Genomic DNA, 142,647 nt, shown 5'->3' on the forward strand with positions numbered 1-142,647 from the left:
CTCTCCTGGCCTCTGGAGCTTTGGGGATCAATGGTGCAGACGTAAAACACCACGAGTTTGTTTTTTTGGAACAACAACCAAAAAAAAAGGAAAATTTTTTTGGTCTCTGTTCTGTCCTTTATGCAGCTTCCACTCTGTCAATATTAAGCTTTTTTAGCTGGTTATAAATGGGATACTCCAGAAACGCAGCATATGGAGCTTCTAAAACAAGAGCTGGAAAAGGGAATTAGTTTCTCCTCATAGAGACATTATTCTGTAGTCATTCCAGTTTGAGATCATCCTGAGGGATGCACTGGCTGAAGCCCTTTGGCTGATTTATCTGGGCAAGGACAGGACACTGCTGTGGTGTCTGACAGGATTAATGTGCACACCCACAAATCCAACCCCATTCCACTTCAGGAAATAAAGGCTAAAGAACAGGAAGTAAAGGCTAAAAACCAAAATAGCTGTAGGAGAATTTTATTCACCTAGAAACAAAGGGTCCAAAGTCACAGCATGGAGGTTCCTTTTATTTTGTAAACTCATTAAAAAGATGTCCGTGTACAAAATAAGGACATTTTAAACAACGGAACTGCAGACAAAGGAAACTATAAAAAATTCAACACATTAATAAAAAGGTTTTCTTTTCTTTCTGCATAATTCCTTGCACACACCAGTCTGCACACACTCTGAAGTACAGTTGTTAGGATCAGTAAAATTGAACATAAAGCCATTTATTTGCTCTGCTGGAGGAATGTGTTGCTGAAAGATCCAAACCTTGGGGCACGTTAACTAAAAGTAAGACAAGACTGAAGGATCTGGCTAAAGGCTGCTAAATGGCTACTGTGCATTGATCTGCTCAGAATTCCAGCTCACTTGGCTTCCTGCAATTATTTGGGATAGTCTTTAGGGGAGTAACAGTGTTAGACTGAACAGGGCCTTGTCCTAATACATCTAACGAAGATTTAAAAATAAAAACATTGCTGCAGTCGAACAGTTTCAATCCCAACAAGTATTAATTGTGCACCAAAGCCTGCAGCAGCTGGCTGACAAGCTGCTGGGATTTAGGATTCAGCCCTCAGTCATGGAAACTCCTGACTGTGGGCCTGGTATTTCTGCCTCTGAGAGATTTCAGTCTGTTAGCAGCTGCCTGCAGGCTCAAATCTCTCAGAGCCAGAAATCTCAGGCCCACACCTGACTGCAAGGCTGGATTTAATTCCCTGATACGCTGTCAGTGACAGGTCAATTATAAAATGATATTCCTTTTCAATCTGGCTAATTTGGAATTCAGTTTGTCCCTGTTTTTCCCCCAAAATGACTCCCAGCACTGCAAATCCACGCAGTGCTCGAGGCTTCTGTCAGGTGGTTTCTCTCCTGTGTCCTCAGGGAAGCCTTGACCCGCTGAGTGTCCGTGTCACAACAATCCCTGGCACTGCTCAGACTCCCAGTTCCAAGTGTCCAGGCTTTAGGAGTCCAGTAAACACCTCCCCAGGACCAAAAGAGCAGCTGCAGGGCTGCAGTGGATTCACCGCCGGGCAAACTGTCCTCAGCAGTGCGAGGGAACCAAGAGCCCCTGCCTTAAGGCACTTCCCCAGCCCACAGCGCCCAGCCACGGCCCCTGGGGACACAGCAGGGCTGCTGCCACTGTCCCCTGTCCCCTGGCCCTGCCCTGGGCGCTGCTGGCACAGCCCTGGCAGGGCTCAGAGCCTCCCGTTGGCAGCCACCTCGCTGCCCCTGGCCTTGTGGTGTTCATATCTCACTGACACGATCAGGAACAGCAGCAGGGTGCCTCCCTGGATGGCAGCCAGCAGGAAAAAGTAATAGTTCAACTGGCAGCCATTGATGTTCCCTGGAAACAATTGGGGGAGGGAGGAAACAGACAGAAAAACCCATTAATAAAGGTGATATAAATTAAAAAAAGTAGTAGTTTCATTGGCAGCCATTAATGTTACCTGGAAACAATTGGGGAAGGGAGAAAACAGACAGAAAAATCCATTAATAAAGGTGATATAAATAATATAAATAAAAAGAAGTAATAGTTCAACTGGCAGCCATTGATGTTACCTGGAAACAATTGGGGGAGGGAGAAAACAGACAGAAAAATCCATTAATAAAGGTGATATAAATTAAAAAAAGTAATAGTTTAATTGGCAGCCATTAATGTTACCTGGAAAGAATTGGGGAAGGGAGAAAACAGACAAAAAAACCCCATTAATAAAGGTGATATAAATAATATAAATAAAAAGAAGTAATAGTTTAACTGGCAGCCATTGATGTTACCTGGAAACAATTGGGGGAGGGAGAAAACAGACAGAAAAATCCATTAATGAAGGTGATATAAATAAAAAGAAGTATTAGTTTAATTGGCAGCCATTAATGTTACCTAGAAAGAATTGGGGAAAGGAGAAAACAGACAAAAACAACCAATAAGGAAGGTGATAGAAATAAAAAGAAGGAATAGTTTAATAGGCAGCCATTAATGTTATCTGGAAAGAATTGGGGGAGGGAGAAAACAGACAAAAAAAACCCCATTAATAAAGGTGATATAAATAATATAAATAAAAAGAAGTAATAGTTTAACTGGCAGACATTAATGTTACCTGGAAACAATTGGGGGAGGGAGAAAACAGACAGAAAAATCCATTAATATGGGTGATAGAAATAAAAAGAAGTAATTAATTATATAAATAAAAAGAAGTAATTAATAAAGGTGACATAAATAAAAAGAAGTAATTTCATGGACACAATCAGGAAAAGCAACAGGGTGGCTCCTTGGATGGCAGCCAGCAGGAAGAAGTAATAGTTTAATTGGGAGCCATTAATGTTGCCTAGGGAGAATTGGGGAAGGGAGAAAACAGACAAAAAAAAACCCCATTAATAAAGGTGATATAAATAATATAAATAAAAAGAAGTAATAGTTTAATTGGCAGCCATTAATGTTGCCTAGGGAGAATTGGGGAAGGGAGAAAACAGACAGACACCCCCTCCCATTAATAAAGGTGATACAAATAAAAAGATGAATCTCATCAAGTTGAAGTGGTGAAGACTCTTCTGCAGAACCAAAGCCAGCTCAGGTTTCCATCCCAGTGCACAGTTCATTTTTAATTACCACAGCAAAGGCTGGCACTGCTGAGGAAGATGTGCACAGGATAAGGAATGTTTCCTTTTGTTCTCCCATGCCTTAGATCAAGTCAAAAGAAAATAAAACAAGCAAAAAAATGAATTCTGTAAAGGAAGAAGCTGGCAATTCCATAGGTATAAAAAAAAGGCATTACTGACATCGTTTTTCAGCCTTTTTTGGGGACAAAGTTTAGAGTTCAGGAAAACCTAGGTGACATCACCTTTGATGCTCCCTCCAAGTTGTCAATGCTCTGGACATTAAACAGTGTTAAATGAATTAAGCTCACTGCTAAGACATCACTCCTCTGTGAGGAAACACCTTGCTGTACTTCCAAGAACAGTATCTTGTGGCTCATTTCCAGCCCAGCCCAGCCAAGTGGACCATTACAATTATCAAACAGGCTGCAGAGACTAAAACAGTGACGTGTACATGGGCCCTGAGCAGCTGTTCCTGCAAAAAACCTATAAACGTGCACATTCAATTACTTTAATTACTGAAACTTAAGATTCAATTAAAGGAACTTATAATAAAAAGCAGTAAAATTAAACGGAGCCTTTTGCTGACATTTAAAACACAATGTACATGTGCATCTCCATTTCGAGAGCAGATGTGTTTAAAGAGTAGTGATTATCCTTTATGAGATGGGATATTAAAGCCAGGAAATCTTGGTTTTGGTGGGAGAAGCAGTCAGTTCAATGGCAGCAGGCACCCCTGAAGTGCTGGCAGAGAGGGAATTCCTCAGGAGATTTGGGAGGCAGTCACACACCCCCAGGGGTGTCAAGAGTTGGCAGAAACAGCAGAAATTTGGGGCTGCTTATGGGCATTAAAAAGATGAAAAAGATGAGATCATTCACTGATTGACTCCTCCTTGCAATTCCCACCCTGGAAATCCCAGCAAAGTTGAGATGCGAGGCTGATAATTTTCAGTGATGCCACACCACATGAAAATGGAGTGTAAAGTCACACAGGGTTGGGGCAGGGCTGCTGTGGTGTGTCTGTACCTGCAGCTGCAGAAAGGTACAAACACCCAGCGCTGGGAGGTGTCCCCAGGAGCTCAGCAGCCTCCCCAAAGCATCAATGAAAGGCTCAGGAAAGGGAACCCCTCCCAGTGCTGGCCATCCCTGGGGAGATTTAACACAGCCCGAGGGGTTTACACAGACATCTTCCCATCAGCTGCTTCAGAGAACAAAGGCAAAGGGCTGAAAAAGCACCACCAACATCATTTGTGTGAAATTCTTACCCTCTGTCCAGCCCTGGTCAGCTGAATTACCTCTGCAGGGAGCTGCAGGAAAGGTTCCTTTTCTAACTTTGAAATTGGTCGGGGAAAAGAAGCCTCAATGGGGTGAAACATTCATTTGGGGAGGACACTTCCAGAAGGTTCAGGCTGGTTCTCTTCTTACCTGTTTACTCATTCTCTTCTGCAGTTTTTAAAGAACAACTTCCAAGCCACAGATGCCAACTTGTGGCACATGTAGGAATGAGGCACCATTGCTTTTTGGCAGTGGAAATGGCAAATTCTCTTCAAGCAAATTCAAAGTTTAGCCATGTACATGTCTAGGAGACATTTTAAGGACTGTTCACACCCCTCCTGGTTGAACTAATTAGCTCGTTGAGGATTGGGAGGATTTTCTGAAATTCCCAAGGTGCCACCTACTGGTGCCAGGAATTATTTTTAACCTCCACTGGCAACTGAAAGCAGGTGCTTTGTTGAACTTTAGGAGTATAAATAGCTAGCAGACAGAAATGCAGAATTAGCTCGTGGTAATTTCAATGAAGTCCCTAGAAATGAGGAAGCTGAATCATCAGTTGGAGAGAGATGGGTACTTTTTACTTCCCATAACCACAGAAAGCAATTTCAGTACTTTATACCAAATATATTCTTCTGCTGCACGCAATTGGAATTTCTTTTTACTGAAATGAAAATATTTGTGATTTCTAGTGATGCAATGCAGTAACTGAGGTTTTACAGAGGTGTTGTCTTGTGCTTTCACGAGGGCAGTGAATTATTTTGCACAGTCACATTATTTCATACTTAGATGCAAAATGAAACTTTACCAGAGCAGGAGACAAATTAACATTTTGAAAATAATAACTGTTAAAACTCAACAGTGCCACGTCCTTGATGCTTAACTGAAACTTCTACTTTCCAGAGCATGAACACAGTGGAAAATGCACTTACCAAAATCTGTGTGATTGCTCATCCAGCCAATCTCTTTAATAGACACCAGAGCCAACAATCCAGAGCCAACAAAGGACCCGATGCCCGAGAAGAAAAAGAACAGTCCCATAATGGCACTCTGCATAGATTTGGGAGCAGCTGAATAGGCAAATTCTAGACCTGTGTCAAAAGATGAGAAAATGCTATTGGAACATGTAAGAGATGAGAGCAGATTGTTCTGGAAGTGTTCTAGAAGTTACAGGTGTGGAGTGAATCCCCAGCAGTTCCCAGGTCCTTTTAATTGCTTTATGAATCCTCTTACAGGTCCTCAATGGACATTCAATTCAATTCAATTCAATTCAATGGACCCATTAAATGGACAACGTTTGAGACACAGACTTTGATCTTATTTATATTCCATGTGTAAAATCAAGAAATCTTCTCAACCAACATATTCATTTTTCTGTCTAAAATGATCCTTAAAGAAATGTATTAAACTACCTCAAACCTGGCAATTCCATGTTTCCCATCTCCCTTGCTTCCCTGTTCCCTGTCTGTTGGGCAGAACATGCAGGATTAAAAAAAAAGTTATTCTTGCATTGAACATTTATTTCTTACAGCCCCAGTATCTCTATTTCTGAATGTGCAGCCAGAGAAATTAACTGGAACTTGAAAGGCAGTCATTATTTTAATTTAATTTACTTTTGAGCTAGAATTCTCTGAGATCATTGCTCGCTAGCAGACAATTCTTTATAAGATTTGTAGATACAGGGCTTGAACTTTCAGCTGTCTTTACTCAAATTTCACCCAATAAACCCAAGAAAAACAAACCAGTGACCATCCATCTGCAGATGTGTGCTACTGAATTTGTCTAGCAAGAGCACACACTGGGTTAGGCTCTGCCACGCAAAGATTAATGCCCATGATTAACTCTCCTCTTTAGAATAATACTCCTGTCAAAAATCAAATGGGATTATTCACAAGAGACAATCAAATATATTCCACTGCAGAGCTTTTTTCTGACAGGTGAAACGCTTGTTTCCAAACAAGTCTGCTCACCCTGAGAATTAATGCCACCTCAGCTGACATTTTTCTCTGCGAGGGGAGCATTACAGACCTGCAACTGCATAACTCTGATGTCTGCCATAATAAAGGCATGCTTTATTTACAGCAGCACTGCTGTGGGACTGCTCCAGGCAGGATCTCACAGAAACCCAGGGGCTTTTCTTCTCGAGGAAAGGATTAGCACTTGGAGCCAGACAGGGAACCTGGCTGCTGACAGGGAGGGAGGAACTTTGTTCTTGGCAGAGAAGCAGATCTGGGTGTTCTCAGGGATGTGCCAACACCCCGAGCCACAGCTGGGAGCTCCTTTCTCTGCAGGACAGGCCAGCAGAGCTGCTGGGTGAGGCCAGGAGGGAACTGAAACCTCCTCACCCAGCTCAGCTGTGGGGCTTCCTGAAATCCAGACCCCAACCAGAGAATGGACAGGCTTCCCGAAATCCAGACCCCAACCAGAGAATGGACAGGCTTCCCAAAATTCACATCCCAACCAGAGAATGGACAGGCTTCCTGAAATCCAGACCCCAACCAGAGAATGGGACAGGCTTCCTGAAATCCAGACCCCAACCAGAGAATGGACAGGCTTCCTGAAATCCAGACCCCAACCAGAGAATGGACAGGCTTCCCTTAAGTCAGACCCCAACCAGAGAATGGACAGGCTTCCTGAAATCCAGACCCCAACCAGAGAATGGACAGGCTTCCTGAAATCCAGACCCCAACCAGAGAATGGGACAGGCTTCTTGAAATTCAAACCCTAAACAGAGAATCATACAGGCTTCCCAAAGTTCAAATCCCAACCAGAGAATGGAGAGGCTTCCCTAAATTCAGACCCTAAGCAGAGACAGAGAGCTGCCAACGGGCAGGGCAGGGGGGCAAAATGATATTTATTTCCAGAATTAAAGTGCCTTTGTTTCCTAGGTTCTGCCACCAATAAACAATTCAGATTTTCCAAGGAGTATTTCTTTATCTGTCCAAGTGCATTTGAAGAAAGAATAAGCAGAGTGCTCTGAGGACACAGCAGCCTGTTGGTGATTTCTCCTGAAGTTACCAGAGCTGCCACAGGTCTCCTGAGCCTCAGGCACATCTTGGTCAGCAGGCTTCTGAGTGTTCTGGAGAAGTTAAGCTCAGGTATAACATATGAAAGGGTCTGGACTGGTTCTTTCCTTGTTTATTTTACAGATAACACTGGATCTGACTGTTCCAGCTGGAAAAGGACCTTTAAACTCAGAACAAAAACCAAAAGGAGTGCAACCCTGCTCTTTTTGCAACGAAATAAGGTACATTTCTAAATGTGAGTAACTTTTGCAGCAGCACTAACATTTAATCTGGCATAAAGGATGTAAAATCTTTTCTTTGCCTTCAGAGCTCCTTTGGCTGCTGGCAGCCATTGATAATGATTTCATGCTCCTGCAAACAGGCACTTCTGAAACCAAAGCCCCTCGCTGGTGTTGTCATGTGAGATTACAACTCCCAGTTCAACAAGGCTGTTTGAGGAGGATTGACAGGAGAATACAAAAGACTAATGCAAAGTGTGTCATCTTCCTAAAGGTACCTCAAGTGTAACTAATGTGGCTTAATAAGAATATGCTCAGTTTTAGAGTAAACAGAAAAACAGAGGTGTGTTTCAGCTCTTGGGCTGTTTAGTCCCTCTTTGCTCACAACAAACATTTCCACATCATTATGGATTTGGAATTGTTAACACTTTGCTTATTTTAAGCCTGCATTTCATAGCACAGTAGCTGCCTTTATCAAGTTTAATCTTGAATTGGTAAAGCACACTCTGAGTCTTGAAAGGCCTTCTTAAAAGTATTAAGAACTATGTTCAGGTAACAATCAGAAGGCAAGAAAGAGCCTTTGTTAAAAAAAAAAATCAAATGAAAGTGCACTACAGAAAGCAATTGGGCCCTGCACAGAACTCCTGGTACATTTTTTTCAAACACTGACCAAGAGTTTTTGAAGTTCTAACGCTGTTGGTACAGACCCAGCAGTGCAGAACAGCAGAATATTCCCATCAGAAGGAGCAGAATATTCCCATCAGGATTGTGTAAGCATTAAAGACTTCTCACAAGGAACTCCACTGAAGTCCTCTCAGCTTGGAGTTCAGCAAACACAGAATGCTCCAAGACCTTTCACTGCCTGCAGACAGGTTTGCTGTTTTTTTCCTGGCAAACACCTCTGAACTATTAATAGTATGTGAGAGAGAAACAAGATTGTGTAAGAGGGAAGAAACTGGTTTAATTTTCCATGAACATCAGTATTTCTGATAAATCCTCTGTTTATCTGAGTTAGGATTTAAGTGGCACAATCACTAAACTGACTAAAAGCGATTCTTTGGATAAAAATGCTAAATACAGCCTTGGTTTTTGTAAGTAAATCAGGCAAGGTTTTCTCTTCAGAAAGAGTGTGTTAGCCCTTGTGACAGGTGCCATGCACACATAATGAAATGGACAGCAATTGATAGGAAAAAATACCAAAGCCCACTTTTATCCTCCTTGCCAAGCAACCCAAGCACCTTATTTCATTTCCTAACAAGTGTGATGACAGCACAACACGAGTAAGCAGAAAGCTGATGGAGCAGCAATTCTCTGTTCCACTGAGAGGGGAACAAACGAGCCGTGTGACAGCTGGGGCCAGCACCATCCTCCACAATCACAGAACCTCCCTGCCACTGCCCAGGAATGAAAGTGAACTCCCCGAAGAGGGGAAACGAAACAGCAGCTTCTGTCAGGGGGAATGGAAGGAGAGGAGCTGCAGGTAGTGCCAGTTTGAGTGCGTGAGCCTCACAGCTCACAGAATTCCAACACTTTAATAAGGAACTCTGGTCCAGCAAAAAAAAAAAAAAAAAAAAAAAAAAGAAGAAATGATTTTTACATCGAGTCACTGGAGGAGTTTTGATGGATTGCATCAGGGAGCTCCTCAATTCCACTGAAGTGGTGCCAGAAGAGACACTCAGAGGTGATTGTTACCAAGCCCTGCTCCCAACAGCACCTCTGAGAGATTCCCAGGAGCATTTATTTCACCTGGGCAACCCCAGGGACTCAGTGAGGAAAGCCACAGTGACCACAGAGAGCTCCCCTCCTGCTGAAGAGCCCTGGAAACAGCCCAGAAAATCTGGTTTTATAGTCCTCTTCACCCTCTCCTCCCACTTCACTCTGAGCTTAAAAATCAGTGTGGGCACCCAGCTGTCCACTACATCACACAGGCAATTAGGGAATTGAGGATCTCTTGCATTTGTTCAAGACACACAGAATTTAGGAAGCGTTTCAGTTTGCTTAGTGTCATGTTGAAGTGCTGGAACAGCTGCAGAAAAACTGATCCAGAAATAAAGTAGATAAAATGATATAAAAATAGCTACTTCATTATTAATACTCACAAAAATTTTTCTTATTTCAGAGATGAAAAAGCTCAAGTAACATGAATTTAAACTGATAAGTTTTTGTAAATGTGATTTATTTGTTCCCTTTGTCCTCAGAAAGGTGTGTCCACTTATTAATTGACTTTCTAAACTGTGAGCTCAGTTTATAAGACCAAAAAAAAAAAAAAAACAACCACAAAGCACAAATTGTATTTCCAACACAGAGGAAGATTCAGAGGACACAAAAGTGCATTAAAATACGATACTGAACGAGCATATTGTTTTCCATGAGGGCTTGCAAATATCCAGCACTAACTGGATGCCACACAAATATTTTAGGTGTTACTGTGCTTGAAATTCCATTTTGAAAGCACAATCTTCCACAGCCAGGCTTCAAATGTGCAAGACAACGGTGAGCTCTGCCACTGAAACTGAGCAATATTGTCTAAAAATGTATTTGGGAACATCAGAGCTTCCTTCTAATGATTTGAGAAGTATTTATTTTCTAAGATTCTGTCCTGATAGACACAAAAGCAGACTGAAGCACACAGAGGCTCTTACCTGCTATACTTGCAAATATTTCACTGAATCCAATGAGCACATACTGAGGGATCTGCCACCAGATGGGCAAATCTGCAGCGTGGTATGTCACGTTCCCAATTGTCTGGTTAATTGTTTTCACCTTGACAATTTTCAGTCTGTTGCTTTCCAGAATTCCTGTGTGAAAGGGGAGGGGAAAAAAAGATTGACCTAAGATGCAAACATTGTTTCTCCATATTAAGAATTAAATTAGGATTTCAGCCCTGCATTTCAATTAGAAGTGACACAAGAGGAATGTGTATTTATTTCCTGACATCAAGCACTGCAGACGACTTTTGCTGTTGTTATTTCAAGGCATACAGTTGTTCTGCCATAGAATTAGTGATTATATTCTCATTCAGCAGCAATAATTATCCAAACACTCAGCCCATTTCTGGATGGATCAGCTCAGAGCTCCCACGGACACCGTGCTGGGCTGTTTTTAAAACAATCTCATTTCCACAAACTACTACTTTGCACTGTTGAACCATTTCAACTGCCACCATAGTATTCATAAATTAGAAACCCTTTTGCTTATGGAAATGGCTCCAGCAGTCCTGGAGAGCTATGAAAACCCTCTATGAATATGATTATGACATTTCTATGACACTTTTCATCCAAAGACATCCAGGAGCTCATTAGAGCTTGATTTACAAGCAATACATTGCATAGAAAGTACTCCATACAGAATGAAAAAGAGACATGGGAGTGTAAAATATCAGCATTTTTAGCTTGCTCAGCACAACAGTTTAGAGGAAAAGTGAATATCAAATAATGCTGTGGGGTTTTGTTGAAGTTGCCCAGATGAAACGATTGACTCACAGTTACATAAAATACACAGAATAGATAATTGTTAATAAAACTCCCTGCTGCACCCAAAAGAGATTTCTATAAAAGAACTCTCATCTCTTATCCTTGGAAATAAGGTGAATTTATTCATCACAATTCAGAGGAGCACAAGTGAGGTACTGTCACTGTTTCCTTCTTCATGTCAGGCCAGCCTTTTTCTGTATGTTCCTCACCCCTTTTCAGGTGACCCACCTTATTTTTATGTCTCTTTCTGGAGCTCTTCAGCTACCTCAGTGCCCTCTGAATTATGAAGAGCTGCTGTAATTAAAATAAAACTGGCTTTCTTGATGTTTTCATTTTAATACAGCTGCCAAACATTTTAGAGTGGGCCTTAATTAAAATGTAAACGAAGCAGCAGAGTCATCTAAGAGCTCAGATGTAATTTCATTTATTTACACTCAACACGGAATTGCTGCACCTCAAAACATAAAGTGATCTTAATGTGTTTATACACGTACAAAATAAACACTGAGCCACCTAGGAGCACAATACACCAAACTTTGCCATAAATTCCTCTTCAGAGTACTTCAGAATCTGGAATCTATTGATTTTTCCTCTAAGACTTTGATAGACAAGTTTCATTTTACACTCTGAGTAGTTAAAATTATGTGATCTTCTTGCTATAATGGCTTAAACTCTATAAATGAAGTAGATTTTCCAGCTGAATAACCCTGAACATTGCTGCTCAGAATTCACCATAAGATGCACGAAGCACAGCAGATGTTCATTAAATCTAATCAGTTGTATTTTAACACAGTTGATAAAATATTTTAAATAATCTAACCAATCTAACAGGCAGCCTGAGTAGTGTCCACAGCTAAAGGCTGTTACATAGGCAAGTCAAAGTGGACATATGGCACAAAAAGCCCATTAAGATATTCCTATGACTGCAAATTCTGGACATTTTCATATGTTTAAGATTTTATTCAGTGTTCCTCTCAAAGGCAGCAATGGTTGGAAGTAATAATGTCTTTTAAGAATGTTAAAATAGAAATAAATAAATACATATTTATAGTAATATATATTAATTTGCAGCTATAAATATCACTTAAAGAGGAAATAAAAGTTGAATGAAACATATAAACCAACACCTTGCTAGAAATAAACACTTTCCTAAACCCCAAATTTGTCACAACTGAAGCTTTTGAATTCTGGTTATTATGGAGAGATGTTAAGTTACTCCAAAAGGTGAAACTTTCCAAACAGATTGCAAATAATCACCCGAAGAATTGACCTTTTCAGTTTCTATTGGGGGAGAGCTGGGGAGGATGAAACCAAGAAAACCATGCTGTAGGTGAACTGAACACAGCATTTGAGACTTTATGGGATTTTTCATTCCCACCTCAGCCACCAGAGCCTGATGAGCTCTTCCCCACCAGGAGCAAGGACAGACATTGCTGGGTTTGAATTCCCTTCCGTGGGAGCCCACAGGTTCTATTTAAAGAGCTGACATTTAAGGGGTTTACATCATCCCCTTCTGCAGCAGCAGTGCCCTAAGAAACGTGGAATAAGAGAAACGCTTCCACTTTAACTTTAAATGACTTTGCTTTAAGAACTTTGCTTGCCCACAGGGTGACCTTGGCCGAGTAATTACCTCCCTCATTGAAAGAAATCTTAATAACCATATAAAGTGTCCCTCTCCCTAAAATATGGGGGATCCCAAGTGCTGCAATGAATTTATTTAATGCTGTAATGCTTTATCAATATGTTCATTACAGTGGTGCTGGTGAGGGCAATAGATTCTGTGAAGCATTGCTCAGAGATGCTCAGTTCCACATCAGCAGCATTTAACAACCTGAAATCACCTCAAAAGCAGCTGATTTATGGGGCCAGCAGAGTTGCCATCTTTTCCCTTTCATGCTACAGCTGGGCTGTTTTACACTACACTAACCCCCAAACATTAGGGAGCAGGAAGATAGAGGAGAGAAAACCTAAAGTGGGAGGAAACTCCTGTTCAGACATAACCTAACTTTATTATTTCAGATCAGGGGAAAAGGATTTTAGGTCAAATTTCAGCTCTTTAATACTTGGAAGCCAGAATGTATGAAGAAACATTTTTAATGGGGATATGTAAAGTCTACTTCAGGCAGGTAAAATGGTCCAATTTTATTGCAAGTGTTCAGTTTAGTAAATTTTTGGATACAACCCCATTTATTGAGGGAAATGCATCCATGAAGGCACATTCCAACTATCCTGTGAAAAAGAGATCTGAATAGTGCTGAATTAAATATCCACACGGTTTTTTAAAGAATGCTGCTGCAGTGAGCTGAACAATTCACTGTGTCAGGAGATCTCCAGCTGCTTTTCTTACCTGCAGCAAAGGCAGAGCACATGACAAAGAACATTCCCACTGCAATCCTCTTCAGTGAGGATGGCAGCAGGCCATGCCTCTTCAAAATGGGGTCCACCAGCTTGTCCTTTAGGGGGATGAGGATCAGGATAAGCACTGCATCAAACATGGTCAGCCAGGCTGCTGGAAACTGAAAGGGGAGATGACTCCAGTTGGCATTTTCATACTTAGGAGCTGATTTTTACTATCATTTTACAGAAAAATATTTTGATTCAACATTTTGATCTGAAATAAACAACAATGCACTGGCAGACATTGTGAAAAGTCAAATAAGAGTGTTTAAAAGCTGGAAGAAAATATTCAGCTGTTCAGGTTTTCATTGAATCTGGCTGCTCAGACATCTCTAAGCTCAGTTTCTCATTTGACAGAAATTAACTTGTTACATAATTCAGTCACGAAAAGTATTCAATAGCCAAGCTCTGTGTATCTTCTATAAGACTCAGAACTATCAGAAATACGCCACAGAACAGCAGAAACAGAGTGTGACTAATGTGAATGCAAAATTCAATTAAAAACAAGTTACACTTGTCAAGTGAATAGGGAGGCTGGTGTAACACACAGAATATCCTGTAAATCCCATGGTTTTACTTCTCTGCACCATTTCTGCAATCACATGATGCCAGCCAGCCCTTCTTGAAAAATACTGATGGACCAGCTCCTTTCAATATGCTGAAGGTAAAGTGATTATTGATCAGGCAGTCTGAAGTAACAAATGGGTCTCCAATTCCAAATGCTAATGCACTACTTAAGGATGGGTATTCATTCCTCCTGGGCTTGCAGAAATGCTGCTGTCCTGCTGTGGCAACCCAGGGCATGGAGATGGATCAGCTTTCTTCAAAGGTCAGCCTTTGGCCACTGAAGGATAAAGAAACTCTTGGGGGAAGCAGTGAGAGAGGCCTGAAGAGGCTGGTGTGACAAAACCTGGGATGTGCATCGTGCTCCTAAATCCCCAAAGGCACTGCCTGAACTTCCTGGAATTTTTGTACAACACTAAAGAATTTCAGCTAAAGAAAGGTTTGCACTTGGTTTGCTCTGCTCACCGTGTGGATGGAGTTGGTGTCATTGGATATCTCAGGAATCTTCAGATGGAGACTCTGCAATACATATGTTGTCTGCATCTGGTGTTAGGAAAAAGAGAAGTTGAGATGACTTGGACAAAGAGTGCTGAGAGCAACGTGGTTTTCATCTCATAACAATTAACAAAGATTATACCAGAGATGAAATGTGAACACAGCAAACTGGAAAGTATTATGGTCAGAATGTTACCAGATTTTTTAACCTTACAGTTTTTTTTACTGAAAGCACAAGGAATCATTTGTGTGTCTTTGAAAACAAAGTCTGCATTGGGTTTGTTTTTTTTTTTTTCCCAAATGTATTTGATAGCCTGAATCATCTCTACATGACAGAACCTGAAAATTAAAATGAGGTCTAGAGCACTCACCCTAACCTCTGTCAAACAATTAACTGCAAGATGAAAGACAGCACAGCATTTAAGATCTGTGAATTTGTACAGCTCTGAGTCTTAACCACAACTGTAATGATTTTATTTTTTTTTTCTATCCTTAGGTCAAAATACTATTTGAGAGTATTCCTCAGTAGTCGTTTTTCATCCCTCAACTTCAAGGTAAGCTTCCTATTTATGAGAGGACACCCCCAAAAAAAGTTTAAATTAGAAAATCTGTAAAATATAACCATTTGGAGCTACTCACTTACTTGAAAATACACTGTCCAGTAAGGTATTAAAGCCAGGAAGACAGGGATAATCTTGACAAGAGCTTTTACATCTTCTACTTTATCTTCTCTGAAGGGGCCCCCCCGAGACAGCTTGGCCATCTCAAAGAGGCTCTGCCTGCGAGGTGGGTGCAGCACTCCCTGGCCTTCGCTGGGGAAAAGGATTGGAAATGGTCAGTTAAACACAGCTGCCAGTCTTGTCTTCCTCACAGAAACCTAAGGCATCTCCAAAATAAGTGATCAGTGTAAGTTACAGAAGGCAGCTAGGCCAGGATGGATCCCCAGCAGGTGGGAACACCAGGGGAGATTCTCTGCTAGGAGGTTTCCTGATTTCCCATCCTCCCACACAGCCCTAAATAACTGGCAGAACTGGGAGTAACTTGTATTTTGTGTTAAGTCACTGAGCTCTTGGGCAGTGTGAACACATGGAAGCCCACTGCAGGGGAGGCACCTGACATCTCTCACCAGTGGTTCAATTCCACCACCAGTATTCCACGGGCAGCTCTTAAGAGTGGAAAACTTCTGGCTCCCCATCACGCTACTTACAGCAATAAATGCAGGTGACAGTGCTTTTCAAACCAGAAGGCATCCACAAACACATCTACCAGAGAAGAAAGTTAACTCATGCACAGTCAGGTTATGTGACACCCTGAGGAGACCTGAGCTGGCAGGTCACAGAGCTCAGCTGACACCAGGGAGAGCACTGTGCCTCTCTTCCAGCCCTCAACTCCCACAAAACATCTCCAGGGCTCCAGTTTTCCAGTTCTCAGAGCAAAGCTGCTCATTCTCCTGCAGCCTCTGGTGGGAATTACTCCCAGCAGTCTGAGTTCACTGGAGTGAACACTAAGGAGTGCCAGTGCTGGGCTGACTGTGAATAAAAGCCACTGAGAAGAGCCCAGCACAAACCTGTTTGCTGAGTGCTCCCCGTGGCTCCTCTTGGAGCAGCAGGAGTAGGTGAGGATCCTGAACATGTCTGTGAAGGCACTGCCATCGGGAGGTTTGGTGATGAAGAAGCTCTGGCCACACAAGAAGACCATGAATGAAATGCCAATGCAGACCGTGGGGATGCTGTACCCAATGACAAAGCTGACGTTCTGCTGGATGTAGGCAATGCCTCCCAGAGACAGGATAGCTCCCAAATTAATGCTCCAATAAAACCAATTAAAAAACCTCCTCGTGGCTTCCGGACCCCGGTCCTTGACCTGCAAAAGAGCAAAAGCAAGGCCTTCAGTTTCTAAAGGAAATAAGGCTAAACAGAATTAGAAACCTTTGAATTAGAATTTAAACAAGTATTCAACACACTGAAGAGCTGAGGTTTCATTTAGAGTCACACTGGAGTGATTGAAGTGTTTGGGCTTCACGTGGTATTTGATGAAATGACACCTCAGTGAGCTGCACCATTATGTGAGTAACATTCTAGAAGCTCAGCACAGGGATAAAAACAGCCACACTGCTGAGAGACACAGCTCCTCCAGACATGCCATCATTATTTCTACTGCACTGACTCTCACTGGGTCATTTCTCTACTCAGATTAACATCCCGTAGACCACAGGACTTTAAGTAACTATTTTTCTTAGTAACTAAAAGTTAAGCTACCTAAAAATCCATGTATTGCCACAACTGCTTCTTTGAACTGTATTTACATACCAGTTAACACTATTCCATTTTCTAAGCCTCAGATGAATACTTGGTAATTAAACAACAAATTTAAACACAGTCTTAATGCCTCTCATCAGAACACAAATTGAAGACTTGTCATTCTGATCTTAAAAAAATTTAATTAAATTTGAGTTGCCTGAGGATCACAAGGCCCCAGTAAATATTTATGCCTCCAAGTCAGTGCTGTTCATGGTGTTACTCTTCTGCTTGAAGCTCTCAGTGTCTCCCCAGTGAAAGTAAAGACACCCCTGGTTTACAGAACTATCCTGTACAGTTTTCACCATCCCTCTTCAATATTGCTGCTGTAAGTTACCCCACATTTTGTAATTAAGTCCCAGGAACCCAGCATCACTCATAAAAGGTGATGTAAGAGAAATGATGCATATTAAAATTTGAACTGTGTTAAAAAGACCAAGTAGTCTGTAGAAGAATCCCCAATACTGTATTTGTCAGTGGCTGATGACTGAAAGCCATTAACAGTGACCAGCAAGTCAGTTAAATTTCATTTGTAACTGAAAATTTCCCCTCATCTGCCAGATCTTCACAAGATCCATATTTAGTTTGCAATATGAAAAACAAGCTGTGTCTTCAAATGAGGTTTTAACACTGTCAGTTCTGATTAACAGCTGCAGGTTTCCCAGTGGTGCACAAACCCTCCTGCACCATTCAGCCAACAAAGGAAATATTGAAGTGTCTATTCCTGTGCACAGCTACCAGCACTGTCAGGCATTCAGGGCATCTGTGAGAATGTCAAATCCAATCCTGGACACTAAACCCAGGAAATTCCCCCTCTCCAGCTTCAGCTTGGCACTCAATTCCTAACTTTCATCAACTGCAGCAGTGTGTCAATCTGGGGATTCCTTCTGAAGCCCAATGAGCAGCAGGATATTAGCAAACAATTACACGGAACACAGTGCTCCAGCGTGTGTAAAGTGTTAGTGATCCCTTTGATGAAGTTTCCATTTCTTCATCTCAAAGTCTCAGTTCTCTTTATTTCTGCAAGGAAGATGACTTCTCATCCTCCCTCTTGCACATGACCCTGCTGACATGTCTACAAAGGAAAGCTGGGAGAAGAAAGCCCCCTTTGATCCAGGAGAGAACAGGGAAGCACAGCATGAGGCTTCTGTGGGGCATTATCCCAGCCTCCAACCATTAGCTCCTGAGAAACTTCCTGAGCCAAGGATGGCTCCTCTCTTCTTAATCAGTGCAGCAGCTCTCCTCTCCATGAGCCTGTGCAAGCTGCCTCTGAAGGCAGGTCAGCTCTCAGAACCCACAACATCCCGTGGCCCAGAGCTCCACAGGTAATGACACAGAGTAAGGGCTCCCCTTTCTGAACCCGCCCTGTCCGAGCCTCACTGCTCTTCCCTTCTTCCAGAAACAGCAGGGACAGCTCAGCTCCATCCCAGCCCTGCTCCATCCCAGCCCTGCTCCATCCCAGCCCTGCTCCATCCCCTCCCTGCTCCATCCCTGCTTCTCCCCTGACCACTGCTGGCACAAACCACGGTCACATCCTTCTTTTTGTTGCCTTTTCAGAGGTAGGAGATTCAGACTGATTTGTGATTCCTCACCTGCCAACTACTGACCATGTCTGTGGCCCTTTCTTCAGCATCTCCAGTGTCCTTTTTGTAAGAGTGACCCAAAGGAAGGCAGTGGTCCAAGGACAGACACACCACAGGCTCACAGTGCAAAGAATCCATTTTTTCCCCCTTTATCCAAGTATGGATTTGCACTAAAAATGGCATCACAGCCACGTCTGAAATGCCACCACGGCATTTAACTGGCAAACATTAATAACTGGATGAGAGTCCCACTGAACTACCCGGTGGAATATCTTCTCAAAGACAAAAAACTGTGAAGATGTCTTGTCAAAACCCCACCTGAAAGGAACAGGATCATTCCAAAGCTCCTGACAGGAGCAGCTTTCATCTGTTCCTGCAATCCACTGACAATAATCCCAATCCACCGATGTCCCAAACAGCCCCAAAGTCATCCCAGTCCACTCTGAGAGCACCCACACAACAGAGCAAGGGTGAGACAGAGAACCCTGTCCTCATCCTGCTGAGGAAGGTTCAGTGACAAGAGTTCTGTACAGCCAAATTTACAGAATCCTGACCCTCTAACCCATCACTGCAGACAATCACTTATTCTTTGGGATCATCTGAGAGAGCTCAGTGGCTGAGCTCCACGGGATTACTCAGCTCCTACATAATTTCCAAGTTTTATACTGAAATTCAGCAAGTTTGCTTCCTCTCCCATCTATTGTTACTGGCCTTGTGAATGCCACAGTTTGTTCCAAACTTGTTCTCTGCAGAGCCTTCGAGGTCCACAGGCTCATAAGAAGCTTGACAGCAGCAACAACAAAATAAGTTGCTCTCAGGAGACCTTCAAATCTTTATCTGTGGTTGCCCATCCTTATCCAGAGGCTGGACAACCTGTGCTCTACAGATAAATACAGGCTGAAAATCACTCTAAAGCCATCTGTACAGCAGCAATTTCCAACAGCAAGTGTAAACTGACAATTCTAGCAGAGCTGGATGTCTGGCAGGAATGGCCTGATGGATTTACTGGCCCTGAAGGTGGCTCAGAGGGAAGGCACAGTGTGGGGGAAGCCTGGCCTCTCTAACAACCCTGAAAGACACCCTGCTGTAATTAGAATGATTATGGCTGATACTGGATTAGGAGCCCGCCACTCTTCTGGCTTCAGGGGTGCAGCTGAAGCAGCTTTCACAATAAATGACCAACAGCACCATTGTTTCCCAACTGCAGAAAGCCACCAAGTGCTCCATGGGACGGGAAGTGACAGCAGAGCACCGGCTCCTGAAAGGGGAACTGCAAAGTGCCAGGTTCTGGGATCACATGATTGCAGAAATGCTATTCTGAGAACCAGCAGCTCAGATTTAGAGCAGCACGATGGATCAGTCTGCAGCTTCCAGAAAAACGTTTATACACAGCTGAGAAAAGCTGCTCTGTCCCAACTGTGCAGGAACTTTTTTTTTTTGCTAAAGCTGACTGGGGGAAATTACTCGCTACTAACTCTAAAAGCACACATTTAACAGAGTTAGTTTGAAACCACATCTTTCAACTTCAGAGAAAAATAAATATTGCAATTCAGTTTCTGATTTTCCACAGAGTGATTCTGCTAAATAAAGAAACCTCTCATTATATTAGAGCCCTCCACCCAAATTCTATACACACACTAAAGCTGAAAAATCCACATGGTCGTTTTTAAGAGATCTGCAATGAAATATAATTAATATTTTGAAATGATTTCAACTTGGGCCAGCTAAAGTCCAGGATATACAGTCCATCCTTGCCTTTGGTACTGAGGGGAAAGAGGACAAATCTTATCAGCACACATCCAGCCAAAACACATCTGCCATGTGCTCTGGCCTCCCAAGAATCTGGGAGACAGATTTTATTCTCAGATAGATACAGATATACAGCTATATAGATATAGAAATATATAGATTTATACACATCTCCCCAGCAGTTTTCTCCATCCCTGTGCAGGGAGAAGGCTCCCAAGGGGGCCCCAAACTGCACTCCAAGGTAAGTGGCATGCTGGAATATATTTAACAAGAGATAAGCCAGGAAAAGAGAAAAGGGGAGAACTTCAGTCCTCAGCAGAGCTCCACTGATTATTATGGCCCAGAAAGGAGTATTTCTTTGGCTTCACCCTACATAAATCACTGTGAATTATCTGCAAACCCAGCCAGAAACTGCTTTCCTTGAAATCCTGGGGGAAAAGGCTTTACAAACTCCAGCTACAACAGCTACACTTCCATTGGCAATGGCTCTTCTTTCGCTCTGCTCCTGCCATTATTTATCTCCACGTTTAACTTTCATAAAGCGTTCTGGGGATAAACAGTCACTTTTGAAAAACACCTTACAAGATAAAGTCATATTAAAGCTATTTCACTTGATGGGCTCAGGCTGGCTTAAGCAGAACTAATGCACTGGGGACACACAATGCTGGGCTATAATAATGTTTTACATTTATACACTGCCTTTCAGCCAGAGCTCCAGGATTCAGAATACACGAAATGCCAAAGAATGACAAATGCAAACGGCCCAACAGAGAACAGAGGTGTGTCTGGCAGGGATTCTGTGCTGGATGCTCCTTCTTACAAAGAATTCCTGGCATTTCTGATGCCTGCTCTAACCAGAACTCAGGGAGCCAGTAAACAGCCATGCCACTGGACTTTCAGTTTGGATAGGAAAGTGGCACAGTGGTACCCGAGCACATGAAATTCTCCATTGGTAAAGCAGAAATCATATTTCACCACCCACAGCCAGCACAGCGCCTTAGCACAGGACTGCAAAAGCAGCACAGAGGAGCACTCCAGCTGCTACTGAACTCCAAGTTGCCTCTCAGATGTTTTCTGTGAAGGCACCGGGATGTGCAGGGATGACCCAAGGAATGCTATCACTGCAGGGAGTCTGGATAAGGTCACTTGACAGGATGTGTCCTTAAGGGCACAGCCCAGGTGATGTTTCCCACAGCCACAGCAGCTTCCCCCCATCATGTGATGCAGCATGAGCCTGCACAGAAATGCCACTCAAGGGCAATGTGCTGCACAAACCCCTACAGCACAAAAACTGTTTGTTCTTTATCACACGATGGTAAAGGCCTCTGACACTGCCTTAGCCGGCCCATGGCATCCCTGTCAAAGGTAAAACGTGTGTCCTGTCCTGCATCTGATGAGCTCTGAGGTGAAAATAACTGGGTACGAACTCCCCAGGGAGGATAACTGATAGTCCTTTCAATGGCCAGTAAGTATTGAACCCAAGTGCTGTAGATGGTGATGGCTTCGTGAATGCAGATAGCACAGCTAAGGCAGGCTAACCAAGGACCCTAAGGGATCTGTCACGCCACAGCACCGAAATTCTATCGAACGGGGCACAACTGAGCACCGTGCACCCCGCAGGGAACGGAGCGGGACGGTGTGACCCTCTCCGGGGCCCAACACCTCCAGAGACATCAGCCAGCCGGCCACTGTCCTCCCACCGAGGCCAAGCCCCTCTGCCACCCCGGGGGCACCCTCCAGCAGCAGCGGCAGCCTCCACACGACGGATACTTGACCTGGTCCGCCCCGAACGGGGTGATGTTGGCCTTGACCGAGCCGACGCCCAGCCCCACGAGGACCAGTCCCACGAAGGTGGCGGTGGCACAGTAGCGGGTGGCTCCCACCTGGGAGCAGGGCGCCGGGGTGGCGTTGGCGGCCGGCGAGGAGCAGTTCTCCACGGGGAACAGGGGGATGTCCCCGCACAGGCCCTGCCGGGTGTGCGGCGCGGCGATGACGGGGAAGGCCAGCATGCCCAGCAGGTAGAGCGCCATGCTCAGCAGGATGGTGCCGAACTTGCCCAGCAGGGCGTCGGCCAGCCAGCCCCCGAACGGCGACACCAGGTAGGTGATGCCCATGAAGAGCAGCAGCGCCTGGCTGGCCTGCGCGCCCTCCCAGCCATAGGGCGGCCCGTTGAGGAACAGCACCAAGTTGGAGGTGATGCCGTAGAAGGCCACTCGCTCCAGCAGCTCGGCCAGCAGCACGGCGGCGCAGGCCAGCCGCCGGCCCTGGAAGGCGCCGATCGCCGCCCTGCCGCGCTCGCCGCTGCCCAGCAAAGGGCTGCGCTCGCTCGGCTCGGCCTCGTCCATGGCCCCGCGTCCCCGCGGCCCCGCCGCGCTCCGGGCCCGCCCTGAGGGGCCCGCGCCCACCGCCGGCCCCGCCCACCGCGTCAGCGGCGCGGCGCCATTGGCTGAGGGCGCTGTCACTCCTCCAGCGCCCGGCCTCGCCCCCAGCAGAGACGCAGCGCCATTGGCTGAGGGCGCTGTCACTCCGCCCTCCGCGCCGTCAGGTGGCCCAACGGGGCGCGGCGGGCGGAAGCGGCGGGGCGGGGCCGGGCTGTGAGGGAGCCGCGGCCGGCGGCCGGTGTGTGGCGGGGCGGTCACTCTGGGTGTCCGTCTGGGCGGCGGGGACGTTCCTCAGCGTGTCTGGCAGTGTCTGGCACCCCGCGGGATGTGGAGCCTCTCCCCGCCGGTGTCCTCTCCCCGTTTTGACTCGCACGCCGCTCAAGGGGAGCTACAATAAAGAATTTTCACAGAACCTCCGGACCGTTCCCGTTGGAAGGGGCCTGTGGAGATGGTCCAGTCCCGCCCCGCTGCCAAAGCAAGGCCGCCTGGCACAGGAACGCCTCCAGTGGGTTTGGAGTGTCCGCAGAGGCACCATCCAGCTCCTCCCGGGCCGGCTCTGCTGCTGCTCCGCCGTCCGTGGCCTTCATGGAAACTTCTTCGTGCGCAGGTGGAACTTTGTGTGCCTTCTTCCTCATCGTGTTCCTGGGCAAAGAGCCTGGCACCGATTCCTTGGCACCTGCCCCTGAGATATTTATATGCATGAATGAGATCCTTTCTCAGCCTTCTCCAGGTTAAACAGGCCCAGCTCCCACGTCCTCTCAAAGGGGAGATGCTCCAGACCCCAGATCGTCTCTGGGGCGTTTTAGGGCTCTTTAAAGCTGTAGTTCAGGATTGTCTCACAGCAAGGCCTTTCAGCAGGAGAAGGTGATGAGTGTGCACTGTAAAAGGCTGGGTTTATATGTGGGTTTTATGCTGGGAAGCAGCAGGCCGGGCTCAGCCCCCTGGTGACTCCAGGCTGGGTGTGAGGGCATGGGGAATGACACAGGAACACCTGGAGAATGAACACTGATCTCAGTGGGACAGAGCATGTGATGAAAATGGGAAAACATAATTAAAAAAAAACAAACATAATGGGGTTGTAAAATTAAAACCCTAAGATGTGCTGCAGTTCACCATCATGTGTGCTGAGGTAAAGGCTGTGAACGTGTGGAATAGTCTTCAGCAGCAGATCTTAAAAGTCTTGCTTTTGGCCAGAACAAAGTGGCTAAGACACTGCTGGTTGTGTGTTTTCAGTGAAAAATTGACATCATACAGTTACAGACCAAACATTTAGGCATGACTGACTTTGGAGCACTGTTGGTGGTGGAGCAAACGATGCTTGGAAAAGTAAATATATTCAATTTCATAATGGGCCTTTGTAAATAACATGTGCCATAAAAACGACTCATTACATATATTTGCTCTCTTATCTAGTTAACAAATTTCATGACAAAGGACAATGAGGAAAAAAGGCACCCAGCTGTACAGACATCTCTTTGTGAACGACTGTAACGTGACCAATTCTGTAATAAAATTACATTTTGTCTTTTCCTTTTGACACAGCATTGTCATTTTAACTGTGATGGCACATTCTGAGGAGTTCAGTGGGATTTTCTGGAGACTCAAAGTAATGAAGCACATTTTGGTTTATTGTGTCTTATTTGCATGTTTTAGGCCCTTCATAATTTACCTTGGTGAGTGAGGTGAGGTTTCTACACTGACCCAAACTGGTCCAAACACCTGATAATGCTGAGCACTCCTTGAAATGCACATTAAGATGTTACTTAGCAGGTATAGGGATGTGAGTACTCTCATTAAAATTCACAAGTTACTGTTAGAGCCCAGACATTCTCTCTGGCAGTGTAGCAGCTCAGGAAGGAGGTTTTAATTCTCCTCCAAACAATACAGTGTGTTTTAAAACTTCACTCTGATACATCCCTTCCTCTGAGCACAGTGACTGCAGCTGTGTCTATAAAGGAATACATTAATGCATCTCCATATTTTCAAGACATTTCCAGATTGTTTTTTTTTTCAGTCAAGGCCTATAGAGCATAAAGCCAGAGTTGCCATAAATAGTGATAAAAACGTTAAGATCTCTTTGAGTGTTTCCTTTATTTCCTCTTTATTTCCCAGACAACTAGCTGAGTTTCCTCATCGCTCACGGAGCAGCCTTTGTCTTACTTTAACGTTTGCATTTTTATCTCCTTTGTGTGGCACACTGAACATGCTGGACAGCTTTTGTTTGGCCAAAAGGTGACTTTCTGAGCCACAGTCAGCTATCCTGCTGCAGGCCATGCACATGGAGGATGTCCCTCTTTGGTTCCACAGGCTGTAATGGATCACACACACTGCCAGACCTCCCTGCTGTGGTGCACCACGTGCTGTGGGGGAGATTGTGGAAGCTCTGGAAGCTTCATGACACCTTCAGGTGTCACTGGGCAGCAGTGCCCACCTCTCAGAATCCCAAATGTGCCACTTGAAGGCTGGAATCGTGGCCAGGCTGACAAGAGCCCTCTCCATCTCACCAGGAGTGGGATTTCATGCCAGAAGCGCTTTCTAGAACAGTGACAGAACCATTTGTTTGGTTCTGCCCACCCTTGGATTAGCATTCACCCTGTTTTTAGCATTTCTGGGAGGTTTGTTGCTCTTGGATGTTGTAGCCAAAATGTTTCATTCCAGTGGAGATTGGAGTGGTCTAAAGAATGTTGTGCTGAATCTGGGTGATAACTGAGATGCAGTTAGCACAGCTCTGCAGCATTGACTCCTTAGCAAAACATCAGCCTGCCTACCCAAAATGTTTACAGTTTGCCAGAACCCACTGCAGTGAGTTTTTATCACTTCTAAACCCTCAATTCCAGAACACCTGTAGCCTCAGAAATCCACACAAATTATTGGAAGAAGTACTGTTTCAAAAATTCTTAAACTCAGTATTCCTCTGAATGTGGCGTATTTTTCTCTGCCTACCCGACCCTGAAATCTGAAGAGTAATTTAGGCCACCACAATTTCTGAAGATCACTTTTCCCTGTGTTCTCCAGCCTTTGGGGAAGCTGGCAGCTGTGTGATGATTAAATCAGGCAATCAGAGGAGGCTCTGATCAAAAAAGTGACTGTTCTGCCCACTCAGCCCCCCTTATCACCACCAATACACCTGGTGTCAATACTTTTACTAGGTGTTGAAACCGGTTCAGGTGGGAATGTACCATCAGCCACCTGTTTGCTATTGGTGTCCCAACACACCCCCTCAAGTGGCCTCTCACCTCCCTGCCTGCTGCTCCTGGGCTGTTGTGTGTTTCTGACTGTTCCCTCCTGGGGATGGGCCCTTTTATCCTGAACACTGGCCTGGTGCTTTGGGATACGCTTTTTGCCATCTGGAGTTCAGGTTTGTTCTTTTTGTCTTCCCTCATTTGTTGTATAATGGAATTCTGCCTTGCTGTGGGGTTTTTGCCAGACCTTTTCCCTGGTCTCACACCCCTTTGGCTCTGCTTCCTGATGTGTGGAGTGGTCTTTGACCATCTCACTGCCTCGTTGGGCACATTCCTCTGCCTGTGCTGGTGATTGGTATCTTACCCACGTTCAGTTTTTTTTTCTACCGGTATTACTGCCCCGAGCATCACCAGCACCTCCTGGGAGGCACATGGAGACATCAGGAGACATGTTCCTCTTGGGAGGCACAGGCGGTGGTGTTCCTGTCGGGAGGCACAGGCTGTGGTGTTCCTCTCAGGAGGCACAGACTGTGGTGTTTTCGGAAGGCACAGGCTGTGATGTTCCTGTCGGCAGGCACAGGCTGTGATGTTCTCAGGAGGCACAGGCTGTGATGGTGTTCCTGTCGGGAGGCCTTGGAATCAGTGTTTGCCGGACCGCGATGCGAGCGCGTCATCGCTGCGGTTGAGTAACAAAGGCACACGCGGAGCGCTGCCGGAGGCGTGGGGAGGCTCCCGAACCTCCCTGCCCGGGAGCCAGGTGCCCTGTGCCCGCGGCCACCCGGCCCATCCCCGGGGGCTCGGGGCCCTTTCCGGGAGCCGCGGGCAGGTGAGGGGGAGGAGGAGGAGGAGGAGGAAGCTGCGGGCGGAGCGGAGCGGCCGCTATGAGGCTGCTGCTGCTGGCGTGTCTGCGGGCACGGACCGGCAACGCCACCACGGCCGCCAGGATCCAGTGAGTGCCGCGCCTCGGGGGAAGGATGCGCTGTCCGTGCCCGCGGGGCTGTGCCGGCCGGGCCCGCAGCCAGCGCTGTCCGTGCCCGCGGGGCTGTGCCGGCCGGGCCCGTACCCAGCGCTGTCCGTGCCCGCGGGGCTGTGCCGGCCGGGCCCGCAGCCAGCGCTGTCCGTGCCCGCGGGGCTGTGCCGGCCGGGCCCGTACCCAGCGCTGTCCGTGCCCGCGGGGCTGTGCCGGCCGGGCCCGAACCCAGCGCTGTCCGTGCCCGCGGGGCTGTGCCGGCCGGGCCCGAACCCAGCGCTGTCCGTGCCCGTACCCAGCGCTGTCCGTGCCCGCGGGGCTGTGCCGGCCGGGCCCGAACCCAGCGCTGTCCGTGCCCGTACCCAGCGCTGTCCGTGCCCGCGGGGCTGTGCCGGCCGGGCCCGAACCCAGCGCTGTCCGTGCCCGTACCCAGCGCTGTCCGTGCCCGCGGGGCTGTGCCGGCCGGGCCCGAACCCAGCGCTGTCCGTGCCCGTACCCAGCGCTGTCCGTGCCCGCGGGGCTGTGCCGGCCGGGCCCGCAGCCAGCGATGTCCCCGCAGCCTCCCCGGGCCCAGCGGCCCCGGCCACCGCAGCGGGGCCCGTCCGCAGTGCGCTGCCCGAGAGCCGAGAGGCTCCGCAGAGCCGGCCGTGTGCGGGGGCGGCGGCCGGGCGACACGGCCGGGGATGGGGACACAGCCAGGGATGGAGCTGGAGACACGGCCGGGGACGGGGATGGGGACGGGGACACGGCCAGGGATGGGGACACGGCCAGGGATGGAGATGGAGACACGGCCGGGGGACGGGGATGGGGACGGGGACACGGCCAGGGATGGGGACACGGCCAGGGATGGAGATGGAGACACGGCCGGGGGACGGGGATGGGGACGGGGACACGGCCGGGGATGGGGACACGGCCAGGGATGCGGGGATGGGGATGGGGACACAGCCAGGGATGGAGATGGAGACACGGCCGGGGACGGGGATGGAGACACGGCCGGGGATGGGGACACGGCCAGGGATGGGGATGGGGATGGAGACACGGCGGGGATGGGGACACGGCCAGGGATAATGCCGGGGACACGGCAGGGACCGCCCCCGCTGCAGCGCTCCCCGGCACCGCTCCCGGCGCAGACAGCGGCAGGCGGCGGTGCCCGGAGCGCTCCGGAGCACGGCTGGCGATGCCCGTGTGCCCCGTGTGCCCTCACTGCCCCTGGGCCAGCAGGGCCCGGCCGTGCCGAGGGCACAGGGGCCGTGCCGAGGGCACAGGAGCCGTCCTGCGGCAGCAGCTGTGCCGGAGCCGCTCCGGCCGTGCCCTCGCTGCGGGCTCTGACCGCCGGCTCCCCTGGGGACGGAGGAGCGAGGAGCCGGGGCTCAGCGCTGGGACATCGCCCGGGCCGACAGAACCGGGCAAATGCTCCTCGTGTCCCCGCTTAACCTTGCCCGTGACGTGGGGAAAGGATGGGGCTGGGAGCGTTGCTGCCGGGGCTTCATCGGAGCTATATTGAACAAAACAGTCACTATAAAAATGTAACAATTTCCCAAGGGTTTTGTCCTCTTGGAGGCCCAAAATAACAATTTGGTTTCATCTTATCCAAAAGTTATCCACAGTTTAGCTGTTTATCGCCAGGTGAATCTTTTAGGATATTCTGCTGTCTCTCACGTGCGATGTTATACACAGAAACACCCTCAGACATTAAGTTTTCACTGTTTGTGTCCTCCCGAGTGCAGCCTCACACCTCTGCAGGGTTTCTCTGGTTGTTCTTTAGGTGCTGGTGGAACACATCTGCTGGCACTGAAGATATAAAGACCAGAGAAAGCTGAAGGTTTTGGTATTTTTAAATAGTAATTGCTACTAAAATTTGGAGACAAAACAACTAAATTCTTATGTGTATATGTATATTTATACCTATTTTTATGCCTGTACATTTCAGTGGAATTCCTGTGACATTCTGCATTTCCTTTTGTGTGTTACCCTTTGCTCTCACTGGATAATGCAAAACTCGTTATTCTTGGGGACATCACTGCTCCTTTTTCCTCTATAAGGTTATTTACCTTTACAACTTAAATATTTACTTCTCTTCTCCTTCCAATTCCACTTTGAGGGAAGTCAGACACACATTTAGACTGGAACTGTTCAGAGCTAATGTAGTGGAAAGCAGGTTTTCTATTGTTTCTAGTTAAAATAACTCTGAATAAGCCAGAAGAACAAACAGGGTATTATATCAAACTGTCTTTTATTTACACTGGTAATATAGTGAATATAAATAACGAGTTTTAGGATGAAAGGGCATAGGCTTGGTGAGCTCCAGCAGCTCAGCTGACAGCTGGTTTAGCATCAAACCACATTAATGCAGTTATTTGCAGCCGTGTGAGCACATCTCCAGTGACCTGTGCAGAGAGCAGCAACCCACTGCAGTGTCCTGGTGCTTCTGGGGGATTCCTCAAAAAATGGTGTGGGAATTCCTCCCAGAAAGTGTAGGGAATTCCTCATGGAAAGGTGTGGAAATTCCTCCCTGAAAGTGTAGGGAATTCCTCGCAGAAAAGTGTGGGAATTCCTCATAGAAAGTGTAGGGGATTCCTGACAGAAAGCTGTGGAGAATTCCTCCCCCAAAGTGTGGAATTCCTCTCAGGAAGTGTAGGGAATTTCTTCCCCAAAGTGTAGCAATTCCTCCCCCAAAGAGGCCCCTGCTTGCTCATGCACACACACCTTCAAACAGAAAGAAAATAATGAAAGATAAATTTAATTGACATTCCCAGTAAAGCTGGGTGAAGGCTTCTGGCAGAAATAGCCTTTGAGAGTAACTTGTGTCGTGTTCAGTTCCTGTCTTATCACCTGCTGTAAATGTTATTTATTGGAATAATGTAAGTGAGCCTTCAGGGCAAGAAAACAATTGTGATCAGGGAAAAAGTAAAGAGTATTAGCTAGGAATTAAGTCTATCACTAAAACCATCTTGTGCAGACATTTCTATCCAATACTGGTTTTCTGGAGACTTTATGCCATTAAAAATAAACCCAAACAAACCACAAAATCCATATGTGTGGCCAAAGGTTTGGCTGTGTCACTTTTAACATGTATCTGCCATACCTGAGGTTATGTGCATGTGGTAAACTTTGTGTCATGTGTGTTAATGCACATAAAATCCATATTCCAGTTTGGTTTTGGCTTCAGCTGCATCTGTGCATGTGCTTAGGAAGTTACTTGTTCGGTTTTGTTTTTTTTTTTTAATCCTGAACTTTTGGTTAAATATAAATGAAACAATGACATTGTCTCCGGGTTGAACACTCGCCAGCATAGATTAATTTTATGGCTTAATTTCACAGTGTATACTCTGTTTATGACACCACAGCTCTTCCAATAACTGCCTCCTCTTTTCATAAATAAGATATTCATTTCCTGAGCTTAAAGTAAGTGGTGACAGAGGTACCAGCATTTAATTTGGCTAAAAATCGACTTGCTGTAACGAGTGCTATAATGAATGTGCTGTGGGCTTTATTCCTATTGGTGTGCATAATTTTAATCACCTTAAAAAAGATGAGCAATGAATAAAGAACACAGCACTAAGGGAAAGTCTTTGCTTTGTCAAAAAACCATTGTTCAGCCTTAGAAATGAGATCAGAGGGGTGTCAAGGAAGAGAAGAAATTATTCTTCCCTACCCCCTAAAATGTTTTGTTCATCTTCTGTTCCTTGGTGGTAAGGAGGAATAGAAATCTGGCATGAATAAGTTAATTAGAAAGATTTAAACTAACTCTTTTGCCAATATGTCAATGTTTTCTGGGGAGGGAGCGATTGTTTTGGCTCCCATGGGCTGGCCAGTGGAGACGGTGTAAATCCCCAGGTGAGAGAGTTAAATCACCTGGGAGAGAATTAAACACACAAATTCAGCGGGCCTTTATCATTCCTCTGGAGAGCTGGTTTTTAGCTGAGGCGTTTATTGGAGTAACTCAACAATCCAGATGTTTTTACTATTTCATCTCACCCTGAGAGCCAGGGGAACAATCCCACGGGAGAACTCGGCCAGGGCAGCTGTGGGAGCTCCTGCAGCTCCCTGCAGGCAATGCACGGGTGTGGGACATCCCTGGGACATCCTGCAGGCAATGCACGGGTGTGGGACATCCCTGCAGGCAATGCACGGGTGTGGGACATCCCTGGGACATCCTGCAGGCAATGCACGGGTGTGGGACATCCCTGCAGGCAATGCACGGGTGTGGGACATCCCTGGGACATCCTGCAGGCAATGCACGGGTGTGGGACATCCCTGCAGGCAATGCACGGGTGTGGGACATCCCTGGGACATCCTGCAGGCAATGCACGGGTGTGGGACATCCCTGGGACATCCCTGCAGGCAATGCACAGGTGTGGGACATCCCTGGGACATCCCTGCAGGCAATGCACGGGTGCTGGAGATCCCTGCAGGCAATGCACGGGTGTGGGACATCCCTGGGACATCCCTGCAGGCAATGCACGGGTGTGGGACATCCCTGGGACATCCCTGCAGGCAATGCACGGGTGTGGGACATCCCTGGGACATCCCTGCAGGCAATGCACGGGTGTGGGACATCCCTGGGACATCCCTGCAGGCAATGCACGGGTGTGGGACATCTCTGCAGGCAATGCACGGGTGCTGGAGATCCCTGCAGGCAATGCACGGGTGTGGGACATCCCTGGGACATCCCTGCAGGCAATGCACGGGTGTGGGACATCCCTGGGACATCCCTGCAGGCAATGCACGGGTGTGGGACATCCCTGGGACATCCCTGCAGGCAATGCACGGGTGTGGGACATCCCTGGGACATCCCTGCAGGCAATGCACGGGTGTGGGACATCCCTGGGACATCCCTGCAGGCAATGCACGGGTGTGGGACATCCCTGGGACATCCCTGCAGGCAATGCACGGGTGTGGGACATCCCTGGGACATCCCTGCAGGCAATGCACGGGTGTGGGACATCCCTGGGACATCCCTGCAGGCAATGCACAGTTGCTGGGACATCCCTGCAGCTCTGCATGTGATTCACTGATTCACAGTGGGTTTTATTCCTCGTTCCCTCCTGCCAATGCAATTTTTCTATATTGCTTCAAGGAGAAGTTTGAGAGGGAAATAAAACGAAGGCCGCGTTGTTTTAACAATTATATTTAAAAAAAAAAAGAATTTCCAAAGCAAACAGGAGAGCAGGCAGGGTTTAACTCCTGTAATTCGATGAGCTCTGGTGGGAATTGTGAGTGGGCAGGTTTGTGGGAGGCAGGTTTGTGGGACTCTGCTCCTTTCCACAGTTGTGCTGTGTTTAGCAGGAGCTCAGCTGCTGTGCAGAGCAGACAGCTGAGGGAAAGAGATAATTAATATTTTTGGATGGAGCCTGTTCTGTGCCATTCAGGAGTTGTCAGTGTATCCACCTACTGGGAACTTTTTGGAAATCAAACACTCTTTGTCTGCGAGTCATTCCATTAAATCAGTGCCAGTTGAAATGTAGAAGGTAAATGTTTCTGAGAGGAAGACTTTACAGAAAACAGAGCGAGTTTCACAGCCATAATACCTTAAAAATAATCTTACTTTTACCTCCTGTGCCTCCTCATCAGCCAGGCTGTGTTTGGAGCTCTAAAATTCCCTTTCCCTGTATGAAAACCTGTGAGCTGCAGATCCGTGCTGAAGGAGGGAACTCTGCTGGCCAGGAAAAGTGAGAAGTAGCAGTCAATTATGTAGGGAATAAAAAATTCAACATTACAAAACATCTCTTGGTGTTTCCTGGATGTGTGTTAGAGAAAAAGCTGTGTTTTGGACAGAAATCCCAAAGTGAAAATGTGTCAGAAGAGGGTTGTGCCTTTTAGCAGCATCTCTGTGCTCACAGGAGAGATCCAGAGAACACCCAGAGGTTTCACTGGTAATTTTCACTTGTAAAGCTTTGTGGTTTCCCAAGCATCTGAAAAGTGCACCAAACAAAAGAGAAATTAATTTCCTGAGTGCTAAAATGAGTGGGACTGGGAAATCCTTTGTCCAATCTTCAGGTGGGTATAATAAATACCACAGTGTGAGCAGTGACCAGAGGAATGAACTCCTAAAAATGCTCTTTCACAGTTCCTGAATGGCCAAAGTTGATGCTTTCCTGGTGCTTTCTGCGTGGAAAAACACCCCAAATCTGGGACCTGACAGCTCAACTCCGTTTTAAAAATATAATTTTCCCCAAGCCATGGCATTGACTTCCCTGAGAGCTCCAGTGGAAGGGAAAGCATGGCAAGGCAAATCGTAGATCCCAGCAATAATCAGTGTTTGTTCAGACACTTGCTGGGGAATTTATCTCCTCTATTAAGAACTGTGATAGAGGGAAAAATGTAGCCTTGAGATTTCACATTTTCAGTGTCATCTTCGATTCCCAGGAGCTGGGTTAGTTTGTGCTTCTCATTGAGGAGGTGTTTGTTTCTGAAATGAAGAAATGATGTGAAGAGACGTTTGGCAGGAGGAGGGAAGAAATGGAGAAATGGAAAACGTGTCTCCTCTGCCTGGGCTCTGTTCAGGGCCATCTGGGGCTTCACACACACATCAGGCATCCCCAAAATCCCCCCTGCAGCACTCTCTACTCGTGTTCCTTGGTGACAGCATTTGTGTGAAAATCACAGGCTGCTTTTTTTGTTTTTTGTTTTTTTTTTTTTTTTTTTTTTTTTTTTTTTTTTTTTTTTTTTTTTGTTATAAAGATGAAAAGGCATTTAGGAAATATGAAAATAAGGCTGTAAACTTCAGTGCTCAAATAGTACCTAATAACTCAGCTTCTGCACGTGTGTTTCCATATATGAATCATCTGGAGCTTGTGATTGATGATATCAAACTCAATGGAAATGTTTAGGGGATCGAGGCCTCTCTAAATCCAGGGAATTTGAATTATTCTGGGAGTATTTGCTTGTTTGACCTTCTAAAGATGTATGTAAATTTTTTACTGAGTGTTCTTGAGTAGAATTAAAAAAAATTTGTAAAAACTCCCATATTTTGAAGTAGCAGAGGTAATAGACAATTTCTGAGCCCTGGAACAGTTGAGGGAGTCCCTGTCTCTCCACTGCAGGAACAGCTGTCATCCCCCTGGGACATTTGGAGCTGTGCAAAGTGGGCAGGACAAGTTGTCATCCCTAGGATATTAAAAATAAACCCCTCCCTTTTGACTGGAATTCCTGGCTGAGTTTCCTGATGTCCTGAGAGAGTTATTTTCATATTAATTGTGATATGTGACCACACTGATGTGTACATGATGGTGATTTATGGTACCTGGAATTCTGATGGGGGAAAAAAAGTCCTTTTGGACTGTTCAATGAGCATCTGGAATTCTGGAATGCATGCAGGAGCATCCCAGGTATTTGCCCCAGACATTTTTTTTCTCTCCACAGCTGGGAGATTTGGGCATCATTATTTAGATATAAATGATTTAGATATAAATGATTCCTTTCAAGAGGAAGGCAGGTGCTTGGAACCTGTTTGTGGGGCCACTGGGGTTAATAATTGCTCAACAGTGTAAATTAGGATCTTAAAATGTGGCTGAATACCGTTATTTATTAGTATTTATCATCATTTATTGGTCTTGTTTCGAATGGTGGAGTTGAAAGGAGTTTCTTTTTAGGGAAGGAACAAATCCAGCACCATCTGTTGTGCCAGTGGAGTTCTCTGATGTAGTGCTGCTAAATTCCTTCCAAGGCCTGCAGACATTTCACAGCACTTTCAGCACCAGTTTCTGCAGTGATGACTAACTCCTGCAGGACAGAAAATCCCATTTCTTGGGAGGCTACGAACTAATCAGGAAATGAGAGCTGACATTATCCAGGAAGTCAATGAGTTAGCAGGATTTTAATGCCACAACAATTAATACACCATGAGAAATAAGTCAGAAATAAAAACCCAACGTGGAAAAAGCAGAATTCATACTTGGGGTGTTTTTATGGTATTGGCAATGCAAATTCTCCATGTGGGCAGACAGATTTTCTCCTTTTTTGCCTGAGGTGTTGGGAACATTGATAACTGATTCTGGTTTCAGGGAGAGGAGCAAAGCTGTGTGTCATCAACCAGCTTCTTGACTTTGGAAGTCTCTGCATCTATGTTCCATTGTGGGGAACCACAGGGAATCTGACTGGGAGGGGTTTGTCCTTGGATTTGTTGGGGGTTTTTTTTTTCCCTTTTTGGAACTGAGGGTTTTCAAGCAGAAATTCTGGAGGAATTGGTGTAAATTTTGTGTAGTTTTTTTGCTTATACTTCAATTCTCCTTGTTGCTTGAACAAAAATGGCACCAAGTTGAAAGTCAGGGCAAAGTTAAAGGAAAAACCATTTTGATGAAGCTTACCTCATACACTGATGTGCTGTAAAGTTAATTAACAGTGATTTTTCCCCTTCTTTTTCTATTTATTGCAATGATGCAGGAATCATCTGCAGGCTGCAGGCCACAGCTGTGTTCTGAAGGATGCTTTCCTGTATGAGAGTGCAGCTGAGATAGCAAATCTGACCTGCACAGAGGAGTTTGATGCAGCCCTGGCCATTCACCTCTATAAAGGAGGCAGACTGCTGCAAGGTAACCTCCTTTCTTTGCAATAAAAATACCTCCTAAACAAAAGTCCTGTGAGGGAAGAGAAGGAATCCCAACTGTAATAAATCTATAAACCCACAGAGAAAAGCCTCATTCTGTTTATCCACTTCAGCAGACGTCCAGAAATGCTAAAAATCTCCCTCAACAGGAGATCTGATACAGGAAAAACCTAAATAAATGTACTTTTAAACCACATAGTGCTTTTCATAATTAAGTACTTTAACTACATCAAGGTAAGGGCATTACCTTAAAATTAGGATCCTTTCAGCAAATGTGGGTTTTTTCAGAGGAAAATGGTTTGGCTGAGTAGAGCTGGGGTCAAATGGAAGGAAGCAAGGAGGGTAATTTGATTTTTCTGCTCAGAAACGAGTCAGGGCTTTTTGCCATGAAATGCCATTCCTGTCAGCTAAACTACAGGATGTTAGCAGACAAATAATAAAGTCTTCTCTCCTCTTCAGCCATGTAGAACACAATTTTAGCCTGCCATTACTGATCCAGAATTACAGAGGCTCTCAAAACTACAGAGGCTGTCAGCTGCTGAAATTGCAAGTGTGTGCATCCTTTATGAGACCACCTTTGTGCTGTACAAATCCATCCCCTGGCACAAAGGCATGGAATTCCATCCTTCCATCCCACCCCAGGGGGAGCTCTGGGGGGTGGTGGTTTGGAGATTTCAGAGCTCCCCTCCCCGTTTGTTCTGGTGCCTTTGCAGAAAGTCTGAACGATGATTGTTGGTGAATTCTCGTGTCTGCTGTGCCTGGGATCCTTCTGTGCCAAAGGGGCTCTGAATTCAGCAGGCACCTAAAATGCAAAACCCGAAATAAGTGTGTGAAATGAGCTCTGCTAACGTAGGAATCAAGGCTTGTTGGAATATAGGGGTGATTGGGGTTTTTGACAAGACCTCGACTTGTTTTGGAAGAGGCTTATAGAAAATCTGAGAACCATCTTTTGGGGAGGGTTTTGCTGAGGAACAAAAGATCAAGTTGAATTTAAACTGTTTGTTGGAGTTTAACTTGCCTGGCAGTGCCCCAGTGCTGTTGCAATTACCTTTTGAAAATCCCAAGTGACCTGAAAAGCCTGATGCTTTACAACAGCTCAGGAGTTTAAATAAATCAGTTACACTCGTCTAAAAAATACCTGCAGTAACTGAAAAGAAAAATGAACCAAAAAGTCTCTGAAAGGCAAGAGGAAGGGTAAATTGCTGAGATGATCACAGTCCAAGTGTAAAAGCTATTGCAGGCTTCTGGAAGGAAAAAAAGGTGATTCAGAGGATTCCTGGCTCCTGGAAGATGTAGAAATTGCTGATTGCACTCCCTCCACTGCTGCCAGAGCATTGATCTGCGGGGCCTCACCCTGGAAATTCTGTTTACACCACACACACACGCAATGGGTGACATAACAACTATTTACTTTTTGAGTTTATTGAAGAGGTGACGGATATTTTTTATGGCATCCCAGACACTCTGGCTCTGGGAGATGAGGGGCGTTTGATAGTGCACATTAATTCCCTTCCCCTGCAGACATTGGAGTGTGAGATCAGCAGATGCCAAGGAAATCCTCCACTGGCCAGGGTGGGAATTAGCCTTTCATTCTTGTCGCTTGCTCTCTCATTTAGCAATGAGGAAATTAGCAATGCTAATCAATCCTGATCTTTACAGCTCGCTTAACTTTCAAACTCACACGTGAAATCTGTGGGACGTTTTCCACCTTTAGCAACGTGCTTTTTTTTGCCTTTTGGTTTGATGTCCTGTGACAGTGCAGAGTTATTGTGTGTGGGGATTACAGTAAAAAAGTTAAAAATTCAACTAAAAAAAACCCTAAAAAACTCCACCTAAATAAATAATTAAAAAAATAAAATCAATTTAAAAAAAAATCAACTTTCTCCAGGTTCCCTTTTCAAGGATTTTGGCTCAGGGAGGCGATTCAGCATTACCAATGTCTTTTTTCACTGCTGCTCATTCCCTGTTGGCCAAGTCCTCACTGCAGTGGTTGTTCTGCAGGCAGCAGAATTCCTTTTGGGATCATCTTTGGTGGGACAGATGTGAATGAAGACCTGAAATGTCAAGAGAAACGCCAGGTGATGGGAGCAGTGCTGCAGGAGGCCAGGTGAGAGCACAGGGGAAAGATTTCGGGCAGAAAATTTACATTTTTGGGGGGCAGATCCTGCAGGAAGTTTTCCACACACACTTGGGATCACTTGGGGAAGATGTGCAGGCAGCAGACAGAGGCTGCACTTCTGAATCCCCTGTGATCTTTAGACATTTTTTTTCACAAATGTCTAATTTAATCACGATTATTTTGTGATTCAGGGGTGGAAGTGGAGCAGTTTGAGCAGCAAAGTTCCATCCCAGTCTGTGTGCAGTCTGATATTCCCTCTGTTCCTCACACTCAGCTCCTTGACACAATTCCTGGCTGAAAAGCAGATCCCTCAAGGACAAACAGAATTTTGGTTTTAAATTTTTTTTTTTTTTTCTCCTGCTGATGTGATCCTTTCCCTGGGCTCATCAGCAGAGAAGCAGAGACTGAAAAAAGCCTTTAAGCAAATTCTCTCAGTTTTTAGGTGAAATGACGAGGGATTATTTTCAGGGTGTTTTTAAAGTCTTGAAAGTTCTCGTGACATTCCAAAGTAGTCATCAAATACAGGTCAAAACCCGACCAGAAACCACAGGAAATTACTAAAAACTATCAGGACTTTTGAGCATTTTTCACGGTTTCAACATCCCCAGGAAAGAAGTTTCCTCCTGGGTGCTCCAAAGGTCTGTTGACTCGAGCAGTGTTTGGTGATGGTGGGGGAGAAAACCTTTTCCTTATTGCAAACAGCAGCTCAGAGCAGGCTTTGGGCTCAGGAGCTGCTGCTTTATCCTTGCTGATCCCACTGCATTTTCCTGCTTTTTCCTGGTTTTCCAACGGTGAGCTGTTACTGGCTCATTAACACTGGCAGGGTTGTGCTGCTCTGCCTCTGTAATCCCCCAGAAAACAAAGGGTTTTAAAGACAGCACTTAATCACACTGATTGAAAAATCATTAGGGCACCTTCTTGTGTCTCAGCGAGACTCGGAGCTGAAAGCTGCTTAAAGACCCACTCAGGAAAAGAAAAATAATTTATGTACTTGTTTACTTTTGTTATCAGATAATCAGAAGTTATTCTTTAAACAGGCCTGAAGGGAAAGGAAAAGGATATCTGACGTGCCAGATAAATTTCAGCAAAATGAGAAATACACAAAACCAGTCTCTGAGTGTGTCCATTTGATTAATCTCTGTTTAAAATATTCTGCCACAAACACAGCTGATACAAAACTCTGCCTTAGTGAATGGGTTTTAATGATATTAAGTTGGGAACCTAACAGCCTGAATTATCTGTGATATTCCAAAATGTATTATAAAGAGTGTTATTACTGAATGTTGTTTAATGATATTAAGTTTGGGAACCTGAAGTGTACTTTAACAGCCTGAATTATCTGTGATATTCCAAAATGTACCACAAAAACTGTGATTTAGTGAATGTTGTTTAATGATATTGGGGTTGGGAACCTGAAGTGTACTTTAATATTAATTATTAATATTAATTATTTATTAATTAATATTAAATATTAATATTAATTAATTACATAGGATATTCCAAAATGTATCCCTGCATCCTCATGCAGTTGACAGTATTTTCTTTGCTGCAGGGGAAGTGTCTCAGTTTCCTAGAAGTCATTCTGGATGTCCCTCTTCTCCAGTAGCATCACTGCTGTTATTCATTGCATACTTATTAAAAGAAACATTGATTTTTTTTTTTCTTTTTTCTTTTATTGATTGCCGGGTTCTAAGCAGAAAGCAGCATGAATTGTGGATTGCTTGTCCAGTACAATATCCCACCACATTCCATAAAACAAACTATTGAACACTGCCTGGCCTTAGGAGTGTTGGGGTTTTAATCAAATTCCTCTAAATGCTGCTTGTATTCCTCCAGGGTATTTTTTTCCCCCCTATTGAACAGTATTTTGTTAAACTTAGAAGCAACATCTTTTTATCCTTGTTAATGTGATGTATTGAAAGGATAATTGCAGACTCTGGGCAAAGGGAGCACGTGGGACTTCACCAAAGCAGCGTTTTAATAATATAAGGGTTATATAAATGAAAGGGTTTTAATAACCTTAAAAGGTGGCAGGTTTAATAACCTTCAAGGTGTGTGTGGAGTCCCCTGGAGTGCCCTAAAGCACATCCTACAGGACAAACCCAGAGGTTTGCTCCAACAAACAGAAGCAGGAGTTTATAATTCTGGTACAATTATGGGAACTCTGATGGGTGATTTTATGCCCTCAAATTCTGACCCAACATCTGCAGTGGGGAAGTTCTGTCCTGGTCAGGGCTTTGTCTCAAACCTTTCAGGTGGCAGAGGGTTGGCCCAGGACACAAACATTGCAGAAGTGACATGAAAAAGCAGCACTGAATCATCAATGACCTCTCTTTTCTATCCAATATCTCTACAAGTAATTAAAACAAAAGGTGTTTTGCTAAAGCAGGGGTGTCTCATGTGAAGGAGAACTCAAACATTCTTTTCCCACAGCACTGAGGGTCTTAGAAATGGCCCCATTTGAGGGCCCAGGTCACAATGAGGTTCCATTTAAGAACCATTAAGAAATTATGTTACATATAATATATATATATAAAAATATTGTATGTTATAGATTATTTACTATATTATATATTATAGGAACTATATAAATAGTTCCTATAATATACTATAATATATTATATATTAATACTATATAATAATTAATATAGTATTAATATATAAAATTAATATATTATTTATATATAATATATATGCAATTTATAATAAAATATATATTAACCATAATATATTATTTTATGTATATATTTACTATATATCATAGATAATCTATAATATATTTTCTATTATATAATATTAAAATCTATAATACAGTATCATACGAAGAAGTATCTATATATTATGCTATGACATAATTCTCTCATTGTATAAGAGATCTCTGTATTATTGTCACAGCACAGCTCCTCCTGAGCTCCGTTCTGCATTTCCTGCAGCGAGGCAGGTGCAGGAAATGCAGGGCCCTGGGTGGAGCAGCAGCTGTCCCCAGAAACTTGGGGCTTCTCCTTTAGGGAAATGCTCCCTCCAGCTCCCCAAGGGCTCTGGGGTGTAAAGGCTGAGGAGCTCCTGTGGGTTAACCTGCTGCAGCAAGGGGAAAACCTGTCAGCTTCATCTGGGCTCAGCTTTGTAAGCCTCTGATCTCAGCTCTTAGCAAGACTTGTTTTTTCTGAAGCAGTTTTTTTTTATTTTTATTATTATTTTCCCTGTTTAAACACTTTAAGCAGATGATCCCAACTCTTTCTGTCTCCATCTGAGCAGGTTTGCAGTGGCTTTCACCGTGGAGATGAAGGAGCTGGCAGCAGCAGAGTGGGTGAGTTTGTGATGCTGACAGTCTGAGCAGATCCCCAGCCCCTAAAACATCTCCTAAACAGTGCCAGAGGATTGCAGAATCTCCACTGTTCCCAGCCCTGCTTCTCCTTCCAGACAATCCTGATGTCCTCAACAGGTCACAGAGATCTGGCGTTAAAATCTGTTCATAATATATTATATTATATAGGAAATATTTTAGAGATTTTAGATTAGAGTGTCAAACAGTTTAGGAAGTGTTTCTCTGTAACATTTTAAACAAATCATTTCTTGTTTCCCAGCCTCTCCTGAGGCCAAACTGTTCCTTTGTGCATCATCCACTAAACTTTATGTTGACAAAATTCCTCCTGGAAGCATCAGGTGGAATAAAGAACTTGGAAGTATATTTTATATAACAAAATATAAATTGTTTTGTTGAAGACACTTGTTTTGTCAGCTCTGCAAACAGAATGAACTTCTCAAGGCAGAGGTAAATCAGATTTGCTGTGCTGAGCACCAGACCCAGTGAGGGGTCAGCATTTTCCCATTGGGATAAAACCCTCCTCTGGCTCCCCTCACCTCGGGAAATGTCAGCTGGAGCTGAACAATTAATGCAAAGAAGTCAAAACAAAGTGTTTTGGTGCTTCTTCAGTTCTAATTTACATCACAATATAATCATTAATGCGCCCTTGCCTCAAAAATAGTCTCTGAGTGGAGCTTGCACAACACAGCAGCAGGATCTGCAGCTCCTTATTTCAGCATTAATTGATTTTTTTTTTTTAAATCTATTTGCATTAAAAGGCTACATGAGCAGACATGAGATTTGGTATTTTATTTTATAAGTGCAATTGGATTTGAACAGTTACTACAATGAACCTCACGGTGGGTAAATGTGAAAGGGCACAGCTCCTGTCAGAGAGATCAAGGAAAGGACAAAAGTAACAGTGTAAGGGAAAGGAAACAAAATAAAGGTTTGGAATAGGTTCAAAATCAGCACCTCAAATGCTTTATAATTTTGATTTTGCCTGAGCACTTCAGCAGTTTTGTGAGGTTAATCCAGTGCTGTGGAGGTCTGTGGGGAACTCGAGGCAAATCTGTGACACCCCAAAGTGAAATCCCACTTTGTGATACCAAAGTCCCCAAATCTGCCTGCAACACTGAAGGATTGGACACATCCTGCCCCACACAGTCCTTGTGTGGATATTAATGATATTAATCTGTGGATATTAATGATATTAATCTGTGGATATTAATGATTTTTACCCGTTGGCTCTCACTCCTCCCGTGTGGGCTTTGTTAGTTAAGCAGTCAGGCAAGAGTTTAAATTACAAACATGTCATTTAAGAGCTCAGAAAACAGAACTCAGTGGCTGTTTCTCCCAACAGATTATTTTCTATTACACTGGATAAATTACCCTTAATTAGGAAGTGTGTAACCCAGCCCTTGTAATGATCTGTATTCCAAACGAGTCTGAAATGCTGGAAAAGATCTCGTGCTTCTGGCCAGCCTTTTATTTCAGCAGCATAAAAACTGGAGCAGAAGAGTGACCTAAGCCAGTTTTATCAGCCTTCAATTCCATTTTCCATTCCCCTCCAGCCCATTTGAAATACAGAACACAGGAGCAGATTGATCCCTGGTGTGGGGACATCTCTGTGCCCTGCCCCACAGTATTCCTGTTTCCCTCTGGATTATCCCAGCCCTGCCAGGGCTGAATTCACTCCCTCAGCCACCTGGGGTACAGCAGGGCAAGAAAAAAAGGTTTAATTTAATTTTTATTTTTAAACTGGGTGTTTTTGCACTGTTTGCAAAGGGGTTTTTATCTGTAAAATTCACAGTTCTACTCAGAGAAGGTCCAGTGCCAAGTAATAAAACAACGGAAGGATGTATTACATTATTTTTATTATTTCTAAATCCTTTGAGCACAAAAGCTCAAGAAGGAGAAAATCCATGGAATATCCTCAGGTGTCCACTGTGGCACAGGGTTGTTTCTCCCCCGCTTCATCCCCACATGGATTTGCTGCCTTTTGGTGTCATTTTGGTGACGTTCTCTGTGGGTCTCAGAATCCACCTCCCTCCCGCCTGGGAGCTGCTCAGAGCGGACTTTTGAGGGGATCTCTTCTCTCAGGTTCTTTTCCCAGTCCATTTTCAGTAACTGCAGGGGACTGAGGGGCAGCAGGGAAACCCAAAATCTCTGCAATTTAAAGGGAAAAAAAAATCACTTTTGTGGCTTCCTGTTTTCTGAGCTGACTGGTTCAAGAGTTGGTTGCTTAAAAGTTTGTTTCTGGATTGATTTTTTTTTTCCATTTAAAAAAAAAGTATTCCACAAATCCACAGTTGGAGTTGTAGAAAGATATTGAAAGAGGAAATTGCTTCTTTAATCACCTAAATTAAATAACTAGCAGAACAGCACTTGAGGAGTGATTTTGGAAGTGTAGTAATTACCTCTTTTACTGCAGCTATTTTCAAGTAATTTATTTTGCAATTTTTGTTTGGGAATGTTCTGCAATAACTACCAGGCTTGGGTTTTCCTGTCTGGGCAAGTTTGTGTATTTGACAGCAGTTTCTGAAACTGATACTTTTATAAATTATATTATGGATAAACGTAAAGTGGATTTTCAAGACCAATGGGTTTTTGGGAACCAGAGCTGATTTTCAGCTAGGCAGCTGGAATTTGTTTTATTGCAGGGAGATAGGATAATGATCCAAAGAAAGGACACAGAGACAAACCAAAAATGTACATTTGTACTGATTTGGTAATTGTGTTCATTGCCAAATAGATCCACTGATACCATAAATGGACACAGGAAATGCAAATTCCATTGTTGGCTTTTAACGTAGCTGAGAGCTGGGGTTGATTTTTCATAGTCAAAACCACACTGAGGTGGTTTGTTACTCTTGATCTTGGGGTTTTTTGTGAAGATTGAACAGGTATTTTTATGCTGAAAATAACTGAAAGTGATTTTTCTCCTCCTTCTCTTTAAAGCCAGACGCCAGGAAGAAAATACACGTCCAAAGCCAAGGTGAGAGTTTGGAAATCCTGATGAGGACATTGAGTTTCTTTGGTCCCTGTGCCTGGTGCCTGTGTGTGTCTATCTCCTGTGTGCCCCAGACATTTTTTGCTGGACTGGACTGGCCTTTGCAGTCCTGCTCTGCTGCAGTTGGGCTTTTTGCCCCTGGCATTGATTGAAGCAGGATTTCAGCCCCTCAGCCCAAGATTTCCCACTCATTTGGTGCTTTTATAGAAGTTTTGCAGCAGGGAGAGGAAAGGTAACACCGAGATCTCTCCAAAGGCTGCAGAAGTTTTTTGGATGCTGAATAATTATTTCCTGAACCCCTCCAATTCCTTTAAATGCTCCAAGGTGAGTTCCCAACCCAGTGCCAGCCAAGGTCCTTCCCTTGGTGAGAACACAGCTCACTATTTCAGGGGTGCTGACTTCATTTCCTAATTTTACTGATTTAAAACCAGCTCTCTGCAGGTTCCAAACCCCATTCCATTTAGTGCATTTCATTTGAAAGCAAATAACGTTCCTCTCCAGACTGTGCTGCTGGAATAACTCCTTGTGAAGTCTCTTCAGCCCATTTTTAGTTGGTGTTCAAAGTCTCGGGTGAGGTAATAGTTAAATAAGAGATTAAATAAAATAATAAAGTGGTTGCACCATGAAAAGAATCTTTAACATAAGGAAAAACCCAAACCCATTAATATTCAGGCTAGATTAATATTGAGTTTGTACAGAAATGTAATTTATTCCCTTTCTCTGCTGAGGGCTGGGGGCGGCAGCTGCCCTGGCTGTGTTTGGAAGGATGTGCTCTTCTCTCCTGTGCGGTTTTGGGAGGCCAAACTCTGTGCTGCTGCAGAAGTTCAAACCCTGGGTGATGGCACAGAATTCCCCATGGAATTTCAGCCTGTGGAATCACAGGGAAGCTGCAGCTGGGAATTCAGGGTGCTTGTAGGAATATTTCAATTTTAGACTTCCCAAAGCCTTCAGGAGCCACAGCTCAGCCATCCAGGGCACATTCAACATGGGAGGGTCTTTTATTTTTTTTTTCTTTTTGCCACAGGAATTAAGACAACACCCAGTGAAACATTTGACTGGTACAGATTTCTACAAAATGCAGGTAAAACTCTTTCTTTTTTTTTTTTTTTTCTTTTTTTTTTTTTTTTCCCCTGTGATTATTCTAATAAGTGTCAAGGATGCGAGAAACTTTGAATCAGAGTTGAACGAATTATGTAATAAAGTGCTTTAATTGTATGGGAAATGGCAGAATCTCCATCAGATGAGTCTGGTTCACCCAGCCTGGCCCCACATCTCTGCTCTGCCAGGGCTGAGCTTTGTGCAGCGCTCACAGCAGTGGGCACAACCCTAAAAAGGTGAATTTAGGGCTCAGCACCCATTCCTGAGCTTTACTGTGGGGCAAACTGGGGCTGCCCCAGCAGTGGAGCCGTGACCTGACTGACAGGAGATGACAGGACAGTTTGAGATGAGAAACCTGGGTGTGATCTCCCCCAGAGCTGCTGCTGATCCCAGGCTGACACTCATCCCTGCAGGAGGAAAAGCTCCTTTGGCTTCCAGAGCAGTGGGGCTGGAGCTGGGAGACACAGCCCCCAGCAAACACCATGTGATGAGGAGATCACTGGCACAGTCTGCACTAAGGAAATGTTTGTTCAGCCACCAGGCAGGACTCAGAGCTGCTTTCATGGGATGTGGAACCAGGGCATCACGTGCTTATTGCAGCAGCAAATTCAATCCGCAGTGTTGCTTTTGTAGTTTGATTTTTCAGCTCTCCTGTGATTTCTGGTTCATGGCAGAACACAGCTCACTGTTCTCTGAGCCTGAGGAGTTTACATGACCTGTCCTGGCACAGGGAGGGTTTACAGAGGCATTAGATCCCCCTAAAGCTGTGCTGGAAAAAGAGACTCTGTAAGAAAAGCTAAACAGTAAAAGTTTGTGCACTCAGACAGCTGCCCACAGTAAAAACTGTGTGATGGCAGCAATAAACTGAGCTCCCAAACTGGTCTGAAAGCACAGAGCTGCTTCTTGTTGTTGTTGTCTGACCTGTGAGAAATGATGAGAGGCAGGGGAGAAGAAGAATTGATGGAGAATTTTGCAGTGTCATTTTTCTGGCTTCAGTGGCCTGTCCCTGGAAGTTTACAGGTTCATTTGACTTCCCTCGTCTTCACAAACCAATCAGCAAGCGCAGCAATGAATCACTGCTGGGTGTGGACAAAGACACGGGGTGAAGTTATTCCCTGCTTTGTAAGGAATTATCATTCTCGGTTATTGCCTGATTTGTAGGGAACAAGGTGCTCTGTGAAATGGCACAGCAATAAAGGTCTGAGGTGTGCAGGGCTAAAGTGTAGCGCTGGAATAAAGACTAATGGGGGTCCTAATTATCCAATTTGTGTCTGGAGTGACTCCAGTCCCGTTGAGGCAGGAGGAGCTGCAGCAGGACATCACCTCAGCTCCCACCTTGGCCGCCCTGCAGCTGCCCCAGGGAAGGGACACAAACCCAAGCTCCAGGTTTGTGCCACTGCTGGACAAATTTATCTGTGTGTCCTGATCAGGAAAATGAAATTGTTGTCCTAAAGACTGAAAAATCAGCATTAAAGCTGTGGAGTTCCTCTTTGAGGAGGGCACTCAAAGCTTTCAGGTGCTCAGGAGGTGGATAAATGAAATAGTTTCAAGAGGAGAGAAAGACCTGCTGTGGTTAAAAATGACCAGGAAAGAAAATAAGGTTGTTTCCCCTCACTGGCTCATCATGGCTCGGGTTTTGTTTCTGAACAAAACCAGAAATGGACAAATAAAGCTAAATAATGTGGACTTGGTGCTGTTCTCTAAAGATCTATAGAGCACAACAGTGAACTTGAAATCAGGGGTTGGAAAATTAATTTTTAAATCTTCTTCTTTACCTGTCAGCAAGATAATGCTTGCTCTGACTCGTTCACTCCCAGGCCTGCAGCCTTCAGTAAGATTAAAGATTTGCAATAATACATTTATTTTTATTGTGCGCCTATGACTGCTGCTTTTTTTATTTTTCTTTTTTTCCCCCTGATAGTACCTGGAGGGATGGAGTTAAATGAATCTACACTTCCAAAATCTCTTTAGATAACACTTGTACTTATTCCTGCCTTTCTTAGAAAAACCATGTCCCTGCTGAAGCCTCAGGAATGATTTGGGCTTGGGAGTGGTTGCTGTCTGTGTTGATGTTTTACTGTGCAGGTTTTTCCAATGGCCCAGGGGTAAAATCATCCTGTCCTCTGCACTAACATTAGGTCAAGAGGAAACGGCCTCAAATTGTGCCAGGGGAGGATTAACTTGGAGATTAGGATGAGTTTCTTGACCCCAAGCGGTGTCAAGCCCTGGCAAAGCTGCCCAGGGCAGTTCAGTGGTGGGTGGGAATAAATCCCTGGAGGTTTATAAAGGATGTGGAAATGTGGGTCAGTGGTGGCCTTGGCACTGCTGGGCTGATGGTTGGGCTTTTGGAGGATTCAGTGGTGGATGGAAATCCCTGGAGGTTTATAAAGGATGTGGGGATATGGGTCAGTGGTGGCCTTGGCACTGCTGGGCTGATGGTTGGGCTTTTGGAGGGTTCAGTGGTGGATGGAAATAAATCCCTGGAGGGGTTTAAAGGATGTGCAGGTTGGGTCAGTGGTGGCCTTGGCACTGCTGGGCTGATGGTTGGACTTTTGGAGGGTTCAGTGGTGGATGGAAATAAATCCCTGGAGGTTTATAAAGGATGTGGGGATATGGGTCAGTGGTGGCCTTGGCACTGCTGGGCTGATGGTTGGGCTTTTGGAGGGTTCAGTGATGGTTGGAAATAAATCCCTGAAGGTTTATAAAGGATGTGCAGGTTGGGTCAGTGGTGGCCTTGGCACTGCTGGGCTGATGGTTGGACTTTTGGAGGCTTTTCCTGCCTCGATGACTCCATGGTTCTGTGTTTGTGGGATAAAATTACAGGGAGATGGTCAATGTGATGAGCAGCTGCCCTGTGAAAATCCCCCGTTTTCAACTCCTGATATTGTCCATTTCCAGAGCCAGAAGTCAAACCCAGCCTTTGCCTCACCTCAGGCAGGTCCTGAGCCCCTGGCAGGGGAAGGCTGGATGGACAAGGGAACGTTTGACACCTTTCTCCAGCCCATGTCCTGGCTCAGGATCAGCCAGCAGGAATGAGCAGGAATCCTGAGCAGGAATCCCCTTTCACCTCCACGTGTGTGTGTTATAAACCACAAATTATTTCTTGCTCCAGTCACCAGTGAAATGTTCTTTACTTGTCCAATAATGCCATTTATGCTGCCTGCTGCCACCACTCAGGGTGCTGTAAGCTGAATGGAACAGAGTCAGTGCTGAGCCTGTGACAGGGAGGATTTAAATACTCCTGAATGGGATTGAAATTGGTAAGAGCAGAGTTGTGAGGGTGCAAACACAGCCCTGCTGTGGGACCCACCATGGCCCTGATTCCCCAAAGAGCCCTCAGAGCTGCCTTGGCCTGGAGCCCTGGGAATTCCAGAATTCTAGAATTCCCAGAATCCTGGAAATCCCAGAGCCCTGGGAGCTGAGAATTCCAGATTTCTGTGCTCACAGGCACTGACCCCCCAGCGAACACTGCAGTGACCTGAGACCATGGAAAAGGCTCCAAAACTGAGTGACAGCCCTGGGATTGTGGGTGTGGGGTTTGGATAGGAGTGTGGGATAGCACAGGGTGGAAAACTCAGAGTTTAAGGGTTTAGAATACAGTAATATAGAAATTATTTACATAATTTCCATATACAAATACAAAGCAAGATGGAAGATTTAGGATGTTGCCTAATTTCTTCTTTTTTATCTTCTTCTCCATGGCTCTGGGTGGGGTTTTGTAATTGGACAGAAAAATCCACATTGTGGCCACAAGTGGTCGGTTATTGGGTTAAAAGTAAAAATAATTTAGGTGTCAATTCATAATTGGACAGTTTATTCTTAGGGAAACACCTGTGCCCTATAAAATGATGTAAAGCCTCAATCTGAGGATTGCTGCAAAAGCAACAAACAGGAGGAATAATGACAATTTTTCATAATCCACTCCCTTACTGCTTTAACCATTGCATGTTCATGGAACAATTTGGAGCGTTCAGCTTTTCTTTATCTGCACTAATGAATTGTTTTTTACTTTAATGATATTTAATGATTTGTTTTAATTAATGACTTCCCTGTCACAGACATTCCCACAGACACTGGCAGTGTCCATCTGTTCCTTTTGGTCTGTGGGCTGAGGAGAGTCAAAGACCCTCTGTATCTGGTAGAAGTTTTCTCAGGTGAGTGGTGGCTATTTGAATATTCTGAATTATTCCTGTTTTGTCACTCCTTCCCTTAGCTTTGGCATGAGCTGGTTTATTCATTGCAGGGAAACGTCGCCCCATATTTACATTTGAAAAAAGGAAATTCTTCTGTAACCATTGATCTGTTCAACACATTATTTCTGTGCCACATCTTTCCCATCCCGCTGGGAATAACAAATCAAAGCAATACTTGATGGTTTTGCTTGCTGAGAAAAACTGTTTTGCTGTTACATGCAATATTGATGGAAGACAAAAGAAAAGATCATCTGCTGCAAAATAACTTTTTTTTTCTTTTTTTTTCTTTTTTTTTCTTTTTTTTTCTTTTTTTTTCTTTTTTTTTCTTTTTTTTTCTTTTTTTTTCTTTTTTTTTTTTTATCTTGCTGTCCTGTTCCATTGATTTGCATGTGTGCTAATTAATGCCACTGAAGCTGCAAACAATTTTTTACCACCCGTTGTTTCTGTGTCAATGCTCAGGCTGGGCTGAAGTTTCCCCAGAGTCACAAAAAAGGGAATATTTTGTGTGTTTGTGGCTGTGAAAGGTTCAGGCATTGTGAGCTGGAAATTTATCCTGCACTCTTGAACTGACTTTTCCAACCTTTGAAACCTTGTGGTGATGCTGAGTAAAAAAATGCAGTTTGTTATAATATAAATATTAAAAAAAAAAGCTATAAAATATTAAATAAACGTTCTAAAAATAACTGCACTGTTATATTGGGGCATTCAGAGAGCAGCAGATTTCTCTGGTGCATTTCAGTGAGTAAAATGGTTCTAAAGGCTGCAGTTACTTCCACAGGTTCCTTTACACAGGAAAATATTCCAGTAATTTTGTGGACTCAGTGGCCAGAGTCGCTGCATTATACAGAGCATTGTTCTCTGGAGTGATTCAAAATTAATATCTGAGCTTAGTTAAATAACCCTGGAGCCAGAGGAGATTGCACAAAAGGCTAAATGCTAACTTTCAGAAATGCTAATATTTGACTTCTGAGCAGGAATGAGAGGCCTGAGCAGGGAATCTGCTGCACATTCAGCCTTTTAAGCAGCAATACAATATTTGTCTAATCTTTTAATCATGGGGCTCTTTATACTGATGAAAAAATTAAGAAGTTTGATTAATCAAACAGTTGCTCCTCTTCTGTTTCAGAGTGGCACCGAAAGGATCCCAGTGTCCATCTGGGAATTATTGGACCTGCAGTAAGTTGGGTTTTGTTTTTTTTTTTAATTGCTGCTGTAATTTTTATTTCTAAATATTCCCATTTACCTGCATCTGGGGCTGCAGAGCTCTCCTCCAGACTGAAGGTAGGTCAGAGGATTTCTGTGCAGGAGATAAGGAGATCCAGACCTTTGTTCCCAGCGGGGCTGAACTGAGGGAATGCAGAGGTCCAGAGTTCAGGATGTCAGTCCAAAGGCTTCACAGGGAACAGCCCTGGGGGTTTCCAGGAGGAGACACTGAGGGGCTGCTTCCTTCCACTAAAAACAGGAGTTCTGAATAAAAAAACCATCAAAAGCCACTTGGGTTCTACTCCTGGCTGCTCTTGTCAGACACTCACAAACTTCTAAAACGTGAACTTTTGCACATGAAACATTAGCAATGCCTATTGCAGCAGGAATACCTTAGAAATGAGCCCATCCAAATGTTTTGAAAGGCAGCAGTTGCCATCTAGGAGGATTTTTCCCCCCCCAGGCATTGCTAATGAGGATTTTTAATGCTGTGAGGGTGCCTCAGCTGCTCGTTATCCCTGTTCTCTCATCTTTTGTTCAGATGGAGCTTTGGGTCCTGTTCCATCTGGGCTTTGATGCCATTTCTGGGTTCATGCACAGTCACCAGCTGTGGTAACTGTGAAAAAGCAGGTGAAAAAGGATGTTCAGGTGCTGGGTGACACCTGGAGCCAGCTCAGAGCTGGAGCTCCCAAACCCAGCCCAGCTCCTTTCCCACTGACCATCTCAGGCCACTAAAGCCTGGGATAAACTGAGTTTATTTAAAAATAATCTGAAAGTTGGTGCCTCTATTGTCCTGATTCTTTTATGTGCTGCCTGTGTGACTTTATGGGGAAGTTCCAAACCTAATTCCTTTGGAGGATGAAATCTGTTCTCCGGGCAGCACCTGCAGCACAGGGCTGGGAAAGGAGCTTTGGGGTGACCAGTGGGAAAGGTCTGAGCAGGCAGCAGAGGAGTGGGAAATAAACTCTCCCTGCTGCTTGCAGGGGACTAAAACTTCCCTGTTTCATGATGTGCTCCCTGTGTATCATCTCATCTCTGATTCATCTCCACGTGAGCCTTGACACTTGCAGCCAATTTGCTTCCTAAAAACCCCAAACAGACTCTCAGTAGGCAAATAAGGACCATTTCTCTGTTTTCCCATTCAGTTTTATTTTTGCACATTTTGGGAACGTAGGGTTTTGTGGTTAAAAGGTGTTTTTATGTTTTTATTTTATTTGTTTGGGTTTTTTTTTTCCACGCTACTACACAAACTGCTTTGGGAGTGAACTGGTGTGGAAGGCAAATCTAGAGCAGGTGTAATGAAGCTGTGCTTCAGAATCCAGAGATGCACTTGCTGCCTCCAGTGAGGATTTGAAACGTTTTAGTCGTCTTTTTAAATTTGCTTCACTTTTTCATGAGCTAATGTCTTTACAGACCAGAAATAACCCCGTGGCAGTGCACAGGCTGAACCTCCTTACAACATTTTCCAGCATATTTCTCTCCTGGAAGTAAAATATTGCTACAGGAAAAAAAAAAAAAATTACATCTCAGCTCTACTGGTATTTAGCTGTACTCTTCTTATTCATGTTGCTTCTCAAACCACAAAAAAATTTCAGAAAATCAGTGCCACCATCTATGAAGCCATGTAATTTTTTTATTGTGAATGTTAAAAGCCCATACAGTAAGATTATATTAATTAAGAAGAGAAAGAACAAAGGCCCCCACTCTATTTTCTGCTTTACTTCCATGAGATGATATATTTGCTGCCATAAGATTATAGATTATTCCCTGTATTTTCTGGGCACGATTGTCTCAACCGGTGCAATCAAGGTAAATGTTGCAGGATTGAGGCTCGTGTTATGTAAAATCTTGCCCCATTTGTCTCCACTCCCAGCTTCCCTTTTGTTCATCCCTGTAATGAAATTTGGAACAGCAGCTCATTTTCAGCAGCTCCACGTTCCAAGAATAGGAGCTTATGAAACTTAAAAAAAAAAAAAACAACCCTAAAAAAACTTAGGGACACAAAGCTTTAAAGTTTTGTTTGAAGCACTCAGCTTCCAGGTAACCTCTCAGAGCTCGTTTTGGGTTTTTTTTTAACCATTTTTGTTGGCAGTCCAGCACATTCCTCCCTCAGATAACCAGGGGGATGTGTGCTGGGAGTAAAGGGATGCCCCAGTGGGGGCCTTTGTTCTTTCTCTTCTTAATTAATATAATCTTACTGTATGGGCTTTTAACAGTCACAGTAAAAAATGACTTTCCTCAAGCTCTTCACTGGTGATGCTCTGGCAGAATTTTAAATGTCCTGAGATGTGTTTTCCCCTCCCAAGTCTGGAGCCTCAGCACTGCAGAGATGTTTCCTGGGCCATTGTTTCTGAGTTAATATTTATGTGTTAATATATATAATATGTGTTAATATTTCTGTGGCAGCATTTCCATAGTGAGTGAGTGGGCTGGTTTTGGGTGCCCTGCCCCTCCCTCACACGGGAGCTGTCACACCTTTGGGACAACCACATAAAGGATCTGTGGGATGACTGTAAAGCTCAGCATTTGAAGTATTTCAGTTAAAAATGTGCTAAAGTTTGTTTATTTCTGTGAGTATTTGGAAGCCAAGCTGCAGTGCTCAGTGCCACTGCCCTGTGTGTGTGTGCTCCTTTCCAGGTGGATCCACTTTTCACCAGAGAAGTGAAGGAGAGAGTGAAAAGGTAAGAAGTTAATGTCAAATCTTCTATCTGCTGTGTGAAAGCAGCTGGCTGCCCCTTTAAAAAGTTATATATATGTACACATAATATACATATTATATTTCTATATTATATTTATATATACTATAAAACATATGTGTTATATATTATCTATGAGTATATAAAATATAAATTTTATATGTATGTAATTTATTTATATAGGTATATCTATGTTTTATTATGTTATATATTGATATATTGTCTAATGTATCAATATATATTTTATGTAAGTATATTATATTTCTGTCACTCAGCCAATGGGAGAGGTGTCAGCCCTATGGACAATAATGTGCTTTTTAGCATGTTATAAAGGGGCAGAATGAATTGTAAATAAACCTTCTGGTGCCTCCTGACCGGGGTCAAACATCTTTATTTGTGTTTATAACACAAACGGGGCTGGTGCTGGTTTGTTAACTGGTCTCAGAGTGTAAAACCAGCGCCGGGGGATTTCAGGACTCATCAAACCAACTGCACCTGTATTGGTGACAACAGCAAATGGCATGGAGGGATCGGGAAGGGAATGAAGGACAGAGAGGAAAGAGGGAGGGTGGGTACAGGACAGGTGTGTCAGGGGAACAGGTACAGACAGGTACAGCCCAGGTGTGTCAATGGAACAGGTACAGACAGGTGTGTCAATGGAACAATGGAACAGGTACAGACAGGTGTGTCAGGGGAACAGGTACAGACAGGTACAGACAGGTGTGTCAATGGAACAATGGAACAGGTACAGACAGGTGTGTCAATGGGACAGATACAGACAGGTGTGTCAATGGGACAGGTACAGACAGGTGTGTCAATGGGACAATGGGACAGGTACAGACAGGTGTGTCAATGGAACAATGGAACAGGTACAGACAGGTGTGTCAATGGAACAGGTACAGACAGGTGTGTCAGGGGAACAGGTACAGACAGGTGTGTCAATGGAACAATGGAACAGGTACAGACAGGTGTGTCAATGGAACAGGTACAGCTCAGGTGTGTCAATGGAACAATGGAACAGGTCCAGCCCAGGTGTGTCAATGGAACAGGTACAGACAGGTACAGCCCAGGCCCAGCCCGTCCAGGCAGGTGAGCGGTCTGTGTCCCCCTGACCCGTGTGTGTGTGTGTGTGTGTGCAGGGCCCCGGGGGTGCACGTGCTGCAGGAGCTGCCCCAGGAGGAGCTGCACGCCGCCCTGCGAGCCTGCTGTGCCCTGGTGAACACCTCCACCTCCGAGGGCATGTCTGCTGCCATCCTGGAGGTAACTGCTCCCTCTGCCTCGGGGATGTCAGCTGCCAGCAGCTGCTGACCTTTCCCCCAGGGACACAGTCCTCAGGAGAGCTTCTTCTCAAAGGAGTCCTGGCAAACTGCTCTCCTTTCCCAAAGCAGTCTTGGCAAAAGTCTCTGATGCTGTTTTTCACCACAGTGACACAGACTGTGAGATCCAGAATTCTGAAAATGGCTCCTTTATTTCTGGGCTGTGTCTCCCTTTTATACCATTGCCCACAGCCCAATCTGATTGGTGACACAGAGATAAACCTCTTCACTGCCATTGCTCAGAGCACAGGGACATCAAGGAGAAGTCCCTCCTGGGGAAAGGGATGATTTGGCAGAACTAAAATATTTCTTTTTGGCAAGTGCTGGCAATTAAGGTTTTCTTCCCTTCAACTGACAGGGTTTTTTTATGCTTTCTCTATTTATTTGTAAAGGATAGAATGTAATTTTATCAATCCTGCTAAATTAATGATACAGACCTGAGATGCAGAAATCATTCTGATTTACTGGGGTTGTCACTAGGCTTGATTCAACACCCACTTCCTTATAATGTTGCTAGAATGGACTTTCATTTATTTTTACATCCTTTCAAAAAGCAATCTAAGAGCTGCATTTGGTTATTTAATTCTGAAATGATTAATAAGTGAATGACACGCTCAGTTAATCCTTTTGCCATCAGTATTGAAAATTAATAACCACTTTTATTTCATACTCTCAAAGTAGGGCACTGCTTCGTATCCAGTGCTTTCTCAGAAAAAAATAAGTGCACTTGAAGTGGAAGTTCTTTGGGCAAATGCCTTTCGTTATTCCATTTGTTTTGGGTGCTGAATGTCGATTCATTGTGACCTCAGGAGATCACAGAAATTATCACAATATTTGTGGTATTAATGAAGCTGCCATTTCTGTTCCTAATGAGTTGCATTCCCAGCATTTCCACACATCTGGAAGCCCTCATGAGTGGGAACTAAGTGAGCATTGCAAGGATTAGGAAGGGCAGACGGTGCTGGGGGAACAAAAGGCAGTTCCCATCCCCAAATTCCACTGCTCAGAGATGGAGGCAGAGTCCAGAGTCCTGACAGTGACATTCCCACAGTCAGCAGCAGCCCAGGCAAAGCTCTGGCCTTGGGCTGGACTGTGCAGGGCCCTGCCTCCAGTGGAATTTCAATTTCTGTCACCTCCTCCTTGCCAGGGCCACATCCCCTCAGGGCTGGTGACAGAACAGCTCCCCAAACCCCCTGATTTATCCCCCCAGAGTGCCAGGGGCTGAGAGAGGAGCAAAGCAAGGAGGAGCCCTGCCTGTGTGCCCTGTTTGGTACAGACCCTGCAAGCCCAGGGCTGGCAGCACAGCTGGGCTCCATCCCCCAGGGTCTGGGGTCTCTTTGTGTGTGTGTGCGGGGGAATTGGGATGTGCTGATCTCACACCCTGCTGTGAGCACCCCTCTCTCACAGCCCAGTGCAGTCAGGTTCTCTCCAGCAGCAGGAAGGGCCATCTGCTGAGAGAGATTTGTTAAATAATGAGAAAACTGCATAAAATCCTCTGGTCCTAGAGTGGAGAAAGCTGTGCATTAAAATCCTCCAGTCCCAGGCTGGAGAAAACTGTACATTAAAATCCTCCAGTCCCAGGTTGGGGAAAACTGTACATTAAAATCCTCCAGTCCCAGGCTGGAGAAAACTCTGTATAAAAATCCTCTGGTCCTGGGCTGGAGAAAACTGTAAATTAAAATCTCCTGGTCCCAGGCTGGAGAAAACTGTGCATTAAAATCTTCTGGTCCCAAGCTGGAGAAAACTGTAGATTACAATATTCTGGTCCTAGGTTGGAGAAAACTGTACATTAGAATCTTCTGGCTCTAGGCTGGAGAAAACTCTGTATAAAAACCTTCTGGTCCTAGGTTGGAGAAAACAGGCTGGAGTTTGGAAATGCAACTCTCATGTCCTCAAAGTTCAACATTTAACAAGGTCATGAATCTGTAAACAGCATTTTAGAGATAAATATATAATAGCTAAGTGAGATAAATATGTAATCACATCCAGCTCAACCTGCCTCAAGGTATGGACGAGCTGGGAGCCATCACTAATTACTCTGTCAGCTGATGGCTGGGAGATTTGAGTGGAACTGATCTGTTTGTGTTTGGCATTTGAAGAGGAGAAAACAAAAGATGAGAGCAGACATTAAAAATGCAGCTCTTCCTCGGAGAGCTCAGGAGCTGTGCACGTTTCCTGGGCACGTGAGGGGGGAAAAGTTTCTGTGTTCCCTCTGCTGACAACAAAGTTTGGGCTCCAGCAGCACCTCAGCCCTTCTTCTGGGCTCTCAGGGATGTTCCAACTGTTGTCAAAAATCATTGCATCCTTGTGCTTTTACCAAAAAGCAGCCAATTTTTTTTAAAAAATGTTAAAAACCTTAAAAAAACCCACATCTATTTAAGTGCTGTGGATAATTAAAACCTGTTGGACAGGTTCTGCTGTGCAGAGAGGCACAATCCAATCTTGGCCAACGTGTGAAGCACGGTTTTTTGGAATAAAACCGCAAATTATAAATATAATAAACAGTTTGGAATAAAACTGCAAATTATAATAAGCAGCGAATTATAAAAATAATTTTTTGAAAAAAGAAGCTGAAGGGATGTTGCAAAGCAGTAAAATTGCAGAGCCCACAAGAAGATTCAGGGGCTGGAAGGGAGAAAAGGAGGGACAAATGCAGAAGACAGAGTGGTAAATGAACGCTGCCTTTGCTCTCTCAGCCCTGTGTTTCGGGTTACTTATTGGGTAACGTTCCCACAGCTTCAATTTACACCCTGCATCCCTCTGCAAGAGCAGCAAAACACATTTGCAGTCAAAATAATGGAACAAAACAGATGGCCAATGGACTGAAATGTTGTTTTATCCCATTATTCCTGGAACCCGGGTCAGTAAATTATACATATTTTCAGCCATGCAAACGATTCTTTTTACTGCTCGAAAACAGAGTAAGTATCTAAATTAAATTGGGAGGCACTTTGTGCAGTAATTATTTACAGCCAGTCCATTTCTCTGAGGCCAGGGGTATGAAGGCAGCCCTGCCTCTGAAGCCCTGGGCCATCTGTCCTGTGGCAATAATTCACTGGTGCCTGGGCTTTTGGGGAGCTGGAGGTCTCCTTGTGGGGCAGTTCCTGCCCTCCAAGCCTGAGACAGGACAACTCTCTTCTCCTCCAGCGTTTGGGAATTACAGAAAATTGGATTTAAATGGGTGCTCGAGTTCAGTCAGTCAGCAGCTGTGCAGCTTTGAGAAGCAGCAGTGGAGGAATGTGCTGTGAGACAATTGAGCTGCACTCACGCTCCTGTGCCAGCCTCAGCTGCTCCTTCCCTTCCACGGACACCTCCTCGCCTGGGAAGGGGCCACACCTTCTACATTTTTGGTTTAAAACCCATTATCAGCACAGGTTTTTGTGTCTTCAGTTTGGTCCAACCAAACAAAAAACAAATCATGTTTTCTCCTTGGAGTTTTGTTTCCTTGCTATGTGGAGTGAAGCAAAATTGCTCCTCGTGCAGGATGGTAATGACAGCAATTAAAAATGCATTAATTGGAGTGGCAGGGAATCAGTATGGAACAGACTGAAGATTTGGGGGAGTGAATCTCCTCCTCGTTTGACGCTGTGGTAATGGCACAACAGGAATATTCCTGTTTTTACAGCCAGTGCATCTCCAGCCTTTCCCAACTGATGAACAGTGGTTAAAGGTTCAGATTCGGGCCCAGGGTCGGCACAGCTCACAACTGGAGATGGCTTTTGGAAAGGACTTGGCACTTTAATATTTTTATTATTCTGGGGAATGATATCCTTCAGTTAAAACATTGGAGAGGTGGGAAAGAATTTGGGTTTTGTTTCTTTTTTTTTTTTCCTTATGAAAATGACCACCCTTAGCACCTTGAAATGCACGGTTCCTTAAAAACTTCTTTTTTTATTGCTGTTTTCTATTCCTCTAGGCAATGGATTTGGACATTCCAGTGCTGGCAAGGAACATTCCTGGGAATGCAGCAATAATCCAACACAAGGAGACAGGGCTGCTCTTCTCCTCTCCCCAGGTAAGACCACCGCAGACCCCCAGGCTCATTTTCAGTCGTTTTCTGTGAGCACATCTGGAGTTTCCTCTGGGCAGTTGTGCCCAGATCCCCCTTGCTGGAGCTGCCTATGCAGTTCAGGGAGCTCATCCTAGGTGTCAGCCTTGCTGAATATTCCTTGGAGCTGCTTGTTGGAGTGCAGGACATCCCCTTGGATGGCCTGGGACCTGAGGAAGGGAATTGGAGCCCTGCACAGGGGGTGTGGAGCTGGTCCAGGGCTCAGAGACCTTGGCACAGAGCCCAGGAAAACACCAGGTTTGATTTTAATCCATGGGAAAAGCTTCCAACATTGCAAAAGGAATTACAAACCACCGGGATGTGAAAACAGTAGTTTAGTACAGTAGAAGATACAGAATTCAGTAGTTTTAGGGTTTATAGAACAGAGGTAAATGGGGACAAGATGGTGGAATTTGGGTGGTACCTCATGGACTTCTCCTTCTTCCTCGTCCTCCATCTTTTGGGGTGGTGATGGCACAAAGTGCTCAGAGTGGATTGGAGCAAAGTAGAAATGTCACTTTTAGTGTGGGCACTGGGCAGTGGCACAAAATAGTAACTAACCAATATGCAGTTATCTGTATAAATGTCAGGGGACATCCCATCAGGAGTCAGTCCCCTCGTGTCCCAGCTGCTGTCCGGACCTCGGCTGGGGGCAGAGAAAATTCTGAGATACCAAATAATAAACACCAGGAGAAACCTGAAAACAGACCTTGAGGACTCTGCTTTTTTACACCGACACGACTTGGGGCTTTTAGAGGGCCAAGGACTTTAAACCACCCAAATCTGGGGTGAGGAATAAACCCCCCTGAGAGCTGCTCACCAGCCACTTGTGGCTCTGGGGTTTGTTCCATCACCACAACCCTTCAGGAGATGCTGTGGATGTGTCCCATGTGCCAGGAGGAGCTAAGGTAGGAGCTGGTGTCAGACAGGCTGCAGCTTCACCACGAGAGCCCCGAGTTTCAGCTGACACATTTGCTGTGAGTTCTGGCAGGCAGTGTTAATGGGAAGTATTTTTAGATGTGAGAGATTGCTCAGCCAGAGAAATTAATGATAGAATTAAGTGAAGTGTTAGGATGAAGTCTCAGCGAAGTTAAATAAGAGTGGGGAGAGAGGGAACACTTACCCATATTTAAATGCTGGGAGTTTTCATTTCAGCAGATTTTCCTGCATTAGGGCTTTGCTGTTACATATTCATGTAAGTGTGGAAAATGACTCTCCCAGAAAAAGATTCCCTCAGAGTTTTATCCAACTCAAGATTAAAAAAGCCATTCTAGAACACACCATTTGGTAGTTTTGCAAAGTAGAGAACCTATCTTATTCATTTTCTTTGTGGAGGGTGTGATTAATGCATCCTATTAAATTGTGTTTATGGAAGGTGAATCCTCTTGGTTGGTTTTAAAGGAGTTTTTTTAATGGAAAAATTCAAATGTGGTTCTTCCAATTCAAGTATGGTTAGTGAGGAAAATGCCTTTAATCTACAAAAAGTCCAGAACTGTGTCTAGGCTGGAAGAACCTGGATCACCAAAGATGGGAAAGGTTTGGTGGAATAGAAAAAAGGAATTTTTCCTGCTAAGTTGGGTGGATCCAGGCTGGATCACAGCTCAGGAGCAGAAAACATTCCTCATTTCCAGTTGCTCCTGATCTGAGGAGGGGAAACTTTGCAGTGCCTTGGCCCTGAACAGTTGTGCCTTTGGAAAGCCAAACCAGAGGGAGATTAATGGCCCATTTTGCAAGGAGAATGGTTATAAACCCTGAGTGCTGCTGGCTTTCTTCTTTCATCCTTGCTGGAAGTGAGCTCTCCTGGCTTCCAGGAAAGGAGGAAACGTTGTGTCTAATCCTGGCCATCCTTAACCACTGCCATTTGGCTGGGAACAACAAAAGCCTTGCCAGGCACAAAGATGGAAATAGTTAATGTGCAAACCAAAGCCCTGGAACGTTTTGTTCCTGGCACTCCATCATTTCTGCACATTACTGTGCACATTTACTTTGAAATCACGGGTTGATCCCACTGCTGCTTGAATTTGCAAGTTTATGGAATATTTGACACTGAGTTAATGGGACCTGAAGTTAAAAAAAAAAAGAAGTAAGAGATAAGAAGGGGGCAATAAATAATGCAAACCTGGGTTAAAAGGGAAGACATAAAAAGTGATTCAGCTGAGTTTCCAAATTCTGTGTTGGATGTGTGTAAAAGCTCAGGGAAGGACCTAAAGAAAGAGAAGGAGGTAAATCAATCCAAAGGCAGTAAGGGAGGGACAGAGGGTGAGTGTTTGCAGGGCTGGGAGGGACCCCACATTTCAGTCAGGGCTGTGGGATTAGCCCTTTTCTGACCCAGACATGGGGCAGCTCTGAGCTGTTTTATAAACCTTTATTCCATTTGCAGTCTCATGAGAAGGGTGAGATGGTGCAGATGTCACAATTCACACCAGCACAATCAAAAGCCAAATTATTTCCTAATTCCCAAACATTTTAAGTGGTTTTTGGCCTATCAGCTTTGGCCACACAATGATCACAATGCTTCTAAACCAATCATTTGTTAAAATACCCCACATGGGGCTTACTCCAATATATTTTTCCTAGTTTTATTTCTCCAAAATACCTGGTCTATTTGCAAAGTCCTCATTAGAAACTTGTTCCCAGTTCCATTTCTCTCTCAGCACTGTCTGTCCCATCCCACAGCATTTCTAAATCAGCATTTTCTTTCTCCAGGTTTGCACACAGATCCAGACAGTGTGACCCTTCTGCCAGGCTTTGGGAATTCTCTAAAATCCACTTCCCACAAGGGCTGGGAAGAGCCCAGCCCTCTGCCCCTTGCCCTGAGCACAACAACGGCGGGTTTGGGCTTTTATTTCTGGGTTTGTGCTTTTATTTCTGGGTTTGTGCTTTTATTTCTGGGTTTGTGCTTTTATTTCTGGGTTTCTGGTTTTATTTCTGGGTCTGTGGCAGCCCCAGCTCAGAGCCCCTCACCTGGGGGAGCACAGGGCTCCACGTGCCTGTGACACTGCTGTGACACCTGCCTCTGCCTCCCCTGGGCTCGTTTCTGGTGTTCAGCCATCACCTTGTGTCTGCTGAAGCTGCTGTGAAATGGTTTAATTGCAGACTGACTTCCATGATATAAATAATGTATTAACCACGCATCTTATTTCGTTCTGTGTGAGCTGCAGCAGCAGTGCAGCTCTGGTGGTAATTGAGGAATTATTCATTCTTGTTTTTGTTCCTCAGTGCCCTCATTTTGCAGCCTTATCTCCTGCATACCTGTGTTGGTGTGTCTCCACAAACCACTGCACAGGGTTTATTTTGGTGCTGTGCAGAGAGGAGTTGACATTTCCTTTAGGGATGATTGGTCAATTTAGCAGGAGAAAACTCTGTTTTCCCTCTGAAAGGATGCTGCTGCTGAGAAATGCGCGTGTTTGTGGTGGGTGTTTGCCATGGAAAGGGCAGAGGGGAGAGGGCTTCTGCGCCTACAGGAAAATGGGATTTTCTCCCTTTTTTTGGGTTGTGATTTACTGCTGGGGCTCAGCTTTTACCCTCTGCTCTGCTCCACTGTAAATTGATTCTCCCACTCCTGTAAAGGTTTATTGGAAATATGGAGGGGCCCAAGGAGGGAAGTGGTATTTCCATCAGCCCCTGCTCCTTTGGAGGCATCACTGAAAGGTGACTTTGTCACCCTCTGTCACCAAAAGGGAAACAGCACAATAGGGCAGTGCACAAATGTTTGTGCAAATATCACTCGTGCAAATACAGCAGAACAGCTTTTGGAGACCTGGGACCTCCCTGTAATTAGATATTATATAATATATATTTTTAAATCATATATATTATATATATAAAATATATAATATGTATTATATATTATATATAGTTATATATAATATATTGCACATATATTATATATTATATATAATATAAATCTTGCTGTAATTCTATATTATGCATATAATATTATATTTATTGTAATAGATATACTGTTATATCATAATATATAATATCTATACTAACGATATATTCTATAATAATATAATATATACAGATATATAATATACATTATGTAATATATAAGTAATATAACATATAATTATATATTATATAATATACATGTATAATATAATATATATGTACACTATTAGATGTTAAATTGTATTTAAACATGTATAAATGTATTTAAATTATATATATATAAATATATAATATACTATATATAATATATATAGTATATATATATATATATATACACACACACACATATATATACACACACACACATATTTTTATATATATATATACATATATATATATTATATTCCAGCCTTTTGGAAAAGCCCAGTGAAGTGCTGGATTTTCTGGAAGAGCCCAGAGTCCTGACTGTGTGCATGCTGCACTCCTGCACTCTCCATCTCCTGCTGGTTTTCCATTTTGCTTTTTCTCTCTCTCCTGCATTTTCTCTGATTTTATGCTTTGGACTCAGTTTGGTTTGGTTTTTTTTCCCTGAAGTTATCCTTGAGTATTGTGACTGTGAATAAGGATCTCGTTTCTCCTGTCACTGACACGTTTCCAGGTTGTTGTCCTCCACCTCCACATTTCAGAAGAATGCTGGTCGGGACTACCTGTCAGGAAATGGCACACTGCTGCTTCTGCTCTGGGGTCATTTACATCAATTATTTTAAAACACGCCTTTAAATGAAACCCTCCACAGGAGCAGAACATTAAAGCTGGGGATGTAGTTCAGTGCCAAGAGCATGTCTCAGTGTGGTTTTTCCAGGCAGTTGGATGGAGTCAGGTGGGATTTTCCCACTTTCCCTGGGTCGTGTGTGGAGCTGGGCTCCTGTGTGACACAGCCTGGGGGAATCTCCCTGCTGAGGGGCTGAAATCCCAGATAAATCAGGATAAATCAGGATATACCCAAGGGTGGGGAGCAGGCTGCACACAGCACGTGGCTCATTTTACACCCAGCACTGGTGGGATGCAGAACAAGAGGTTATTGTGTGTATGAAAAATCTCTATTTTTCCATCCCTGGTTACAGACCTTGGCACAGAAGGGACCTGTGTCTCTGGCTGTTTCATTCTGCTGCAGTTTGTGGGGTCAGGGGGAGCCCCAGCAGTGGTTTTTACCCTGTGCTCAGAGATTGCCCCATCAGGGTGTCCCAGGGGCCACATCTCTCACCTCACTGCACACCAGGTTCACCTGTGCCAGCCAAAGGTGTTCTACCTGTGGGCACACTGAGCCCCTCTGTGTACTCAGATTTTCCAGCACAACTGTCTCCTTCACCGAATGCTGCTCTGAGCCCTGGTTTTACCTGTGATATTGCTGTAAATAGCAGATCTGCTGCTCCCCTCCTCTTTGTCCCCTGTCCCCAGGCACTGATCTTCACTGCCAGCCATGTGCTAGGACATTCTCCTCATTTCCCACTGACACCAGAGCTGCCTGAGCTGCAGCAGGGCTCTGCTCTGCACACATCTGAGCACGCTGGTGATCAGACTGAGGCGCTGGAAGCCGTCTCCTGACAGAAAATTAGAGCAGCTGCTCAGAATAGATTGGTTCAGACATCAAATCTCCTTTCGCTGTTTGGGAGGTGTCACAATTTCTCTTGCCTACAAGTAAATGAGGAGAGGCAGAGGAGCAGTTGTGCTCTTGGAGCTCTGGTGGTTTGCCCAGTGAGGTTAAAGGGAATAAATGGCTTTATTTGGGTGTTTGTTGGGCTGCCCCTGCTGTCCCTGTACCTGTGCTGCTCTCAGCTTTACACCGTGTTTGTGCTGGGACTCTTCTGGTCTTGGCACAAAATTCACTGAAGGGGCTGCAGCAGCAAGGAGGTAAAGGTTTATCTGAGCTGAGCTCAAACATCTGGGGCCATTTGTCCCCTGTGCAGAGCAGGAAATTCATTTATAACCAGCCCAGCAGCTGGGAGACAGACAATCTTTCTGTCATTAGATGTGTTAATCTTGTAATTCTCTTTGATTTTTTAATGTCTTAGTTGGTGGGGCTGCGTAAAATAATGAAATGATTAATTATTGGTCACTGTTTATAAATAAATAGAACTATTTATATTTTTATCTTTTTATAAAATGTAAATGTATACTGTTTATAAATCTATAGATAAAGGATGGGACTTGACCTTGAGAAAGGACTTAGGACAGCTTCACCTGTTGGCTCACAGCTGGACAGGCCCCAGCTATTGCAGCAACATCAGCACCTTTTCCCAAGAGGTTTTTAACCTGATCCTTTTCTTCATCTCTTTCAGGAGTTTGTTGCACTGTCCAAGAGTTTAATGAACGACCCCATCCTGGAAAAGGAAATAACAGCCAGGGCCAAAGCCTACGTGAGGAAACACCACTCCTGGGAGGGAGAGAGGAGAACCTACCAGAACCTCGTGCTCAGGCTCCAGTGACCTCAGGGCTCCAGCAGGATTAAATAGGATTAAATTTGGGATTCTTTTTAGGAAAAAACCCCAGTCAGACACTGTTCCTGTTCACACTGAGGTCAAAGCTGCTCCAAGCTGCTGGGTGCTGGGCTGTGCCCAGGGCAGGAGGAAAACTGCAGCAGAGCCACAGCTCACAGGGCTCCTGCCCCCAGAGCTGCTGGACACGGGTCTCTCCCCAAATTCCCCCTCTTTGTGTTGGGGCTGCTCAGCACTGCCCTCAGCAGCACAGTCCTCAAGGGTAAAGCCTGACTTCAAATCCCAGGACTGATTTCAAAGCCCAGGGCTGATTTAAAAACCCCAGGGTTGATTTCAAAGCCCAGGGTTGATTGATTTAAAAACCCCAGGGTTGATTTCAAAACCCCAGGGTTGATTTCAAAGCCCAGGGTTGATTTCAAAAGCCCAGGACCGATTTAAAGGTCCCAGGGTTGATCTAAAAAGCCCAGGGTTGTTTAAAACAGGATTTTGCTGCTCTCCCTCCTGAGCCCTTTTCCCCTCAGGATTCCCCTGCCGCCCTGGATGCAGTGCAGCCCCAGAGGCTCCAGCCAGCCCTGGGCAGTGGCAATGTGCAGCTCCAGCTCTTTGCTGCTGTCCCAGAGGAGCTGGAGCCTCCCAGGGCGCTGCTGGGGCTCCTCTGGCCACTGCCACCAGACACTGAACTCCTGCAATGTGAATTTTCAGCCTCGTGTATTTATAGGTAATAATAAAGGATTTTTCTAACGAACTGAGTCAACTTCAGGGTGTTCTGTTCCTCCCAGAACCTCTCAGGGGTCTCCTCTGCCACCTGATTTCTGATAACATTTCTGATATTATTTCTGATCATTTGTTCTGATAATTATTTCTTATTTCTGATAACATTTCTGATACTATTTCTGATAATATTTCTGATAACCTGCTTGATTGCTTTTGATCCTCAGCCATCCCCCCAAATAGTGCTGGTTTGTCTTCTGGAAAAAAAACAACACCCAGGTTTTTAACAGCAAATAAACAAATGCACAATGTGGGCTGGAAGCCTAAGCACTGAGCTAATGGTGAGTGATTAGTAACAGTAATTATTTTTTTTTTCTGGAGCCTGATACATTCATTACCAAGCTTCAGCTACAAATACATTGATCTGGAATTTGTGCTATTCCCAGCAAAACAAAATATGTTCAAGTGAAAAGATGCTGCTACGCCCTCAGAATGCAATTAACAGATGATTTGGTTCAGGCTGCATTTAATGTCGAGATGTGAAATCTGCATCTGGGGGAGCAGCAGCTCATTGGCATGTGAGCAGCGTGTCAGAAACACAAACAGCCCCTTCTGCAAAGGGATGGAGGAAGGGAAAATCCCAGGGAGAAAATTCCAGGGGTGAGCTGAGCCCTGAGAGGAGGCAGCACTCCATCAAGGGCAGCCAGCTCTGGGGGCATCCCCCACAGGGACCCCAAACCCAAATTAATAAAGGAGTTAATCATCACAAACCCAGCACTGGATTTATGCTTTAAATTTTATCCCCTCTTCTGTTCCCTATAAATATTCCATGAGTCTTGGTAAAGTCCTTGTAAGGAAAACACGAGGCCCATGCAGGCACTTTGGGGTGTAATTATCTTTGCAGCAACTTCACTCAAATGATTTTTATAGGTAAGAATAATCCTTTTGTTGTCCTGCAGCCCTAATTACAGTATTTATCTTCCCCTTCAGAGCCCCACTCCCACCCCAGCAGCTTTTTAAGCAAAGCACACCTCGATGAGAAGCAGATACAGCTCCAAAAATAGCATTTGTTCTGTTTGCAGGGAAGAAAAAAACAACCCTGCATTGTGCATTTACCCCACGGCTACTCCTGTATTTCAGGAGCTTGGAATGGACCGTTAATTAATCCAATTAGAAGTGGTTTAGTTTGCAGTTAACTCTGCCACAGGAAGGCAATGGAAGGAGGGGACCTGGACAGGGCACCACGATGCTGGTCCCTGCCCTGGCACAGCCACCCCACTGCAGGCGATCCACAGAGGCTGGGACAAGGAATTCTGCCAATCTGGATATTCCAGAACATGTGGGTTTATTGCAGGGGTCACAGGTAAAAGGGTCCTGCCTTCAGCCCCCAGCCTGGGCTGGAGGGGAGCCCCAAAGAGAGAGGGAGAGAGAACAGCAGGGGGAGAGCTGAGAGAGAAGGGAGAGAGAGAGCAAAGGGCAGGGGAGAGAGCAGGAGAGAGCAAGAGCAGGGGGAAGGGGAAGGGGGAGAGTTCAGAGGAGAGGTAAGAGTAAGAGTTCAGAGTTAAGAGAGTTAAGAGCTCGAGGTCTTTGTTACAATCCATTAAATCTCCTTTTGTGATGAATATTCTAATTTTCAGTGACCAACCAACACAAGACACAAAATCCTACAGAATCTACACACAGCCTGTAAGAACTGCTATATCACCATACTGTGTTATATTTGAAACTCTAAAAACTACTCTTTAGACTTTTCTGTTTTGCTGCATTGACCTTTGGATCCCTGAGCCAGCAGAAAGGGATTGTTCAATCCAAAGGGATTCTCCTTCAGCCAGACCATTGTTTTCAGGTTCTATAGTAACTAAGACTCAGTATCCTACAACTCACAGTCAGCTTTCATTTCTATTTCCATTATAGGCTTCATATTTTCAGAATCTTTGCTAAGCAATCATATTGATTAGGTTTCCCTGATTCATCTTCCCCAACACCCCAGAGCTGGGGACATTTTGGGGACATTTTAGGGACCTGTGCACGACCCAGCCACGTGCACTGGGAGCTCTCTCAATTAGGATTTCGGTGTAATTAGCCCCAAAGTATCCACAGCCCCATTTTCAGAGTCAGATTTGATACTTTCCTGCCCACTCTGCCCTAAGAACATCCATCCTGGGTGAAGTTCTCCCATTTTGGGGGGGTTTTCCATTTCCAGAAGCCCCAGAGCTCCAGCCTGGCAATAGGCAGGTCCTTTGAAGGTTTGCTGTAATCACATCAGGATTTAACTGGGCAAGAAAACCCTTAAAATGGGCATTGGAAGATTGGAAAGTATTTGTGCCCCTTCTGCAAATCATTTCCATTTTAGCCCAGGTATTACCCAACATCTGCAAATGCTGCTTTTGGGTTTAATAAATGCACAAGCACCTCACTCTTCATTTTCAGTGTATTTTCTCCTGTCTCTTGGGCTCCCCCTCGTTCTGTCCCTTTCTCCCCTCAGCCTTTTTCATCTTTAGGTCAGGAAATGATTCCCCATGAAAATACAGGAGCAGTTTTGTCACAGCCTTGTCACAGGAGATGGGTCCTTCCGTGTGGAATTCACTCAGTTAATGGCTCACTGGGAGCTGGGCTTTTTTTTTTTTTTTTTTTTTTTTTTTAATTAAGTTGTCCAAAGTCATTTCATCGCTCCAGAATTTCATTTCACTTCTCCCCTGCTCTGTCTGCTGGGTCCCAGTCCTGTTCTTTTAATGTCTGAAACTCTAAACCTTGTGTCTGAGCAGGTCCCTGCAGCCCTGAGCCTGGCCAGGGCTTTAATGACACACCCAAAAAGCAAAACCCTTCATCTTCCAGCCTGAGGATTTTAGCTAAATTTCTTTTATTTCTTTTAAATCCTTAGAGGCAAGGTGCCACTTATTGAAATGAAAAGTCTCACAGACACCAATATAAGAGGAAGCTGTAGTAGAAATCAGGATCCCTGATGTTTTTTTAAGGAACAGCCTCCATTTCTGAAAGGGCTGGATAATCATCTGCAATTTAACTCTCTCTAAATGAAGCACATTTTCATTGAGGAATTATTCTGTGTCATTCCTATGACATCTATTTTAGGTATCAAACATTGAGGCCACTTGAAATCTCACATCCTTTCCAAATAAAATAAAATAAAATAAAATAAAATAAAAATGTAGGCCAGCATTCGTTTTGTCCAGTGCCTGAATAAAAAAGACTCTAGAAATTCGTTTCTAGAGCATGGCCATTAAGCTAATTTAAAACAGTGGTTTGGAATTAAAGAGTACATTTTAATTAGAACGTGGTTATTGATAAATCAGAGTTGTGGGCACCTGGCCTGGGAGAGAATTCCCCCCTGAGCCCCTCTGGAGCATCCAGAGCTGGAGCTTCCCCCCTTTCAGCATATTTTACACTGCTCATTCCAGGCAGCTCCTATTTCTGTGCACCTCAAATCTGCTTAAGAAATAAGCCCAGCCCCAAGTGTGGCCTTGCCAGCCAGAGGTCCCTTATTTCATTTGTCTCATTCACTCAGGTTTCAGCACTGATGGGCACTAACTGCTCCTCTGCTGCTGCAGAAATTAATCCCTGCCCCTGGAAAGTCTCACTGTTATTTTAGTGGCTTTAAGCAAGTGAAGTGAGTTCCCAAAGCTTTAAATTTAACTTCAGCAAGACACCAAAAGCTCATATCCCTGAGTGTGGCCTCTGCCATCCCTCACAGCTCCCAGCTTCTCCACACTTTTGGGGTTTTTTTGGGTCTTTTTTGCTTTTAACAATAGGTTTAGGTAAGTAAGAATTCACCTGAATTCTCTTTTAAAAAATGCCATCAATCCCTGCTTCAACCTTCACACCTTGAGCTGCACACCTGAGGCAGCTCCAGCCCTGGAGACGTGGTTGGAGCTCAGGCTGCACCACCAGCCAGGCAAAAAAACCTGAAAAAACCCCAATTTCCTTCTGTGTGAGAGCACAGCAAAGTAAGAGGCAGTGGACAAATTTAATCACCATTTTCTGGCACAGGAGAACATCAGAATTCCACATCCTGAATATTCATCATCTTTTACCAGCGCTCCACTCTGGTTTTCATCTCAGTGTGACCCCAGCAATGGTTCTGCTCTGAGCAGGTTCCCAGCCTCCAAATCCCAAAAATAATCCCAAAAGTTATTTTCCAGCTCTTTTGGCACCCTTGGGAGATGCTCCCTGGAGCTCTGTGTGCCTGGCACCTGCTGCATCCTCAGCCCTCTTTTAGTCCTGTGCTGGAGCCAGAGGGGAGAACTTTCTGAGAGAACTCCCACACCTCAAACATTTGTTCCTGGGGGCAGCAGTGGGAATAAAACATCAATAAAACATTAAAAAAAATCAATAAAACATCAATAAAACATCAATAAAACATCAATAAAACGTGCTCAGGGTCCCAGAGCAGGCAGCAGAGCTCAGGGAACATTGTCCCAAAGGAGAGAACTTTCCTGTCCCTCTCACACCTCAAACATTTGTTTCTTGGGGGCAGCAGTGGGAATAAAACATCAATAAAACATCAATAAGACATCAATAAGACATCAATAAGACATCAATAAGACATCAATAAGACATCAATAAGACATCAATAAGACATCAATAAGACATCAATAAGACATCAATAAGACATCAATAAGACATCAATAAGACATCAATAAGACGTGCTCAGGGTCCCAGAGCAGGCAGCAGAGCTCAGGGAATTGTCCCACCCTAAACTCCTCCTGCCCTTTTCTCCAGGCTGGGATTTTCTGCTCAGCCTCTGTGGCAGAAATCAGATTTATTGGCAGCCCCGTGGTGTGTCACTGGGTTTGTAAGGGATATTTATTGCCTGGGAGTTGCACCTCTGAAATGAGACCTTCATGGCACAGGGCTGGGCACTCGACTCTAAATCCTGCTGAAAACCTCAGGATTTAAATGTTCCAGCTCTTTAATTCCCCAGCATTTCTCAGGCCAACAGAAAGCTCAGGGAACTCCAGGTTCTGCAGGAAAAAGCTGTATTATTTTGTTTTGTTTCATGAGAACACTCAGCAGAGCAGAAATCCCCACGGCTGGCCTTGGACACACCAACCTCCTGCAGGGATTGGGGATAAATGTGAGCTGATAAAACCCTGTAACTCCCATTCCCGAGGGAGCAGATGAACACCCTGAGGCACCCAATCATCCCCGCTGTGATGACCGCACAGCAGAATGGTTTGTGAGCACAGGATGCTCCATTCTTTGGGGACACAAAGGTTCCCCTGGCATTAGTGCCCGGTGAATGGGGAGTTCATTTGCTCCGAGAGGCTCGACAAACACACACTGACAATGGGGACAAATCAGATGGCTGCAGCGCTTTCAAGGAGCTGGTAAAAATAATATTTTCATCAAAGAACTCAGCTGCAAGCTGCCGTGAACCACTGGGAAGGTTAAGGCTGTGCCTGAGTATTTGAGTGAGAAAACACTGAATTATTCCAAACACACTCTTCCATTGCAAATGCTCGATTTGGGTTAAAAGCAGAGGATGCAAAGCAGGAATTTCCAGCCCCTACAACAAACAGAATCCACCAAAAAAAAAAAAAAAAAAAAAAAAAACCAACAAAAAACCAACCAAAAAAAACCCCAAAAAAACCAAAAACAAAAACAAAAAAACAGGTAAAAGGGGCAGCCTCCAAGACCAGCAAGACAATGCAATGCTGGAGAAAACGAACTACTGCCAGGCTGGCGTGGTTTAGTCTAAAACTAAAGATTTGGGCAGGGGCGTTGTTTAAATTTACTCCAAAATGAGGACAAAGTTGTTTAAATTTACGCCAAAATAATGACATTTAAGGCTCTGGGTGAGTGTCTGTGAGCTCTGAGAGCAGCCCCAGCTGCAGACTGGGCTGCTGGGTGTGCCCAGACTCCTCCTGAGACCAAAAGTGCCCTGTGCCCTGCCCTGTGGCATCTCTGTCCCCTGTCCCCAGCCCTGTCCCCATCTCTGTCCCCAGCCCTGTCCCCTGCCCCGTCTCCTGTCCCCATCCCTGTGCCCTGCCCTGTCCCCAGCTCTGTCCCATCCGTGTCCCCAGCCCTGTCCTGTGGCCATCCCTGTCCCCAGCCCTGTCCCATTTGTGTCCCCATCCCTGTGGCCATCCCTGTCCCCTGTCCCCAGCCCCGTCCCCTGTGCAGGTGTTGCCCAGCTGTGGTGCCACCACGGCTCCCCAGGCCGTATAAAACCCCCAGGTGGCAGCTGGAGCTGAAAAAGTGACAAGAACTCATCTGCCACTTGAATAATTGAAAGACTTGTCACCGAGAGGAAAGCCCTGTGGAATGCTGCTCGGTGAGGGAAGCAGGATTTCAGCAGCAGGGTTTGTCACACCAGCCTCTGCTTTCCAGGAAATGTTTCATTCACTCTGCACAGGACCACGAATGGCTCCAAACCTGATCCGGGCTGCAGACACCAAAAATGTTCTTTTTGTTTCCTTTCCACACCAAAGGTTTAAATGTCAACCTGTGTCCGTAAGAAGTGCCCTTTGCAGGCTGGGAGCTGGGGCAGCCCTTTCCTTAGCTCATTTAAACTGCAGTCAGCCAACACGTGCATTACAAATTCCCTTACAAAAAAATAAAATCCATAAAATACTAGTTTTAACCGTCCACCTCTATTTTTCCCACCAGAAAAATTAATCTAGACAGATGCAAATGAAGTCTTTTGAGTCCAGCTTTACTAAAAAGTTACTTAAAAGGAAGAAAACCAAAACCCTCGAAATGAATTCAGAGTATTTATCATAATACATTCCACATGAAAAAAAAAAAAAAAAAGCATTTTCTGCTCTATTGAATATTCATTTCTGTAAAGAAAAACTTGGGAAAAAAACAAAAAACAAAAACAAAAAAAACCAAAAAAAACCAAACCAAAAACAAACAAACAAAAAAACCCCAAAAAACCAAACCACCACAACAACAACAACAAAACAACAACAACAAAAAAAAAAACACCAAAAAAAACCCCCAAAACCCAACAAACCAACCTGAGAGCAGAGCAAGGCTTTAGGACGGAAAAAGGCAACTCCTCCCTGCAGGAGTGACCACATCCAATGATTCACAGTGATTTCTCCAGCTGCTAAAACCCACGGGCACGGAGCCTGCGGCTAATTGCAATTAATGAGTCCTCAGGCAGAGCTCAGGTGGGAGCCCTGCTCTGCTCTGGGGACAAACACAGCCTGAAATAACCCCACCACTCTGTCAGGACACAGAGCTCATGGGCACTGCCGGGTTCCAGCACGGGCTGGAGGAGGAAACTTGGATAAAAGAGAGTTTGGGGCAATTTGGATAAAAAAGGAGTTTTGGGGCAATTTGGATAAAAGAGAGTTTGGGGCAATTTGGATAAAAAAGGAGTTTAGGCAGGTTTTTTGTTCTGGGCTGGAGGCAGCCCCGAGCTGGAGGTGACAATGAGCACAGCCAGGGAACCCTCGGCTCTGAAAAGGCAAACCCAAGGAGGGGCCAAACAGCCCCTGGAATGTGGAACCTGGTTTGGGGAAAATACGAATATCCAATAGATTGATACAATAGAAAGGGATTTAAAGAAAGCCTCTGAAACAGCAGGGGGTGAACTGTGCTGAATGCCAAGTCCCCAGCCTGCCTCTTCTTCCTTTTACCTAATTTCTTTCCTTATTGTCTTTTTGTATTATTATTAAACCTAATCCCTTATAATGTACCCAGACAGTGACCTCTGCTCCTCACCCCTCCCTGAGGCAGGTCCTGCACCCTTCTGCTGCCCCCCAAACCTCTGCCAACCTCTGCAGTTCCCTGCCAGCTTTCCCTGCACATTCCCCCTGTGCCAGCTCCTGCTAAGGACCTTAGCGTTCCTGCAGATGCAGAAAGGGGATTTCCAACAAGCATTAGGAAAATTAAACTTCTCAGGAGCTGTCTCAATCTGACAAGTTATTTCTGGCTCTTTAAAATGCAGCGAGTGAAAACTCTGAACTGGGGGATGGGGGAAGCGAAGGATGGAGTGGAGGCAGAAAGGAGGATGGGTGACTCCGGACACACCTGAGGCAGCCCCGGGTGGATCTCCAGGCACAGAAAATCTGTGAATGTGGATTGCTGAAGGCCTCCTGCTGCCTTGGGATAGAAAATCATCCTGCCCCAGCCTCTGCCTCCACCCAAAGGCCAGCCCTGCTGAGTGTGAGGGGCATTTCCCTGGGGCTTTGTGCTTTGCAGCCCACCCAGAGCCCCTGGGGCAGCTCCTGGTTATTAACCCAGCAATCCCCACCAGGACAGGGACTCTGGGGACACTGGGCTCAGCAGAAATCCCGCTGGAGGTGGCACCAGTGTGCCCAGCTCGGGCTGGGTGCACCTCCCAAACCCCAGGGACCGTGTCCTGCTGTTCCCTTCCCCACAGGGAGGTTCCACCAGCCCCAGCTCAGCCAGCCCTGGCCCCTTTTGCTCTTCCTCCCCTCTCTGCTGTTCCCCTTTTCTGCTTTTCCCCCCAGAGCTGCCAAGCCCAAGGGAGGGGAGGCTGTTTTTAGCCCAGGTCACTGCAGGGGAGGGTGAGAAGCTGAACCAGCCTCTCAAGATGTAAGGGTGTGACTCCGAAGGAGGAGATGATGTTATTTTCTTTAGGAGCATCAGAGTGGCCAAATTTAGCTGTTGGCAAATCTTGCAGTAGTCTGGCCTGGGAGTTCTGCTCCAAAACCTGGAATTTTTCCCTGCTTTAAGGCCTGGTTTGGGTGATGATGCTCAGTTTGTCTGTCTGTCCTCCCTGCTCTTTGCAGCCACCACAAATCACATCACACTTGGGTTAAAAGGTTAATTAAAGCCCCTCCTCAGAGGCGCAGTCAGATGGGGGACAGCAGCTCTGCAGAGGATGAGGGGACAAAACAAAACAATCAGAGGAGATGATTAAAATCCTGTGGCTCTTCAGGGCCTGGGGCAATTGTGCAAAGTCTGTGCAGTGCCATGAAAAAAACAAACAATTTTTATTTTATTTTATTTTATTTTCTTTTTTTTTTTTTGGCACTTGCAGCCTGCCAAAAATGCCTCCAAATCCAGCTGCAAGATTGGCCTTACAGAAGAAAATTACTGATTGCTGGATTCCAGCCAAGGCTGTGTGCAGAGCCTGGTACAGAGCAGAGCTGATCAATGCAGGGGACTCTGCTCTGCTGCGGGACACTTTGCAGGCTGAGAGCATCTCCTGAAGGGAGGAACATGAGAGGGGCTGCTGTCACCTGGGGGATGCCAAGTGCTGAGAGCAAAGCCATTGACCCCTCCCGAGAGAGGGCACTGCTGGGGGGAAGCTGGGAAAAGGCACTGACAGAGAGGAACACAGTGATTTAGGGTTTGGCTTGGGGACAGCAGGAGGGGAAACGTGTGTCCACAGCCATCAGACAAAGGATCTGCTGAAGAAATAGAGAGGACACAAACTGTCCGGGTGGGTGAGTTCCTCATGGAGACAGATCCTCCTGGCTGGACACAGAGAGCTGCCCCGGGCAGAGCCCAGGGGCACTGCAAGGACAGCCCCCATCCTCCTGTCCTGATTTCTGCTCCACTCTGAGCTCAGGAAAACCTGCAAATGGGACACACTCACTCCTCTCTGCAGCCTTGTGTCATCAGGCCTGAGTGGTGAAGCTCCTTGGACTGGTTTTTATGTCATTAGTGCATTAAGTGACTGTAGGAAGCTTTAATTTAATTATTAGGAACACGGGCCAGAACATGATTAAACCAGTCCCTGTCAGACTTCAGAGACCTGCAGAGTTCTGGGGCTGGGGACACCCACCTGGGTTCTGCAGGTGCCACAGGGGGCTGGTGTCCTGCCAGGGCAGCCCAGCATGGACCAGAGTGGAGAATTCGGGCACAGGGAGCTGGTGCCCAGCACTGCCCAGAGCTGGTGCCCAGCCCAGAATGGATCAGAACTGGAGGAATTGAGGCACAGGGAGCTGGTGCCCAGCCCAGAATGGACCAGAACTGGAGAATTCAGGCACAGGGAGCTGGCCCCCAGCCCAGCCCAGAGCTGGAGGAGGCTGTGGCTGCAGAAAGGAGTACGGCAGGAGCCCTCAGAGCAGCAGGAACCCCTGAGCTCGGGGCTGGTGCACACCAACGTGACTCAGGGCACTTCATTCCTGTCCCTGCAGCCTCCCGGGCTGCTGCAGGAGCAGCCGAGACAGAACCTGTCGTGTGTAATCCAGCAGGCACCTTCCCAGAGTGCTGGGCAGCTCCTAATGAGCACTGGCAGCACACACAGCACAGGAGCACTGCTGCTTCCCCAGCCATTAATATTACATTCCTGGGCTGCTTAATTCGCTGCTCCTCACGGAGCTGGAGCGGGGAGGTGCATAATGAAGGGGCTGTTGACAGAGGTCTTCATCTCACATCAGCAAGGAGGGAGAAAACGATCCTGTTCCAGGCTCTCTGCAGTGACCTCGGCCCTGGGGATGCTCAGGGCTCAGGGGCTCTGCTCCTCTCAGGCCACCAGTGCTGCCACTTGGGGACTTCAGCTGCCCAGGCTGGGCCGGGAAGGAAACAGCACATCATCCTTTTCCCAGGGCAGGGACACACATCCCTCGTTTCCCAGGGCAGGGACACACATCCCTCGTTTCCCAGGGCAGGGACACACATCCCTCATTTCCCAGGGCAGGGACACACATCCCTCGTTTCCCAGGGCAGGGACACACATCCCTCGTTTCCCAGGGCAGGGACACACATCCCTCGTTTCCCAGGGAGGAAGGAGCACCATTTCTGCCTGAGGAAGGTGCTGAAGGCAAAAGCCCTTCAGAAAGGTGTGATGTGGCTGGGTAAGGGCAAAGGCACCTGGGAGTTCTCAGCCAGGAACACTCCTGTCTCCTGAGCACTCAGTGGTGGTCCCCTCACCCGGAGCTCTGTGTCCTCAGCTCAGCTGCAGTTTTCTGTGCCCAGGAGAAATGTTTTTGGAGCTGTCCCTTTGTTATTCATCCCTTTCCCCAGGAGGGACTTCTCCTTGATGTCCCTGTGCTCTGAGCAATGGCAGTGAAGAGGTTTGTCTCTGTGTCACCAATCAGATTGGGCTGTGGGCAATGGTATAAAAGGGAGACACAGCCCAGAAATAAAGGAGTCATTTTCAGAATTCTGAAGTCAGAGTTTGTGTCACTGTGGTGACAGGCAGGGCAGTGAGGAGTGGCTGGAGCAGTGAGGGGAGTCCCACTGAGCCCCAGAGTGGGGCTGGCCCCTGTCTCTGTGTGCAGAACGCCCCTGGGCTCACCCTGGACCCCCCTGGGCTCACCCTGGGCTCACCCTGGACCCCCCTGGGCTCACCTTGGCCATCCCCAGGGGCAGCAGCCCTGAGTTTTGGTGCAGTGCAGGCAGTGAGCTGTGTGGCTGCAGAGCTCCAGGGCTGTGCAGGGCTCTGGGACCACAATAAACATGTAGAAATCCGTGACAGAGTTCCTGGGCTTTCAGGACTAAATAAATTCATCTCGGGGAGGTTTTTTCACAAGCTGGAGGCATTTTCTAAACGCACCATTTGGCAGTGATAGCTCCTTCCCGCAGCTGAGTCCTCAGTGATGCTGCTGGACTTGGATCAATACCAGCGTGAGTCCAGGAGCTCTCTCTGCTCAGTGACACTCGTGAAAGGCTCTGCCAGCTGTGCTACACCACTCCTTGAGCTCTCACCGCGGATTTCCCCCAGCACAGCAGCCCCGGGGCCGCGGGACACTGAGAGCTGGCTCCTGGGGACACGGAGCTGGACTGAGGGTCCCACTGCATTTACACCCCCTCCCTTAGTTCATTATGGAAACGAGGTGTGAGGCTCCTGGGGCTGCTCAGTGCAGCCTGCACAGAGATTTCACACCCGTTCTGCTCTCTCAAGTCACTCACCTCCAGAGAAGTCTTGTTTCCAGCCAATTATTCAGCCACGTGGCTCAGACTCTGAACTCACCGGTGTGCTAATGCAGCTGGCTCTGAACCACCAGATATTTAAGACTGCTGAAGGGGAAGCTTTTAAAATGCAAGAAGAGAGTAAAGAACCAGCTCACCTGATTTGTAGGACCATCCAGTTTCTACTCCTGACTGTATTCCTGCATAAAGTCTCTAAAAAGGACCAAACTGTATCAGATAAATTTTCTGGGGTTTTTTTAAAAACATGTCTCCATCAGTCTACTCACAGGAAAAGAGACTCAAACATGAAAATAAGAGGCAACTGCAAAGAAGAAACCAATCAGGTGATGAATAACTCTCCCAGGAGAGTCAGCAGGGCTCTTTATCAGGCTCAGGATGTTTTACAGGTGTAAAGCACTATGTGTATGCAGCACCTGAACACCAGCACTGCTTCAAGGGTGGGGGAGAGGATTTAGAGCCCAGGTTTGCAGCTGGGATCTCAGCTGATCCCCTGAAACACGGAATTCCTCCCCTGGGATGGCCCCAGGTGCACAGGGGTTTACAGAAGTGTGAGCCCTGTGCAGTGCAAAAAGGGAATGTTCACCAGCAGCCCCTCCCAACAGACAGAGACGTGCAAAATCCCGACAGGAGGTTGATTTAATGTGCTATTAGCAGATTAATTAGTGTTTTCCTGCACGCAGTTCCCACTGAGGCTCCTGCACTGTGCTGTCACTGCTGTCACTGCTGTCACTGCTGTCACTGCTGCAGCTCGTCCTGCCCTGGGCCATCCAAGCCCTGAGCAGAGGAGCTCAAAGGCAGCAAAGACCTGATCCATCTGAACCCCACAGTGCTGGGCACATTTCCTCTCTTCACTCACCACCCTCCCCAAACTGCCTCAGAAGGGGTTCAGCCAAAGGTGGAGCTTCCCAGGAGAAGCAAACTGCAGCTCTGAGGGGTTTTTATCCTGCTGGCAGCTGCTGGCTTTTCCCAAGGAAAAATTTCTCCAGAAAGCTTCTTCTCAAACCAACCTTGGCCAACAACTCTCCTTTCTCCAAACCACCTTTCTCCAGGTGTGTTTTGCTGTTTCTCTGGTTTAACCCCTGGGATCAGAGAGGTGTGGTTCCTGTTCCCCAGCCATGGTCAGTCTGTGTGGGAACACCTGATAAAAGGCAGAATTAGACAATAAAGCCTTTTTTCTGTGCTCTTTGCCCACTGAAATATTTGGAGTCTTTCTTTTCGTGTCCTACAGTGACACAAACCAAAACCCCAGCCCAGAAACTCACATCTCAGCCTTTCAGGCTAGAAATAAAGCACATGGATTTATTTACAAAGATTCAAATCTTGGCAGGGTGACTGGGTGCACAGACATTTGTAGCATAACACACTGTTGGTGCTGGGGGTTGTCCCCCAGCAGTGCCCAAGGTGAAGTTCTGTGAGGGGATTGTGCCATGAGCCTTCCAGGATCCATCCCAGGACACTCAGGATTGCTGCCAGCCTCCCCCAGGGCAAACCTTCTGACAGTCAGAGCAAAGAGGCGTTCAGAGGAGGGAAAAAAAAAAAAAAAAAAAAAAAAAGAAAAAGATGAAGCCACTAAAATGCAAATTTTATTCACAGTTGGCATGTTTATAAATATATATATTACATTCTTACAATCTACAGTACATTCTAAATATAGAGGGATTCGGTCTCAGTGTTTGTGGGAGGGTGGGTGTGTATTCAACTGAGCAACCCAGATTCAGGGACAGAACACTGAACGAAAAGGGGGCAAGGACTTAGTCCAGAAAACAAAGGGGAACTTGAAATACTTTGATATGTAAAATCCATCGCCTGGATTTCGGTTGGTGCTTTGGCACTCGGCCATTGGAGGCTGCTGTGGGACCTCAGGAGGTTTGAGGGGTGACCACTGAAATCCCGTGGTTTTAGGAGTTCAGATCTCTCACCCTTATCAGGAGATAACCATCACCACCGAGGGTTGGATGGGGAGGGGGCAGCTCTGAACGTGCTGGGCTAAAAACAGGGGGAGCACCAGGACCTGAACATCCCCAGCTCCCCTGGGGAAAGGGAAAGGGAAAAGGGAAAAGGGAAATGGAAAAAGGAAAGGGAAAAGGGAAGAGGGGAAAGGGAAAACGGAAAAGGGAAAAGGGAAAAAGGAAAAAGGAAAAGGGGAACAGGAAACGGAAACAGGGAAAAGGGAAAAGGGAAAAGGGAAAAGGGAAAAGGGAAAGGGAAAAGGGAAAAGGAAAAAGGAAAAGAGGAAAGGGAAAAGGGAAAAGGAAAAAGGGAAAAGGGGAAAGGGAAAGGGAAAAGGAAAAAGGGAAAAGGAAAGGGAAAGGGGAAAGGGAAGAGGGAAAGGACCACAGCTTCCAAGGCTGACTGATGTGGGAAGTGCCCTCAGGATAACCAGTTGGGGAGCTCCAGGGAAAGGGCTGGGAATACAAATTCGAAACAGGGCAATCAAATAAAGTGGGCTTTTAAAAATAGCTCATTCTCTCAAACTTTCCAAAACCTTCCTTTAATACGAGTGATATTCTGAGTATAGATTCTATCTTCTATTTTACAAATTAGGAAATTCCAAAAAAATTGGCTGGCAAAGTCGATTACCTTGGCATCTACTTAAAAAGAGAGTTTGAGTTTGAAGCGTTTCTGTGTGTCCAGTGTCAGCGCTTGGGAGGCAAACACGCAGGTTGTAAACAGCCCAGTGATGCCTTTATCCCCTCCAGACTCTTGGGAATCTCCTGCCTCCTCAGCTCTGGGAGCTGCTTCCTTCACACCGGTGGCTTTTGTCACCTTTAAATGCATGTTCCTGGGTGGATATTCTCTGCACGTGGCTCCAACGACGTGCTCTTTTCATGGAGCTATTTATTCTGAGACCAATCTTTCTGCTCTTAACCAAAGCTTGCAATATGGAACAGCAGAGCTGTGTGAGCTTTGTAATATCCAAACTGCTCCGGAGTTTGTTATATTTATTGATTTCCCAGGAAAGCACAGAGAATGAGACTGTTATTATTTTTCTAAGTGGGTTTTTTTCATGTTACTGTGTATCAAAAAACCACACACATCTCTCACTTCCATCTCTGAGCACAGAGAGGACTTGGATTTTAAGAGCTGTCCAGGATCTCTGCTCTCCCAGCTGCTTTTGGGTGGCTTCTTGGGGCTCCATTGAGTTGTTCTCCACCAGCTGATTCTTGTCAGAATGCAACATTTTGCCCCACTACCCAAAATTAAAGGCAGAAGGTGAGTGAAAAACAAACAAAGGAACAAACCAAACCAAAAAAAAAAGTCTTTTGCGTCTCCTCACGCGTTTTCGTGCAATCTCTCCATGTAGTTTTTCAGCTCCTTGCACTCCCCCAGGTCCATGTCCTGGCAGACCCACTTGATGTCATCCTCACTGCTCATGAGGACGGAGCTGACAGCTGGACACCCGTCGTCCGAGGAGATGGTGGTGAAGGTGGTGAACTTAACCCGTTTCCTCTTGGAGGTAGGAGAAGCCGTGGGCTCGCTCTTGTGCTCCTTCCCCTCGCTGAACTCGGGAGCCCTGAAGGACTGTCCGTTGATGGCTTTGGTGGCAGTGGTGTCCAGGAGGTACTTGCTCTCCTCGTAGTCCACCCCTCTGTCGATGGCCGTGACGTGCTCCTCCTGCTGGGACGAGAAGTTGAGGTGGTTCTCCAGCAGCTCCGCCCTGTTGCTCAGCCCCACCCAGTCGTGGGCGTGGCTCATGCCCTCCTGCTCCTCCAAGGGCACCTGCTTGTGGCGGTACTTGAGGGCGAAGGCCACGCAGTTGATGAGGAACACCAGGATGGCCAGGCAGAAGACGCCCAGCAGGGCGTACATGCCGATCTCCAGGTCGCTCAGGCCCCTGGGGGACTGCACCAGGTCGCCGTCCCCTGTGTCCCCCCCGTCCCTCGGCAGGTCCACCTGGGCGGGGAAGCTGGTGAAGTCCAGGGGCAGGTTCTGGCTGTCATCCTCCAGCAGGCTCTCCCTGTCCTCCTTCCTGCTCAGCACAGACCTGTGGGTGGTGGTGGCCCTGCCCTGCTCGTGGCCCATGGAGGAGCTGCGGTAGTGGCCGTCCCCTCGGTCCTGCCAGCCGGCTCTGTGGCCCTCCAGCTGGCTGCCCCTGTGCCTGCTGTCGCTGCTGGTGGGGTTGGCATCGCTCTGCCCAAACTTGACCTTAATGCTGCCACTGCCGACAGCCAGGACGCTCTTCCTCTTGGATTTCTGGCAGGACTCACTGATCACCATCTCCACCCTGACCAGGGCGCCCTGGCCCTCGGTCTCCGCTGCGATCACAGGCCACTTGACTCTGGGGTCGTGGTGGATGGAGACCACCTTCTCATCCAGAGAGGTGGCTGACAGGGAGAAGTCTTTGGGGTCGTAAATATCCAGGGGCATGACAGACCCATCGCTGAACTGGATCCAGCAGCTGATGGCTGCCTCCTGTAACACACAAAACAAATACATCCACCTGAGGGCTGTGATACACAAAAATACATCCACACACACTCAGAGTGATCATCGAGGGAAATGTGCTCTGCTCTGGTCTGTTCCCTCCTCCTCCTCCTCACAAATCCATGTTCCATTAGTGATCAGAGCAGAAATAAATGGGGAGAGCAGTGAAATTAATATCTTGCCCAGATGTGAGGAGAAATACCAGCCTAAAATGCTCATTGATAATGAGATTTGTTTCCACAAAGGTGCTTAAAGGAGCCGTATCCCCTGGGCTCTGCAGAGTCTACTTCAGCACCATAATAAATTGCATGTCAGCAAGCATTACCAGTGACTGAGATCATTTACTGTTGTATATTTAAATAAAAAAAAAACCCCAACGTTATTTCTAAACTGCTTAAAATCCAAAGTCTCCTCTTATTACACAAAGCAGACGTTAAAAGATGGCTAATACAGCCAACAGCTCCACACACGACTCCACACCTTCCCTCCTTGATTTCTGCCTCACAAATTAAATTAGCAGATTGTATGAGCAGAGGAAACCAATCAGCTGCTTCTTTAGGAAATGGCCAGGGTAATTTTTACGCTTGTTAGCAATTAAAAGCCAGACAATAATAAAGTCTAATCTCGTGTCACAGCATTGCAGATTGTGTATTCCAGTGGAGGCTTTCACAGAATGCAAATGGATCTGACCTGGGCACTGATTCTGTAACAGAATGTGCCTAATGCTGCAGCTTTCCTGAGAGCCTTGACTTCTGGCTCCTACCTTGAAACGCTTTAAAGCACTTTTAAATTTCAGAAAACATGTGCTCACCCCTTTTCAAAAATCAGGCCCTCTAAGGACTCTCAAAGGGCTTTTGAAAATTGTTGTGCCACCTGAAAAAAATCTTTGTATTCGTACGTTGATTATTTACAGACAAAATTCCGGTTGCTCTCCTGGAGTCCCATTCCTGCCTCTGCTGCTGTGACTGGCCCTGGTTGGGATATCAGCACTGGAGAATCCCCAGCAGACACAGCAGCAGTGCATTCTGAACTGTCAGAAATGAGCCTTGCTCTGCTCAGACTGGGATCACCTTGCTCTGGGAGTGTGCCAGACAGACAGACAGACACACAGCCACCAAATTAACGTGTGGAAGCCGTGAATATACAAGTGCTGTTCCTTTAAATAAGCAGTTTTCCCTACAAACGGTGTTTGCATTTTAACACCACATATGCACAGAGAATAAACACATCTGATGATCCTCTAAACTGTTCACAGCACAAAGTCATTCACCTGTTCAGAGCATGGAGAGTAAGCCTCCAGCCCTTTGGGATTGTATGGTGCATAATCCACTGGCCTGATTCCGAAATCCTCAGAGCCACAAAGCTCCCCCTGCCTCAATGGGAGATTTGTTTCTGTCTCTATTTCAGGACAGAGCCCTAAGACTTTGCTGACACTGTCATAAATCCCAGCTTTGTGTTTATTAATCTTTGGATGTTTCTTGAAGGCTGCAGAGAATTTATGTCACCGACTCTCATCCTCCCACTGTGTTGCTTAAACCTGCATAATCATTTCATAATTTTGCATTGCTTTGCTTATAGGGACCGTGCTCTGAAAATCAGCTCCTGAGGCATGGGGGGACTCAGGTGCCTTGCAGAGCAGAGTCAGCCCTGCCAGGGAGGGCACCCAGTTCCCTCTCTGGTTTAGTGTGGATCCAGAGCTGCCCTGACCTGGCCAGACCCCATTTCTGGGCACTGAGATGCCCCAGCTGGGCAGCACAGAGGGGCTGGCTGCTCCCAGGGCACTCTGCTCAGCTCCCCAGGTCATGGATGAGCTCACTGGCCTTCCTTCAACCTGCCTGGCTTCAGCTCCTGGCTCCTGGAACAGTGCAGGAGCCGACTCCTCTCACCCTATTGACAGCAGCTCTGTGCCATTTCTCATCCTGCATCCCAAGGAGAGGACCCCACGATGAATTAAAGCACCTCAGCAGTTGGCCAGACTTCAAATGTGCATGGCCATGATCATTTACCTTCAAAAACTCAGAACATGCTTAAGGGTTTAGAGCCCAGCTCATCCTTGAGGAAAGTCCCAGACTGATGGATTTGGTTCGGAAAAAAAAAAAAAAGTTTAAATTTCAAATGTGCTCAGAAGCACAAGGACAAACACCAAGCGGGGCTGATGAGGACATGGCAAAGTCCAAAAGCCCTTGGTGGCTGTTGGTTCCCTAATAAAGGAACTAAGAGTAATAACGGGGAAAAAACGGTTTATGAAATCATGAATCAGGAAATGAGTCAGTGATGCTGATTCATATTTTAGTAATGAATCAGAGAGAAAGGGATGTTCCCTGACTCCTTCAAGTGCTCACAGGAAGGGACTAAAGGAAGAGGAGTTTGGCACAACACGAGACCTTCTCCTGTGCAGGTGGAATTAAAGGGTTGGTTTGGATACCTGTGGTGGGAGGCTGAACGGGTCAGGAGGTGCTGGGGGTGCTGGATGGGCCAGAAAAGGCACATCTCTGTGTGTCTGTGTGTGTCTGTGTGTGTGTCTGTATGTGTGTGTGTGTCTGTGTGTGTGTCTGTGTGTGTGTGTGCGTGCAAGGGCACTGCTGCTGCTCAACTCTGACACATCACACAGGGCCCTTTTTTGTGAGATCCTGGCTTTTCAGTTCAGGACCCTTCTGGCCTTCAGGAAAGCGCCATGAGCAGAATATTTCATTAGCACACTGTCAGTAAAACCCTGCTGGAAATGTCAGGGGCAGCGACACAGAGCAGCTCCTTCCACCCAGCCCAGTACCTGCTTTGGGGACTGCAGCAGCTCCTGGGCCACTGCAGTGGCAAAGATGGCCCTGTTGCTGCCCGGGCTGAGCTGCAGGGAGAGGGACAGTCCTGTCACCAGCTGCACTCCCAGGTCTGTGATTGTCACCTTCTCGTCCAGGACTGTCACTGTCTTCTCAGCCAGGATGGCATCTGACAGCGGGGACAGGATCTGGAGAGGAAAATGGAGTTAGAATTATCTGACAGGGGGGACAGGATCTGGAGAGGAAAACTGGAGTTAGCAGCAGCCACTTTGTGCAGCACCATGTGAAATAACCCCACTGGATTAACGTGACACAGAGAAGGGATGCTCATGGTGACGGGGAGAATTTTTCACAGCAGACACTATTAAAAATATGACTTTAAAAGGGCTTCTCACATTTTGTTACTCTTCTGCAGCGCCAGGGGCCTTATGACACCTTTTCCCTGTGCAACTGTCATCAGCTGTGCCATTGCCCTCTGCAGTGTGCCAACCACACCTGCCCCACATGTGGAGACTGCAAATGTAATAACCACACCTGTCCCAGATGTGGAGGCTATAAATGTAATAACCACACCTGCAATAACCACACCTGCCCCAGATGTGGAGGCTGTAAATGTAATAACCACACCTGCTGCAGATGTGGAGACTGTAAATGCAATATCCACACCTGCCTCAGGTGCAGTACCAAGCTGTAAATGCAATCTTCATGTGAAATTGAAGTCTTTTGATTAACCCTCGTGTTCTGAGGTAGCACCAACACAATTCAGTCTTGTAGATTTATATAAAACCCACTGAAGAAATGGTATTTGTTTCTGTCCTGCAGAAAGGAAGGGTAATGCATTGCTACAACAACCTCCCGTGCTGCTGAATGCAGAATTGACAGAGAGAATTTGTTTTGGTTAAGAAAATCCACACAGAGGTCAGTGCAGTGGTACATGACATCCAAGATGCTCATTAGCCAGGAGTTGAATTTAATGAGCCATGCAGGGCACACAGCATTTCTGAGGCAGCTTAGAAGAGGTGTTCTTTAAATATAAGTTGCTCTCAGTTTTTTACCCTTGGATTTTTTTTTTCTTCCCACAGTTTTATCTGCTTTGGTTGGAGCACTGTAAGTGCCAGAGCTTTAGAAAGGTATTCAGAAAGTCTCTGCAGATTTTGCAGAAAGTCAAAAAAATCTCCAATCCCGTTTCTCCAGCCTTGGCACCCTCGTTATGGGCAGAGAGGTGTGCTGGTTGTTGGCTGCTTTGACAGTTTGGGAGGATAACCACATTTGGAGAGATTTTTTCCCTCTATTCTAGTGTTTATTAACTTGTTTTCTACTTCAGTATCACTGAAATAAACTCTTTCCCCATCTCCTTTTCCTTTTAATTAATATTTGGATTGATTTTCCAGTCTCCCTTCCCTAACCAGCTGGTGAATTGTCACGTTCCCCTTTGCTCTGCCAGTAAGGAGGGGCCCGAGCAGCTCCAGCAGCTGCACGTCTCATGATACCCCAAATCCTGGCTGCACCTTCAAAAGCAGCCCGAGGCAAAAATAATCAGAAAAAGCCTCCCAATGTACAGGTTGGATTAAATGAAATAAAACTGTGATCTACTACACTTTGGGGCATCAGGTGAGGAGAGAAAAGCAAGAAAACCATCTCTCCCATGGCTTCTGGTCCTTGCTTCAATTGTGTTCTACTGAGAAGTTCCTGGCTCCGGATTTTGTTGTTGATGCTGGATCCCCCATTCCCAGGGAGGAGAGTGCAGGAGAAATGGACATCTGCACGACTAATTAATGTAATTGAGCAGGAACTACTTGATTATTTATATTAAACTACAATTATAGCTTCTATCTGTGTTTGTCCACACACCATCTCACTGGCCATGAGGTTCTTCAGGACACCTAATGGCTCAGGGTCAATTATCATGTTGTGCCTCCTTCATTTGGCTTTAACATCCTTGGCAGTCACTCGCTCAGGCTGTTAGTTTTTATTTCAGTCTCGTTTTTCTCAGCAAAGGAGTTCCTGCTGAGCTCCTGAGAGCTCTGCTAACAAAACCTGCGGGTGCTCTGGGAAGTTCTGGCCGGTGAACAGAGCGCCCTGAGCTTTGCCACCACACCACCACGGGCGAGTCAAGGCAGGAAAAGGAACCCAGGTGTGACTTTCCTACCTGGATCGTGGTCATGCCAAGCTCCAGCCCCACCAGGACCTGCCCCTCCTGCAGCCTGGCGATGCGCGGCTCCTCCACCTGCATGAAGTCCCTGACCATGTGGGTGATGTCCAGCTGCCAGTCGGGGCCCAGCAGGTAACTGAGCTGCCCCCCAGGCTCGGGGGGCTCGGCCACAAACTGTGTCAGCACCCTGACCGTGGCGTGCTGGTACTGCAGGGTGCAGCCCCTGCCCCTGCGCTCGTCCTCGTCGTCGTCATCGCTGTCCCTCGTGGGCCTGCAACAGCAACGGGGAGAGTTCAGCTCTGCCCGGGGAGCTGGCGGGGAGCTGGACAGGTTTTAGCCTGGCAGCAGCTGCCAGCAGCTAAAATCTCTTTAGGGTTCATGAGTGACCCCTCTGCAGCCTGCCTGAGGGACCACGCTGCTTCCTGCACCTTCTCCCATTTTTATCCCGTTTCTTTTATCCCATTTCCCGGTTTATCCCCAAACAAACACTGCTTCCCGTGTTTGTGACTCAAAACCAGCACTGAGATCACCGAGTGCCTCCCAGCTTTGCCACCAGAGTCCTCCCCAGCGATCTCCCATTGTTCTCCACCTCAAGTCCTTGCTTTGGGGACCTTCACTCTGCTTTTCTTTCTGGATCTCCCCGTAAACATCTTTGTGTTGCCATGGAAATCTCTGCACCGACACACACACTCACATCCCTCTCTGTATGGTTTGAAATCACATCTCCACCACAATGTCTTTGCTCTGGGGCCACAGAAACCTGAATAAAAGTCTTCATTTGCAGCTGGGAATACCAAACACCTGCTTTACCACTTTGTTCCCCTTGGTAACTCTGACAACAGACCCAGACAGCTCTGGCCTGCTCCCTCCACGCCCTGACTGGGTGAAAGCTGTCTCCTGACTTTGGGACACCCCTCAGGGCCCTACAGGGATGTCAAACAGGCGTGTGCTGATGGTGACAGACCCCTGACAGTGGATCTGTGAGCTGCCAGGACCTGTGAACAGGATGGGGACCCCCCAGCCCTGCCAGAGCTGGCCTCTGCTGGTGTCCCCTTGGCCCCTGCTGGTGTCCCCTTGGTTCCTACTGGTGTCCCCATGGCTCCTGCTGGTGTCCCCTTGGTTCCTACTGGTGTCCCCTTGGCCCCTGCTGGTGTCCCCATGGCTCCTGCTGGTGTCCCCTTGGCCTCTGCTGGTGTCCCCTTGGCTCCTGTTGGTGCCCCCTTGGCCCCTGCTGATGTCCCCTTGGTTCCTACTGGTGTCCCCTTGGCCCCTGCTGGTGTCCCCATGGCCCCTGCTGGTGTCCCCATGGCTCCTGCTGGTGTCCCCTTGGCCCCTGCTGGTGTCCCCTTGGCCCCTGCTGGTGTCCCCATGGCTCCTGCTGGTGTCCCTTTTGGCCCCTGCTGGTGTCCCCATGGCTCCTGCTGGTGTTCCTTTGGCTCCTGCTGGTGTCCCCTTGCAGCCTCGAGGCTGATCCTGCCTGACTGGACCAATTAGCTCTTCCCATCCCAGTCATTAGTGCTCCAAAAAGAAATTGATTTCCCATCTAGCTTCCTGCAACCTGCAGCTCCCCTCTCCCTCCTCAGCCCAGTGCAGGAGCCGACTGAATAAATGTCTGGTGACCTTCACATCTACAGCAGAACTGCACCAAGGCCAAATGAGCACGTTCAGATGCACTGGCCCTGACAGGTCCCTGGCAAGTGCAGAGCCCAGAATGAACATCCCCTAATGATGAAACCTTACCTCTTATTAGAGATGATGGGGACTCTCCAGCCCTTGATCTGATTGAGCTCTGTGTCAGAGACCTCTATCTGCAGCGGGAGACGAGGGATCCACACTGTCATTTCTAAAGGGGCACTCAGATGCTGGTAAGTGAAATTAACTCTGACATTCACTTTGCCTCTCATTTCCTTCCCGTTGACAAAGACGTAGTCACATCTGTCAGACACCTGGGGAGAAAAAGGAGCAGGGAAAAAAAATAAAATGTAATGAGTCTTGTCACTAATTATAAAGTTCATCACGTGCTGGGTAAGTGAGTGGGAGGAAGAGAAAGGATCTAGCTCCAGGTTCAGAGGACAACCAGGAATAACAAGAAAGGTGCCTGGTGTGCCCTTCATAGCCCGTAGAATTCAGCATTGTTTTAACTGGCTGGTTTTTCCTGCTATAAACAGTTCTGGTGTCATCAAAGAGAAGGGAATAACTTTTTTTTTGGTCCTTAATTCCCCCTCCAAGAGCAGGAGAGACCCAGGGTCGTGGCAGGGAGAGAAGGTTCCTCACTCACCTGGGGAGAACCAGGTAACTCCTGCACAGGGGACTGAGAAGGGCTGGATCCTTCTCCCCAACCCCAGAACGGGACAGGGAATTCCCAGGGGCCTGGCACAGGGAATGGGGTGCTCACAACCAAAAACCCCTCCCCAGGGTTTGTCCAGTGGGGCCAGAGAGCCCCAGCCCTGTGCCAGCACTGCCACAGCCAGGGCTGCTGTCACTTCATTTATCACCTGCAGCTCTGGACATCAATATTGCAGAGAGTTAGTAAATCTCACTCAAGCACTTGAGCAGCTGCTGCAGGGATCTAGGTGAGCTGACAGGACCTGTTCATTACAGTTAGCTCAAACAGATGAGTCAATGTACACTCAAATAATTTATTAACTACCACTTTACTGTGCTGGTGATCTGAAGGAATGATCTATTAGAACCCTGAACTCTTTTCACAATCCATTACCAGCCAGAGCTGCTGTTCCATCCCATCCGTGTATTTAATGTTTCTCACTCTGGAATGTAGAGCCTCATCCTTGTCTGAGCTTAATGCCATTTTCTACTTTTCTGTTTAAATGCTGAAATGAATTGAAATCATATTTAAATATCGCCAGCTTTTGTAGGATAATTGGCATTCCTAATATAATTATCTTTACACAACAACAGCCCCCTCACAGACAGAGCCATAGCAAATGCATTTCCAGCCTGGCTTCTCTGAGCCTAGGTACCACCACAGAAAGGTTATCGTGGCTCCTGCATTTCTGCCTTCCAAAAAAGGTTATTGTGGCTCCTGTGGGTCTCCTGTAGCCCTGGCTTGTGCCTGAGGTGTTCTGGTTTTCTGAAATTATCTTCCCAAAGAATTTTCTGTGAGCAGGAGAAATGTTTTTGGAGCTGTCCCTTTGTTATTCATCCCTTTCCCCAGGAGGGACTTCTCCTTGATGTCCCTGTGCTCTGAGCAATGGCAGTGAAGAGGTTTGTCTCTGTGTCACCAACCAAATCGGTCTGTGTAAAATAGTGTTAAAAAATCCCATATCCCAAAAATATAGAGGAGCCATTTTCAGCCTTCAGAATCTCAGAATCTGTGCCATTGTCATAAAACAGCATCAGCCTCCCTTCCAAAAAAGCATGTCCCCATGTCCCCCCTGCCTGTCCCCTGCCTGTCCCCTGCCTGTCCCCTCCCTGGCAGTCCCAGGGCTCTGCCCATCCTCCTCCTGCCCAGCTGAGGCCCCAGTGGCTGAGCAGGGCCTTTGGACGGGGTTTTGCTGCTGTTTTTGTCAGTCTGTGAGCATGTGAAGAGCAGCTCAGCCACAGGGAACTCAGCACAGGCTCTCCCAGGCACAGAGAAAACTGTGGCTGGTTAGAGGTGGGAACCAGCCTCTCAGAGTTTAAACTCATTAATGCTCAAGCATCAACAAGAGGAAGAGAATTTGAGGTGAACAGACCTCGACTCCTACTTTAGCAGGGTTTACTGCACAGGGAGAGAGTTAAAAACAGAACCCATCCCTAAAAGACCACTGCATGAATGATTAAATAACTACCCTGACCTTGTGCCTTCAGGATGATGATTTATAGAACAAACTGACGGTCAGGAGAGTAAAAAAAAAGCAAATGCTGCTGCCTGGGATGTGTGCCTGTGCCTGTTTCCCTGGCTGGGAGGGCAGTCAGCAGCAGGGATGAGCTCACCGAGCTCCCAGCCAGCCCTTCACTGCTGCAATGAATGAGCATCAGTGTTCTGCTGCAGTTTGCATGCAGCCCTAGCACAGGAACATGGGAACGCGGGGCAGGGGACAGCCCATCAATAAATCAGAGCAGCACACCCAGAACCAGGTCAGCAAGGGGCAGCAGTGCTGGGGAACATGAACCAGGGAAACCTTATCAATATGATTGCTTAGCAAAGATTCTGAAAATATGAAACCTATAATGGAAATAGAAATGAAAGCTGACTGTGAGTTGTAGGATACTGAGTCTTAGTTACTATAGAACCTGAAAACAATGGTCTGGCTGCAGGAGAATCCCTTTGGATTGAACAATCCCTTTCTGCTGGCTCAGGGATCCAAAGGTCAATGCAGCAAAACAGAAGTCTAAAGAGTAGTTTTTAGAGTTTAAAATATAACACACTGTGGTGATATAGCAGTTCTTACAGGCTGTGTGTAGATTCTATAGGATTTTGTGTCTTGTGTTGGTTGGTCACTGAAAATTAGAATATTCATCACAAAAAGGAGATATAATGGATTGTAACAAAGACCTCGAGCTCTTAACTCTCTTACCTCTGAACTCTTACCACTTACCTCTTAACTCTCCCCCTTCCCCTTCCCCCTACTCTCACTCTCTCCTGCTCTCTCCCCTGCCCTTTGCTCTCTCTCTCCCTTCTCTCTCAGCTCTCCCCCTGCTGTTCTCTCTCCCTCTCTCTTTGGGACTCCCCTCCAGCCCAGGCTGGTGGCTGAAGGCAGGACCCTTTTACCTGTGACCCCTGCAATAAACCCACATGTTCTGGAATATCCAGATTGGCAGAATTCCTTGTCCCAGCCTCTGTGGATTCACCTACAGTGCAGATCAGCCGTGGCCCTGCCCCTGCACACACATCACATCCCCCTCCCAGCACAGGAGAAGGGTGAGAAGATGGAGGGGAGCAGGAAAAAGGAGCTTCTCTGTCTCTTTGTGCTGTGTTTTTGGAGCTGTTCACTGGAAAAGAGGGAGTTCTGTGCAGTGAGTTTGCTGGGGCTCAGCTGAGCCTCTGCAGCACAAACACGGCAGGAGGAAAAGCCTGGCACTGGGATGTGCTTCCAGAGCACCAGTGCAGGGCAGCAGTGCAGCAGGGCAGCAGTGCAGCAGGGCAGCCCTGCAGGTGTCCTGGGAGCACAGCAGGATGCAGCTGGGGCTGCAGCAGCCCCTCCGAAAGCCACTGAACACATCCTGAAATGCAACAGGAGCTGCAGGGGCCCTGGGGAAAGGTGGTGAGCTGTGGGGAAAACCAACCTGTGTCCTCCCCAGCCCCAGGGACTCCCTCCCACCTCTCATTTCTCCTCCTGCTGCCTCTGAGGTCTGATATCAGCGATGGCAGCTCCACTTCTCAGGTGACAAGGGCTCCAGAGAGAGAGAGGGCAGATTTCCCTTTACTGCTAATGCACTGCTGGGACACGTCTCTGTGTTGTGGCCACCGTAATTCCAGGACATTATAATGCCATTAAACCCTTCTGGTGCTGAGTTCCCTCGCTGGAGCTTTTCTAGGCTTTGTGTCACTGGAGCTTTTCGCACAACTGCACGAGCTGACTTCCATTAATTAAGGGAGACTGTACTCAGCCTTCACAAGATGCTCCAGAAATCCTCCCGGTTCAGGGGCTTTTATCTCTTGAGGGCCTGAGGCTTGAATGGCTTTTTTTGGGGCATGAACTTGGTAGGTTATAAAAGTGCTTTGGGTTATAAAAGTGCTTTGGGTTTCTTTTGGCTCCCGCAGGTCCCTCTCTTTCCCTTCCAGCAGCGAACAGCGGAGGGGTTCCTGTGATGGCACAGAGCCCTGTGACCCCTGGGTGGGCACAGGTCTGTCCCACAGTGCCCAGGGACAGGAGTGACATCCCCATGTCCAGAGCAAACACGCAGCTGCTGCCAGGCTGGAGGTGCACTTCCATCACCAGTGCAGAGGGGAGTGTTCCAGATGTGCCCAGAACACTCCATTCAACCCCCAGTGCTGCTGCCAGCACAGGGGAGGGATGAAGTCACTTCAGTGCCTCACTCTCTGTGTTTAAAATCCCTGTAAATGTGCAATACCCAGCCCCACGAGCAGCCCTGGGTACCCCAAACCTGATACTGCTAGCACAGGGGAGGGATGAAGTCACTTCAGTGCCTCACTCACTGCATTTAAATCCCTGTAAATGTGCAATACCCAACCCCACGGGCAGCCTCTGATATTTCTGCATAAAAATCTGTATTTTGGAATGACTCTGTGACTTTTCCCCCACCCATGATCCTGTAAATGACCCTCCCCACACTTCAAACACAGCCCTGCCAAGTGCCCGGCTCGGGGGATCTCCTCTGATGCCGCAGGGCACACATTTGGCTTTGTCTACCTGCATCAGTGGGGATATTTAGACGCTGAAGTTGGGATAATGAGCCCTGCCTAAATCACTGCTGCCACGAGAAGAACGGGGGAGCCTCAGCTAACCATTAAAAATGAATGAGGAGGGAAATAAATAAGCAAAAGCAGCTCATTTGAGCTGTAGAAGACTGGGGAACACAAGCTGTGTGCCGAGGTGCGGGAGGATGAGGCCATTATTAGCTCCATCCGTCACTTGGAAATGACTCAGCTTCCATCAGCAGGGCTGGGGGAGCCCTGAGCCCCGAATGATGGCAGAACCCGGGGACAACCAGGGCTCGTCCCTAAAGGGGCTGTGCCCAGCCCTGGAACGCACCTGGGATGCTTCTGGCTGCTTTTTTTGCCTTGCCAAGGCGGGGAGGATTTCTATGGCCATGTGCGGTTCAGACTTGGATGTTTATTGTCTCTTGTCGATGTACAAACTCATTTCCAACCAGCAGGTTAGGAAACAAAGGTTAAATGGAGAGCTTCTAACTCTCTCCAAGGTTATTTCAATCTCTAATCACCCAATAACGAGGTGACACCTCTTTTATTTCTATTTCTGACCCAATAACGACCACCCAAGGCAACGCAGACCTTTTTCACCCAGTTACAGAAAACCAGCCAAAAGCAAGAAGGAAGAAGAAGGTGCAGCAGGACCCAGACAACACCTTAAATCCTCCACCTTGCCCCATACATTAAAAAAATATTTATACTGAAATATTTATATATATATATACTAAAAAATCTTTTATCTCAAATCTCAGTTTCCCCCTGTGAGATCACACAATACAGTCACAGCCCCGGTGCTATCACTCAATTTTGGGAGCCTGTTCCATGGCCTCAGGTCAAGTGCAGTCCCTGCCTGAGGGTCAGCACCTTTTAACATAGAAAAGCTGAAATTTTCAGCCTCCAGGTTCCAACAGATCCCCTTTTGGGTCACGGTGAGGGAAACCACCCAAGAGCTGCCCTGCAGGGAGAATTCCAGCACCTCCTGCCCTGCACAGGAAAGGCTCTGATTTTCTTCCTGGAAAGAAACAGTAAATGCCAACCACATGGAGTTTAAGGATGCTGCTCCTGCTGAACAAGGTCTTCATGTGAAATATTCTGAATTTTGAACTGTGAGGCTTGAAGTATCTGCCCAAGTCTGAAAATACCCTTTCAATAGTGGCAGATACAAGAGGGAATGGTTTTAAACTGAGAGAGGGTCGATTTGGATTAGATATTAGGAAGAAATCCTGAAGACCATAAAGCAGCTGATCACAGCCCTGACATCTCCTCTTGCCCCACAGTTAATCAAATCTCAGTGTCACAATCCTGACATCTCCTCTTGCACCACAGTTAATCAAATCTCAGTTATGTTGAAAACCTGGCTGACCAGTGTTCCCAACAAAAGTGATCCCCAGCTCGAGATGTGTGTGTGTAAACTGTTCATTGGCTTTTCCTGCTGCAGCACTGACCCCAAAAAATGCTCCATCTGCTTCTTCTGCCCACAGACCAACACCCTCCTTAGTCTTTAAGGCTCTAAGTGGTCTAAAATGGGTTTTTAAGGGTCTCAAAGGGTTTTTAGGGTCTCAAAGGGTTTTTAGGGTCTTGTTTGCTGCCAGCCCTCCCACAGTGAGCTGATGCAGCCCCCAGCACTGCTGTGAACACATTATTAGCAGACCTGTGAACAGGAAAAGCGGTTTTTACTGCACTAATGCACCCGAAGCATCCCCCAGAGCATATTGATTAACCTTGACCATTAATTAATTAACCCATTCCATTAATTGCTAAGCAATATTTGGGTTTGTTCTGCAGCTCTGTGGCAGGCATCAGTGAGTTCTCCTCAGCCCAATGTGCCCGAGGGAAACACGGGACCTTTTTAAAAGGACTTTTCCCACTTCTGGGCAAAGACCCAACTGGAGTGTGACAGTTCCTTTGTGACCTGACCCAACATCCCCAAAAACCCCTCATTAAAGCCTCTCCTCAGGAATCACCTTTTGCTGCGGAAAATCAACACCTGGCAGCTGAAGCTTGAGGGGGGTTTTACCTCCCGTGGTCCTTCTGAGCTGCTCAAACGGTGAGTTCTCCCTGTGTTCACTGGATTTCCAGGGATTTATCCATTCCCCGGGGCTGCAGGGAGAGGAGAGCAGCTCCTGCCCTCTGCCAACACACTGGGAACTCCCTGCACTCCGTGTCCTCACCTGATTCATTTCTGATTCATTTCTGATTCATTTCTGATTCATTTCTGATTTATTTTCTGATTTATTTTACATCACTCTTCTTTGAAGAGCTCGTGGTGGCTGAGCTCAGCCCAGGCAGGGCTGAAATGCTGCATCTCAGCAGGGCTTTCAGGACACCTACAACAGCTCCTTTCCTTTTTTTTGGGTCACGAAATTTCAGTTTCATTTTAATTTCAAATGATTAAAACGATGTAAAAAATACCACAACATCAAGGAAAAAGTTATTTTAAAATGGAAAAAAAAATCAAACCATTTCAGTTTGGAAACGTCAAAACAAGTTGTTTTCCTTGACACAACAACAACCTGGCACATCCTCTGCTGCTCTTCTTCCTTCTGTCAGAGATGGAATTCCAAGGAAATCAGCATCACTTCGTGAAGCTGCTTTACAAATTCCCACTGAATAAACTCTGCCAAATTTCCCCCAACAGCTCTTAATCAAAGGGGGCCATAAATCAAAACAAAAATCCTCTCGATGAAACTCTGCTCAGATAAAATCCAGTCCCGTGGAATCTGTGGCACAATGAACTATTCCCACGTGCAGGGAGGGGTGTGAAGGCACACAACAACTTCTGCACAGGCCTAATTTTATATATAAAAAATAAATATTTAATCTATCTATCTATCTATCTATTTATTTATTAAAATACTCATATATATATATATATACACTAAAAATATTTTATCTCAAATCTTTCTATATATATAATCTATATAATATATTTATATAGTATAATGTATAATATATTATATATAATATTATATATATAATATATAATATATAATATATAATATATAATATATAATATATAATATATAATATATAATATATAATATATGTAATGTAATAAATGTATGCAATATATAATAATATATTGTCTATATTTTATATATGAATATATATTATATATAAAAATATATAAATATATCTATATTTATCTATAAACATATATATTTATGTGTGTGTGTATATATATATATAATAAATGTATGTATATAATATATATATATATAAAATATGTAAAATTATACAAAAATATATAATTTTCTATAAATCTATGTAACTCTCCACAAGCAGCACTGTGCTCCAGGAGCAGAGCAGCACCACAAACTCACGAGTGGCAGGTGAAAGCTGCCTCCAGCCAGCACGGGCAGGCTGCAGAGCCTCAGAGCGCTCTCCCCACGTCACCTGGTGCAGCAGGGTTTGCACTGGGGTGTGCAGGGGCCCCACCGGAGCTGTGGGTGGGATTGGAGCAGCGGGGGGATTTCTGTCCCCTCCGGAGCCCCCAGCCCCTGACAGCGGCAGGGACACTGAGGTGACACTGAGGTGACACTGAGGTGACACTGAGGTGACACTGAGGCGACACTGAGGTGACACTGGGGGCTGGTGGCAGCAGTGGCAGCACAGCCCTGGCACACGGCTGTGCCCCAGCTCTCAGCACCTCTGCACTGGGGGAAATGGATTTGTAGAGAATTCCCAACGCCTGGCACAAGGCTCACATCATTTATATTTGTGTGAAATTCTGGGATAAGGAATGCTGGCTGAGAACAGCCATGGGACAGGACAGACAGTGCTGAGAGAAATGGAGCTGGGAACAAGTCTCTGATGGTGACTTTGCAAATAGACCAGATATTCTGGAGAAATAGAACTGTGAAAGATGAATATATGGAACACAGAAATATGAAAATAGAACTGTGAAAGGTGCATTGTAGGAGGACCCACGAGGAGTGATTTTAGATGTTTGGCTTTAAGGCATTTACAGCATTGAGTGGCCAAAGCTGATGGGCCAAAAAACACTTCTCATGGACTGGAATAAGAAATAGTTTGGCTTCTGGTTGTGCTGGTGTGAATTGTACCATCTGTATTGTCTCACCCTTCTCATGAGGCTGAAAATGGAATAAAAGTCTTTAAACCCTCTGAGCTGCCCCATGTCTGGGTGAGAAGAGGGACACTCCTGTGCATTCCCCTCTGCTCCCCTCTCATCCCACAGCCCCAACACGCCCCAGGAGAGGGGCTGGGCTCACCCAGGCTCCTCAGCCTCCCTCTGGGGACAGAAATCCTCCAAACCCTTTCCCTCCCTGCCGTGAGCAGAGGTCATTATTTTGACAAATTAGTTAAATCTCTCTCAGTCAGCAACGAGGACCCTGAATTATTCAACACAGATCTGTCTTCTTCCCTTACAAAAACGGCCCGAGAAGCAATAAATGTGTTTCACTTGAACCGCTTCTGAAAGATGTAAGACAGTTTGGGTTCACTCCAATGCCCCTTGAAGTCAATGCTGAGCCTTTCATTTAATTTTCATTTAATTAATTTCATTAAATTTGCCGATGATGCCAAGCTGGGAGGGGTTAGAAGTTCTCTGGAGAACAAGCTCAGAATTCAGAATGATCTTTTGTGGTGTAGAAAACTCTCTGAAATAAACAGATGAGGCTGAGGAAAGGTTGGATAGGAACAATTAAGCGCAGGATGGGGAAGATTGGCCTGGTGACATCAGTGGGGAAAAGGATTTGGGCTGGAGAGGAGCTGACAAGAGACTCCCCAACTCTAGGGACCACTTCTAGGGAAGATGATAATTAACAACTGCAGAACCATTTCAGATCTGCTCAGGCAAATGACTTTCACGAACGTTTTCCACAGCTGGAAATGTCATTCCTTTCATCCCAGCTGGAAAATCTCAGTGATTTTTACGCCTCTGAGTGAGACATGGGACCCACCACTCCTCCTGTCTGCAGTCCCTGCATGTCCTCCACGAGAAATGCAGGTTTTCTGGGTGAAAAGAAAAGGACACAAGTATTTCATCTCTGTCCCTCAGACTCACTACTGATCACAGAAGCAGGTCCTGTTGTGCTGGGAAATGCGCTTTGCACAGCAGCAGAGGCAGAGGAACAGAGGCCAGTGAAATGGTCCCCTCTGAGCTCCCAGAGAGGACAGAGCAGGCACTGCCCAGCCCTCTCCTGAGCCCCTCGGTGCACTGAATTCAGCAATTTCTGCTGCTGCTGGGCAGTTGGCAGAGTTTGCAGTGCACGAGGTAAATATCACTTCCAACTTCCCTCTTTCCCTATCAGACACGAGAAAATGCTGGAGGCGTTATTCCCACCTGTATTTATGGCACCGGTTGTGAGGCATTCTGATGTGCAAGACAAACCACTGCCTGCAAATTGATGGCATTTCATTAAATAAAGAAGATTCAAGAAAAAAAAAAGGATTCAAACGATGGGAGAAAAGGCATCCTGCTCTCCTCGGAGAGCTGAACAAAAGCCTGGCTCAGGACAGGGAATCCCCTGGGGATCAATGCTGCTGCCTTTCTCTGTCTCTGTGCACAGTCAAGGAAAGCAATAACAGTGGCGCTGCTGATGAACATTTTATATTTGAACCATTCCCATCATCTGACAGCATTTCAGCATTTCACAACCCCTCACAAGCCCTTTGTAAAGCCCGTCACACTGAGGGCTCGGGGACACAAATGTGTGTCTCTGTGTGCATTTTTCCCTGTCAATACCTCCTCATCTGGCACAGATATCATTATCCTCGTGGTGGGGACTCGGGAATGACCTGTGTGTAAAGCTTCCCCAAGGCCACAGAGGGCTGGGGAGTGGCACCTGGGGGCAGAAACAAAGCCTCATTCCTGTGACATCAGAGAATAATCGACCAAACAACAAAAACAAGCCATATTTAAATAGGAAATGTTATTCCTATTCATAAATAGGAAAGCCAGGCCAGAAACATTTCGTCTCACAGAGTCTAGGAAAAAAATTCTTAACCAAGCCCACAGTTATGGAATGGGTAAAAGCCCAGGTGAGGACTGAAGGGATGCAGATTCTGTTTCATCTCTGCCATCTGACTCCACAAAAGGTGTTTTTGGTGCTCTGTTTATTCGTGAATGTTTTATTCCTGGCTGTGGGTGTCCCAGGACGGGCTCTGCTGGTTTCTGCAGCTCCTGGGCACTGCGGCTCAGCGCTGCTGGCAGCTGAATTTCCCCATGAAGATGTGCCCCAACAGAGAGTGGCAGGGAAGAGGCAGCCCTGTCCCTGCCCAGCTCTCAGCAGACACAGCCCTGGCCTTTGGCTCTGCCTGCCCAGAGCACAGAGAGCTCTCACAACACACCCAGGGGCAGTGCAGAGGAGAAACTATCAGCTTTTCTGCCCTGAGGCAATGAGAAAGGCCAGATGTGCCACAGCTGGGCAGGGCAGAGCATCCTGTGGCACCCCGAGCCCTCCACACCGTCACACAAACCACTCAATAAACACTCCAGGAGCTGCTCACAGCCAGGATGGGGAATGGAAGGAGGAGGATAATTTGAAAGCATTTTGTCAGGTTTGTGCTGCTCGTTCCCCGTTGACTGTGCCTGGAGCCGTGCTGCTTTGATCTCCCCAACGCTCCCACGCTCCTTCCACCTGACAGGAGTCAGAGCACGGGTTTATTCAGGGGAATGCAGGTGAGTCCTGCAGCCTGATGGCTGAACTGCCTCCCCCCAGGCACCAGGAGAGGACTGCAGACCGTGGAGGAGGCTGGCACAGCTCTGGGTGTAAGCACAGCTCTGGGTGTGTGTGGCACAGCTCTGGGTGTGTGTGCACAGCTCTGGGTGTGTGTGGGCACAGCTCTGGGTGTGGGCACACCGTGCACCTTCTGCCCGTGGCAGCTGATGGTGTTAATACCAAACTCCCGGGGCTGAGCATCCCCCAGGAGAACCAGGGCTGCCTCAGCAACATCCTCTGCACTCCTAGCATTATTCAGGTTTTATTTTCCAGGAGGAGAGGTGAGCCCCACCAGGCAAAATCGTGTTTTAAGAAGAGAAAAGCTGATTAGAGGATGGGCAGAGCTCCTGCCTGGGCTCCTCTCTGGGCACGGGTGTGCAGAACACAGAGACACTGCAGGGAACAAAGGGCCCTTCACCCTTTCCCTGGCTTTGTCTGAAAAGCAGAGCTCCATGGAGCAGAGAGAAGAAAGGAGGGTGTGATATCTGTAAGAGAACCACGGCTGCAGCAAACCTCAGTGTGGAGTTATTCAGAGCTCCAGGACTGCTGGGGCTGGGGCTGTGGTCCCAATGGGCTGGTTTCCAAACCCAGCAGAGCTGTTCCATCACCCCAGGACACTGAGAGGAGGTTTCAGCACCATTTCACCCGGACCTTTGAGCCCCTCTCAGATGGGACATTTCTGTTCCCTGCAGCCAGAGATGGAGGCTGAGCCCTAAAGGTTCCCCAAGCTGGAACAAACCTCTGCAGGTCTGCAGACACCACTCACACGGAATCTTGTGTCCCAGCTCCTGGCAGGGACAACAAACCACCCAGAGAACTCATTTCAGCAGGAGGGAACTCCTCCAAACCCCCACTGCCACGGAAATTCACTGTTCAGGCTCTTTGGGTTACAGCAACTCCTTATTCCTGTAACTCCCTGTAAAACCTGGGACTGAATTTATGAGAAAAGGTAATTTTCTCCATACAGCAGCCGTGCCCTGCAGGAGCAAGCTGCCTTGAAAGACATTATTCCTCACACAATTTTGAAGTTCACCCACCTTAAGCAAATCTGGCTCTTTCAGCTGGAAGTTGTGCAGCCTTAGGCATTCTTTACCAGACGAGCAGATGATCTGTTTAACACCTCCAGTTTCGGAGTTTCCTGTCATTCGCTAAATCAATCTCCCTTTCATGACCTGTATTTATACCAATGCCCAATTCTATTACAACTCTCTCTTTTGCTTTCTCAATTTCCTCCATTATTCTTTCCTAGGTCTATAATATAATTCCAGTGCCTTACTCAGAGGCTGTCACTTCGTATTTACGAACTGCAACCCAAATGTGCATGATTACTTTGTTTTTATGAAAATCCACGAGAACTAACGCAGCGATTCAATTCCTACCAAGAGGCTTTCTGTTTGGTTTCCTGTCTGCCCTCTAACCCTCATTCCTCCAAACAAACTTTTACATCTCTGTTTACATATTGAGATCATTAAAGTTCTTTTCATCTCCCCGTCTCAGCGGCTTCAGAAGCCGTAATGGATTTGGGCAGGAGTTTAATTAGGAACTGCTCTTTTCTGTATTTCAGGCTGCGTTTCAAGAAAGGGTAAAATACGCCTCTGACAAGTGAAAGGATTGATGTAAGGCCCCAGGAGCCTCAGGCTGGGTGAGTTTTCGTGGAGCAGAGAGCGGCAGACCCTGGTGCTGGGTCCATCCGAAGCTGGATTCATTTTAGATCAGTGTAAGAAAATCCCCCTCAGCAGTTTGCCTCTGTTTTGCCATGGAGACACAACCAGGTTGTTTTCAGCAAGGCTCTTCCTTGTTTTCTTTCTCCAGGGAGCATGGAACATCTCAGACCTCCATCCCAGATCCCCGTGGTCAGGCTGGCCCCTGCCCTGGGCCACTGCCCTCCTGTCCTGTCCTGGACACCAGGGAGCTGCACCAGGCACTGCAGGGCCAGCTCCTGGCTCAAGGAAAACACCAAACTCCACAAAAGTGGGGTTAATAACACTGCCTGAGCGATGGCCTCGTGATGGTTCTGTCATTAATTAACTCACTGGAACTCAGGGCAGCCTGCAGTGCCATGGCAGCCACCAGCACACACTGGGCACACTGGGACTGGCCCAGCACACACTGGGCTCCCCCAGCACTGCCCCTCCTGTGCTGACCAGGCAAGGAGGGTCTCTCTCAGATCACGACATTCTGGGACCATCCCGTTCCTTCTCCTTCCCCAGTGATTTCTGTCCTGCGCTTCTCCCGTGCTGAGCACACCTCATGGTGCTCAGCGCCTCAGTTTATCCCCTCCTGAGCCACAAACCCCCCGAGCAGCCCCCGGAGGGAGCTCCTGTCAGTAATCTCCTGCTGGAGGTGAGCTGCCAGCTGTGGCACTGCACAGGGCAGGCTGAGGCTAAGGACACCTCAGAGGAGTGGGTACCAGTGCCCACCGTCCCCAGGGACAGAGCCCCAGCTGAGACCAGACACACACACACATCGTTTAACCCGGGAACAGAGGCAGGATTTGGAGAAGCTCTTGCCAAGGTGTCTCCAGCAATCAGCAGTGCTCAGGCTGCACTGCCAGAGGGGCTGGGGCTGCTGTCCTGGGCAGCCCACCACGGGACTCTCAGCCCAGGGAAACCGCCTCTCCACGTTTGTCACAAGGCTGAAACTCAGCTCAGCATCCTCCAAACGTGTGAAGAACTTCACAGGAGACGCTGAAGGAGACGCTGTGGCACTGGGTGAGTTGGCTCTGGCTGCTGTTTGCCTTCAGCGTGGAGCTGATGCCAGACAAACCCACGCCTGGTCAGCTCACCCCAGAGCCCTGCTCAGACACAAACCATCCCTCAGACCTCTGCTCCTCATCTCCCACAGCGCACAGCAATCCCATTGACCACACCGGGGTCAATTTGGATTAAATTTGGATTAAATTTGGATTAAATTTGGATTAAATGGGTTCAGTTTGGATTCCCAGTGGCAGGGATGGGATGCAATCCTTGGCAGGAGCTCTGTGTGTCAGTGCAGCGAGACCGACTTCCTCTCTTAGCGACAGCCAAGTGCAGTTAATATAATAATAAATATAATGCTCCCAGACACTGCAGAAAATAGACTTTCCTGCCATCCATTGTGCCTTTGGAAGCCTCCTCATCGGGGCAAATGGTACCTCGCCTCATCACTGCAGTTTTCACTTCTCCCTCTCTGGCCTTCAGAGGAATGAAATGGAGCATGTAATGGGACGTCACATTCCCAGATTTCACCCTGCTCTCAGCTCCAGGTCTGCACAAAATCTCCACACTTACAGCGGCTTCTCACGCGCTCACAAACGCTCAAAGGAATTGCTGAGGGCACTCAAATCCCCAAGTCTAAAGAAGATGCCCTAAATCTACTCAAACAAAACCCCTTTACAGCTGCAAAATAATTACCTGCTTGCAAATAATCCCATTATTTTTAATAGTTATTATACGGAACAGATTATTTAAGTTGGGAGAAAATATCAGCTTTATGTAATACCCACCTGCTCTAAATACACAGTTACACTCTTAGTTAAAATTGAAGAGCCATTAAAGCCACTTTTTGTAGGTGCTTAGGTTTCTAATTTGCAATTAAATTAATGGGATTTGAATGCCTAAATTGATTCAGAAGTCAGGCCTACCATCCAATAACCAGTTAAAGAAGAACCACGGGGAAGTTGTTCAGCATTTCTGTGGGCAGCTGATGGGGGAATCCGTGGCACTGGTGTGTCCCCCAGATAAATCCAGAACCACAGGGAAGGCAGGAGGGCAGAGCCCATCACACATGTAAAACACAGGAACTGTCACAGATAATCATCTCTGAGTAATAAACTGCACTCAGGCAACTCCTCCAGCAGCTCTCAGATGTCTTTGGCTGCCTTACTTTCTTTTCTCTGGAAACCCTGAAGTTCTGCATAATTTTTTGAATGTAACTGCAAAGAGAAAGAAGTAGATGGGGAGCCAAAAGCCACCATCCTAAAAGGACTGCAGAATGCTCCAGACAGTGAATTAAGGAGAAGGAATCTTCAGTCAACCCACCTGCACACACTCTGTTATATAAGAAATGTGAAAATATGTCTGAACCCTTCCTTACTCAGCCACTGATGGTTTATATCGTGACAGAATTTTGCCTGGGCTGTAACTGAGTGAAATTCCACAGGAGTGATTTCTGTGCTCTGTCCTAGTTAGGGTTATGTCTGTCATTAACACCCCTGATGATGTATCCCAGAGCATCCTCAGGGATTGGGCATTGATGCCCTTTATCTGCCAAGGTAATCACACACCTTTGGTGTGTGTTTGTGCTGAGACAGAGCAAATGCCCAGGAGCCAGGGCCTCAGTGGCACAGCTGAGCCCAGAGCCCAGGGCACCACATCTCAGGAACCAGCCCAGGGGAGATCCAATCGTTACCCCACCCCACTGGGATCTCAGGAACCAGCCCAGGGGAGACCCAATCGTTACCCCACCCCACTGGGATCTCAGGAACCAGCCCAGGGGAGATCCAATTGTTACCCAACCTCACTGGGATCTCAGGAACCAGCCCAGGGGAGATCCAGTTGTTACCCCATCCCACTGGGATCTCAGGAACCAGCCCAGGGGAGATCCAATCGTTACCCCACCCCACTGGGATCTCAGGAACCAGCCCAGGGGAGATCCAATCGTTACATAACCCCACTGGGATCTCAGGAACCAGCCCAGGGGAGATCCAGTTGTTACCCCACCCCACTGGGATCTCAGGAACCAGCCCAGGGGAGATCCAGTTGTTACCCCACCCCACTGGGACAGCCCCAAGCCGCTCGGGCAGGGAGCAGGAGCTCTGCACTGCCACAAATGCAGTTGATAAATTGGCTTTTGGCCAGTATTAAAATGAAGGGTGTATGTTTAGTGAAGGAGGTTTTGCTGCGTTTTCTTTTTAACGGTCTTAGAAATGTGACAAATGCATGTTTTCTTAATTCTGAGTTGAAAAATCCTTCTTTGTAAACCCAGTCAAACCAGTTGACCCAACTGGGTCAAACCCTCACCACAAGATACGGGGAGGGAACCCTTCCTGCATTCCTGATTATCATCCCTGCCTCCACAAGAACACGTCTTTTTTTCCCATGAAGCACAAAACCCCAGATTCTTTGGTATCTTCTGTAGAATTTTGAAGAAGCCTCAATTCAGAAATAATCTAGCTGGGGTTTTTTCCATTACAGAGAATTTTTTTATCTTATAAGCTTACAGCCTTTCAAAAACACAAAGGCAGCAGTGACTGTGGCAGTCCCAGGGGGGTTTCAGTCGGGATGATTACAAAAAGGCAAATAACACCTCAGAAAGCTCCTTCCTCCCCGAGATCCACATCAGAATGATGAATTGGCAGAATATCAAGGAGACAAATGCAGTCACTCCAAGAGCTTTAGGTGAGTTTCAGACAATCCCTGCGAGATGCAGGTCTGTCCTATTGGCTCTGCATCCAGAATTCATCTTTGCCACGTCTGTTTTCACAGCAGAGGGAGATGAAAATTCACCTTCTCCCTTCATAACCAACACCAGCAGCACACGAACTGAACTCCACAGTCACTGTCACAACTCTTAGTTCTGACTGGGCATTCTCCTGAGTCTCCTGACTCCTAGGGCAGGGCAGAAGCAGCATTTCCATTTTTCAGCTGCTCCCTGCCGAGGTGAAGAGGCCACAGAGATCCCGATGTCGGGAACACTGAAACTGAGCTGAAAGGACAGGACACGGTTCCATCATCTTCCCTCACAGTGAAACGTTTGCACGCTGCAGGAAATAAAAACATACATCTGCTGCCTTCCATCAGGACTGAACTTGACCTTCACTGAACTCCCAAGGCACGGATGGATCAGTTGGGTTCTAAATGATGAAATATTGCACGTCCTGGTTAGGCACTTTAACAGACTGCTCCTCCTGGCTGTGCCCGGGGCAGGATGATTCCCAATCCCCTGTCCCAGTCCCCTGGAGCCAGCACAGGCTGAGCACTCAGCTCACCTTTTACACTCCAGGAGCCACGAGGAGCCCTCAAATTCACTCTTGGCTTGGCTGAAATGTCAGGACACAAGTCGCCTGGCTCCATCCACACAGGCCCAGGGGTGTCCAGAGGGGTGAGGGCTCAATGAAAACCTTCAGAGGAACTCAGACACACAAACCCACACGGACACGGGGTAGAAATGCAAGTGTAGTTTTAAATAAGTAAAGGATTTTTAGGTGCCTTAGCAAATAAGACACCGAATTAACAGTAGAAAAGGAGCTAAACCTAGTTTAAAATTCAGTGGCATTGCCTCTTGCAAAGACAGTTAAATTCTAGTCATAAGAAAAAACAGTGGAGCCTTGCTAAACATTCCTAGATGGGACAGATAGAGCTGTATGTGGAGAATTTATGTGTAATTGATGTGCAGAATTTATATGTAATTGATGTGTAGAATTTGTGTAAGAAATTACAAATACTGTCACACATCAGTTAAGATTTAGGAGAGGTCCAACAAGGCCACACTGGAGCTGTGGTTTTACCTGATTAGATAAAAAGAGAAGGAGATGCACTGCTTTGAGAACGGCAGGATGCTCACAGGACACAGATTAGGGCTGCTGTCACTGCTGTCACTGCTGTCACTGCTGCCACTGCTGCTAAAGGTGCTCCTTCTGCCTGGGACTTGGGGAGTTTCTGTGAGGAGGATTCCTGCACCCTGCCACAGACTGTAATAACTGTGCCTTCATGAGACTGATTTAACAATGCAATAAAGGATTTTGCTTTCACAACTACCCACTTCTGGTCTTCACTGAAGCCACCCCAGCCTCTCAGTGTCCCTTAAACGTGACAGATGACCAGGAAAGTGGGATTGCTCCCACTGCTGTGTGAGGTTTCGTGTACCCTGGCAGTGCCTCCTGCCCTGGGAGCTCCCAGCTGTGTCCCTGCAGCTGGAGGTGTGTGACCAGGACCCCGGGTGACCTGTGACAGGAGCACCCCAGGGCTGGCATCTGCAGCACAGAAAACCCTGCCCTCCATCACCTTCTCCCTTTGATATTTTTTTTTTCCCTTACTCTGTCACTCCAGCGACTTCAGAAGAATTCAACTTCTCCCTGAAGTGCAGCGGTGTGAGGAAGAAAAGGAACAGCTGTTAAAAGTTTCATGCTTTAAAACACCGCCTGCTTCAGGCCACTTTAAATGCTCTGACACTTCAGCTTCCACAGTCTGCCACATGATTCAAAAGATGTTATTTTGCCACTGATAAAACCACACTAAGTGTTAGTGAAAGATTTATCAGCCCGCAGGAAGAGTTTACAAATTGCCCAGTGTGCTGTTCTCCCCTCTAATACCCTGCAGAGTGTCAGAGCAGCTGCCAAACCTGCCCTGGGCCAGAGCTGAGCCCAGAGCTGTGCCTGCACCCTGGGGACAGGGAGGGAGCAGAGCAGACCATCCCCGCACAGCCAGGGACACCAGGGACACCAGGGCCACCAGGGCCAGCCCAGGGCCAGCAGGGGCTGCACAGCTCTGGGAAATGGGAATTCTTTAACCCATTCCCCCGAGGAGAGCTGGACACCCTGCAGGGCTCTGGGGTGACACCCAAGGGTGCCAGAAACAACTGATGCCTGAAGTTTTATATTCCCTGTATTTCAGGGTCTGTGGTGCCCAGGGGCAGCTCTGAGCTCACAGTCAGTGTCACTCAGCTCTGCACACAGCAGGGACACAAAACAAATCCTTCTCCTGCTGCACACCAAGGACAACTTTCACCCCAACAGCACAAACAAGGGTGGGCTGGAGGGAGGAACAAGGATGGGACCTCACAGCCTGGGGCTGGAATGGGACAATTCAACCCCAATGGACCAAAACTTATAAAAGTGTGAGACCAAGTGACCATTTGTCCATTTTGTGACCATTCTGTGACCATTCTGGGTCCATTTTGTGACCATTCTGGGTCCATTTTGTGTCCATTCTGGGTCCATTCTGTGATCATTTTGGGTCCCCCTTGGGTGTAGCCCTGCCCAGGCTCTTGTCCTGCCCAAGGTGTTCCCTTAAAGGCCTTTTAATAAATCTCTCTTTATTCTCTGAGCTCTGCCCAGTCTCTGCTCCAGCTCAGCCCTCCCAAGGCAGCACGAGAACCTTTCACCCTTTCACCCTCCCTGGCACAGCTCCAGCTGCTCCAGGAGGAATCAGCTGAAGGGCTTTGGTGGAAAAACTCACAGGTTGGGATAAAAGCTCACAGGTTGGGATAAGAACACCCACATTTGGATAAAACCACACAGGTTTCCAATGGAATCCTCCAGGAAATGCACAGTACAACATGAAAAAGGGGCAGAGGAAGTGACCCCTGTCCCAGTGCTCTGTTCTCCAGCACTCTGTGACTTCAGGCACCTCTCAGGTGTCTGATCAAACAAAGTGAACCAAAAGGAGTTTATGTTCCAGGGTAACCCAAATGCAGATTTTCAATTAACTCCTCAAACTGGAAACCCAGGGCACTGCCAAGTGCTGCTTTGGAAACTTCCAGGCTTTGTTGAGCCTTGAAAAAAAGGTCATTTGGAGACCAAAATGTCTTTTCCAAATGGAAGATTAAAAGGAGCTGATTTTTCTTCTCTCCTTATCCTTGATTAAAGTTGTCTTTAGAGTTTATTCCTTACTCACAGCTCAGCAAAAGTCAAGTCTGCTCAAAACCCCTCTTTTCTTTCCATCAGTTCAGTAGGAGTTTTACCACCTACAAATGGTCAGTACTTTACAGCACCTTGAAATTTGCACCTGAACTTTTCCGTGTCTCACAGCCCTCACCAGTGACACGGACTCTGTAACACACTCCCATTTTTGGGTGTGGCTATTCTGTCACGTTATTTACTGACAAATGATTTCTGAGAATCATTTCTCAGTAAAAGTGTTGTTTCAATGGAGTAAATTGTGCTCTGGCCCATTCAGCCAAGCTCAGGTGGGTGCAGCTTGGCACAAAAGGAGTCAGGGCACAGTTTGGACCAGCTCTTGAAAGCCCTTTGAAGTGTCAGATGAAAGAAGTGAGTAATAAATGTGGACCCAGCGAGGAAAAGAAGAATGAGGTATCCTCATTCTGCAAGGAAAATGAGCTTAACCTCATCATCAATCAACCCCAAACCCAGGGATAAAAGCTGAGCCACGGAGACACAATCAATCTGTTGGATGCTACTTGACACATGCACTGAAAAACAGCAACACTGAAGACCCACGGAAATGTAATCTTAATCTTTATATTCCAACGGGCATCTTCAGCAGATTTTTCTCCCATTTTCCATTCCCTACTCAATGCCCAGAGAGCAGAAAACTCTAATTCCTGCTGCCCACTGAGGGCTGGCCAGTCCCTCTCCATTTCATCCTCATTAGTGCCCCCTGAATGGGGAGCAGGGCAGGTAAACTGCAAACTCCCATGAGGAGCTGACTTTAAACTGATTTTAGCTGTGCAGAAGCCTCTGTGCTGTGTGGGGACAGCCCGGGGACACGGGGCTGCCATTAACACTGTCATTAATGAGGGGGGGGTGTTAATGACACTGAACACACCAGCACATGGGGTGTTGGTATATTCAAATTTCAGAAAGCAAAGCTGGTTTTTTACACTTCCAAATTATATATTTGCTTTCAAAAGCTTTTTTTTTCCTAATTCACCCCAAAAAGTTTAACAGCAGATGAGTGAGTTAGTAAGGACTTAGTCCATTAACTCCCACAACATAAGGACAAATGATTTCTTTCTGTTGGTTAGATCCAGTGTTTAAAAGAAGTCCAAGTTCTTAAATTAAATGTTTTTAAATTAAGTCCAACAATTTGCTGTGCTTGGCAGATTTACCAGATCCAAAAGGGTTTTGTAGAAGGAAAAAACCTCCAAACCCCAAAGGTTCCCAATAATACACCCAGAAAGACCCACAGAATCAGAGAGTACATGGGGGCTGATCAGGTGATTCTAAAAGGGAATTCTAGGAGAATCTAATTCTAGGAGAATCTAGGAGATTCTAAAAGGGAAGCATAAAAACTACTAAACTTTCAAACTGCTGGGGTTCGTCTCAGGTATAAGAAATTACCATGAAGAAATTATTTAAAATAATTTAATAATTGGTTTAGTATTTATGAAGTAATAATTTCATTAATTATTATGAATTCTCTACAAGGTTTCAGTGGTATTTGCTGAAAGTGCCTTCAAGAGGCACCCATTGCTTTGGGGCTCCAGTCGGAGCCTCCAATCTCAGGAGGAAAAAGGACTTTAGGGCACTGCTGTGGGCTGACACTGGCCACCAAAACACACCCTGGGCCAGCCCCAGGAGCAGCAGCAGAGCTGCCACCAGCCCTGCTGCTGTGAGGGGACATCACACAGCTGGCTCTTTGCACCATGTGTGCTGCATGATTAATTGTGGTAAGGATAGGAGTTTTTATTTCTGCTGTTAGTAAAGAGAATTAGGCACAGTGGTAGTGGCTGATACAGCAATTGGTTAAACTGCCTGTTTAGCCAAAATAACACCCAGTGAACACGTAAAGGAGACCCTGCTGTCGGTACAATACGCTGAAACTGTCTGTTTGACCCAAATAACATCCAATAAACGTGTCCAAACCCTGCTGTTGATGCACCAACCATCAGCAGCTCCCAGCTGAAGGAAGTGTGGGGCCAGGGCCGAGCTGGAGGTGACAATGAGCACAGCCAGGGAACCCTCGGCTCTGAAAAGGCAAACCCAAGGAGGGGCCAAACAGCCCCTGGAATGTGGAACCTGGTTTGGGGAAAATATGAATATCCAATAGATTGATACAATAGAAAGGGATTTAAAGAAAGCCTCTGAAACAGCAGGGGGTGAACTGTGCTGAATGCCAAGTCCCCCAGCCTGGCTCTTCTTCCTTTTGCTTCATCTGTTTCCTAATTGTCTTTTTTTTATTACTATTAAACCTATTTCTTAACATTTCCCAGGAAAGTGACCTCTGTTTTTCACACTGCCCCTACACAGCCCATGGAACTGGAAAGGCAAAGGGAGAGTCACTTCTGGAAATCTTTCAGCAGTGTCAGACAATCCCCAGGGGCTGACAAACAGGACGGGAAATGGGGATTTTGGTTTGTTGCTCCACTGCAGCAATAACAGCAATAACAGCAATACCAAACCTTGGGGGGCAGGTGGGGCAATGGAAGGATGCGTTCCAGGGGCAGAGGCCTGTGCTCCTCTGTGCAAGGAGCAGCCTGGTCCTACCTTGATGACGTCCTCGTCTGAGGATGTGCACTCCACAGACTCCAGCAGGTCTGTCACAGTCCCGTCGTCCTCCACGGAAACCACCCTGACAGGGACAGCCACCGTCTTCCCCGTGAGAACAGCTGTGTTCAGGATCTCTGCCTCCTGAGGGAAAACACAACCACAGCACTGAACATCTGGATTTGGCCATTCATTCATGGCACAAGAAAACCACACTCACCCGTCAGGCTGAGAAACGAGGGGAGAAGGAACTTTATTTTTCGGATCTCGACTTAAACAGTCTTTGGAGTTTGATCAGGGGTTGGGGGACAGAACGAGCACTCCCCTGGTGAAAGCAGCTGAGGATGACTTCATTTGGAGGAAAGGAGCAGGGCACTTATTTAACTCCCCTGAGATTTACAGCTGAGAGCCCCGGCGTGTAAAAGCCGTAAATCCAAAGAGGTACTAATTTCAAACGGTTGCTTTTTGCTGCTTGAGTGAAAAAAAAGGAATCTCCTGAAGAAATATGATGTTCTTGATGTCTAACTAGCAGAGATTACAGGAGATAAGTTGTCAGGGCACCTCAGGGAGGGGAATAGTTATGCTTTAGCAAAGCTCCAGCCAAACAGTCTGACTGCTCAAAGTTGATTCCCTCAGCAGCTGTTAAATCACGCTGAACTTTCTGTAACTATTAACACAGCATCTCTCTGTAACTCACTGACACTGAGCCCCTCCAACAATGAAATGAAATAATCAGAGGGAAAAAAACCCCACGTCTCTTCGTGTATTAGAAATGTAATCTTTATTCTGCAACTGCTGCCACGGTAAATAAATAGTAATACTTTCAAGAAGATGCCAGGGTGAGTGTTCTTTGCTTACTGAAGAGACTCATATTAAATAAGAGAGCATATTAAGCCCTCCAGCAGAAACATATTCAGAAGATGTACACAGTAAGCATCAATTTAAGTTGAAATGCAGAAGTGAATACCTATTAGGTTTTTTCAATTTCAATAGGTAGCTTCCTTGAAATCTAATTTCCTTTCAGACATCTTTTGCCTTATCTTTTTTAGGTGAAAAAAAAAAAAAAGATAATCTTTATAAAAAAACCCCAATCTTTATAAATCTTTCTGAATTTCTGTTTTTGCCCCCAGCTGTCTGTGTATACACAGTATTTCCTAATGTTTGGGTGTATATATATATATGTGTATATAAAACTTTTTAAAGAAATAACTAACTAAAGGGATAATTAACTACTACTAATTCTACAGAAATAAATGCATAAATCAACTCATGCTTAGCTGTAAGCCCCACTCTCAGCCCAGGACTCATCACTCCACAGGAGGCACTTTGGCCTGAGCCTGTCAGGAAATGCTCATGAGCCCCTGGCCACTGAACCTGGCACATTTACCACTGCACTTCATTAACCCCTGCCTTAATTACCAATAAAATGTGTTCTTGCTTTTTTCTCTTGCAGGTGAAGTGCATCCTGCCACCCACACCTTCAGGGGAAGTGTTTGTCCTGCTACAACACACAGGGAAAAACCAGAACAGGATTCTTTTTTTGGCACTGGTATTTGTGCTGCAGGAGCACAGCAGATCTCCAGAGGCACTCCTCATGAGAGCAGTGCAATATCACCTTTACAGGCCAAAGATCTCATTTCAAAAATCAGTTCCTCCCGGGTTTCAGGGGGTGTTTTGGCTTTTGGGTGGTGCACAGGAGGAGAATAAACTGTTTTTCCTGGCGTCTCCTGAGGTCCAGAGCAGGCCACAGACGAGGCTGAGGAGCCTGAGCATCCCTCCCTCCTGCCATCCCTGAACATCCTCTATTCTCTCCCTTTTAGTGGATTTTCTGTTAATCAGCGTGTAGAGCACTAATCCGGGCTCCCACCTTGAGTCTTTCCAGAATTTGGGTTCCAAAAGACCCCGATTCTCCCGCAGTTCACTGCACCCCCTGCTCAGCTCAGAGCAGCCACGCTCCAGCCACGCGGAACCGAGTTCAAATCTCATTTAGCATCAAGTCTCAGAATTAAGCAGCTAAGTGACAGCTGTTTAATTAACTGCTTAAGCTGATTAGAAAGCATTACAGAAATCCCCCCAAGGAAGAGTTTATAACTGTCAAGAGAGCCTAAGGCCATGTTAATGCTTCTGTTTAAATTTAGTAAGCTTCTAAACCAATCGAGTGCAAAAGCTTGACGTTCTCATGGACGTGGTCAACCTCAGCTTTATTTTCCCACTGCAAGGGGAGGACACAAGAGCAGGGACAGGGATTGAGGGGTCAGGAGCAGCCAGGAGCTGCCTCTCCCCCAGGAAATCTCCATCCCTGGGATCAGCTCCGAGCTGGGGCAAAGCTGAGGCTGCACCTGAAATGCAGAGTCATCTCCCAGCCCCTGGCTGCAAGGAGAAAGGGTTTGTTCAGGGCCTCTCAGAGCCTAAATCCACCTTTAATGATAAGATTATGGCAGCTGCAGTACAAGTTTTAGAAGCAGCTGCTGGGGCCTGATACAAGCTGGTGCAGAGAAACCAAAATTGCTCCAAAGCAGATTTCCTCGCCTCTGGTACATTATTGTCAGCTCTGAGCTTGCAAAATATATAAAAATATGTATTATATATGATATATAGCTTGAAATATATAAAATATCATTCTGATTTCCTTATTTCCCCTGTTGTTTCCAGATTCTTTTGGATGCACGGGAAAAATTATTGAAAAATCAGCTGCAATCCTTCTGTGTCCAAAAGGAATAAAGGAGCAGCAGCCAGAAATAACCCAAATCAATTTGTGGGACCTTTAATATAAATGGAAGAGCTGAAAGCACAAGTTGAAATACTGCAAGTCTGAGCGACGATGGGGAATCCTGACGGAGGAAATGTGAAAGGACTGACACGAGCTTCAAGGTTAAATGTTTGGTTTAAGGTGGGCACCTTTCATCACACAGAATGAAATCTGAAGTGTCTGGGAACGGGGAGAGGAGGGGGAGGAATATAAGCAAATTAATCACATTTTATTCAAGCACTTGGTGCTTAATCAGCTTCCTTTTCTCCTCGGTGCAGGCAGCAGAGCCCCACAGTCAGATGTGCTGACACAGGGCTCAAAAGGAGCATCCCCAGGAACCCAAATGCCCAGAAAACCAAACTTTTCTGTGCACAGATCTCCCTGCTGACTGCCCCTCTTCCACACGGCCGCCAGAGAGGGGAAAAGGGATTTTTTTTTTTTTTTTTTTAAGTGGTGAAATGTGTTGCCAACCATTGTTTAGAAAGGAGTGGGTGGCACAATCAGTGCTGGGATATATTTTTCACACTCTCTTCCTCAGCCTGTGAGTCCTGGGATAATTTTGCCTCCCTGTGGTGGGGGTGACAGCTCCAGCCAGGTCCCCACTCCTCCTCACCGGGACAGTCAATGGGAGAGCAGCTGGGGCAAGGGGTGAAACAAAACCCCAAACACACCCCAGGCCAGAAATCACCACTGCCCTGTAAAATCCAGAGATCTGGACTGTGCTGGAGGGCAAAAAGCAACCCAGGGATAACCAGAGAGTCTTGTCTGCCCCTCCTACTGTCACACACACACCAGGCACGCAGCAAAAGCACCTAATTATATTTAATCCCAGACTTAACTTTTGCAAAGCCCTTAAGCTGTTTTCTATTCTCACTCCCCAACTTTCATCTGGGCGCAGACAGAATCTGTCTGTGAGGCTGGAGAGGGGCTGGGCAGGGAGAGCTGAAGATGGGAGGCAGTGCTGAGCACAGAAAACAGGCGGAGAACTGACACCCTTAAACAATCTCCTTTCTCAGGGCTCTGAGAGGAACGGGCTCCCTGCATCAAGGAAACTCAGCTTACGGCAGGAGCGCCCTGAAAAGGAGGGGGGCACTAAAATATCCACCCACGGTAAAGAGGGGATGAAGGGAAAGGGGCAGGAGAGACAACCCTGCCCCACTGGCACCTGCAGGAAATGCCCACTTTACTAGTGAAGGGAAGGATGAGGAATTTTTCCTAATGAAGGGAAGGAAGGGAAATTTTTCTTAATGACGGGAAGGAAGGGAGTTTTTTTTAATGAAGGGAAGGAAGGGAAGGATGGGAATTTTGTTCTAATGAAGGGAAGGAAGGGAATTTTTCCCTAAAAGGGCAGGAAGATTCCATGGAATGGCATTTCCCTCCTGCACCAAGGGACATTTGGAGTCTCAGGTGGCTTCAGGTGTGGGGGAAAAGCAGAGCCCAGATGTGCCAGGTAACATCTGTGTCAGAAACTGCAACAGGCAGGAGCCAGAGGAGAGGCAGGATGTGCAAAGGCCAAGTGGGATGGTTGGAAGTGCCCAGCAGGGAGAGGTTTCCCATCACCCAGCCTGTGATGCTCGGTAAGAAGCTCAGGAAGGACAGGAATGGAGCTCAGCAGGTGCTGTACCTGCCCCACAGAGCCAGGCTGCTCCAGGCTGCCAACTCCTCCTTTGGAGTGTGTGTGTGCAGTCAGGACAGGCAATCCCTGTGTGGACACTGCCTGTGGTTGCAGGATGCAATTCCACCCCTGAAAGTGATAAAAAGAACAAAACACCCAAAAGGCCAGGAAATAAATCACCTCCATCCCAGAGAGAGAAAACCATATCTGCCTGTTGTGTCCCTTCTCCTTCCCTCTGTCTGCCTCATGTGGCTCGGCTGGAATGGTTCAAAAATGGCTCAAAATGGGGATTTTTGGTTTGGTTTGTGTTTGTGCAGCCCCCAGCTCACTGCAGGTGAGATGTTCCCTCGCAGGTAAAACATGGCAAAGAACTGGGTCTTTTGGAATGGCAAAACGTGATTGCAAACCATTGTTCAGAAAGGAATGGGGTGGCAGATTCAGTGCTGGAATGTGTTTTTCACCCTTTCTCCCTCAGCCTGTGAGCCTGAGGAACAACAAATGCAACAAATCCCAGAGCAAACTCATGGGCAGGGCTGCTGCCTCCTTTTCTGGGGCTCTCTGACATTCACAGCTCTGCTGCTGGGATAAAGGCTCCCAAGGATTTTGGGTCTCCAGTGAGTTTCACCGAGCAGAAACTCAGGTCAGACCTGTGGGGTTTGTGTTTCTGGGGGCAGTGAGCGCACAGGCAAAGAGGAAAGGGCAATAATCCTGTACTTTTTGTGTTTCTGGGGGCAGTGAGCACACAGGCAAAGAGGAGAGGGCAATAATCCTCTGGGTTTAGTGTTTCTGGGGGCAAAAAGTGAAGTGTAGACATAAATAATCCTGTGGGATTTTTGTGTTTTTCTTTTTTTAAAAAAAAGAGAGCGGACCTCGTCTTTCACAGGAATGTCAGGGAAGGAGCAGCCTGAGGTGTGTTTCCATCAGAGGGCCCTGGAAAGGCACCTGCAGCCCAACAATTCATTCCCAGCAGCCCGAGGGCTCTGCTGGACCTTTAATTAGCTGAGACACAGAGACACAGAAATAAACCCCAGGGATGAGCAGGGAAAGGATGATGGCCCAGCTCCCAGATGGCAAATGGGGCCAGAGTCTGCTCTGGGACATGTGAGCACGACCTTGGTGAGGACACCGTGGTGGCCAGGGCAGGATCTGGGTCACAGCAGGTCCTCAGACAAAGACCCTTGGCAGTGACTGTGACACATGACGTTTGAAGAATGAAGGACTTTAGTTAAATTAGATATTGCTGAGGTAAGACAGACAAACTTCCCTTTGTTAACAGCAGCTGAATTTAAGGAACTGATAAATCAGGGGGTCTGTCAACTTCTGTTTGTGTTTTCTGACTAATCAATAGACTCCAAGAACACAATGTGATCATAAATCAGATCCTCTTGAGAAAACAGGATCCAGGTGTCACCAACACTAAAAGGTTAAAAAGGCAAAGTGAGGAAGACCCATCTTACTTCATCATTTTGAGACCCCACCCCATAAGAAGGACCACCGACCCATTTCAAAGAACAAACTACGCATGCTTAATTGCTTTTTGGCTAATTACCATAGAGCAGGGAATGGGATGGATCAGAGCTATGAATATGCATTTGTGGTTTGGGTATTCAACACTCCTGTCCACAAACAGAGACCCTGTGAGCATCTGGGAATCGTGCTGTGTATTTGGGAGCTGTCCCACACTCTGCCCGGTGACTTTCTAACTTTAAACATAATAAACACACACTTTCTAACTTGAAACATAATAAACACACACTTTCTAACTTTAAACCTAACAAACATCCACTTTCTAACTCCAGCCTGCTGGCGAGCCTTTGTCCATCACAGCTGGATATGGGTATTCCATCAATATCCATATTTTGTAACAGTTCAGCTGCCAAGGACACCAATCCTGTGCTCACGGGCCGTTCCCACCCCGTTTCCAGGCTCTAAATGCCATTTATCCCCACTGAGCTGTGTGCTAACTCTGCCCTCCCCGCAGAGGGATCCTTCCCAACATCCTCCTCTCCAGCTGAGGAGCCAAAACCTTCAGCCCTTTGCGCTCGGTCTTGGGAAGAAAATCATTATTTTTAATTTATTTTAATAGAACATAGCAACCAAAGTTTTACTCCCAACTATATATCCCTAGTTCGGAATTCTGTGCCCACAGAGGTGGGTTTTGTGCCGGGGCTCAGTGGCACTGCTTGCTTTGAAGTTTTTCTCTGTGATCAGGCAGTGACAACATCTGCCAGGGTACAAACGGGTGCAAGCTGAATTCTCAGATATGCCGAGGGACTGACCCGGACGTTTGACTCCCCTGCCACAGCTAAAGGCTGTGGTGAAGGGCAGCATCGGGATGTGAATGAAGAGAAAATATTTTTAGGTCTACAAGGAGGCTGAGAAGGCAAGCAGCGAGCCCGGGAGCTCTGCTTTGATCATTTAACTGTACAGATTTGTGACAAATTGTTTCTTCTGCAGGAATCCGAACTGATACAGATTTACATGAGCAGTTAAAAAGTAATACCAGCTGGGAAATAAAACCCCTAACAGCAGCACAAAGCTGTTAGCAATAAACTTAAGAAGCAGTTAGACAGACAGAAGAACCCTTTACAAAAGGGAAAAAAAATTAATAACAGAGAAAAAGAGAGGTTGGACACTTGTAAAGCTGGTTGTGGCAGGCTGGAAGCAGGGAATCCAAAAAGCCATTAGAGAAAAGACATGAAGAATCTTGTAGTAATATCCTGGGGAACATGCTGGCGTCAGATTGGGTGCCTTTAAGAGCATGTTGTGTGTTCTGGGAGCGCTGTCCAGTGTCTAATCCCTCGGGAAGGATTGGGCCAGAACTCCTCTTGGCACCAGCCCCGTGCCCTCGAGGAAACAAATCCGCCCTTGACATCAAATTACAGCTTTTTGTGCCCAGGACATCTGAAGCATTTTCCTAATCTGGTGTAGACAGAGATCTGCACCCAGTAATTCTTTGGATGTCAGCACAAGGTTTTCATTTCCCTCCTCTGGCTTCTCCTCATTTAAAAGTGAGGAAAGCCCAGGAATGAAGGCGGCCTGTGCTCAGAATGCTCAGCCCAGTGGCTGTGAACAGAAACAGCCCTCCACTGACTGCCACTGGAAAAGGGAATTAAAGCTTCTTCCCACTGAGCTGCTCCTCCACTGCCCTGCTCTGAGGGAGCCACTTTGCAGAGGGACCTGAAGAATTGTGCTGCTTAATGGAATGGATTTTGGCACTAGTGGAAAATATAAGCCCTCAGTATCAAATATTAAATTATTCCTGATTAATTCTTTTATGGGCTTGGACTTGCAACTGATTTAATACTCCTGGATAATTACTTCTGTTATAACTGTGCCTTTGATTTTTAATTAACCACACAAAGTTTCTCACTCAAATCTAATATTACCTTTGTTAACAGTGTCGACTCTCTGTTTAGAGATTCTGCTCACATTAAACTGTATGCTGAGAAATTAAAAATCTGTTTTCCACAACTGTGTGAACAGATTCCGTACCAGGCCTATTTATTCCACATAATTATCTCCAGAAATATTGTTTCTGGTATCCTGAGCACTGCTGTCTGCCAAGGAGCCCCTTTCCTGAACAGCACTGTGCCCTGACTCTGCCCAGCCCCTGACAAAAGGATCCTGCAGCTTCCTCCACGCTCAAAACCAAGCAAATGGAGTCGAAGAAAATAATTATGTAGTGCTTGAGGAAATATGGAAATGACCATGAGCTGCTGCCTTTAACAGACTTTTTGAAATTAAATTATTTGTATTCAAATATGTGCAAGAACCAATGATCATTCCTGGTTTTGATCAGCTCAACCTGTTCTTCGGGGAAATTAATTTGATGCTCTGGGTATAAACACTCTTTCAGAATGCTCACCGTGAAGCAATGTTTTCCTCCCGCTCTCCTCAGCACCAAAGCAATTTTCAAAGCATCCCCATTGATAACACAAACAAAACAGATGAACCATTTCACGAGGAGGACCAGAAATTGCAATCAGAGAAGTGATACTTAAACCACAATTTAATCCATATTCATCAGCAGCCCACACGTGGGGGGTGTGCAGAGACTGGGAGGATATTCCATTTAACAGGAACAGATATTTCTGATTTTTATGAGTGCAGGTGGACACAGCAGAGCCCCAGGTCTGCTCAGCCACCCACCCTGACCACAGCAATGCAGAGAGCAGGGCCAGAAGCTCATCTCCATTAACTGATCCAGCTCTAATTAAACAACAGGGAAAAGCATTTGGGGTCTCCCAGTGCTGGTGAGATCCCGCCAGGCTCAGTGGAGAGGTTTGTCTCTGTGTCACCAATCAGATTGGGCTGTGGGGAATGGTATAAAAGGGAGACACAGCCCAGAAATAAAGGAGCCATTTTCAGAATTCTGAAATCAGAGTCTGTGTAAAAAGCATCACTTGGCTCCTCACTGCCATTGCTCAGAGCACAGGGACATCAAGGAGAAGTCCCTCCTGGGGAAAGGGATGAATAACAAAGGGACAGCTACAAAAACATTTCTCCTGGGCACAGAAAATTCCCTGGGAAGGAATTTCAGAAACCCAGAACACCTCAGGCACCAGGGTTACCCATCTCCACAGCAGCTCCGCTGGAGGCTCTGAGGGGGCTGAAGCTGGACCCTGCCCCGTCCATCCCTGACCTCCAGAAAAGCAGAGGGTGGAATCTGAACTCCTGCTTTCTCCCTGTATCACAGAGCTTCGTTTCCTTCCTGGCTGGTCTCCAGCGTCCACAATTACCAATATCAATATCCTCATTTCATTTTCTTTCAATTCCTCCTGTAATTGCTTGGGGATATTAAGTGCTGCCAGTGTTGGGGTCGTTATTAACCCAGGCAAGATGTGCATTGGAAGCCCACAAACCTTGATTCTTGCCTTGTTACCATAGCTACACCTGGCCCAGAGGTGACACCTGAACTCTGCCTTCAGGCTCTAAGTAAGCAACGAAGAACCAAAGAATCTCAAAAATGAAATGACAGCGTTTGAAGAAGCAAAGGTCAAGCACACTCTTGGGAAAAATCTTGAAAATTTAGGCTCACGTTATTAATTTCTCTAAACAACTTGTTATCGCCCTGCCTACACAGATCTGATGAGCTTATTCTCGCCAGCTCTTGATCATGATACTGTGCAAGTGCAGGCTGGGAAGTTCTGCCTTTGATGCCAGGGAGCACAGCCATCCCAGATAATGCACACACTGCACGCCCACTAATCCCCTTCTGCCTCTGCCTGTGAAACGAGCAGCTCCCAAACACGCATCTCAAATCAGGACACTCCCCCCGTCCCAGAACGAGCAGAGAGCAGCCCTTCATCGATTTTACATCTGTCAGAATGATTAATACCCATTTCACACCCCGGATTTTCCCCATCTGTCCAAACAGCGCAGCAATTCCAGCGGTTCCAGATGTGCAGCTGCTGGGCCTGAGCACAGAGGCGCTGCTCAGAGTTCCGTGAGCACTCCAGAGAGCAGGGCTCTGCTAAGGCACACGGGGAGCTGAATTCACCTGCCCAAACCTCCTCCAGTGCCGAGGGAGGAGACTGCACACTGCAGCCCTGGTTTGTGCCTGAGGTGTTCTGGTTTTCTGAAATTCCTTCCCCAGGGAATTTTCTGCAAACAGCAGAAATGTTTCTGTAATGACAAATTTGTTTGCATATTTTCCCTGGGAGGGACTTCTTCCTGATTTCTAACCAATGCCATTAGAGAAGTTTGTGTCACCAATCAAACTGGTCTGTGTAAAATAATATGAAAGGGGAGACACATCCCAAAAATCCAAAAGTCATTTTCAACCTTCTAAAGCCAAAGCCTTTGTGTCGTTCTAGGCTCCCACAGTGTCAGCTGAGTGCACACCCGGAGCTCTGAAAGAAAGCAAACAATGGGCCTCCTTCCCTTGATGTTCAGTGACACGACACTAAAGCCCCAGGGACGTGTTTTAGTGACAGAACACACGACATCAGCGTCGGCAGTTTTTACAGCTGCTGGAGAAGGTGCTGAGGCTGGCAGAGGCTTTTCCCCCTCTGTGTTGCCCAGCTGAATTAAAGGAGTGGCAGCAAAGAGGGTTTGCATCAGCCTGGGCCCAGGCAGTGTCTGTCACACAGTCCCCACTCTCCTTGAGGTGTGACATATGTCACTTCACTCTTGTCACACACTGTTTCATGCTAGGCTAGACGTGAATTCTCGGGGAAAAAAAGAGAAACTTTGTAATCATACACGTCATGTCAGATTTATTCCCAGCATGGGGAAAATGACCAGAAGGTGACTTTCTGAAAGGAAGAAACACTCAGAAAGTCATTGCTCAGAAGATGGACACACCTGGCTTATTCTGTGAATTTTCTTATTCTTATTCCTACTCTTATTCTTATTCTTATTCTTTTCCCTGTTCTTATTCTTATTCTTATTCTTATTCTTATTCTTATTCTTATTCTTATTCTTCTTATTCCTGTTCTTCTTATTATTATTATTAGTAGTAGTAGTAGTTTTTTCTTGTTCTTATTCCTGTTCTTATTTCTATTCTTATTCTTATTCCTATTCCTATTCTTACCCTTCACCCTCTGTGAAGGATAGTTTGGTGTTGTTTGAGGGGTTTGTTTCGATTAAAGCTAAAATAAAACCCCCAAATAATGTATCAGAAAACCATGAATCTTTTCACCTGATGTCACCCTGTGTTTTGATGTTGAAGGTCTCTTTGGCTTCTCTCCCGCACACAAACCAGGCTCTGGGTATGGGAAGTGTGTCTCGGTTTAGGATTTGAACACTCCAAAGGCTGAGCAGGAGGAGACCTCCAGCAGCCCCAGAGAGCCCAGGCGCTGGCCCAGTGCAGGGCAGGATGCCACATCTGCATCCCAGGGGCTTTGTGCATCCCACAAACCCGGATCCTGCACAGAGCCAGGGGCTGTGGCGAGGCAGATCCCGCACAGCACATCTCCCAGGGCTGACGAGGGGCCATGAATGTGGAAAGCCAAAGCTGCCAATCCACAGGCAGCCTGCTCATTCCCCCGAACAGCTCTCCAGGACTTTTACCATCAATCTGTGCCAGGAGAGCTACTTACAGGTCTGGGATTTATGGAAAGTGCTGCCTGTTTGTGCTCTGTCTTCTGTCAATAGCATTAAGATTTGCAGTTTGCACTGAATTATCCAATGACCTAAATCCTAGCAAGCTCCTATCAAAATCTGCTCCCCAGATAAAGCCACGCCGGGGTTTGATACATTTATCAGTGCCTGACACACAGCGCTGCTCTACGAGCACAATTCCTCAAGTGTTCCTGGGCAGCAGACAAAAGGGAGGTACAGATGAATTACAACCTATTCACTCCGACGGTTTAAAACAATTATCAGCCCCTGGAAACAAAGGAACGCAATTCCTGCCTCCCGATCTCACACAAACTCCCGGTTATAATGAGGCGCTGTTTATTTACCTAGTGTAAAGCACCCACATCTCGTGCTGACAGCTCCAGAATGATTTATTGTTCTTCCATTATGCTAACTGCTTGGGCTACATCATGCCTCATTATCCAAAATATAATCCCCTGGCAGTCGGCGGGACGGGCGCTGCTCTGGGAGAGGCAGGGGACGGCTCGGTGTCAGTCCAGCTTTGTGCTGACAGGCATCTCCAGCCCCAGGCTCGGGATGTGACAGGGGAATGTCTCCCTTCACTCCTCTCCAGCATCACCGCGGTGCTGCTGAGGTGGGAGCTGGGAGCAGCACGGGAATTTTCCCATGTCCACAGCTCCTTTGGAAGGCCAAGTGCTCCTGGGGCTGAGCCCTGATCTCAGAGGGTTTCTCCAGGGAAGGTCCCACCTGCCCCCGGTGCCAGGACAAGGAGCAGAGCTCAGGAATACAATAAATGGTTCCTGGACAGGGAACTTTTCCACACTCCTCAGTTGGGATAAATTGTGCTTTCAGTATTTCCTAAAGGGGCAGAGGAGGGGCTGTGAGGGTCAGAGCAGGGACAGAGCTGCTGCCACACTGCACGATGTGTCCCCTGAGAACTCCCCCTGTGCCCTCGGACACAGCCCCAGCTCAGGCAGGGGACACCCAGTGTCCAGCCCAGGACACTGCCCACCCAGGACACTGCCCACCCAGGACACTGCCCACCCAGGACATTGCCCACCCAGGACACTGCCCAGCCCCTCCTGGGGTGACACCAGGGGACAAAAAGGTCAGCACAGGGCAAGCTCCTGAAACTCAACAGCGGCTTGAATCCCATCCCAAATTCACTCAGCATCCCAGCTCCTCCTGCCCCGTGCACACCCAGCTGCTGCCCCAGGGTGTGCCCTCAGAACTGGCCACCAGAGCCACCCCAGTGCCACAGGGGACACACGGTGGCCTTGCACAGTGAGCGAGGCACTGTCTGAAGCTGTGCAAGCAAAGAAACACAACTGGTAGCAGCACAGATGGAAAAGCAGAAACCAAAAGGAGGAGGACACGTCCCTGCAGTGACAGCAAGAGGCTCCTGGTGTCATTCTCTCTCCTCCTGGCCAAAAGCAGTGTGGATTTTGAGGAGATCCCATCACCTGGGGTGTCATCTGTTGGCCATGAGGCAGTGCTGGGCACCCAGAGCACAGCTCAAACCCTCAGCAGACACAGAGCCAAGCCAGCAGCCTGCTCTCAGAGCCCCTGGGACGCTGGACTGAAGGGTCTCTGGGCAGTCTGGGTGGGAGCAGAGGCTTTCAGACTGATCAAAGAGCAAAGCTGCAACACACAAAAATATCCCTCTCATCCACCTCGGGGAAAGACTGTCCAGCAGGAGGACAGGGAAGAGCTTTCACTGAGAAAATCCTGCCCTGAGAATTTAAGTTTTTTAAGAGCCTGTGAGAGATTTTGAACAGCTTTTGGAGCTTTCTAAACTCTGCAGCCTGCCTTAAGCTAGGTTTATGTTGCATAAACACTTGCTTTCAGATTTATTATTATTATGATGAAAGATCCAACATGAGCATAATAAATGATTGTGGTATTAAAGCACATTTCACAGCATCATCTTGAGTGCTGCTTCCTTTAATGCTCTGCTTACATGACATGGAGGGATTTATCTGAAACCTGCATTAGGATGGATGGAAAGAACTCAATAGTACAGCCCAGAACATTTTTTTTTTCCTCTTATCTCTGAACAATTCTTAATATCCCCAAAGCTGTGAAGAGTGCACCCTCAAGTCTGAAATGCAGAGGTGTCAGTGCTGGCTGGTGGGAAGGGGGCTGGAATTCCAGGCAATCTGCTAATGAAGCTCCGGGCTCTGCTCCCATTGCTGCGGCCTCTGGCTGGTGCTGGGAGCACTGGGACAGAGCCAGGGCACAAAGCAGGGGCAGCACGTGGGGGAAGAGGTTCTCACCACACAGAGGCTGTCCTCAGAGCAGGAAGGGAATGAGTAAATTGGAGCCTTTGGGTAGGAGATTTCATCGCCTCCATCACCCCTCTGCTCTGGGCACTGCAGGAGCTGGGGGCTGAAATCCCTGCTGGGAGATGCCACTCCTGGGGAATGCCAGGGGTTCAGACACAGGGAGGTGATGGGGAGGGTGAAATGCCCTTCCTGGAAAACCCCAGGGGTTCAGGAGATGATGATGCTGAGGGTGAAATGCCCTTCCTGGAAAACCCCAGGGGTTCAGGAGATGATGCTGAGGATGAACTGCCCTTCCTGGGGGATGCCAGGGATGCAGGAGATGATGCTGAGGATGAATTGCTCTTCCTGGGGGATGCCAGAGATTCAGGAGATGATACTGAGGGTGAAATGCCCTTCCTGGAAAACCCCAGGGATGCAGGAGATGATGATGATGATGAGGGTGAGCTGCCCTTCCTGGGGGATGCCAGAGATTCAGGAGATGATACTGAGGGTGAAATGCCCTTCCTGGGGAATCCCAGGGATGCAGATGGAGGGTCAGGATGCTGAGGATGAGCTGCCCTTGCAGGGCTGTGGCTGCTGGAGGAGCTGAGAGCCCCCTGATGTAGCCCAGAGCCACAAACCACGGGCACTGAACCCTGGGGGCAGGAGCTCTGTGGTGGCCCCTGTCTCAGTCTTCCCTGGAGGAGGAGAAAACCTCCATTAATGGGATCCCAGAGAGGGAAAAACCTCCCAGCTCACGTGTCTGCAGAGCCCAGCCTGGACTGAGGGGGATCCTCCTGGCTCTGGCTGCCAGGTGATGCAGGAATTATGGTTTGTATTCAAGCTGCAGATTAAATGAGCTGTCTAAAACCACTGTGACCTGCATGTTTACTGGAAAAAAAAAAAAAAAAAAAACCACCAAAACTTCAGCTTGAAAGACTGCTGCAAAATAATTAATCTTCTTGAAAGTGCCAGGCAGGATTTTGGTGTCCAAAGGAAATACATTTCTTTTGATTCTTATTGTCTCCTGGTATTTGTTTTGGGTTTATTTTTCCTGCTAGGAAAATGAAATGCAATTTTCTAGGAATACTCTTCTGAAACGATGCCAGATGCCCAAAATGTGCACTAATAATTCACCCCATGAGAAAACAGAAAGGCTGAGGCTATGGAGCTTTTGTAACAAATGAGTTTTGGCTCCTCAGTGTTTCTCTAGACCCCCGTTTCCCTCTGCTCCTGATTGCTGCAATGTTCCCTACAGACACACAAATGCCTTGGGTTCACTCACAGCCTTTACATTCCTTTCTCATTGGTGACTGTTTCAATTAGCAATGTCATCTATTTCTGAAAGCTTTTTACTTTTAAATAATTAGGGTTTACCCAAGAGGTTAGCACACACACACACAAAAAAAGCATTTGAAATGCTAATCCAGCACCTCAGACAGAACTGTTGCTGCAGATTTAAAACCCTGCTGCTTTTTAAATATCTTGTAAACCACAGCAGTGTCCAGAGCATCCTGATCACCTCAGAGCAGCACAAAGGAAAGGGCCAAGGAGTTACACGGAGTGGGAATGAAATGGAAATGCTGACATAAGGTGGGATTTCATGAGCACAGGAATGGGCAGGTGGCCTGAGCCTCCCAGGAGAATGTCCCCTCTGAGGCTGCATCTGCCCAGGAGCTGCACAGGGCTGGGGATTACACACAGAAAGTGGCTTTTCGTGTTCCCTTCGTGAGCCTTTCACAGCCCTGTCACTAACACACACACAGAGATGTGCTCATACTTAATGCCAGAGCTACTGGAGTTCTTTTGGCACTTAATTCTTTCCCTAACTGCATTCAAATCCAGAAAGGAGGAAGGAGAAATCTGTGCTTTGGTGCAAACCATTCCTGATCTCTGGGTTTAGTGCCTCTGCTCTTTTTCCTCCTGTATTTGATACACTTGGACCCAGATCATTAAACCACGTGGCAAACACTGAAAATGTGCTGGAATCAGGCAGCAGTGCTAAAGCTTCATTCTGCACCGAGTGGCTGCTGTGCCTTTTAATTGCCAAAACGCAGTGAATAAGTTGCACTTGGAGCTGACTGAGTGGGATGGCAGCAGGGCTGGGGGGGTTCCTCCTCTCAAAAAGCTCCCCAAATCCAGGAGAAAGGCTGGGCTGATGGACACCAGCAGTGCCTGGGAGCTTTCCCTGCTCCTGAACCTGAGAAGTTTTCCTCCCACCCAGTGGAAGCAGCCAGGGAGATTCCATCTCCTCCTCGCAGGGCACAGGTTTGGAACCTGCCTTGCCTCTGGGAACAGGCTTGAGAACAGCCAGGGAAGGAAAAGTTTAGCACTGACAGCTGATTTGTTTGCATTCAGGATATATCTGCGATTGTTGTTGGTGTTCTTTCCCTACAGACAGGTGATGGATGGAGAAACTACTCCTCAATTCCTGCTGGAAGTTCACTCTCAACACTTCTCCCATCCTCATCCTGCAGGATCCAGGTGCAAACTCTGCTCCTGAGCACCCAAAAAAGGCCAAATCCCAAACTGCAGGAGCCATTCCTGGGGTGGGGTGGGGTGTGCAGCCCCAGCTCTGGGGGAGGTGAGCACCAGGACACTGCCCCGAGGTCCAGCTGCTGAGCTTTGCCCTGTGCAAACACCCAGCCTCTTTGAAACAAGAAGAACACTCACTTCTGCTGCCATCACACACAACTCTTTGAGTTTATCCCCTCTGCACACCTCCATCACATCCCAGTTATTCCTTACAGGGCTGCTGCTATCAAACGGTGCTCCCAGGGGAGGAAAAAGCACAGCCACAATCACAGCACAGCCTCTCTCCTTCACTGCGGTTGTTGTGGCTCCCATCCTGCAGCTGCCGAAGGCCTGTCCACGGGGGATCACAAGGACTGAAAAGAGCAGAACATTTGACTCTTGAAGAGTCAGGTTGTTGCCGAACAACCAGAATAAAGAAACAGGCTCCAAGGAGGCACTTTGGAAAAGGGAAATTTCAGAGCTCTGCTGGGTCACTCTGGTTTGTGTCGCTGTAGGACACAAAAAGAAAGACTCCAAATATTTCATCAGGCAAAGAGCACAGAAAAAAGGCTTTATTGTCTAATTGTGAGTGCCTTTTATCAGGTGTTCCCACACAGACTGACCATGGCTGGGGAATAGGAACCACACCTCTCTGATCCCAGGGGTTAAACCAGAGAAACAGCAAAACACCTGGAGAAAGGTGGTTTGGAGAAAGGAGAGTTGTTGGCCAAGGTTGGTTTGAGAAGAAGCTTCCTGGAGAAATTTTTCCTTGGGAAAAAGCCAGCAGCTGCCAGCAGGATAAAAATCTCTCAGCCCCAGAAATACCAGACCCACAGTCAGGAGCAGCAGCTGGCTGGGAATTTTTTGCCCTTTTCACCAAGGCACTCGTGGGGACAGGAGCTCATTTCTTAAAAAGAGCCCCCCAAAAGTCCATGACTTCATCAAGGACACGGTGGAGTTCCCTCCTCTCTCAGATCATTCCATTGGATTTGAAGTTAAGGACATTAATGTATCTGGAATTAATTTCCTTGGTGTTAAAGTGCAAACTGGGCTAATAAAAGTGACACATTGACTTTTTCCAGAGAATGATGTTCAGCTCACGCCGAATGGCGGCATAAATGAAAATTAGCCTCAAGACAATGTTAATTACATTTTATCCATTAGTAGGAGGGTAATTGAACCACTCATTTTCACCGCAAAGAAAAACCCTTCTGGCTTCATAAAGGGAAACTATGTGTTTAATGTGCAAATTAAAGTCTAACAATGAAGAGATTGGCAATAGAAAGAAAACCAAAATGCAGGTAATGTATATCTTCATATTGCAATGACCATCTTGGACATAATCTGTGTTATTGCCCTCTGGCTGAGCTGAGGGAGACTTCAAAATGCGTGACAGAATCCAGTTATCTGAAGAATCAGCCAGGAATTACTGACAGGAACATGAAATATCCTGCAGGACCTGCCTTAACCAAGAAAACACTACACATATTGCTGATGGTGCTATTAGAGCTAACACTGCTCATAAACAACAGTCCCAGAAAATGGGTTTAAAACCTTCCCACTCGTTTCTGTTGGATCTGTACATGGCTGAAAAAATGACATTTCCTTATCAGACAGAAAATCCCACCCAGATTTCCACATTTCCATCCCTGGAAATCAGGGAGCACTTTCCTTTTCAGGACCTGTATCAAGTGTCCTGACACCTGTCAGCAGCTGCAGTTCATAATCTGAGGACTTCCAGGCACAAACAGCACACTGCAGCCCTGGTTTGTGCCTGAGGTGTTCTGGGTTTCTGAAATTCCTTCCCAGGGGATTTTCTGTGCCCAGGAGAAATGTTTTTGGAGCTGTCCCTTTGTTATTCATCCCTTTCCCCAGGAGGGACTTCTCCTTGATGTCCCTGTGCTCTGAGCAATGGCAGTGAAGAGGTTTGTCTCTGTGTCACCAATCAGATTGGGCTGTGGGCAATGGTATAAAAGGGAGACACAGCCCAGAAATAAAGGAGCCATTTTCAGAATTCTGGATCTCACACTCTGTGTGGTTGTGGTGTCAAACAGCATCAGCACACCCCAAATATTCTCTGATCCACAGCAGCAGCAGCTGGACCTCCCTGGGCCAGAACCTGGGAGATGCTGAGGGAAAATCCGTGATAAAGCTCATCAGCAGTTGTTGAAGAAGCTGATAATCAGCTTTTGTCTCTCCCTCTCCTGCCTCTGAGGTCAGGAAATGAGGGAAGTGCCCCCGACCTGGCTGCTGAAAGCTGCTTGTGCACAAAAACCTCCAGGAAATCCCACAAGCCCCAAACCATCGTTCTCATCAGCCAAATCAAGTGTAGGTGGGACCAGCTTTAGCTGCAGATAATATTCTGGATTATCTGCCCCCTGGGCTCAGTGGGATCCAGATCAGACCCCTGACCTTTCTGACCCCAGGAGCAGCATCTGGGCAAGGCTACACTGAATCCAGAATTCCTGCTTCTACCAAAGCCAAAAATACATCCCCTCAGTCAAAAATAATAATTTTAAAATCAACCTTTATCACAATATTACCACGAGCATTGAAAAGGATTATCTTATTACAAAAATGAAATTACTTAAATTTACCCTCATTATTGTTTCCCAGGGAAAAAAAAAAAAAGAAAAGGCTTTTTTTTATTTCATTGTGGATGAAGCTGCTATTTGCATTTAAATGAAGACATCTGAAGAAGAGCAGCTAGAAAGTGAGGGGCTTTTTTTTTTTTTTTTTTTTTCTTTTTGGAATGAGACTTCATCTCAGTATTCTATAATGCAAACCCAACTCCACTTTCTGCTTCATTAAATAGTCTGTCACAAGCTGCTTTCAAAAAATTGTCATGGAGAGTGAGAGGCTCTGATTATTCCCGTCTGAGGCTGTGTAACGAAGGCACCAATGCAGTGTTGGTGTCCCCTGAACACCTGACTGCAGCAAACAAAGCAGCTCCTTCCACACTTGTAGAGCATGGATTATTTAATTTTATTTTTTTTTTATTGACATCATCACTGACACCCTTAATCTCCTCTCTCACGGCTCTGAGAGGAACGGGCTCCATGCATCAAGGAAACTCAGCTTACGGCAGGAGCGCCCTGAAAAGGAGGGGGGCACTAAAATATCCACCCACGGTAAAGAGGGGATGAAGGGAAAGGGGCAGGAGAGACAACCCTGCCCCACTGGCACCTGCAGGAAATGCCCACTTTACTAATGAAGGGAAAGGAGAGGAATTTTTCCTAATGAAGGGAAGGAAGGGAAATTTTTCCTAATGATGGGAAGGAAGGGAATTTATTTTTTTTTAATGAAGGGAAGGAAGGGAAATTTTCCTAATGAAGGGAAGGAAGGGAAGGAAGAGAAACTTTTCTTAATGATGGGAAGGAATGGAAGGGAGGGAATTTTGTTCTAATGAAGGGAAGGAATGGAAGGAAGGGAAAATTTTTCCTAATGAAGCAAAGGAAGAGAATTTTTTCCTAATTATGGGAAGGAAGGGAAGGAAGAGAAATTTTTCTTAATGATGAGAAAGAAGGGAAGGAAGGGATTTTTTTTTTTTTTTTAAATGATGGGAAGGAATGGAAGGAAGGGAAAATTTTCCTAATGAAGGGAAGGAAGGGAAATTTTCCCTAAAAGGGCAGGAAGATTCCATGGAATGGCATTTCCCTCCTGCACCAACTCCCACCCCAAGGGACATCTGGAGTCTCAGGTGGCTTCAGGTGTGGGGGAAAAGCAGAGCCCAGATGTGCCAGGTAACATCTGTGTCAGCCAGCAGCAGGAACTGCAACAGGGCCTCGGCAGTGCCACCTGAATTTCCAGCAGGGAAATTTCCAAAGCTGAATTTCCAGCAGGGAAATTTCCAAAGCTGAATTTCTATCAGTGCAATTTCCAAGCTGGGAGCAGAGGCCAGCCATGGAAGAGCAGACATGGAGAGCAGCAGGACAAGTCGAGGTTAAAATAAAACTTTACTAATGGGTAGAAAAGAAGAAAGCAAAACAAAAGCTGTTTTTCTGAGTCAGCCTGGATGGGCAAAGGTAGAAACCTAACAGAAGCTGCTCTTTGGCCACAGAGAGATCAATCTTGTTTAAATAAAACCAATCAGAGCCCATTACAGAGTTTTCTCCCTCTGCCTCCAGGTGAAACGCTCACTTCAGGGGCAGCTGGGCTGACACTTGTTTTCCACGGGGGATTTCACAGGTTGACATTGGAAGTTCTTTGTCCAACGCCTGCAGTGAAACATCCAAGTGCAGCCCAAAGCAAAGCTGCTGCTCCAGCCCCTGCCGTGGGCTGGGGGCTCCAACCAAGGTCCAGGTGTTCCCCAGAAACCACAGAGATCCTCCTGACATCCAACAAGGGAACAGGGACAGAGGCTGGAGCTGGATTTTGGTCCTGGCAGGAAAGAGGAATGTGGGATTCACTCCTGACTGGAAATAAGAATGTGGAATTCACTTCTGACTGGAAAGAGGAACGTGGAACTCACTCCTGAGAGGAAATACAAACATGGAACTCACTCCTGACTGGAAATGGGAATGTGGAACTCACTCCTGACTGGAAATGGGAATGTGGAACTCACTCCTGACTGGAAATGGGAATGTGGGATTCACTCCTGACTGCAAACAGGAATGTGGAACTCGCTCCAGGCCCTGCACAGAGGTAGGGCTTGGAGAGGGGGTGACCAGCTGCAGGGTCTCCTGCACAGGTAGAAGTGAATTTAACATTAGACAGTTCCTCTCAGCATTTTTGCAATTGCTCTCCAATGCTGCTTAGCATTAAGACTTTTAAAAACAGGAAACAAGTTCAATGCTTTCTTCCAGCTATTTGCCCACGAAGCAACTCTTGATTGCATCCATTTAAGATAAAAAAGAAAGGATGAGAGGAGATAAGAGTCCACTGAAGGTGTTTCCAAATGTCACTGTGCCATGAGAACACACTGCAGCTGCTGCTGCACTCCCACCCTTCCTTTTCCTTCCTGCCCCCTGCGTCCTTCCTGGGCACAATTCTCACTACTGAAGGAATTCTATAAATCATATGTTCTCGTGGAAGCTGTGACTTTTGGAAAGTTGTGACTTTGGGCATTCTTCCCTCTGTCAGGGATACTGATAAAAAACCAGGTAAAAGGCACCAGGAAGGTGTTCCCAGGGGCAGGGCAGAGGCTGGAGTGGAGGAAATTCCATCCAGGGGAAGGCTGGAGAGGCTTCCCAGCAGAGGGCAGCGGGAAGACAGGTATGAAGGTAAGGTAATGAATTAGTGTGTGCAGTTTGTGGCATGAAAATAAGATAATTAATTGTGTTCAGTTTATGGTATGGAGGTAAAATAATGAATTGTGTTCTCAGTTTATGGTATGGAGGTAAGACAGCTGTGTTCAGTTTATCAGAGCATCCAAAGTCTTCTCCCATTTTCAGCTTCTGTGAAATTCCTGCTGGAGGAATTCAAAGTGCCTGACAAAGGTTATTTGGGTAAAAGCTGAGCTGCCCCAGGAGAGAGGCACCAGCGCCGTGGGTCCTGGCACAGTGGGGAGGGGATGCAGAGGGCTAAAATCCCTTTGCTGTGCCACAGCTCCTCGGGCACAGTGGACAGGCAGGGCCAGAGGAGAAATGACGAGTCCCTTCTCCTGACTCTGTGCCTGGTGTTCCCAGGACGTGTTCCCATGTCAGGGCTCCTCTCTGCCAGGCTTCAGGTTATGGAACTGGTCCTGTCCAGGGCCTGGGACACCCAAACTGTCAGCTTTGGGTCTGAGAAACAGCAAATGCTGCCTTTTTTACACCATTAAATCCCCACTTCAGGACCTGGGACACCCAAACTGTCAGCTTTGGGTCTGAGAAACAGCAAATGCTGCCTTTTTTACACCATTAAATCCCACTTCAGGACCTGGGACACCCAGACTCTAAGCTTTGGGTCTCACAGACAGCAAATATTTGGGGTTTTTTACACCATTAAATCCCCACGTGCAGCCTGGGCTTTAAGCACTACAGCACTGTTGTGACTCCGTACAAACACCCGGGGTACTGAGGAATGGATTTGTGTTGGTGTTTCTGGGGCTGTCCAGGGAAGGATTGGGGTGTGGAGATGTGCAGGACACCCCTCAGGCTGACACTCTGCCCAGCACCAGGGAAAGCAGCCAGAAGCTCCCAGCCCAGCTCTGGCAGCAGAGCCCTGTCTGGGTGCTTTTAGGGACCCAGCTGTGGTTTTAGGGACCCAGCTGTGGTTTTTAGGGACCTAGCTGTGGTTTTAGGGCCCCAGATGTGGTTTTTGGGACCCAGCTGTGGTTTTAGGGACCCAGCTCTGGTTTTTAGGGACCCAGCTCTGGTTTTTAGGGCCCCAGCTGTGGTTTTTAGGGACCCAGCTGTGGTTTTTAGGGACCCAGCTCTGGTTTTAGGGCCTCAGATGTGGTTTTTGGGACCCAGCTGTGGTTTTAGGGACCCAGCTCTGGTTTTTAGGGACCCAGCTGTGGTTTTTAGGGACCCAGCTGTGGTTTTAGGGACCCAGCTCTTGTTTTTAGGGACCCAGATGTGGTTTTAGGGCCCCACCTGTGGTTTTAGGGCCCCAGGTGCCAGTGGGACCAGCACAAGGCTTCCCCTGGTGAACCCACCCTCCTCCAGACACCAGGAGCCCTGGCACAGGGTGCTGCACTGGCAGCTTCCCTCGGGGCAAAACTGAGGGACAAAGCTCAGAAGCCCTCCAGACAGCCAAGTCTCAAAACCTGAACCTTTTTTCACAATAAGAAATTCATAGACCATTTGACAGAGCACAGAACAAAAAGCACATCCAGGAACTATCAAGTCTGACACTGGTTTTCACTGCATCTGCCCCCCCAAGAAGCAGAGCTGGGGGTTTCTGCAGCACAGATCTGGGTTTTGCTGCTCCTCTTTAGGACAAAATTAGATGTATACTTTTACATATTTTTACATATGTTCAGCTTTTTTCCTCTCTGTTTTCAATGTAGAAATGCTTTGTTTTCCCCCTGCTTTTCACTTTTGCTCAGTGGTTCCTGTTATCACCTTATCAGCAGACAGCTATATATACATACATTAGTTCTGACAAGGAAACTTAACTCCATTTTCTGACGTCTTTTTAGGATCAAAGAGAAAACACACATGTGGGAACAACACACCTTCCTGCCACGGAAACAGGGAGAATTGTTTTTAAATTCAAAGCTGGTTTGCCTCACAAATATTACAACCAGAATTTTGGAGTTTTTACCCTGAATTACAATGAAGAGTCTCATCACTACAGTGCATTGCCTTTCTTTGTGTGTCAGTGTCACGTTTCTGTACAATTTCACAATTCCTGGGTTTTACAGCCCCTTGGAACATTTGAAAGTCCAGCAAGTTATTTTCAAATTGTCAGGACTGATTTTCAGGCCAGGTGTGGAGCGGTTTAAATATTGCCCTTCCCTCTGGTTGGAGCTGATGGGTTTAGGAAATGGAAGTTTAGCATTGCAGGAAAAGTCACTTTGAACTGTAGCTGCTGTGTCTCCAGGGGAGTAATTTTGCAGAATCCCACTCCAGGGTAGTGATTCTGTTATTTTATGATAGAACTACAAGTAAGTGGTATGAGAAAGAACCAGACTTTTTTTTTATTTAACATTTACATTTCTCATACCCCCATAATTTAGTCTCTTTAAATGTCAAGCTTCTTTAAATGAGCACTTTGCACATTCTGATGTCGGGTTGTTTTGTATTCTCCTCACAACTAGAAATGACATCAGCGATTATAAAACAACATTTGGTATTCCAAAATCTCAGCTGTGCACATCTCCTGGTTTTCTTTTCCCTCGTCCCTCCTTTGAAGGTCACAATAAGAGTGAAACTGATGTTCTGTTACAGAATCTCCTTTCTCTGCATTCAGGAAACTTCAAATTCTGAGATCTTCATTCTTCTGGGTGCACCTTCATCCCTGCCTGTCCCGACACCATCATCACCATCATCATCACCATCATCACCATCATCATCATCCCTGCCTGTCCAAGGACCTTCATCCCTGCCTGTCCAGACATCGTCATCATCATCACCATCATCATCATCATCCCTGCCTGTCCAGCACCTTCATCATCATCATCATCATCATCATCATCATCATCCCTGCCTGTCCAGCACCTTCATCATCATCATCACCATCATCACCATCATCATCATCATCATCATCATCATCCCTGCCTGTCCAAGGACCTTCATCCCTGCCTGTCCTGACACCATCATCATTATCATCATCATCACCATCATCATCATCATCATCATCATCATCCCCGCCTGTCCAAACATCATCATCACCATCATCATCATCCCTGCCTGTCCAAGGACCTTCATCCCTGCCTGTCCAGACACCATCATCATCATCACCATCATCATCATCATCCCTGCCTGTCCAGCACCTTCTTCATCATCATCATCATCACCATCATCATCCCTGCCTGTCCAAGCACCTTCATCATCCCTGCATGTCCAAATATCTTCACCTCTGCCTGTCCAGACACCACCATCATCATCATCATCCCTGCTGGTCCATGCACCATCATCATCATCATCATCCCTGCCTGCCCAAGCACCTTCATCACCACTCCTCCTCCTCCTCCTCCCTGGCCCCTGGAGCTCGGTGGATGACCAGAAGGTGACAGAGCACAGCTGCCATTCCTTGAGTCCTTGTCACCCTTCACTCCACTGCCCCTCGCCCTCTCACTGGTGTCCTACCCCTGGGAATATCTCACAGAGGAAAAAAGGAATTCATAAAACCACTGGCTGGAAGAAGGATGGAAAAGTCAGGGAATAATTCTCTTAATTGACTACTCTTCTTACTACTTGTAATCTAGAGGAAATCTAATTAATTCTACATGAAGAACCACTATTCTGTGGTGAAGTGTAATTCCTGATCTCTGGGGCTTCAGCTTACCAGTTGTCAAATTACCCAATTACACACTTGTTAAAATCCATTTTGAGGAGATTTTCATGGCTCGTAAATAAATAATTTCAGAACCTTAAATCCCCAGAGGAAAAAAAAAAAAAAAAAAAGAGAGAAGGAAAAAAAAAGGAAACCCCCAGCCCACAAATGGTACCTCAAAATTAGGAAACAAATCTAAAAATAATGTCAGGGAGCTGGAAAGAGAGATCCCAGCCTGCTCTGCCCCCAGAGCCCCACAGAGGTGAGGATTCCAGCAGGGAGAAACAAACACTGTGCTGCTCTTCCAGCAATGCTTTATCCCAACCTCCACTCTGAAGGGAACCGATGAACCTCCGTGGTGCCAGAGGGAAAAACCTCCTCATCAGAGCCTCAGGAATGGGGTGGGCAGCCAAGGCAGGGCAGGGCTGGGGTTAGGGGTTAGGTTTAGGGTTGGGTTAGGAGGTTACATTTAGGGGTTAGGGTTGGGGTTATGGTTGGGGTCAGGGGTTAGGTTAAGGGTTGGGGTTAGGAGGTTAGGATTAGGCTTTAGGGGCTAGGATTAGGATTGGGGTTAGGGTTTAGGGTTAGGGGTTTGCTTTAGGTTTAGGTTTAGGTTTTGGGGGTGAGGGTTTAGGGTTAGTGTTCGAGGGTCAGCATTAGGGTTATGGCCAGGGTTAAAGTTAAGGTTTATGGTTAGAGCTTGGGGTTAGGGTTTTGGGTTTGGGGTTAGGGTTTGGGTTGAGGATTAGGGGTTTGGGTGAAGGGTTTGGGGTTTGGGTGAAGGGTTAGAGGTTTGGGTGGAGGGTTTGGGTAAGGGTTAGGGTTTTGGGTGGAGGGTTTGGGGTTTGGGTGGAGGGTTTGGGGTTTGGGCGGAGGGTTTGGGGTTTGGGTAAGGGTTAGGGGTTAGGGTTTGGGGTTAGGGGTTTGGGTGAAGGGTTAGGGGTTTGGGTGGAGGGTTTGGGGTTTGGGTAAGGGTTAGGGTTAGCCACCCCAAGGCATCATTCCCAGCCTTGTTTGGGGACAGGATGAGAGGTGAGAAGATGGGAAATCCCCTTTGGACACCCAAGAAAACGTTGCCATGGAGATGGTGACACACAGAGGTCCCCTGAGGGATGCCCCAGTGCACAGCCCCAGATTCTCGGGGCAGGGAGGACAGGGGAGCTGGAGCTGCTCCCACAGCACCGAGGGGCACAGGACTCCAAGGGAATATCTTTGGGAAGGAATGTTCTTTAACCAGTGTAAATTCTGGATCCTCATGTGCCAAATCGGAGCCAAGGAGAAAACCTTCTGTATTTCAGTGAAAGCGATACAGCAGCCAGCTCCACAGACTAGTTTGCAATATTTGCTGCTGCACTGTATGGCAGCACTCTGTTAGGAAATGCTGGGACTGAAAACAGACATGAAACAAAAGAGGAACAGAAGGCAGTAATCTGCTTTTTATAAACCCAATCTGACTGTACTTCAATAAAGTAAATAAATATTGTCCCTTGTTTGGCTCTTTTTCAACAACAGCAAAAAAACCCCAACAAACCCTTTTGAAATGTCCTTAATACTGAGTCTGGTTATCATAAAGATAGAAAGGTGTTGGAAAAACAATCCAAATGAGGTGGCAGAGTATTTCCAGTGAGTACTGGTCGTTCTGGGCACTGATTGTGAGACTGCTCATCACATCCTGACTTGAAAATCTCTCAGAGCATTTTTGTACTAAAAACGAGGCCCCTTTCAGCTGGCTGCAATTGGCTCCACAAAAACCATCAGATTATAAAATAATTACAAGACCATCATTCTGAAAACTCGATTCACCACCAGTTTATCTCTCTTTTAAACTCAGACCATTTGTAACAACAGTGTGAAAACAGACCAGGACTTCTAAACCTCGTGTCCATTGTCCCAGAGGAGGGAGAGGGTCTGGTGAATGACTCCTGCTGTAAATTCTGCCTTTTTCCTGCTCCTTCCACGTCCTGTGGCTCCAGAGCAGCCACAGGGTGACACAGGGATTGTCACACCAGACTGTCAGGGTGAAGGACTGGGCTGGTGTCAAACCCAGCTGAGCCCCACAAAGCCAACACATGTAACTGCCACCCCACAAACAACAGCAGCTCTTGTGCAAAGCCGTTTTGCTCAGGCTTTAATTGGTAAGACAAAATGCCCCCTGCGCTTGTTCCTGCTCCTCCTGGGAAGCCAATTCCCCTGTCCCACACCAAACCAGGCTGTGAGCAGCAGTGGGCAGCCCCAGCCCTCAGTGCCCCTCACACCAGGGGTGATCCCAGCACCAGCCAGACCCTGCAAACCTGACACTTCCCACCTCTTCTCTGCAGCAACAGCTTCCTCAGATCCCTGTCTGATTGTCACCACAGGACACAGACTCTGATTTCAGAATTCTGAAAATGGCTCCTTTATTTCTGGGCTGTGTCTCCCTTTTATACCATTCCCCACAGCCCAATCTGATTGGTGACACAGAGACAAACCTCTTCACTGCCATTGCTCAGAGCACAGGGACATCAAGGAGAAGTCCCTCCTGGGGAAAGGGATGAATAACAAAGGGACAGCTCCAAAAACATTTCTCCTGGGCACAGAAAATTCCCTGGGGAAGGAATTTCAGAATTCCCAGCAGTGAGACAATCCATTCCCCAGCAATACCCCAGGATCAGGCTGATACAACAGCCCAGAAATAGCCCAGGGAAAATCCGTGTTTTACTGCTGTCAGTACTGACCCTGAACAGACTACTGCTCAAATTTGCTGATGCTGTCAGCTGGGAAGGCACTGTCAACACAGAAGTCTGAACTATTAAACAGAAGCAACAGATAAACCCAAGGGTTCAGGAAGAAGCCACGGAATGAAGTGAGAAGTTTAATCATGGGCACTGACAGAATTTCAGCCAGCAGGGAGAGGTCTCAGTGTGAAACAGCAGAGCAGCAGCAAGGTCTGGAGGTACCAGAGTCACAGGACTAATGAGTGCCACTGCAGAGGAGGAGCCCTGGGCAGCACAGACCCCAGGGAACAGAACCAAGCCCTGGCAAGAGCCCCCTGAGCCGGAGAACAGAACGTTTCCAGGGCACAGACACCTGCACAGGCACCGCAAGAGACACTCTGCCATCACCTGGGATGTCTGTTCTCGGCAGAGGTGGCTCCAAATCACAACTGCTGGGTGCTGAGACGTCACTGGAGAATGGCAAGTCTGGTTTATGGGGTGGAATTTCAGTCCTTGACCTGTCTAATTCCAGGAAGCAACAGGATATATTTCTGAAAAGAAAACGTTTGCTGGCAGTATCACAATGATCCAAAGGCTTCTGCCTTTCTTAGGAGGAGGTTTCATCTGTGATTCACTAATCATTTTGATTTAAAAAGGCTCCTTTTCAGCACTGGGTAACATTTTAATTAAATATTTGAAAACTTGCCGAATACTGTAATTGCGATTTAAAGGCTATGAATTAGGAAGGTAAAAGCTTTTATCTACTCTCTAGACATCTTTTTCTTTTTCATAAAGCTGTCACTGAAGTCTTTAGGAACATTCCCTCGCAGAGTCTGAGTAGGGCAGAGGGTTGGGCTGATGGGATCCTGCACCTCTCAGCTGCCAGGCAGAGCTCAGCCCCAGCCAAAGGCAGATCCCCCCAAAAATCCCCCAAAATCCCCCAAAAAATCCCCCCAAATCCACCTGCTCCTCCACACCCCTCCCAAGGGGGGAGATCCACCCGGCAGAAAATCCTGGATTTCACCCCAAAACCCCCTGACTGTCAGGCCATGGGGAGAGGAGGCTGCAGCAGCCCCCATATCCCACCCCAGCATCCCACTGGGAATTCTGGGCTGAGCCTGGGCTGCACCCCCAGCCCCAGCAGCACATCAACTGTTTAACAATGAAATGTGCCAGCTACGTGTATTTATAAGGGCATTAATGCCCTGGGTATTTATAAAACCCATCAGTGACAGCCTCTGCCACGACAGCTGATCCCTGCAATTATTAGAAATAATTGTAATACCAAAAAAAAAAAAAAAAAAAAAAAAAAGTTTCCTTTATAAAAAACAGCCTCTTGCCTGCCCCAATGGATTTTATTTATTTACCTGGTCTGCTTATGCAGCTTCTCACGCTGCTGGGAAGCAGAGCAGTTCACTTCCTGCCAACACACTCGTTAAAGTTTTAACCAGAACATCAGGAGCAGGTTGAAACCATGAATTATCGAGGAGGAATAATGTTAAACTGGTGTTGAGGGTTTGGATGCAATTTATTTAATATGACTGCCAGAAATAGGACTTCTCAGAACGTGTCTCATGGGGCTGAGGACATGTTCCTGGCAAAGGAGAATGGGTTTGGGTCTTTGGGGCTCCTGTCTCTGCCAAACAGACTGCAACCTCACCACTGGGATGGAATGGAATGGAATGGAATGGAATGGAATGGAATGGAATAGAATAGAATAGAATAGAATAGAATAGAATAGAATAGAATAGAATAGAATAGAATAGAATAGAATAGAATAGAATAGAATAGAATAGAATAGAATAGAATAGAATTATATACTCTAGTGTTAACTTGCTGATTTGGAAATCTACGAGTTATATGTGGGCAGTAATTTATCAAAAGCTGAAGTTTGTGAACCTTCAACCTTTTCCAGCACTTTCTGAAGGCACACTGAGCATCCTGCACACACTTTTTCCTGCTGTATTACAGGAGAGGGTAAAGTTACCTCGGTGCTCTGATCATGAATTTCTCAGCCCCGGCAGCAGCCCCTGACCCGTGCTGCCATCAGTGGAGTGGGAAAATCATCGGGAGAGAAGTGAGGTGGGCGCAGCAATGTCCCCATAACTGCAGCAGCATTGTCAAAATATCCAATATTGTTTCTGTATTTTCATTGCAGCCTTTTGGAACTCAAGAAATCAGGACCAGCCAAAGTGGCCAATCTTCTGCTTTGCCATGTACAGCTCCATGGGAGGGAGCAGCAAGGGCTGTGGGATGCAGAGGTGCTGCACAGCTGGCATGCCCCAGTCCTTTAAAAACCCCAAAGCTCTGCCAAGTGTGAAGGCAGTAAAATTGTCCTTGTGAAAGCTTCACCGCTAATGGAAATATTCAAGAGCATTTCTGTTTGGTGCTTCTGTACATGAAATCATTCTGCTAAGAAGACGACCAGTAAAAAACTAACCCAAATTACATTGTCTCCAAAGCCAGAGAAACAACGTAACACATTCTTGTCACTTTGCTCCTTTCTAAATGGAAGAGGAGAATTTTTACACTTTTTTTTTTTTCTTTTTTCTCAGTTTTAAATTCGCAAATCACACGCAGGCTCAGCGAGGAGCCCGGGGAAAAGCCAAGTATCAAACTGATCCGAGCTGGAGGGCTGCACCTGGGCCATCACTCTCCCCAGCACAAAGCTGAGGCTGTGTGACAAAGGTTCTGAATGCCCTGGAGCTCCCTGCCTGACGCTGCAGGTGAGGCACAGGTTATTCCCAGGCTCTCAGGGGTCCATCCATCTCTGCCTTCCTCCTCCTCCTCCTCCTCCTCCTCCTCCTCCTCCTCACCTCCCCCACACCTGGTGCCTCCCAAATGCTGCCTCCTGAGAGCTTCTCCTGCGCCCTTTGAGCACTCTGCTGCTGCAGAAGGGGTTTATTCCCCTTCCATGGCAGTGAGCTGATTTGTGGCCGATGCCAATCCTGTAATACAACATCTATTTCTGCTCTCCCACTGCAGTTTGCCACTCCATCGCCTGGTAATGAAGCAGTCACAGACCCTGGGCACACCAGAGGAGAACCGCTGGGGAGGAAACCTTTTATCTTTTCAATTCTGGCTGCAGAGAAGAGAAACCCCAAGGCCTCGGATGACATCTGTGTGATCATCCCTTTAACCCTCAGCAGCCCACACTGCTGTGCCTGCACTCCACAGAATATCCCGGGATTTTGTGAAAGTCTCCTCTCTTTCCCAGCACAGCAGCAGGAGGGAGCAGCCCTGCAAAGGGCTTACACCGGCTGGGAACTGAAAAAACAGAGTTTTTACAACGTTACAATAAGTTTACACAGACAAGACTTTGGGACAGAGATGAATTTTGAAATATTTGGAGCATAGAAAGTCTTTGAGCTGTAAAAAATATAGAACAAGAACCTCTCGTGTGCTGTAAGGTGCACGTGGAGTGTTTAGCGATTATTTAAGTAGACACTTTGTAAGCTTTTAGCATCAGCCCATTGGCTAAAAAACTTCCAAAAGGCCTTGGAACAAAGAGAACTCTGGGGTTTGTTGTAATGGTGTTGAGTTTTATTATTTTTTACGTCTCTGCTTTTACTGAGAGTGACAATGAAATAAAAACCTCGTGGTTTTCAGTCGCCCCATCCCATTATTGGTGACAAAATCCAACAGAATAATGGTGTCCCCTCAGCTGTGGGACAGCCCCAGGTTCAGCTGTGGGACCTTGGCAATGGAGGCACCAGAGGAAGAGCTGCTTTTGCTAAAAGAAAGAATCACAAGTTCTAGAGTAGCTCAGAAGCTGGCAAATATAAATAAATTACAAGAACAGCCCGTGCTGGGAGTCTGAAGGTGCAGGAAACACCTCCAGTGATGGTGTAATTACCTGGCAGTCACCTGGCAAACGTCCACGTTACAGGTTTTTAAATGCTCTGGGATTGATTTTTGTTTTCCTTTCAGCACTAAATAACAACGTGTCAATATTTCCTAACAGGTTGTCTGAGAGAAACGAGGCTCAGCCAGAGCTCACACCAGAGTGCTCCATCCCCAGCAACGGAGAAATGTGAAAGGGAGAGAGGAGGAAACGCACAGATTTCTGATTGTAGTTGGAATGTGGGGCTCTAACGGGCATTTTTGGGTAAGAACAAGGCTAAAGGCAGTTTTCAACCCTGCACTTTGCACTGTGCAGCCTGTTGGAGAGCATTTCTGTACACAGACACTGGCCACAGCCGGCATTTTGTGCCTCCCAGCTAATTAAAAATCACTCAGAGAG

At 46.6% G+C, this 142,647-nt stretch overlaps 3 protein-coding genes across 7 annotated transcripts; 1 reads left to right on the forward strand and 2 right to left on the reverse strand.

Moving 5' to 3' along the window:
- Positions 1-443: 443 nt before the first annotated feature.
- Positions 444-22,540, reverse strand: SLC15A4 (solute carrier family 15 member 4). Of its 4 annotated transcripts, none has more exons than XM_066331769.1 (8): positions 21,925-22,540; positions 16,088-16,383; positions 15,164-15,332; positions 14,491-14,568; positions 13,412-13,580; positions 10,234-10,389; positions 5,280-5,438; positions 444-1,828 (listed from the first exon to the last, which is right to left on the reverse strand). In XM_066331769.1, the coding sequence occupies exons 1-8, from the start codon at positions 22,492-22,494 to the stop codon at positions 1,680-1,682; spliced, it is 1,746 nt and encodes a 581-aa protein (XP_066187866.1). In that variant the 5' UTR covers positions 22,495-22,540; the 3' UTR covers positions 444-1,679. The 4 variants fall into 4 exon arrangements, with proteins under 4 accessions (XP_066187866.1, XP_066187868.1, XP_066187869.1 ...); XM_066331771.1 differs by lacking the exon at positions 444-1,828 and adding an exon at positions 2,053-2,259; XM_066331772.1 differs by lacking the exon at positions 444-1,828 and adding an exon at positions 2,266-2,362.
- A 4,021-nt stretch (positions 22,541-26,561) lies between these two features.
- Positions 26,562-65,354, forward strand: GLT1D1 (glycosyltransferase 1 domain containing 1). 2 transcript variants are annotated; one of them, XM_066331774.1, is made up of 12 exons: positions 26,562-26,661; positions 35,068-35,216; positions 37,232-37,337; positions 40,605-40,656; positions 43,615-43,651; positions 44,691-44,747; positions 48,823-48,918; positions 50,084-50,133; positions 52,798-52,841; positions 53,996-54,116; positions 58,089-58,187; positions 62,773-62,925. In XM_066331774.1, exons 1-12 carry the CDS (start codon positions 26,594-26,596, stop codon positions 62,896-62,898), a joined length of 1,005 nt encoding a protein of 334 aa, XP_066187871.1. In that variant the 5' UTR covers positions 26,562-26,593; the 3' UTR covers positions 62,899-62,925. The 2 variants fall into 2 exon arrangements, with proteins under 2 accessions (XP_066187871.1, XP_066187870.1); XM_066331773.1 differs by lacking the exon at positions 62,773-62,925 and adding an exon at positions 64,454-65,354 and having other exon boundaries at positions 26,563-26,661.
- A 13,899-nt stretch (positions 65,355-79,253) lies between these two features.
- On the reverse strand, positions 79,254-88,553 carry LOC136369112 (transmembrane protein 132D-like). Its single transcript, XM_066331775.1, has 4 exons — positions 88,232-88,553; positions 86,489-86,762; positions 84,336-84,527; positions 79,254-81,553 (listed from the first exon to the last, which is right to left on the reverse strand). Exons 1-4 carry the CDS (start codon positions 88,504-88,506, stop codon positions 80,414-80,416), a joined length of 1,881 nt encoding a protein of 626 aa, XP_066187872.1. The 5' UTR covers positions 88,507-88,553; the 3' UTR covers positions 79,254-80,413.
- Between the last annotated feature and the right edge of the window lie 54,094 nt (positions 88,554-142,647).

The sequence above is a fragment of the Sylvia atricapilla genome, chromosome 17 (genome assembly GCF_009819655.1).
Source record: "Sylvia atricapilla isolate bSylAtr1 chromosome 17, bSylAtr1.pri, whole genome shotgun sequence".
Lineage (NCBI taxonomy): Eukaryota > Metazoa > Chordata > Aves > Passeriformes > Sylviidae > Sylvia > Sylvia atricapilla.

Excerpts from the sequence above, each read along its gene's own strand:
- LOC136369112 (XM_066331775.1), bottom strand. The coding sequence starts at position 88,506 with ATGAACTTTATAATTAGTGACAAGACTCATTACATTTTATTTTTTTTC. Across the intron at positions 86,763-88,231 it reads CCCATCATCTCTAATAAGAG|GCCCACGAGGGACAGCGATG; the intron begins GTAAGGTTTCAT and ends TTGCTGTTGCAG. Across the intron at positions 81,554-84,335 it reads TGCTGCAGTCCCCAAAGCAG|GAGGCAGCCATCAGCTGCTG; the intron begins GTACTGGGCTGG and ends TGTGTGTTACAG.
- GLT1D1 (XM_066331773.1), top strand. The coding sequence starts at position 26,594 with ATGAGGCTGCTGCTGCTGGCGTGTCTGCGGGCACGGACCGGCAACGCC. Across the intron at positions 40,657-43,614 it reads AGCTGGCAGCAGCAGAGTGG|CCAGACGCCAGGAAGAAAAT; the intron begins GTGAGTTTGTGA and ends TTCTCTTTAAAG. Across the intron at positions 44,748-48,822 it reads CAGATTTCTACAAAATGCAG|ACATTCCCACAGACACTGGC; the intron begins GTAAAACTCTTT and ends TCCCTGTCACAG.
- SLC15A4 (XM_066331769.1), bottom strand. The coding sequence starts at position 22,494 with ATGGACGAGGCCGAGCCGAGCGAGCGCAGCCCTTTGCTGGGCAGCGGC. Across the intron at positions 14,569-15,163 it reads ACTGGACAGTGTATTTTCAA|ATGCAGACAACATATGTATT; the intron begins GTAAGTGAGTAG and ends TCCTAACACCAG. Across the intron at positions 1,829-5,279 it reads GAGCAATCACACAGATTTTG|GGAACATCAATGGCTGCCAG; the intron begins GTAAGTGCATTT and ends AATTGTTTCCAG.